The sequence below is a fragment of the Cupressus sempervirens genome, chromosome 7, assembly GCF_028749045.1.
Source record: "Cupressus sempervirens isolate cs-2001-9-10 chromosome 7, ASM2874904v1, whole genome shotgun sequence".
NCBI lineage: Eukaryota > Viridiplantae > Streptophyta > Pinopsida > Cupressales > Cupressaceae > Cupressus > Cupressus sempervirens.
The window spans coordinates 356,992,550-357,136,728 of NC_143124.1; the positions used below are offsets into that span (position 1 = coordinate 356,992,550).

At 34.7% G+C, this 144,179-nt stretch overlaps 2 protein-coding genes and 2 pseudogenes across 4 annotated transcripts; 2 read left to right on the forward strand and 2 right to left on the reverse strand.

Moving 5' to 3' along the window:
- Positions 1-19,909: 19,909 nt before the first annotated feature.
- Positions 19,910-26,758, forward strand: LOC149546939 (uncharacterized; annotated as a pseudogene).
- A 9,007-nt stretch (positions 26,759-35,765) lies between these two features.
- LOC149546940 (uncharacterized) lies at positions 35,766-39,104 on the forward strand (annotated as a pseudogene).
- A 7,438-nt stretch (positions 39,105-46,542) lies between these two features.
- LOC149546941 (uncharacterized) lies at positions 46,543-52,691 on the reverse strand. Of its 3 annotated transcripts, none has more exons than XM_089791440.1 (7): positions 52,544-52,691; positions 51,392-52,437; positions 51,002-51,286; positions 49,083-50,876; positions 48,223-48,798; positions 47,601-48,080; positions 46,543-47,416 (listed from the first exon to the last, which is right to left on the reverse strand). In XM_089791440.1, the coding sequence occupies exons 1-7, from the start codon at positions 52,689-52,691 to the stop codon at positions 46,712-46,714; spliced, it is 5,034 nt and encodes a 1,677-aa protein (XP_089647566.1). In that variant the 3' UTR covers positions 46,543-46,711. The 3 variants fall into 3 exon arrangements, with proteins under 3 accessions (XP_089647566.1, XP_089647567.1, XP_089647565.1); XM_089791441.1 differs by having other exon boundaries at positions 48,250-48,798; positions 51,392-52,440; positions 52,544-52,667; XM_089791439.1 differs by having other exon boundaries at positions 51,392-52,440; positions 52,544-52,667.
- A 10-nt stretch (positions 52,692-52,701) lies between these two features.
- On the reverse strand, positions 52,702-85,762 carry LOC149546942 (uncharacterized). The gene is made up of 5 exons (XM_089791442.1): positions 85,439-85,762; positions 85,217-85,339; positions 84,687-85,000; positions 84,368-84,493; positions 52,702-52,777 (listed from the first exon to the last, which is right to left on the reverse strand). Exons 1-5 carry the CDS (start codon positions 85,580-85,582, stop codon positions 52,714-52,716), a joined length of 771 nt encoding a protein of 256 aa, XP_089647568.1. The 5' UTR covers positions 85,583-85,762; the 3' UTR covers positions 52,702-52,713.
- Between the last annotated feature and the right edge of the window lie 58,417 nt (positions 85,763-144,179).

A 144,179-nucleotide genomic window follows, 5' to 3' on the forward strand; every position in this document is an offset into this window, starting at 1 on the left:
GCTGAGTGCACCTAGAACTAGAAGAAGAAAATTGGTTAGAGGACCATTTTAGAAAAAAAAAAAAAAAAGTCTATTGATGAGGTATGTTCAGAAATAAAATGTCCCCTAGGCTTATCTAGTTTTAAATTTGTGAAATATGATACACTAGATAATGGTGATAAGAATAGAATTGAGGAGGCTATGATAGAAATGATGCCAAGATTAAAGCTAGATCCTAGTGAAATAGAGAAATAGATACCTCAAGATCTCTTTGAAAGACTAAAGAGAAGATAATAAGAAGTAGAGGATGTAGAAAAATAGATAAGAACTGACACATTAGTCAGCAATATGTTTGATCTGTCACAAGCTCAAAAGGACACATTTTTGGAGTAGTATAGGAACAGATTTGTCCCAAAATATAGAACATTTTTTATATTGATAAATAAGGAGGAAGTCATATAGCAATAAAGTGAGTTATTTTAGAAGAGCATTTTTGGACTAACTATAGAGAAGGTAGAGACTGTAAACATTGATGATGAGTACAATAGTGGAGAAAGTTGATGTGTGTCGAGTCCACGAGGAAGCATGTCTCCTATACATGCCAACACCCCTAACACTCCAGAAGCTGAGCATTCAAGGCTCACAAATGAAGAGGAAGATGGTAAAGACAAAGAAACAAATGAAAATGATAAGATTGTTTCAGCACCTCATATTGACGAAAGAAAATAATTAAATAAGGCTAAATCAAGTGAGACTATTATTGTCTCGAGCATGAATGCACAAACAAGACAGAGTTGTGACACCCCCTCACCTACTCCTAAGCCAGCATTGAGCAACACCACCCCTTCACCTAATATGAAGAGAAAAGCAATAAAAGATGTTTCACCATATATTGAGGTTAGTTTGGATGAAATCATTGAGATATCACAACTTGATCTAGGGAAAATCTCACCTTGGGGAAAAACATTTTGCTACAAGAAATTTTGAAGAAGAAAAAGAGACATGAAGATTTATGGAAAGAACTATTTAGTAGAAACAAGTATTACAGGATGTAAAGCATATTTTTGTTGAAGCTTTTGACATTCAAAATTTTGATGAAGGGACATTAATCATTGATCAAATTGTAAATATAATAGATCAAGTAAATGCTGAAAATTTAGAATCCAATCAGAAGTTAATGGACTAGTCAGCAAGAAGATTTAAAACAAAGGTTGTGGACAAAGTTTCCATAACTATTGCTAAGTAGAAAGTGCTATTGCAAGATAAAGCACAGGCTATGACTAAACTTATACAGAGAGTACAAGATTTGTACATAATTTTGTTAGATGTGCCAAGGTTTATAGATAATATCTAGGCACAAATAAATAAGACTCAGGCTGAGATGAAGGCATCCAATAGTATTATTTCAAAGTCAGCAGGATCAAGCATTGATGGCTACAATATTCTATTGAATGCTCAAGGCACATTGGTTGAGCTTCAAGCAGCTAACAATAGCATGAGATCCAAATTGATCTCAATTTAGGATATGATGAATTTCAATATGACAAAGTTTTTTTTCCACTAATGTCAAAGGGGGAGGTTTCTGGTATCTCTAACCATTGTTGTCTATTAGTGTCAACCACTTATTCATTTATAAGACAGAGTCAAATGGTCATCACAACAAATGAGCTACTCTACATAGGCTGAGTCATGTACATAAGCTAGTATGTATTGAGCAGCTATATAGGAGCCGAATAAGTGAATGTTCACTAAGTAATTTTATATATGTACCGAGCTCATTAGCAACCGAGCAAGTCATCAACAATCGAGTGGATTCCAAGTATGAAAGTATTGAGCAATATAGTATGTGTCAAGCACAATATATGTCAAGCATCGAAAGGTTAACAAAGGCTAAGCAATGGCAATGTCGAGCATTAGAGACAGTAAAGATCAAGCAATGCAGAGTTTACATAAAAGTCAAAAATGGAATATAGTTTGAGGTAAAATGTTTATCAAGTTGACTTAGAAAGATTATTTATGTTTTGAAGTGGTTGTTATAGAAAATTTACATAACATGGATCATATATCCCTATGTTGTATGTTCAATGATCAAGATAAAGAAGAAAAACATGGTACCATCGAGAAAACTCTTTATGAAAATCTTTAAATAGTGATTATTTTAACCTAGATCATATACATGATGAGGGACAAGAACGAGAGAAGAGTATATGTGTGAACATGAAGCATTATACTATGATAGATTAAGAAGACCTATAATCATTCAAGGGTTTTGTTATCATTTAACAAAGAAAGTGACATATTCATAAGCAGTGAAGTGAAAGAGAAAGACAAGTGTTATTAGATCATAAGAGAGTAACATTTAGTAAGGAGAAGACTCAAAATTATATTGTAGAGAAAACTAAGAGTCGAGTACTAAAATAGTTTTAATAGATTTGAATCAAGTTAAATCTCTTAATAGAGTGGTCTGAATAGATCTTTGTAGATATCCTTAGTGAGTCCTTACTTATTTGTAAGTGTTAAATCCTCTAACAAGGTGAGACCTAATAGTCTCTTAAAACTTTAATAGGACAGACTCCTCATAGGGTAGATCATATTTTATGATCAAACATTGTAACCTTAAATGGTTAATTTTATTTTTTCAGTAGTGAAGATTTGTGGGTATCATCCCCATCCCAATTTTACGTTCACCTTGGAGGGTTTCTAGGTAAAAAATATTGTGTTATGTGATTTTACTTTCGTGCATGTGATTGAACTAGTTTACATGTTACAACAAGTTTACATTAGAAGTTTGACATGCACAATTTATTGATATATGTGAATGAATCTAAGAATAGTTTAAAGATTTAAATATTATGAATAACCACCCCCCCCCCCCACTCTTAGTATCTAGTTTACACTTACATAAATCAATAGATTCAAGGTTTTTTCTTTAGACCATAGAATACTTTCTTCAATCTGCATGTCATATCCTTTTTTTCTATCAAAGGAAATCTTTTAGGCTTCTCAATGTAGATTTTGTCTTCTAGTTTTCCATTCAAAAATTTTGACTTTACATCCACCTAATATACTTTAAACTTCTTTTCATTGCATAAGCCAAGAATAGTCTTACTACTTCAAGTTTGGCAACGGGGGCAAATATTTCCTCATAGTCTATGCCTTCTTGTTGTGAATGTCCTTTGTATACTAGTTTAGCTTTATTCCTCACAACTTCACTTTGTTCATTCATCTTATTTCGGAAAACTCATTTAGTTCCTATAACATTATTGTCTTTAGGTATAGGAATCAACTCCTATGTCATTTTCTCCACAATCTAATCTAGTCCTTCCTTCATTGCATGAATCCAATGATAATCTTTGCATGCCTCATATGCACTTTTTGGTTCAACTTGAGAAATCATACACAATTCTTCATGTATTGTGTTTCTTGTCATAACTCATATCTCTTTGCTTCCAATAATATGATTTCCAAGATGATTCTTTGTCAAATTCCTATTCATTGTAGGATTTTCTCCTTCAATTCTTTTTTCTCCTCTCGGTTCAGATCTTTGTTCTTATCTTTGTTCAACAATTTCAACATCATTCAACAAATCATTGTTAATCTCAAAGAAAACTTCAATATTTTCTCTAATAGGTTTAGGATTATATTCTTCTTCATCAGAAATATAATCCATCATTCTCTCTTTAACTCCAAACTCCAAACTTTTCATCCAATTTCACATTTTCTCACTCACAAATAGTCTTAGTTCTCTGATTAAAACATCTATAAGATTTTCTTTTCAATGAGTAACTAAGGAACATACCTTCATCGCTTCTTGCATCGCACTTAACAATGTCATCATCTTTCTTTATGTAACACTTCCAAAAATCATGAAATATTTTACTGAACGTGAATGTCCAAACCATATTTCATAGGGAGTCTTGCTTGTACCTTTTTGTATCTGCACTCTGGTCATGGTGTATATTATTGTGTTGAGTGTTTCTCTCCAAAATATCTTGGATGCATCATTCTCAAACATCATTGCACTTGTTGCTTCAATTACAGATCTATTTATTCTTTCAAGAATCTCATCTCGCTCAGGAGTCTTAGGTGTTGATAGTTATCCCTTGATACCATTTACTTCACAAAAGGTGTTAAACTCTCTAGAACTAGCTCTATCTAATCTCAAACATTTTATCTTTACACCATATTCATTCTCAATTGTATTTTTTGAATAACTTAAACTTTACAAATGCCTCAGACTTTTCTTTAAGAAATGTTACCCACATCTTTCTAGCAAAATTATCAACAAAAATAATAAATTACCTTTCACCATAGAATTTTCTTGTTCTGGTAGGACCACTCAAATCTGTATGAACAGTCTCCAATTTCATTGTGGTAGTGAACTTCTTGCTGGGAAAAGAATTTTTCTTCTACTTAGCCATAGCACATTCATTGCAAACAACATTAGTAGGTCTCATTATTCTAGGTAGATCTCTAATATAAAATGTACTACTAGCCTTCACAATGTTATCAAAGTTTAAATGACAAAATCTTCTATGTCATAACCAATTTTTGTCCACCATTGCAACCAAAAAAGTCATCTATATAGGGTTTAATTGAAAAAATAAGCTCTAGATCTTGTACCAGTTCCAATCAACTTACCATCTTTATCTTTGATAATGCATATCTTATCTATGAATTGCAACTGATAACCTTTATCACCAACTACCTAATACTCAATAGGTTATGTTTTAGTGGACATCAACAAAATAAATATCATCAGTGTTAGTCTTTCCATCAAGAGTAATAGATCCTATTCCCTTGATATGATAGGATGCATTGTTACCAGCTCTAACAATTCCTCCATCATGATTTCTAAACTTAATAAACTTATTAATGTCTCTAGCCATGTGATGTGAACACCCACTGTCTATAATCCAATCAAATTTCTTTTCAACTTGTGAAACTAGAGCTTTTTCTTCTCAAATTTATTTTTCAAGATTTTCTTCTTTTATAGCCACAAATCCCAATTCATCATCACTTTCACCTTGAACTTTTTCTTAAGACTCATCATCTTCATTTACATACAGACAATGTCTAGATCTTCTAGATTTGAAATTCTTCTTATATTTTTTCTCTCTTTTAGGACAATTAGAAGCATATAATGACCAAATTCATATCAAGTCCAACTTTTAAAAACTCTCTTACCATCTAGGTCTCTTGTTACAAGAAGGGAAATTCTTTCCTCAATTCTTCTATCCTCCTCAGATGTGAATCTATTGTTCCTAGCTTAGTCTCCACTAGTGCTTGCACTTCTAGATAAATAAGGGTTAACACTTAATGCACTAAAGATTGTCTCCACTCTAGGAAAATCTATAGATTTATTTAAGCTTGCTTTGTTTCTTCCAATACTCCAAGTAGTGTCTCTCTAGTAAATTTCTCAATGCAAGGTATCACTAACTCAATCATCTACAATGTTTGTTTGAATGGTGGTGTCAAAATTTTCAAGATCTTCCAAATAACCTCATCTTCCATTTTAGATGCATTACAAGACTAAATACCTACAATAAATTATGATATTATACCAATATAGCTTCTTATAGATTCATCCGCTGTCATTCTAGCATCTTGAACAAACATATCCAATTATGTAATCTAATTCTTTTAGCATGTGCATCAACTTTAAATGTAGTTTCTAAAGCTTTCCAAATTTCATAGGTTATTTCTAAGGATTTTACCTAATTGTATTCATTCTCGAAAAGAGTTGACAATAATGCTTCTTTGGAAATCATATTGCACATAATCAGATATCTTTCAGCTTCACCGTATTCCTCAAGTTTGTTTTCTTCCACAATCCTCTTTTAGTCTTTATCATCAACCAATACACTGGACCCCTACATAGAAAATATCTTCATCTTCTCTTTCTAGCAGTCATAGCTAATTCCATCAAATTTAGGACTTTCTTTTTTGAAGTGACCTGTCATTGATATCCCAAGATGTTAAGTTTTTTCTTCAAGGACTTGATTCTCTAATACCAATTGTTAGAAAGTAAAGTCCACCAAGATAACTGAGAGAGGGCAAGTGGGATGTGGGCAGGTGGGGTGTATTAATCCTTAAGCATGTGAGCAATATAATCAGCAACCATAAAAAGATACTTGTACACAATAACACTAGATATGTTAACTAGGGAGACCCTTGATTAGAGGGAAAGCCTCGGTGAGGATGGTACCCATAAAATGATGTACTAATATAAATGTTATTTGTAAGAGGATTGACTCTATTAGGAGCCAATGAAATAAATTTAGTACATATCGATCCCTATTAGGAGACTTTGAATTCCTTTTAGGAGATTTCAACCGTGTTGGGAGTTGTGTCAACCTTTTTAGGAGTTGTAGAAGGTAGAAGGACCCACTATTCAAACAACCCCAAGGGTAAGATCACTGAACTCACTGTCCAACTAATCTATGTATTATGTCGTGCAGAATAATAGAAATCAAATGATCTTAGCTCCTTCTTTGTTCTCTTGACTGGACCAGCTCACCAACTTCACATCCAATGATCCCCTGAATTGCTTACTCACATTTACAAAATACTTTTCATATCACACACTTGAATACATACATTACAACAAGGAAAGTAACCTTCCTTTATACCATTTTCTTGAAATAATGCCTTGAGTTGGCCTTGAGGCTTTCCCAATTAATTATAATAGGGTCTCTTTAAGATATTACATAACATTACATCTTTTAACACAATTACAAATCATTGTCGGTTCACAGTCTTTACAACTTCTCCCATGTGTGATTTCTGACCTTGTGCACTCACTGATGTCATCATTTGGTTGTCTTCTATCATGTTCTAACTGCACTAATCAAGATTCTATCCCTATTAGGAGATATAATCCAAACATCAGAAACCGCTTCTCAAGTAGTCTCTCTGTATACTATCCTATATAATTCATTAATAACTCTTGCATGTATTCAACTCTCTCTATGTGTTCTTGTCCACTACATTAGGTTACAACATAGAATACATTTTTACGTGTGCTTGACCTAAACATCAATACACAGTCTATATGACCTTGTTCTCTATCTGCTACTCTACGAGTCTTCAAAGATACAATACTATGTTGACATCAATGAAAAGCATAGTCATGAATGCAACATGTCAATCATGCTATCTATCTATCCAATGCTTAGGATACTCCCTCAAAGGAATACCATCAACACTCATGCTAAAATGAAGATGGTGAGATAGGTTGATAATGGCATTAAACATATAGAGATAATAAGAAGGAGAGATTGAAAATAAGAATAATATTGAGTTGACTTTCCATACGTCTACATGTGATTGATTGGTAGTTTAAAATTATGAACCTATATTTTTTCCTTATTATCCTTTCATATTTTCAAAACAAAGTCCCACATGACCTGGCAATTATTTTCTTAGCTAATAGGCTTTTTCACCAAGGCCAGGGGATGTCGGAATTGTCTAATGCTACTACTTGTAATAGAAAATGTAGTTGTCAGGAATTTGGTTGTTACACATTTGGTTGTCGTGTATTGTCTTGATGGTGAATGGGTTGTTTGTGCCTAGAACTGCCACCGTTCTTCTTGCAATGCCTTCGCCCATTGCAGAGGAGACAACAACGTGCTGCTCATATTGAGATAAACATCATGACCACCTGAAAGTAGAGATTAGCTTGAGTAGAAAATAGGCACAAAGGAAGCAAAAGATGAGACAATCTTTAAACGCATTTTCCTCTACCACCGGTTCCACATCTCATCATTGCAAGCAGAGTATTTTATTTCCATAGAGACTTGGCATATAAGGGAAGGTGGGTATCCTTTCTTGGAGGAAATGAAAATATGCATATGATGTGTCGGATATATCATTAAGCAAGAAGCATCCCGCATACCCATAATGTATGACTTTCATGACATGAATCAACAAACCTAATCATCCTTATTCGAAAACATCGAGAAAGTTTACTCCTATGTTCTTGCATTTCGTTATTAAAGCCTCCATTTTGGAATGCTATTTGTCTCCCCTTACTCCATCAGTCTTGAGTCTCATTAATGTATAAATTCTCTATATTTTTTTCATAAAGATGAGCAATTTTATTTCCCCACCTCTTGAATCTGCAACTCTACATTCAGAATTGTGAAAGAAGCAACAATCATTTTCTTCAAATTTAGAATTTGTCAAAGCAGCAGCGAATATTCTATCAAAGAGCCATATTGTAGGTGTGTATCTTATGTATCTTCTAACTCTAAATAACAAGATTGTTATAATTTTTTAAAAAAATTAATTATGGACATCTGTTGGCCTAGTTTGGTAATGTTGTTTTGTTTTGTGCATCTTGGTGTCTGTAATTTGGTAATTAAAATTAAAAATTAATTGTGTTTTTAATGCAAAACTCATCCCTTTTGTTTAAAGGTTGCACCTTTGCAAGACTTCACAAATAATTGAAACAGATTTTTTTTAAAGAAAACTCCCTGCATCTATTGGGAAATAGTGTAATTGTAGAAGTGGTACCTAGCTTTGGTTCTTGTGTCAAGGTGACTATGAAATTCTTGTGAGGGAGAAGCCATTAGATAAACTTAATGAAGCTCTGGATTTGACTCTCTCTAAAATTCATTTGGGTGTAGCTGAATTTATTTTGTGTTGTCACTCTTAGGCATTCGTGCCTTCAACCATTAGAATTACCTTTCATCCTTAAAGAAATTCGATTTGACCATTTATGTTCTATTTCTAAGGATAGGTTTAACAGATCAAACTTAAGCATGGAGAAGAAAGGGCAGGCGGACTTATATTAATTTCAATGAATGGTCAAAAGAAGCCCGATAGACTCTATTAATGCAACTGAGCCACTATTAGATCCAATGAAACTAATAAAAAAGGTTTCGTAGAGGAAGTGATGAAAATGAATTCTTATTTGGAACTGTTAGTATTACCTCTATAGAAGTTCTAGACATGTCAATTGCGAAGAGCTACATATATCTCTTCTTGGTAAAGGGATTAACAAATTCCTGATACATGTATCATGTGGCTTTATTAGATTTCAAAATGCATCTACTTAGTAAATTTTTAATCAAATCATGATATTAATGGTGTGTTTTTTTATATGGCCTCCATAAATACTTTATTGGAATATACATCAAATTCATCCTATGCTTTCTTATGTATTAATGTTTAGTATCCTCCTATTTGGCAATGACAGATCTCAACCGTCTATGCTAGAATTGTAAGTACTATCAAAAGAGTAAACTTGGATTTTGGATGTACAGATCTATAAGTTTGCAGAAAATTTGGTCATTGGGGATTTTACCCTGTAAAAACAATGGGGTACATGGATGATTTGGAAAAGGGAAGGCTCTGTTAGAGAAAGGGTGCACACATCTAAATATTTAAATGTTTCAGTGATGCCTCCAAGAATTAGTTCATTGAGCAAAAAGGTTATGGGGATCTATTAAACAGAATAGCTACATGACTGGAATTTTTAAGGCTAATTTCATTTCATGAAATTGGCGTGCCATAAAAGATTTATGAAAGTTCGATGTAGGTCCAGTATGCCTTTTAATGACTTTTAATGATGAAAGCAGGAGCATGGTAGAGAATTTATGTGAAAAAGATGAATATCATATCAATTATAGCTATTGATAGAAGCAAGCGCATGACAGAGAATTTTAGTGAAAAAGATGAAGATTATATAAATTATAGCATTATTCAAATAGACTATTTTTATTTCTTTTAAATTCATTATACCAATTGTTTGTTAATGCAATTTAATATTTATTTATTTTAATAGAGATTATATTTCCCTCCCTTTAAAATAACCAGAAAATACACCCCATCATAATATCCACGAAAAGTTAGATTTCTATAAAAAAGAAACAACCCTTGTTAACAATCTATTTCTAGTCACAAAATGCACACAATTGACATCATATAAAACAAAACAAATTTGTAGAGTTCAAAAATCTGCTTATCACATTAAATAATTTGTAAAGTTGCTATACACTTGCACCCTGCCCTATCGACTGTGACCCTATCCTATCAACTGTACACTAGTCTAACATACAAAAAAAGTGAGCTATTCCATGGAAATGAAATGTAGGTCTCCTTTGATATAATTTTTCTCGTAGTGTCACCCCTAAAATGATATATATTCAATCTTCAACTAGCTCATTTCTCCTTAATAAATGCTTGTAAATATATTTTCCATCCAATCCAATTCAATCCACTTTGTCCACCTTGCACATATCATTTTTTAGTTCCTTAGGAAACTATTGTACATCTATTCAATTTTCTTTTTGCAATTAGATTAGCCAGTCACATTAAATAAAATTTCACATGTTTATATTTTTTTCTCAAATTTCATAAATTTATAAATCACATTAATCTGTGTAAATTAGAGATTAAATATTTTTTAAAATTACTCCATTGATTTTAAATTTTCAATTCCTAAATTTGAGGGAACTCACATTAAAGTGTGCACAAGCAAAATTTCCCTAGCCAAACAAATGATGATTTATCATTAAAAAATTTATTGATAAATATATTTTGTCAATGTTTTTCTTTACTCTTTAATATTATATTATTTTATTTGTAAATGTAATTTTTTTATTTATAATAATATATTAAATTAAATATATTAAAAATGTGTTTACATTTGTTTCTTTGTATTATTTGATATGATTTTTTTTCCTACATTTTTCAAACAAATAAATTATTAATCACATATATACATACATATTATTATTAGTCCCAGCCTATATAATAGGCAGGGAACTAATGTTTTCATTAGACCCCCTATTAATTTGTGCAATCCTAAAAATGTACAAGTTTTAAAGTTAAACAAACTTTTTATTTTTAAACTAATTTTTAGTGATTAATTTCTTTTTTCCAATTGATCCCTTGCAATTTTGCTAGGGTTTATTCTATTTTCCCATTTCAAAAAAATGAAAAATTAGAAACAAACATCATTAATTAATTGCATTGTTTCACATTGTTCTATTTCTATTAATTAAGTGATTTGTGAGGGAGGCTTGGCAAAAGAATTCGACATATCTATTGTCATCTCCTATTTTTGTTTCAATCATTGATTGTGGCGTGTCAAAACCTGTCATCATGTCAACATATGCATAAAGCTCCATCTTAATGCACAATTTCTAACATTTCATTTTTTAACTAGTTGCAAAAAAAACATATTTAATTCCCATTAAAAGGTGTGATTTTAAATGTCTTACAACTACTCTCTCGTTCACTCCCTATTCTTTTGCAAAAGAGGCCATTGCATTAGGTATGAATTATTTAAGTTTTTTTTAATATTAAAAGGGCTCCTTGATGTAAATTGTTATTGCTTTTTCATCCATTTGATTTAAAGATGATTTTGCACTTTTCTTTATTTATAAGAAAGAATCTTGAGTTTATATGTATATTGCAATATGTAATTTAAAAATAGATAGATGGCTTATAGTTTAGATAATAAAAACTCATTCCAAATCAAAGAATTTAAATGAAAATTTTCATTTGAGATATAATTTATTTATTTTAAGTACAATTACTATTAAGTTAAAAATAAATTTATAGTTAAGAGAAAAAGTAAGTAGTGTATTGAGGGGTGATGAACATATTTGCAAGAATTATATGATCGTAATATTTTGTGCTCAAACAAGATCTTTAAAGAAAATTTCAACATTAATATTTTAATAAACTTTATTTTAATATATTCAAAGTCTAAGAAAATTAACTTTAAGATTTTTACATAACTAAAATCAAATATATTTCATAATACACAAATATTAATCTTTTCTAAAAATATATGAAATAAATATGTAAAATGTCTAAAACTAATATTAAAATATTAATATTGAATATTCACATAGTATACATCTTTAACTGTAACATTTTCTCATCCTTTTATAATAGACAGGGACTTGTGCTCCAATAGAGCTCTTGTTTTGTATGTATCTATTAGCATTGGCTATGGTGCAACTTATTTTCATCGTCTGGCTACCCCAACTTTTGTTGCTGCCCCAACTTAGATGATAGCATGTACTATAATTAGCCATGCCAAACTATTTTGTGTTGTGCATTTTTTTTATATAGATTTTAATATTATATTTATACTAATTATGTACTTCATCATATTATTATTATTTTATTATTATATTGATTATTAGGATTACATATATTTTAGTTTATATTTATAAATATAATATAATGTTTTAATTTAATTTAAATTATTATGTAATATGGAAATTTGTATTTTATTTTGGAAGTGTAATCAAATTAATTATATTTTAATGATAATTTATATTTATGCTTGCTGTACTTTTTTTTCTTTTAGATATCAGAGTTTCAGAAAATACAAAGTAACCAAAGTGCCACCATGAAAATCAACAAGGAGGCCAAGCCTCACTAAGGAAGAATAGAATCAGTTGTACAACATAACAAAAAGAGGAGAAGAAGGACTATCTAACTAAGAACATCATAGTAATTGACCACCCAAGCAGTCCAACCTAAGGGACCCTCCATCCAAACGATGCTTTTACATTCTTGAATCTGCATCAACCTGAATAAATCTTCTTTTCTAGCATTCACTTTTTTACTAATTTCTCTGTTCAACCTAATGAAAGCTTGCTCAAAAGCTTGCAAATCATCCAAAGTTCTATGCCATTGGTATCCATGCTTCAACTCATAGTAGAAAAAAGCAACATGCCCATCATGAAGGGACCTTCTCATCTTGTCTTGCTCGATCAACATAGTAGCCTGCACCTACAAAGAAATTTTAAAATAAGTGAGTTTTCAAAAAAACTCAATAAGATCCCTCGGCTTACCTTGGTACCTTTCCTCGTTCCTACACTTCTAGATCTACCAGAGAATGTTAGATGGCAATATATTCCAAAATAAATTGGTATCTTTAGGAAGACCATTAATATGACTAGTGATAATATCACGAATATTAACATCAATAGGATAAACAATGCCAAACATTCTCCATATTTCTTTAGCAAAAGTACAATCTAAAAGAATGTCTACCAGTTTTAGGAACTCTGCATAAATTACAAATATCAAAATTAGATAAATTTCTCTTAATAGGTAGCTTGTCCAACATGACTAACCATCTGAAGCATCTAATTTTAGGCTCAATAGAATTCTTCCACAAGATATCAAAGTGTTTTTTCCAAACATCAGCATCATAAGAAGAGTACCAAACAACATTGACATGATCAATAATATCCGTATTACAATCAAGGATTCTGTATATATTTTTGGCCTTAAGAAAATTCATGATAACTCCACCATGCCAGTTACATTTAAGGTGCCTTTGAGAATCAACATAGCATATAGTGGGAAGACCATTAACAGCTTGCACAATCATGTTATAAGTTTTTTTCTGGGAATTAGGAATATCATATTTATTTTTAAGCTCATCCCAAGGAGTGATTTGATTCGGCTCAAAGAGATCTATGAATTGTTTAATACCTTTCTTAGCCCACAGTCTGGTAGAACACCCTTGGGTAAGGGCCAAAGATTTACCATTTACATTAAGATTCGACCAAATGGATCTTTCACCATGGAGTTGATTATTACAATGAAAATCCCTGTTAGTAATGAATTTCCTAACATGGTCCCAAGCCTTCCAAATAGATTTGAAAATTGCAAAACCTTGGACCATGATAGGAAAATTACCAATAATGAGGTCACAAAAGGGGAGATTAGTCCAAGATTTGGCTTTCTTACGCACACCCCTCTCAATGTTGTTTCTAACCAATACCTTGCAAGGATAGTCACCCTCCATGGATTGAAAAATCCATTTGGAAAACAAGGAAATACCCTGAATTCTTAAGTCCTTCAGCCCAAGTCCCCAAAGCACCTTGTCAGTGTGGCACCAAGCCCACTTAAGAGAATGAATTTTATTATTACCCTTGCCATCAGACCAAAGAAATTGTCTAATGGACTTCTAAATTTTAGCAATCTAATAATTGTTAAAAAAACCAGGCAAAGGAATAGTAAATGGTGTAAGAGGACAACATCTTCTAGCAAACCTGAATTCTACCTACTAAAGATAACGCCCTATTATGCCATTTGTTAAGCTTCTTATCAATATTCTCTTTAACCCATGACCACATGTCTTTGAGGGTAGGTTCCACTGAGAAAGGGATACCAAGATATCTAGTGATCTTATTGGGGCCTCCCCACTGAAAATTGTATTGAGCAAACCAATCTAGGGGCCGCACATCCCACCCCAAACAAATTGATTTGGCTTGACATATTTTAGCCCTAGATATAGAATTAAAAAAAATTGAGTTTATATTATGAAGCCTTAAAATTACTTTCTAAAAGCTCAAAGAATAGCGTGGTATCATCCACAAACTAGCAATTGATGAGCTCTTCATCATTAGGCAAATAGATACCTCTGACATCAAGAGATAAAGAATTATCTCTGAGAATATAAAAGAAAGCCTCTTAAGCAATCACGAAAAGAGATGGTGCCGGAGGACATCCTTGTCTAATGGATCTCCCTAGAGAAAAAGGAGTAGAGAGAACACCATTAACTTCAACTTGAGAAGAAGCATCGCAAAGAAGCACCTACATAGTATTACAAAAGGAGGGAGGGAAACTGAAGGCCTCTAACATCATAAGAATAAACCTCCATTCAATCGTATCATAAGTCTTTTCAAAATCCAAAAGAAGCATGGTTGAGTTTTGTTGTGAGCATTTAGACCACTCCATGGCTTCTGAACTAGTTATGAGAATTTTGAGAATATATCTACCCTTGATGAAACTAGTTTGGGTAGAGTTAACAAATTTAGCAAGAATATTGACTAACCTAAGAGCCATAATTTTAGCCAAAATCTTATATGACACATTAAGAAGGGTAATCGACCTCCAATTCCTAATGAGGGTCTTATCTCCATCCTTGGGGAGGAGCTTAATGTTCCCTCTATTAACATCCTATCCCAAGGAGCCAATAGACAAAGCTTCAGAGTATAAGTCACGAAGATCCTTACATATCCAACTAATATTGGATTTATAGAACTCAACAGGTAAACCATCAGGGCCTAGGGCCTTATCATTATTGAGAGCCTTGATAGCTCCCTCAATCTCCTCAATAGAGATATCTTTAGCAAGCATAGCAATATCATCTGAGTTCAACTTTTTAGGAATAAGCATTTTGCATTTATTTCTTAAAGACTCTGCCTCAGAGGAGTCCTCTGAAGTAAAAAGAGTCTTGTAATAATCAGCAAAAGCCTAAATAATAACCTCAAGGTCTGAAATGTCTTGATTATCAATCGAGAGTCTATTAATGGACTCTTTAATATGTTTATGTTTAAGAAGATTAAAGAACATTTTTGAGCCCCTATCCCCATGTTGGAGCTAGTGGACTCTAGATCTGATCCTGGCTCCATGAATCCTAACTTTTTGATGCTTCCTAAGAGCATCTTTGGCAGCCATAACTTGGGAGAGAAGATCCATATTAGAGGAATCTCTTTGGATGTTGTTTTCAGCTATTTGCAATTCAGAAGATAATTTTTTTTCAAAAAACTTGTAATCCTTAGCCTTTTTTTGACCAATGGTTTAAAGAAAAAACCTTCATGAAGAAAGGTCAGATTTCCATCTATTAAGATGGGACAGGTGTTGAAGGTTAATTTTATTGATACCCCTAATAATCTGCACGGTAGTAAGAACATCCTCATCCATGAGGAGACTAGTGTTTAAGATGAATTTACTACTTCTAGACTTGTGTTGAAGGGGACTACTATTAAAATTAACCTTAGTCAAAATAGGGTGATGATCAGAAAAAGTGGTGGCAATAACCTGAACAATATTTCCAGAGATGTCAGGAGGAAAAGAGAAAAAAAATTTATTGGCATAAAACTTGTCAAGCCTGGAATAAATCCTAGCATTGCCTTGCTTAAAATTGCACCAAGTGTGCCATAATCTAGGGTTGGTTTTCATGTTACCAGCAATAGGATAAAAAAGATAGTTAGAATTTAAGAATCTATTCCAATAGAATTTTTCATCATCCTTCCAATGAAGGGGAATGCCCCCCGACTTGTCATCCTGACATTTAATCATGTTGGAATCTCCACCAAAAAGCCAAGGCATGTCTGGGAGGCCTATAAGCCATTTCCAGAGGTCAATTCTTTCCTTAGGGTCATTTGAAGCATAAATAACACAGACCCCAAAGTTCTTGTCATCGTACTGCAAAGTAACCCTCACTACTCTTTGACAAGGAGAACATCCATTATTAGTAATATGTTTTCCCATTTGTTACTAATGAGTAGAGAAATTCCTCTACCTCTCTCATGGTTAGTGCAAAAATTAATAGCATCTTTCAAATAAAATTGAGATTGGAATCTAAAGTGAATCCCACAGACTTAACTTCCTGCATCATAAAGAAGTCTATAGAATGCAGAGAATTTAACAATCTCTTGATAACAAATTTTCTATCAGGGGACTCTAAACCCCTCACATTCCAAGATTAGCAATTCATTGAGACAAAATGTTAGAGGTGGAGCACGCATTACCCTCTTGATTAGCTAGGGCCAAAAATTTATTTGAGGATTCCCCTGGTTTAGGCACAAATGGCTTATTTTTTGAACTAGGTGGTCTTCGTCTTTGCCTGGCAGTGGGAGAGTTGGTGTTAACGTCGTCTTCGATTTTTGCTAGAGAATCCACATCCATGCACTGCCCATTATTAGACTTCAAAGGACCAAAGGCAGCTAGAATAATTTCAAATTCATAATCCTCCCCAATCTCTTGGAAGATTTTCTGGGCGAATTTTCAGGAGGACTCACTAGTTTAGGGCTTACAATTGATATCAGCATTTTGACTGATAGCATTCACGTTAGTCAAAGCAGGACCAGTTAACAATTTAACATGTTGATTATTATGGTGTTGGGGCAAAAAATTTTAGGCATGGAGATACTATTCCCCCCCCCCCCCCCCCCCTTCTTTTTTTCTTATCCTGAAAAATAGTAAAACCATCATTTGTATTAAGATCAATAACTAAATCAAGACTGGGGAGCATCTGAAGACCTCCAGATGTAGGAGTGGTATCATACAAAAAATTCTTAGGCCGAGTAGTAATAGCAAAGAGAGGGTTAGGCACAATTTTAGTTTAAACATTCTCAGGCTGAACAATGTTAGGAACAACATTAGTCAAAACATTAGTGGGGTTAGGGGTTTCAGTGGGAGGCGATGGGGATGAAGAAGAAGCAGAGGTTGTATGAAAGAGAGCATTCTCAGGAGGAGGGTTACTGGTGATAGGAGGATTAACCATATTTTTAGTTGAATCATTGGAGGGATTAGGTTTTTTTCCTAATGACTGGACAATCCTTACAGAGGTGGCCTTCTTTGCGACAGAGGAAACAGGCGTTCAACCCCCCCCAAAATCTCTATAGGACATATATAAGTATCATTAAGGATGTTAATGGAAAGATCGGTAGGAAGGTCCTTACCAAGAAAGAGAGAGACAAGAATCCTAGCGTCCATATGCGAGACAAGTCTCACAGTTTCATCCATTCGAATAATTTTACCCATAGGCTCAAGAAAATGTGGCAAAAAATACAAAAAAAAAGGGGGGAATGTTTTTTATCAGTATCCATCTTGGAGCTGAAAGTGCGAGAACCTCCTCATGGACAGCCTCTGGCAACCAAGCAATAGCCCTAAAAGATGTTGAACCCACATTCCAATATTGTTTTTTAAGAAACTTTGTTTGAGCATCATGATTCATAAAGAAAATCACATATAAACCCTTTTGTATTTGCCTACAGAATGAGATATGCAACCCAAGTTTGTTATTCCAGTAATGATGGAACCAATCATCCATAAATTTCCTTGGCAAACATTTATCGATTTCAACTGCTGAGAAAAAAAATGCAGTATCTCTTAATCTAACTGTTTCCTTAACAATTTCTTCCAACATTTCAAGATTAGGAACAATAGCAAAAGGAGATAGAGAAGCTAAAGAGGTCATATCGGATTTGGAGGCATCATTGTTAACTGTGCTTGCAAACTCAAACCTTGCCCTATCGTTAATGACCAATGATCGACCCACAGCCTTAGAAAAAGACCTAGGTCGATCGCTACTATGGGAAATTGGGTTACTCATGCCATTACCTGGAGCAGATTTAACCGCTGTCGAAAATGTTTTACCTGATACTTGCTCAGCAATCTTGCCATTACTACTCACCTCAGACATTTTAAAGTCTTTAATGTTAGATGTAGAGGGGGATACACCCAAATCGAGGAGCTGCATGGAAGAGCTCCGCTGTCCCCCGCCATCAGTATTGGCATTTTTGGAGGTCGCCAGCTTGACAAAGCCCTAAGTCAATCAAAAATCATAAGTGGATCAAAAGGAGTAGATCCAATCAAAAAGATTTGCACAAAAAACCCTAGCTTTTCATACACAATCGCAATTGCTGCCAAAGGTTCAAACTTCGCTCATATCGCTGTCTGAATAATTCACATTTGCATCTGAATAATTCACAATCGCTTGCATACAGAGATTTTCTGGAGTCAGATTAAATCACACTCGCTCGCAGTCTTATATTAATTCGCAATCCTTCACATTCCTTTCACTGAGTTTTCTATGTCCTTCGCATTCACAATTGCTCACAGTTCATTTCATTTTAATGTGCAATATTCTTAATGTTGTATATTGATGTCAAACTATTTAATTTATAATATTTATGACCATATACAAATGAATTATAAAAATTTAATCTAAACATTGTATGTCATAATACATAAATATACTAAAAAAAATTCAAATATTGATACAATATTTTAAATTTAAAAACTCTTTCTCTAAAAAGCTAAAATTTAAAATATAGGAAAATAAAAATGACTATTTATTTATTTATTTTATTATGTTTGAAATATTTATTTTAAGTTGAATTAAATTTAGTTTACTTAATATACAACAAAATCTAATGACTAAGATATTTTATTTTTTGTTTGTCAAGCATTTCATAGTTCAATCTCGTCCCTAAATCTATAATGTGGGGATGGAAGAGAGCCTCTTCAATGGTGAGATGGAGGGGTGAGGGCAATGGAGAAGGAGATAGAATAAATATTAAATTATATAATATAATAAGGTGTATAATTAATTTTAATGGAGGTATAAAATAAAATACAATATTTCATATTATATTTAAATAGAATATTAAATATTAAATTAAATTTTAAGATAATAATCATAAATTGAGTTAAAAAAATCTATATCATATTTAAAATATATAATATTAATAATCAGTGGTAATATATAGTGTAAATAAGTTATGTTTAGTATAAAATAAAAGCAATATAAAAATATTTATAAAATATTTTTTTAGAATACCACATTATATTTTGAATATGGAATGATATAAAATTAGATCCAAAATATACATAAATGTAAAATAAATTAATTACGAAATAAAATAAATTTTCAATTATAAAATTAATTAAAATATTATATATCATATAAAATCAAAGGCAATGTCTGAGAAACAATATAAATTAATAATAATAGTAATAACACTTTTATCTCTGACAAGTACTTTGCATTGGCAAGATGTTTGACAGGATGTCAGGTTACAGTTATGACACGGGCTATAAGGACATGGCCGTCAGTGAGGACAGTACATGCAGTCATTCGTGCAAGTTGGGGCAGCGGCAAACTTTTTCAATGTAAGTGGCCGCTATTCTCGCGATTTAGAGAACCGAAAGTCTTATTGAGTTGTCGTGAATCAATTCGAAAGCCATCGCATTCGTTACACTCACCAAGCTTCAAACGCGTGTCCGCTGCACGTGACTTTAGTAGGTAATAGGGCCTCCACTTTCCTCTAAGATTGAAACACGTGGCCATTACAGATGCACATAACAATTGACTAGCGTAGACTTGTTATGCAAGTGGCCTCGAAATTCAAAACTCTTCTCAGTACTCAACATGGCTTCGCAGCTATTTAATAAGATTTCGGCAACAAGCAGACTCCTAGCGGTTCACTCGTTTCATGAGTTCAAAACACATGAAGATGAAGATGAAGATGGCTCTAGTATGTCCCCTCCACTGCTTGTTTCTCTCTGCACTACCTTTCTATATTTCTCTTCTTTCTTATTACTCCGAGCAACAAGCGCTGGTGTCTTTCAAGCATTCACTTTCCCTCGAGTCCATTAACAATCCTCTTCTGTCCGACTGGTCTCCTCATCATTCCCTCTGCAACTGGACTGGTGTTCACTGCTCATCTCGTCATCAGCGTGTGGTTTCATTGAATCTTACAGGTATGTCTTTAGTGGGCACCATTTCTCCTTTTCTTGGCAATCTCTCTTTCCTTGGAGTACTTGCTCTCAAGAAAAATAGTTTACAAGGCCAAATTCCTCCTCAGCTAGGAAGGCTTTTCCGTCTTAGAATACTTCAATGACTGTCATTATTTGTAACATGTCCTGTTATCGTATAACCATTTTGAGTGCCACTATACCTTCACAGCTTGGCCTTCTTTCACATTTAGAGACGCTTAAATTAGCAGTAAACCAACTACAAGGCACAATCCCATCTTCACTCGGAAATCTATCATCTTTAGCTTGTTTGGATTTGGGGATTAACAAACTCCATGGGAGTATTCCTGTTGAATTGGACATGCTTATTCAACTTGAAGAGCTTGAACCTAACAATAACAACTTAACAGGAATGATTTCTACTTACTCAACTCACAGAATTTTATGTTCCAAACAATAATTTGACAGGAGTAATTCCCATCTCCCTTACCAACTGCACTCTTCTCCAAACCTTGGCACTATATAAGAACCAACTGGTCAGGTTCCCTGGCAACTTGGCGAACTATCAAACTTACAAGTCCTATACCTGGAGGAAAACAGACTCACAGGAGAAATCCCATCTAATGTAGGAACCTATTGTCCTTAGTTGAGTCAGACATGGTAAGAAACAAACTCCACGGTGGTATTCCTATTGAAATGGGTATGCTTAACCGGCTTGAAGTGCTCCAAATTGACACCAACAGGTTGACAAGAGTGATTTCTAATTCCATTTCCAATTGCACTCTTATCCAAATTTTGCAATTACCTAATAACCAATTAACTGGCAGCATTCCCCCAGACAGGCAAATTGAGGGGAAGTAGAGGCTTGTCTTTTCTAACAAGCTTATCTAACTGCTCCTCTTTGAACTACCTAGAATTGGCTAGAAATTATCTTACTGGAAATTTGCCCTCTTCTATTAGCCAGTTATCAAGCCAACTCTTCACTATTTTGCTGGACACCAATAAAATTGAGGGAAGCATAAAAAGTGGCATTGGGAACCTCAAAAATTTAGTAACATTAGATTTATCTATTAATCATCTCATTGGTTCCATTCCAGTAGCATTAAGTCAGCTTCCAAATCTTCAGAGATTGTCTTTGAATAATAATAATTTAGATGGAAGAATTCCAAAAAGTTTTGGTCATGCCAAACGACTTGGGCTATTAGCAATGAGTGAAAATATGATTTCAGGGAAAATTCCAGAAACTCTTGGTGATCCTCCTCACTAAGACATCTTGTTCTTCATCACAATCAGTTACCAGGGAAACTCCTTGCAAGTTTAGGTAGATGTGTCACCTTGGAAATGGTAGACTCGGCATATAATAGACTAGAAGGAAATATACCTCTAGAATGGTCAGGCCTTACAAATCTCCAATTTTATTTCAATGTTTCCAACAATTCATTACAAGGTTCTATTTTAGTAATAGGCAAAATGGTAATGGTCCCAGCTATAGATGTGTCTCTGAACAAATTCTCGAGTATTATTCCAGCTGCACTAATTTACAGTATTTGAACCTTTCACAGAATTTATTTGATGGCCCAATACTAACATCACTTACAACTCTAAAAAATATTGAGGCTATTAATCTCTCTGGCAACAAATTGTCAGGTGCAATCCCAATGTGTTTCCAAGAAATGACGATGCTTCAATATATTAATCTCTCATCAAACAATTTAATAGGAGAAGTTCCAAAAAGAGGAGTGTTTGCAAAATGTAATGATCCCATCTTTTGGCCTTCACGTTCTTTTAGCAGTTGACCAAGTGTGTGTGCGTTAGCCTTGTTCTACATGGTCCCGAGGGCTAACGAAGGGTTTAATGGGATCCTGGAGTGTTTTGGCCTAGTCATTTCCAGTTTGGGCCAAAACGAAGTTGATTTATTCAGTTTCAGACATACTTACTATTTTTAGTAAGTCGACAGGACACAATACAGGTCAATTTTGGTGATTGGAATTCGATACTCCTCGGTGAGAGCTTTCCGATGAGCTATCACTCGCATTATTCGGAGTCCGATTGCTAATACATTTTAATGCCTGAAGTTTTATTAAAGTAACGTCTAGTTAATTGTAAAATATTAAAGTGTTACTTTAATATTTATTTTATGGTAGTGTGTACCTAAGGGAGACATAAGGGGTATTTTAATATATGTTTTATATAGTACACATCTTTTATCCCACATTGCCCATATGAGTTGAGCGGACCCTTGGAAATAGAATAAAAGGAAGCATTTGTGGCTTCATTAGGCAGGTTGAATATGAGAAGAAATTGGTGTGTGAGTTGCAGCTTTGTTCTTGGCATTTGAGGACGTCTATCCTCTTTTGTAACATTCTAGATGTCATTCCCTTGGGGTTTGGCCTTTGAAATTCTTTCTTATTGGCTTCATTATCAGGCAGTTTAGTTGCATTTTCGGCTACAGGCAGATTTGATATTTTGCTCATATCTTCTTCACTACTTGTCCGACGCTTATGCCGCTTGGAGGGAATGGTATTATGAAGGTAGTGGACTGATTGGAGGACAAAGTATTGTAGCAGCAAGTTCGTAAGCATGCGCTGGAGTATTATGACAATATTGCTGAAGTAATTAGTGAGTTGATAAATCTGCTATGTATTTGGTTTTATGAATTCTGAAAATAACATTTTATTAGCAGCAGTTCATTTCCACTTTGCATATTATTGTAGTTTCTTTCTTGTTTATGTTGTATGATACCAATTCCATGCACAAAACACAACAAACAAATAAACATTTGATTTCCGGAGTTCTAAGGGGTTTAAAACATTAAATGGAGAAATAAGAGGTTGCATGCAAACTGTTTGACAAAATTCCTTTCAGCAAATTGGTTTAGTTTTTTGGGACATCCAGGGGTGCCCATTACAGTGGTATCAGAGCTATAAGTCCTGCCATCCTGTGGAGATCATATTGATAGCTAGATAAGATGTATATTAGTCCAGATCAAGATGTGATGTTCAGACAGTTATTGGGTACATTAGAGAAGGGGCAACATATGCAACAGGAGCAGAATAGGCGAATGGATATGATGTTGCAGCTTATGGCTAGACAGATGGGCATCAACATTGATGATTTGTATGTTGCTCCAGAGCAGAAGGTAGTCGATTTCTCAGGTGGGATCGAGACACGTATAGAGCCAGCCAGCTATGATGTTGGTGATGTGGGCATTTCAGCAGAGTCAGTAGAGACATGCGTGCGAAGTCAGGAGACCACATATGAAGCCTTGTCAGGGGATGATGACGTAGCAATAGTGGAATTAGGAGAATGCGAGGATACTATCATATCAGCAGCCACTTCTATGTCAGTTGAAGCATCCAATGAGGAGTCTAATGGTATAAATGCAGTGGTTGTTGTATTTTCTAATGAAGCCACACATGTTAATGATTATGAGTTTTCATCAACTACAAATTCAGTTCAGTTTTCTGTTGCAGCAGTTAATGTTGTTCCTATGTCCATATATTTCGATGCGGCAACACCTATTGTTGATATAGTTAGCATGAATACATATGGTTCACCTACAACTACATCTTTTTCAATGCATGATGGTGATAATATGCATTCTAGTCCAATATATATTATGTGGATGGATAAAGGGAAGAAGACGTTTCATAGATCTTCTATGGAGTTGCCTTATGGTGACATTCTGACTTCATCAGCACAAGTTTTGAATGCTAGGCTACAGGGGTTGGTCCTGAGGATGCGGATTTGCAGTTGGTTTAACTTCCATATGGATATCACCTATTGGGATCCAGGTGGAGGTTGAAGTCCATTATGTTACTTAATTGCTTGAGGACAAGCAATTTCAAGGAGGGCGAATTTGTAATGATCCCATCTTTTGGCCTTCACGTTCTTTTAGCAGTTGACCAAGTGTGTGTGCATTAGCCTTGTTCTACATGGTCCCGAGGGCTAACGAAGGGTTTAATGGGATCCTGGAGTGTTTTGGCCTAGTCATTTCCAGTTTGGGCCAAAACGAAGTTGATTTACTCAGTTTCAGACATACTTACTATTTTTAGTAAGTCAGCAGGACACAGTACAGGTCAATTTTGGTGATTGGAATTCGATACTCCTCGGTGAGAGCTTTCTGATGAGCTATCACTCGCATTATTCGGAGTCCGATTGCTAATACACTTTAATGCCTGAAGTTTTATTAAAGTAACGTCTAGTTAATTGTAAAATATTAAAGTGTTACTTTAATATTTATTTTATGGTAGTGTGTACCTAAGGGAGACATAAGGGGTATTTTAATATATGTTTTATATAGTACACATCTTTTATCCCACATTGCCCATATGAGTTGAGCGGACCCTTGGAAATAGAATAAAAGGAAGCATTTGTGGCTTCATTAGGCAGGTTGAATATGAGAAGAAATTGGTGTGTGAGTTGCAGCTTTGTTCTTGGCATTTGAGGACGTCTATCCTCTTTTGTAACATTCTAGACGTCATTCCCTTGGGGTTTGGCCTTTGGAATTCTTTCTTATTGGCTTCATTATCAGGCAGTTTAGTTGCATTTCCAGCTACAGGCAGATTTGATATTTTGCTCATATCTTCTTCACTACTTGTCCGACGCTTATGCCGCTTGGAGGGAATGGTATTATGAAGGTAGTGGACTGATTGGAGGACAAAGTATTGTAGCAGCAAGTTTGTAAGCATGCGCTGGAGTATTATGACAATATTGCTGAAGTAATTAGTGAGTTGATAAATCTGCTATGTATTTGGTTTTATGAATTCTGAAAATAACATTTTATTAGCAGCAGTTCATTTCCACTTTGCATATTATTGTAGTTTCTTTCTTGTTTATGTTGTATGATACCAATTCCATGCACAAAACACAACAAACAAATAAACATTTGATTTCCGGAGTTCTAAGGGGTTTAAAACATTAAATGGAGAAATAAGAGGTTGCATGCAAACTGTTTGACAAAATTCCTTTCAGCAAATTGGTTTAGTTTTTTGGGACATCCAGGGGTGCCCATTACACAAAAATTGGTGAGTCGGCAGTCTTTGGAAATGAGAAGTTCCAAAAAGAGGAGTGTTTGCAAAAATTGGTGAGTCGGCAGTCTTTCGAAATGATGGTCTTTGTGGCAATTGGATTAATTTACAACCATGCTCTCATCCCAAAGACAAACTCTTGGTCCCTATAAAGGCGATAATACCGCTTGTGATTGGTGTATCAACCTGCATTGCGTCTTGTATATTATTTCTATTTTTCTATTGGATTCATTTAAATTTAAATATTCCAAACTTCAACATTGGGTCTGAAAGGATTTCTATCAACCTGTATCGCGTCTTGTATATTAATTCTATTTTTCTATTGGAATCATTCAAATTTAAATATTCCAAACTTCAACATTGGGTCTGAAAGGATTTCATATGAGGAACTTGTTGATGCAACTAGTGGGTTTAGCCAAACAAACCTATTAGGAGCTAGTCATTTTGGACCTGTTTATAGAGTTCTCGGTGAGGGTACAAATATTCCTATTAAAGTTCTCAATTTATAGGATGAAAATGCTCTCCAAAGTTTTGAAAGGGAATGCAATGTGCTAAGAAGAGTACGACATCAGAATGTGATCAAAATCATTTCATCTTGTTCTAACCTTGATTTCAAAGCATTAATATTTCCATCCATGTCAAATGGAAGTTTAGAGAGATGGTTATATCCCAAGGGAGGAGATGAATGCAACTTAAGTTTGGGTGAACGGTTAAGAATAGCAAAGGAAATAGCAAAAGAAATGGAATATCTACATCATCATTGCCTTGTACAAGTCATTCATTGCGACCTAAAACCCAGCAATGTGTTATTAGGGAATGATATGACTTCACATATGTCAGATTTTGTATTACAAGACTCCTATTAGAGAGTTCAACAAATTCTTTAACTTCTACCAATGCACTAAAGGGATCTATTGGCTACTTCACACCAGGTATAAAATTTTGTACCCTTGCAATATCAAATGCCTTTTATTACTTTTAATTTTATAAGATTGTTTCATATGAAATGAGAATCATGATAATAATATTATATTGCAAAGCATGGAGTCAGTGGAAATGTTTCAACAAAAGGAGATGTATGCAGCTATGGGATTCTTCTTTTAGAATGGTTGACAAGGAGGAGACCAACAGATGCCATATTTGTAGAAGGTATTAATTTACCAAAATGGGCAAGTATGGATTTTCCAAATAAAATTGAAGAAGTGTTGCATATCAAACTTCTTAGAGATATTAATGAGTCAAACAGACCAATGGTAATAACATGTCTTAATAAATTAATGCAAGTGGGGTTGGCTTGCACAAAAGAGCTACCACAACAACGTCTAGATATGATGGAGATAGTTGAAAGATTAGACAAAATAACAAGTGGATATCTCAGTATTCCAAGAGAATTTCATTTCCCAATAAATATCCTACCTTTTCTCAAGAGTACAACTAGACTAAGAAATTGCAGTTCAAGAAGTCTTGAAAATTGGTCTACATCTACATCTTAGCTCTTCCCTAAATGTAATAGACAATGTTAATTATTCTTGCTTTATTTCCATATATAATGTCCTATGGAAAACCTCTTTTTTCCATAAATTAGCTTATATTGTACATATAGAAATATAAATAAAAAATAATATCATATTTTTTGATAAAATATCAGTTTAGAGAAATAATAGTTTGACATATTATATGTGCTAGAGAATTTTGTAGGAAGCAATCATCATACACTCGAAAGTATTCTTAATTGGCTTGCTGCTCTTCTTTCAATGGTCAAGAATACTATCCTTATGTTCTTCCAAATCATGGAGCACAGTTTTTATGCCAGGTATATTTACCTACTTCAGCATTTTTTTGTGTTTGTGGATGTGATCCATCTCTTACTCTAAAAACTTGCACCTTGCTATTTAACTCAGACCAATTCGCATATACCATCTTTTTCACTTTTCTAGCTATCATCATTCCATCTACCAGCCATTATATAGATATTAGACAACATCACATCATGTGCAATATTTTTTTGGTTTAACTAATAAAGGAATTTGGAGTAAGCCCTCTAGGCTATATATTTTTACCATTTCTACAGGCACCTAGAAAGTTTTCCAGATAGAAGCATTAGGTTTTGTTGATAATTCCTATGCTTGAACCAAATGCCCTGTATGGCCAAGGACATCAACCATGCAACAATAGTCCTCCATTATAGGAATAATGTGAAATTTTTCATTCATCTATCAAAGTATTGCCATCCATCCTCCCCTAGCCCCGTATAACAAGAATGCAGAAAAAACAACCCCGTACATCCTTAATAACCCACACTTTGGCATTCATTTCAACAAGTATGCTCCCTTAAAAAAAACATCCAACTAGATATTTTCTTCTAATCAATTTATTTATGGGTTTCCTTGTCCTAAAGAGATCTCTCAAGCTGGCACATACTCAGAAAACATAGGCAAATAAGTCAATGCCTAGCTTCACACTTGACAGGTGTTTTTCGTAGAATTGCTCACTGGCCTTTCTTAGATTAGACATTTTTTGTATGCCTTGCATTTCATAAGAATTGATTCCACCAAGATATTTTTCCAATAAGTTTGATAGCCTCATCTATGCTACCAATTTCTTATATGCTCCCATATGAGACATCTTAGAGCACCATTTGATCAAAGAAGTGACATCTTTCACACTCCAACATTTGAAATACTCCCCACAAGGAAACAACATTCAAACCCATCGCACTTTAATTCTTTGCCAAATCTGTCATAAGCTAGAGGAAGAATAAAATAGGGTTCAACACTTTTCTTTAGTTCAGGGGATCATCAAACCACTCGTTGCAAACAAGTACACCAATCCTTTTAGTACATAATATAACATTTACTTTTTTGAATCCATGACACAACATTTCTTTACGCCAACACCTCAATGAGATTTAGTGCCTATTCCACACTACCATTATGTGCATATCCTGCCATCAGTGTAGTCCTCTGAAATACTACTAATACTAGTTTAAGGTCTTCTCTTAGACATTTCTAGAATTTCATTCAAATACCAATTATGCACATACGCAACAGCCATTTAAATTAATGATTTTGTTTTGTGCTCAGACAATTTGTCAAACAGTTTCTGTGCATACGTGTAAAATTCTATGTAGTATACATGTATATAAAATCACTAGAAACAAGAGCTCTTTGAGAGCTGGAGTCCTTGCCTCTAGGGAAACAAATTGGACATAATATTTGTTAAAATTATGGTTTTGAAAAGAGAAGTTATAAATTTTAGCAAATTTACTTTAAATTTTTAGTAATATTTTAAATTTAAATTTTATAGAATAATGTGGCAACTAGCCATTGTCTAAAAATATACAACATAATGTAATGCATTGTAAAATTGCGAGATTTGAATGAATAGAGTTTTAGCTAAGAAATTTAAGATTTTTAGAATTTTATTACATAAGTTAAATTTGGAGAATAATTGCTTTTAATTTTTTAATTGATATATAGTAAAGTTTATATATATAAAGCAATAAAATTCTTAATAGCAATAATATATTTTAATGAAAAATCAAATTTAGTAATTATTGATTTATATAAAACCAATTTCTAAAATAATATATAATATATTTTCATTTTTAAATACTATATTCAAAACTAAAAATTGTGATATTAATATTGATAAGACATTATTTTTGTTGTGAAAGATAAAAATATGACTTTTTAATAAATCTAATCAACTTGTGACAAATATGTAAAAATAAAGTTGTAATTATTTTATAACTCTAATGAACTTGTGACAAATATACAAAAGATAAAGTTGTAATTAATAATGCACTTGTCACAAATATGTAAAAGATAGAGTGCAATTAATGAATTCATTAATAAGGGTGAGTGAGTAGCCGAGTTGGTGTGAAGGCGAGTCGTGAGGCATAGTGTTAGGCTAATGATCTCGGTGCTACACATCAACTCCGGTTCAAGTCACACTAGGTTTACCACAAAGCCTTTTGAATTTACCATTCACATGAGAATGAGCTCTAAGAAGCGTTGGCTGCCGGCTAGGCTAGGGTTTTTCCCCTAGCCTATTCTTGGTGTTTGATCTTTACTATTTTTCTGTTCTATTTGGATTGTTAGCTACTGGACATAATTTGCGTCGGTGTTTTTGGAGATCTTCTGCGGTCAATTTTGGATTGGGGGTTTTATTGTTTGCATGGCAGGGCCTGGGATTTCTTCTCCGTTGGTGAGAACAGAGGGTTCTTCTCCAACTATGCATGCAATGCGATCTGAATCGTTTTATTCAGGGGAGAGCTCCAAGCTGAAAAAAGTTAATGGTTGTCTTTCGCGTAGCCATGATCGCCCTGTTCTGGTTATTCCTCCAACGGCTATAATGGAGGACATTGATTATTGGACCAAGCATGCTTTGATATGCAAATTTCTTGGAATCCGGATTTCCCTATCCACTCTTGAGGCATGGATCCGTCGCTCTTGGCAGGTGGAAGGCGATATGGAGATTATGTTGGCAGGGAATAGTTATTTTTTTGTTGTATTCTCTTGCATGTCTGATCGTGATCATGTTTTTGAAGGAGGCCCTTATTTCTACAACAATGTGGGGTTATTTGTCAAACCTTGGCATTTAGATTTTAATTCTGCTGAGGATCTACCTTCAACAGTGCCAGTTTGGGTTCGCTTGCCTCGTCTTCCCTTGGAATTTTGGCGTGAAGACATCCTTCGACAAATTGTTGCTTTGTTGGGGAAGCCAGCTGCGATCGCACATCAAACCCTCGATAAAAAGGTTATTTCTTTTGCTAGAATTTGTGTTGAAATTAATTTGAATAACCCATTACCAGATTCTTTGGAAATTTGTCTGGGGGATTCTTCTTGGGTGCAGCAGTTAGATTATGAATCCCTCCTTTTCCGTTGCCGGATTTTTCATGAGTATGGTCATTTACTGCGGCAGTGCCCCCGTAACTCGAGTTTCAAAGGACTGGATCGATCTACAGCTGGAAATGCTAGTGGTTTGGCAGATACTATAGGGAAAGGACAATCTCAAATGGTTAATACTACCAAGGGGATGAATCCACAAGATGCTACAGGTAAGGGTAAGGCTCCAATGCAGGATAAGGATGGATTTACCCCTGTTCATCCTCGAGCTAAGGGATGTAGTCAAAAGAGGCCTTTGAAAGAAAGATTATCTGATTCAGGTTTTAACCGTTTTGAGGTGTTGGATAGTATGGTTCTAGAGGAGGGTATTCCTCCTCCTATCTCTTCTGATCCAGCTTGCCTAGATGAGAGATCTGTTCCTAATGATGCTTGTGGGGCATCTCAAGTTGTAGTATATCAGAATTGTGAGGTTCCTGTAGCTCCTGTGACAGCGGCTCTGGTGACTCCTGCAGCGTTGGAAGATGATGATGTTGTTTTGGCTGACTTGGTTAAGGATGTGCTACCATCAGGTAAGGGCAAGGGATCTCCTCTCCCTTTGGGGTTGCTGCCTCGACCCTTTAAGCAGGCTTCTTCTTCTCCCCCTCTAAGGAGTGGGCGCAAAACAGACCAAGAGAAGATTAAACTCACAGGAGATATATTGATTGAGTCTGGTTCAGTGAAACCTTTGGATTCTCATTTTCCCAAATCTACCCAATGATGATTATTCTCTCATGGAATGTAAGGGGGTTGAATAGCATCCCTAGACAAAAGGCTATTCATAACTTGGTGGTTGATCATAGTCCTGATGTTTTTTGTATCCAAGAGACTAAGCTCTCTGTGGAGTCTATGGTCCAACATGCCTCTAGTATTTGGTCTCGTGGCCAATGCCAGTGTGTTGGGGCAACAGGCAGTGCTGGTGGTTTAGCTATATTTTGGGATCCTCAAAAAATTTCTCCTCTTGGCTGGATGTCTTCTCGCTCAGCTCTCTCTATGGTAGATTCTGCTCTAGACTCAGGAGAGGTAATCATGGTTACTAATGTGTATGCACCTGTTGATCTTGTGGGAAAGGAGGAACTTTGGGAACATATTCAATATGTTAGAAATTGTCATCCTTATCATCCTTGGGTGTTAGCAGGGGACTTCAATTCAGTTTTAAGTCTGGAAGAGAAGCATGGTGGTTTGGCTAGATTGGGGCCTTCTTCTGCTCTTCTTCGGCAACACATATCTCTTTTGCATCTCTCTGATGTTAAGCCTTCTAATGGCCTCTATACCTAGAATAATCGCAGGACTGGTGTTGCTGCTATCTCAGAACACCTGGATAGATTTCTTGTTTCTTGCTTCTGGCTTAGTGGCACCCTTACTATCTCTTCAGAAATCTTTGATTGGAGGGGTTCAGATCATTGGCCAATCAAATTTTCCGCTATAGGGGCTTATGTTCTGAAGCATCCTCCTTTTAAGTTCCAGTTGATGTGGCTTCGTGACTCCTCTCTACATGATTTTTTTTTTTGTTGGTGGAAAGATGGTGCCCCTGCATATGGTACTGCAATGTTCTCATTTTCTAAAAGGCTTCAATATGTTAAAAGGCAACTCAAGATATGGAATAGGGAATGCTTTGGGAATCTTCACTTTATGAAGAGGCTTGCTCAAGAAAATCTTGATGTCATCACAAGGGAGATTAGAGATCGAGGTTTCTCGAAGGATCTTGGCCAGGCTGAATCCCTTGCTTCTAGAGCTCTAGAAGAATGGGAACTTCGAGAGGAAATTTTTTGGAAGCAAAAGGCTCGAGTTGATTGGCTCCAGGAAGGTGATTGAAACACTGCCTTTTTCCATAAAACAGTGCAATCTCGCCAGAATCAGAGCACTATCTCTTCTTTGGTTAATTCTCAAGGTATCCAACTGAATTCCTTGCCAGCTTTGTTCCAGGAGGCTATTTCCTACTTCTCTACCCTCTTCTCTGGAACTCTCCTCCTGCTGATAATGAAGAAAATATTATTTTGTCCTGTATTCCTTCCCTTATCACTTAGGAAATGAATGATTATCTCATGTGTCCTATCTCTTTGGAAGAGCTGGAGGCGGTGGTCTTTGGCATGCCTAAGGGGAAGGCTCCTGGTCCTGATGGTTTTCCAGTTGAATTCTTTCAGAAATTTTGGGACATCATTAATCATGATTTGTTGGAGGTGGTTAAAGAATCCTATGCTAGCAAGCAGATGCTTCGAGCTTTGAACTCTACATTCTTGACTCTTATTCCTAAGAGAGAGGGTGCTAATCAATTGGAGTTTTTTAGACCAATTGCCTTATGTAATGTGGTCTACAAATTTATTACTAAGCTGATTGCTGAGAGACTAAAAAGGTGGCTTCCCATTATTATCTCAGAAGAACAAGGTGGTTTTGTTGCTGGAAGACAAATTTTGGATGGGGTGGTTATTGCTACTGAGGCTATTCACTCTATGGCTACTTCAAGGGAGAGAGCCATGTTTGTTAAGCTGGATATGGCTAAGGCCTACGATAGAGTTAAATGGAGCTTCCTAAGGAGTATTCTTCTTTCTTTTGGATTTAGCTCTGATTGGGTGAGTTGGATTATGAGTTGCATTACTTCTGCCTCTTTTTCTATTCTTATTAATGGTCAACCTTCACAACTATTTGGTGCTTCTAGAGGCCTCCACCAGGGTGATCCTCTCTCCCCATATCTATTCATCATCATGGCTGAAGGCTTGGGCAGATTCATTAAGCATCAGGTGTCCCAGAATTCTATTCAAGGTTGGCGGTGGGGTAATGGCTTACCTTCTCTTTCCCATCTTCAATTTGTTGATGATTCTGCTCTTGCCAGTCTTGCTAGGATCAAGGAAGCTGAAGCCTTTCGACATGCTTTGGACGTTTATTTGGCAGCTTCAGGCCAGAAAGTTAATGAGCACAAATCTTTCATTTACTTTTTTAACACTCCTGATTCTATTCAGCACAGGATTGTTGGTATCCTACGGTTTCAGATAGGTTCACTTCCTTTGACTTATCTCAGCATTCCTATTGCTGTTTCCAGGCAGCCACGTCTCTTCTGGCAAAATTTGATTACCAAGCTTCAGGATAAGGTAAATCATTGGACTCATAGATGGCTTTCTACTGCTGCCCGGGTTACTCTTCTTCAAGCTGTTATCCAAGCTCTTCCTACTTATAGAAGCTTGGTTCATGCTGCACCTATTTACTTTCTCAAGGAGTTTGATGCTCTTTCTCGACAATTCCTTTGGAGTGGTAATTTGCGTAGTACTAAATGGAGCTTGGTTAATTGGGCAACTATTTGTAGGCCTAAAAAGGAGGGTGGTCTTGGTCTTCGTTCTGCTCTATTGAGTAGACAAGCTTTGGCTGCTAAACTTTATTGGTGATGGTGCTCTGGACAGCATCAACTTTGGGCTCGTATTATCACTCATAAATATTTTCATGGTGCTGATCCTTGCTCTGTTTCTGCACTTCCTCTTGAAGGTCGTGGCTCAATGGTTTGGCATACTTTGAAGACAGGCGCGATGTTGGTGAAGAGGGATCTATTCTGGATATGTAAAGGAGGTTCTCAGGCTTTGTTTTGGTCTGATGCTTGGGATGGATTCCCTTCCATTTTATCCATATACCCTCATCTTCAGCCTCTTTGTGACTCTTTTCTTGCCGCTGGATGGGATAAAGTGGCTCATTACAAGACTCCTTATCAATTGGGACCTGTTGTTGGTTATAGATGGAAGCATTCCTCTGATTGGCCTCCTGGAGGTACAGACATGGATCGTTAGGAGCTTTCTCAAATTCTGGCCTCTAGAGAGTGTTCCTCTTTGCTTGGTCCAGATGTATTGGCTTGGGGCGGTACCTTGTTTGGTAAATATCATGTCTCTGCTGGGTATCAAGAGATAACTAGACAATTATTTGGGGATGCTGAGGTCCCTTGGTGGAAGCAAGTCTGGAATAAAGTTTCTTGGTCCAAGTGCAATTTTTTCATGTGGCTAGTGGCTCACAACCGTTGTCTTACCTGGGATAATCTTTGTAAACGTGGATTTCAGGGCCCCTCTTATTGTGTTTTGTGTGGTAATGGAGAGGAGTCTGTCTCCCATCTATTCTTCCATTGCTCCTATTCTACTCAGATATGGCACCTTTGGTGGAGCGCTTGGGGTTGCTCTTGTCAGCATGCTTCCTCTTTGCCTGAGTTCTGGGCTCGCTTGGGTAGTGCTCCCTCCAAGTCTTCTTCTCTCCATGCTGCTTGGATTGCTGGCCCATCTTTCATGCTTTGGCATATCTGGTTGGAGAGGAATCGTCGCATATTCCAAGATGTTCGGCTTGGTGTTTTGCATCTTTGGTGGAAAATATCACATTCTCTCCAGGGAACTATTCTTGTGAAGTGTGAGCTTGATGGGGGTATGGATCCGGTTGATCTTGCTATCTGTAATCGCCTCAATTTTCATCTGCAGGATGGGGTTGCGGCTCATAGGTTTCCTTCTATGTCCAGGCAGCTTCACCATAAGAGGAAGGGTCAGGTTAACCGGGATGGGCACTGGACTCCTCCTCCCTGTGGAGTTCTGAAAATTAACACTGATGGTTCTTCTCGTGGGAATCCTGGTCCGGCTGGTATTGGCAGAGTGGCTCGTTGTAGTTCTGGGAATGTTAAATTTTTCTTCTCAATTCATAAGGGTGATTATACTAACAATCTTATGGAAGCTCAGGCTATTTTATATGCTGTGGAACAGTGTTGCTTGTGGGGATGGAGTAAGATTATTTGTGAGTCTGATTCCCAGGTGGTGGTGAACATGCTTTCTTCGCAAGAGCTTGAGGATGTTAGTTGGCAGCTGGCCACTGTTGTTAAGCAGATTCTTTTCTTCTCTTCCTCTTTTCAGTTCATTAGGTTCAAGTATATTCCGCGAGAATGGAATAGACCTACTGATTGTTTAGCCAAATGGGCTTCTAGTCATGATCCAGGTTGGAATATTAGGGATAGGGGGCAACTGTCATTTGAGATGGTGCAAGAATTTGATGATCTTGTTGCTTAGGATCGAGCTCCTTGTTGAGCTCTCCTTGTTGTATTCCTTTCTGTCTTAATAAATTTTTACCCCTCTTTTTGCAAAAAAAATGAATTCATTAATGCATGTTAGAAAATATTGTATTTTTTGAAATGGAAAAATAAAATAAACCCCACCAAAAATGTAATGGACCAATTAAAAAAAGGTAATAAATCAGAATAAATTAATTTTAAAATAGAAAGTTTGTTGAACTTTAGCAATAACTTTAGAAATAGAGTAATTGTTCTCCAAAATTAATAGAAAGAGGGTAAAAAAAAACATTAGTACCCTGCCTATAAATAGGCAGGGACTAATAATAAACATTCAAACCAAGGGCACATTTAACTTTAATTTTTTGCACAATTATGCTATGCTCCAAAGTTTGGAAACTACCCAAGCAGATAAAATACAAGAAAAGGTGAAATCATTTGCCTTAAAACCTGTTTGTTTCATTTCATAAAACCGACTGGGGTTTCTTTACTAATGCCCTGCTTAGAGTCAGTCACAAACATTCTAGTCCAGGAGACAACATAATTGTTAATGCGTTACCTTCAATACTCTTTGGACATGTCACGTACACATAATTGTTAATGCGTCTGCCACTCCAAATGCATGCAATCATGCTCAACACCAAACCAAATATTCAGGATATGTACTGTGGCTTACAAAATAAACGTCTTAATAAGAAAGAAGTCAACAGTACGAATCACAGCAGAGCACTTTCAGAAGGCGCCAGTTCGAATCACAACAGAGTGCTTTCATAGATTTCTCCTTTTCTTGGCAATCTCTCTTTCCTTGGAGTACTTGCTCTCAAGAAAAATAGTTTACAAGGCCAAATTCCTCCTCAGCTAGGAAGGCTTTTCCGTCTTAGAATACTTCAATGACTGTCATTATTTGCAACATGTCCTGTTATCGTATAACCATTTGAGTGCCACTATACCTTCCCAGCTTGGCCTTCTTTCACATTTAGAGACGCTTAAATTAGCAGTAAACCAACTACAAGGCACAATCCCATCTTCACTCGGAAATCTATCATCTTTAGCTTGTTTGGATTTGGGGATTAACAAACTCCATGGGAGTATTCCTGTTGAATTGGACATGCTTATTCAACTTGAAGAGCTTGAACCTAACAATAACAACTTAACAGGAATGATTTCTACTTACTCAACTCACAGAATTTTATGTTCCAAACAATAATTTGACAGGAGTAATTCCCATCTCCCTTACCAACTGCACTCTTCTCCAAACCTTGGCACTATATAAGAACCAACTGGTCAGGTTCCCTGGCAACTTGGCGAACTATCAAACTTACAAGTCCTATACCTGGAGGAAAACAGACTCACAGGAGAAATCCCATCTAATGTAGGAACCTATTGTCCTTAGTTGAGTCAGACATGGTAAGAAACAAACTCCACGGTGGTATTCCTATTGAAATGGGTATGCTTAACCGGCTTGAAGTGCTCCAAATTGACACCAACAGGTTGACAAGAGTGATTTCTAATTCCATTTCCAATTGCACTCTTATCCAAATTTTGCAATTACCTAATAACCAATTAACTGGCAGCATTCCCCCAGACAGGCAAATTGAGGGGAAGTAGAGGCTTGTCTTTTCTAACAAGCTTATCTAACTGCTCCTCTTTGAACTACCTAGAATTGGCTAGAAATTATCTTACTGGAAATTTGCCCTCTTCTATTAGCCAGTTATCAAGCCAACTCTTCACAATTTTGTTGGACACCAATAAAATTGAGGGAAGCATACCAATTGGCATTGGGAACCTCACAAATTTAGTAACATTAGATTTATCTATTAATCGTCTCATTGGTTCCATTCCAGTAGCATTAAGTCAGCTTCCAAATCTTCAGAGATTGTCTTTGAATAATAATAATTTAGATGGAAGAATTCCAAAAAGTTTTGGTCATGCCAAACGACTTGGGCTATTAGCAATGAGTGAAAATATGATTTAAGGGAAAATTCCAGAAACTCTTGGTGATCCTCCTCAACTAAGACATCTTGTTCTGCATCACAATCAGTTACCAGGGAAACTCCTTGCAAGTTTAGGTAGATGTGTCACCTTGGAAACGGTAGCCTTGGCATATAATAGACTAGAAGGAAATATACCTCTAGAATGGTCAGGCCTTACAAATCTCCAATTTTATTTCAATGTTTCCAACAATTCATTACAAGGTTCTATTTTAGTAATAGGTAAAATGGTAATGGTCCCAACTATAGATGTGTCTCTGAACAAATTCTCGAGTATTATTCCAGCTGCACTAATTTACAGTATTTGAACCTTTCACAAAATTTATTTGATGGCCCAATACTAACATCACTTACAAGTCTAAAAAATATTGAGGCTACTAATCTCTCTGGCAATAAATTGTCAGGGGCAATCCCAATGTGTTTCCAAGAAATGATGATGCTTCAATATATTAATCTCTCTTCAAACAATTTAATAGGAGAAGTTCCAAAAAGAGGAGTGTTTGCAAAAATTGGTGAGTCGGCAGTCTTTGGAAATGATGGTCTTTGTGGCAATTGGATTAATTTACAACCATGCTCTCATCCCAAACACAAACTCTTGGTCCCTATAAAGGCGATAATACCGCTTGTGATTGGTGTATCAACCTGCATCGCGTCTTGTATATTATTTCTATTTTCTATTGGAGTCATTTAAATTTAAATATTCCAAACTTCAACATTGGATCTGAAAGGATTTCTATCAACCTGTATCGCGTCTTGTATATTATTTCTATTTTTCTATTGGAATCATTAAAATTTAAATATTCCAAACTTCAACATTGGGTCTGAAAGGATTTCATATGAGGAACTTGTTGATGCAACTAGTGGGTTTAGCCAAACAAACCTATTAGGAGCTAGTCATTTTGGACCTGTTTATAGAGTTCTCGGTGATGGTACAAATATTCCTATTAAAGTTCTCAATTTATAGGATGAAAATGCTCTCCAAAGTTTTGAAAGGGAATGCAATGTGCTAAGAAGAGTTCGACATCAGAATGTGATCAAAATCATTTCATCTTGTTCTAACCTTGATTTCAAAGCATTAATATTTCCATTCATGTCAAATGGAAGTTTAGAGAGATGGTTATATCCCAAGGGAGGAGATGAATGCAACTTAAGTTTGGGTGAACGGTTAAGAATAGCAAAGGAAATAGCAAAAGAAATGGAATATCTACATCATCATTGCCTTGCACAAGTCATTCATTGTGACCTAAAACCCAGCAATGTGTTATTAGGGAATGATATGACTTCACATATGTCAGATTTTGTATTATAAGACTCCTATTAGAGAGTTCAACAAATTCTTTAACTTCTACCAATGCACTAAAGGGATCTATTGGCTACTTCACACCAGGTATAAAATTTTGTACCCTTGCAATATCAAATGCCTTTTATTACTTTTAATTTTATAAGATTGTTTCATATGAAATGCGAATCATGATAATAATATTATATTTCAAAGCATGGAGTCAGTGGAAATGTTTCAACAAAAGGAGATGTATACAGCTATGGGATTCTTCTTTTAGAATGGTTGACAAGGAGGAGACCAACATATGCCATATTTGTAGAAGGTATTAATTTACCAAAATGGGCAAGTATGGATTTTCCAAATAAAATTGAAGAAGTGTTGGATATCAAACTTCTTAGAGATATTAATAAGTCAAACAGACCAATGGTAATAACATGTCTTTATAAATTAATGCAAGTGGGGTTGGCTTGCACAAAAGAGCTACCACAACAACATCCAGATATGATGGAGATAGTTGAAAGATTAGACAAAATAACAAGTGGATATCTCAGTATTCCAAGAGAATTTCATTTCCCAATAAATATCCTACCTTTTCTCAAGAGTACAACTGGACTAAGAAATTGTAGTTCAAGAAGTCTTGAAAATTGGTCTACATCTACATCTTAGCTCTTCCCTAAATGTAATAGACAATGTTAATTATTCTTGCTTTATTTCCATATATAATGTCCTATGGAAAACCTCTTTTTTCCATAAATTAGCTTATATTGTACATATAGAAATATAAGTAAAAAATAATATCATATTTTTTGATAAAATATTAGTTTAGAGAAATAATAGTTTGACATATTATATGTGCTAGAGAATTTTGTAGGAAGCAATCATCATACACTCGAATTTATTCTTAACTGGCCTGCTGCTCTTCTTTCAATGGTCAAGAATACTATCCTTATGTTCTTCCAAATCATGGAGCATAGTTTTTATGCCAGGCATATTTACCTACTTCAGCATTTTTTTGTGTTTGTGGATGTGATCCATCTCTTACTCTAAAAACCTGCACCTTGCTATTTAACTCAGACCAATTGGCGTATACCATCTTTTTCACTTTTCTAGCTATCATCATTCCATCTACCAGCCATTATATAGATATTAGACAACAATACATCATGTGCAATATTTTTTTGGTTTAACTAATAAAAGAATTTGGAGTAAGCCCTCTAGGCTATATATTTTTACCATTTCTACAGGCACCTAGAAAGTTTTCCAGATAGAAGCATCAGGTTTTGTTGATAATTCCTATGCTTGAACCAGATGCCCTGTACGGCCAAGGACATCAACCATGCAACAATAGTCCTCCATTACAGTAATAATTTGAAATTTTTCATTCATCTATCAAAGTATTGCCATCCATCCTCCCCTAGCCCCATATAACAAGAATGCAACAAAAACAGCAACAAAGGGAACACCACCTCACCTTGTGTTTCATCAACGAGTAGAATAGCTTCTCTTCCATACCCATGCATGGCATATCTTCAAATATTTGCACTGCATGCATGTCAACAAGTGTGCCCCTACCAAGATGTTCTTAATGCTCGCACTTAGTGTACATCCTTAATAACCCACACTTTGGCATTCATTTCAACAAGTGTGCTCCCTTAAAAAAACATCCAACTAGATATTTTCTTCTAATCAATTTATTTATGGGTCTCCTTGTCCTAAAGAGATCTCTCAAGCTAGCACATACTCAGAAAACATAAGCAAATAAGTCAATGCCTAGCTTCACACTTGACAGGTGTTTTTCGTAGAATTGTTCACTGGCCTTTCTTAGATTAGACTTTTTTGTATGCCTTGCATTTCATAAGAATTGATTCCACCAAGATATTTTTCCAATAAGTTTGATAGCCTCATCTATGCTACCAATTTCTTATATGCTCCCATATGAGACATCTTAGAGCACCATTTGATCAAGGAAGTGACATCTTTCACACTCCAACATTTGAAATACTCCCCACAAGGAAACAACATTCAAACCCATCGCACTTTAATTCTCTGCCAAATCTGTCATAAGCTAGAAGAAAAATAAAATAGGGTTCAACACTTTTCTTTAGTTCAGGGGATCATCAAACCACTCATTGCAAACAAGTACACCAATCCTTTTAGTACATAATATAACATTTACTTTTTTGAGTCCATGACACAACATTTCTTTACGCCAACACCTCAAAGAGATTGAGTGCCTATTCCACACTACCATGATGTGCATATCCTGCCATCAGTGTAGTCCTCTGAAATACTACTAATACTAATTTAAGGTCTTCTCTTAGATATTTCTAGAATTTCATTCAAATACCAATTATGCACATACGCAACAACCATTTAAATTAATGATTTTGTTTTGTGCTCAGACAATTTGTCAAACAGTTTACGTGCATACGTGTAAAATTCTATGTAGTATACATGTATATAAAATCACTAGAAACAAGAGCTCTTTGAGAGCTGGAGTCCCTGCCTCTAGGGAAACAAATTGGACATAATATTTGTTAAAATTATGGTTTTGAAAAGAGAAGTTATAAATTTTAGCAAATTTACTTTAAATTTTTAGTTAATATTTTAAATTTTAATTTTATAGAATAATGTGGCGACTAGCCATTGTCTAAAAATATAAAACATAATGTAATGCAATGTAAAATTGTGAGATTTGAATGAATAGAGTTTTAATTAAGAAATTTAAGATTTTTAGAATTTTATTACATAAGTTAAATTTGGAGATTAATTGTTTTTAATTTTTTTAATTGATATATAGTAAAGTTTATATATATAAAGCAATACAATTTTTAATAGCAATAATATATTTTAATGAAAAATCAAATTTAGTAATTATTGATTTATATAAAACCAATTTTTAAAATAATATAAAATATATTAACATTTTTAAATACTATATTCAAAACTAAAAATTGTGATATTAATATTGATAAGACATTATTTTTGTTGTGAAAGATAAAAATATGACTTTTTAATAAATCTAATCAACTTGTGACAAATATCTAAAAATAAAGTTGTAATTATTTTATAACTCTATGAACTTGTGACAAATATACAAAAGATAAAGTTGTAATTAGTAATGCACTTGTCACAAATATGTAAAAGATAGAGTGCAATTAATGAATTCATTAATGCATGTTAGAAAATATTGTATTTTTTGAAATGGAAAAATAAAATAAAACCCACCAAAAATGTAATGGACCAATTAAAAAAAGGTAATAAATCAGCATAAATTAATTTTAAAATAGAAAGTTTGTTAAACTTTAGCAATAACTTTAGCAATAACCAAATATTCAGGATATGTACTGTGGCTTACAAAATAAGCGTCTTAATAAGAAAGAAGTCAACAGTACAAATCACAGCAGAGCACTTTCAGAAGTCACCAGTTCGAATCACAACAGAGTGCTTTCATAGATTGTTCCAAAGATGTTGGTGTGAAGGGTTTCCATTGGCAGAGCCTGCATATGACGACCCTTGGATTTAGACATCGGGTGCCCGCCATTTCATCCTTTTAATCAATATAAAGACCTCACTTCCCCCAAGCTCTCTGTGAACTAATCGAAGAAAACCGATTTTGCTAGTCACAATATCAGTAGAGTATTGTTCGGTTTTTTTGGTGTTGTCATCTGCAATCTTTTCTTGGTTCTTTTAAAACAAGAGCTCTGGAGAGCTCGAGTCTTATGTAAAAGAAGGGGAATTTTGTTAAGAAATTGAATTTGAAACTTCAAAAATAATCTCTAAAGTCCTCCATAAACAGGTCAACTAGATTGTAAAAATAAAATTACAAGTATTTTACTAATGTAAATGATTGTGTTTTATTTAATGATTCTCATTTTTAATATTTTTAAAATCTTTTCCATAACTAGAAATAATTTAAACCGAAAATAAAATAATTTCATTAATATAACTAGAAAAGTAATTTTTAAAAAAAAAAAAATAAATAATTTATTATTAAGTTTTAATTTTGAAATTTGAAATTAAATTTGTTATAAAATATTTTTAAAATAATAATATCATTTTAACCTTTTAATTTTAATGCTAAAAATGACTAACTTATCTGAAAAAAATGTATTAAAATGAACTTTAAAAAATATATATATATATACTTCTAAATGTAAATCAATTTAAACTAAATAATATATATTTAAATGGTGAGGTTTTTAATTAATATAATACTTAATTGAAAAAAATCGATAAAATATTTTAAATAAAACATGTAATTTTAAATGATGAATATTTATTACTCTAATTAAAATATATATTTGAAATGATGGTTGTAAAAATGTTTGTTTATTTAATTTTATTTTTGAAAGATTTATTTCTCTCTTTAAAAATATTTTATCAAATAAAATATGTAAAATATGAACGATGTTCTTAAACTAGTTTATAAGGTTTACCCCACGAATGTACGGTTTCTCATATTGGGGTTTAACTTATATAGACTTCTAAACGGGTTTAAAATAAAACATTCTTAGACTTCTGATTGGTGGGTTTGAATAAACTATTTCTAATATTCTTTGTTAAATATTTATATATTATTATTAATGGTATTAAATTTTTAGAAGAGATTGATTTTGTGAAATTTTCTATTAATAATTTTATTTTTTCAAATATCTATATACGATTTTGATCTCCTAATCCTCTATTTTTCAAACTTATTTGCTAATAATTTATTGATCTCTTTTAATCATTCAATATTTTAGTAAAATTTATTTCTACCTTTTGTCGTCATTTTTGTAATAAAATTTATTTTTACCTTTACAATTTGATTGTTTTGATCTTATTATCTATGTATTTACGTTGATTTAGTTAGGGTGTCAATCTATTTATCATGACATAAAATTATGATGTTTTCATTTTTCCTTGGGCATGTGAAATTCGAGTATCGGTGTTACCGTCCACCTGAATGTTCCTATTGGTTCACCTAGGTTAGTGTGCTTTTTACTTTCATGTGCAAATATTGAAGGTCAGATTTTTTTTGTTGGCGATTAGTTTCTTTGTTGTTGAAGATCTCATGTGGAGTGGGTATTGATTTTGACTAGCATTCGTAGCATCCAAACATGTATAAGTGCATCAGAGTGTAAATTGTAATGCACATCATCTTTACGTGTGTCCAGAGTATTAGTGTCAATTGCTAACCATATGTTAATAAATAAAACAGGTGTAAACTAGCTGACAATATAATTAATGCATCATTAATGTTAATCTTTTTTAAAAAAAATTTGGATTGATAAAAAATTTAAAAACCCAGGAAAATTGAAAAGAATCAATTGAAACAAAAATTAGTAAAAATAAATTAATTTAAAAATAATTTTTTTTCAAACTTTAGAATACAAATTGTACAAATTGCACAAATTAATAGTGAGGGGTCAAATGAAAACATTAGTTCCCTGCCTAGGGACTAATTTCTAGAGCGTGGGTGTTTTAATGTTAGATTTTTGTTAGATTTTGACTAATCAATACTTCTAGTGTAGGAATCAAGTCCTAGTGTGTAATGTTTAAGTTTTTTGTTTCACAAATTAAAATTTAATACTTAGGTTGAAAGTGTTAAATAGTAAAAGATGACTTATTTTTTCAAGCTTAGTTTTTTCCACATGATGTTTAATGGTGGTCTGTTGCATTAAACTTCAAAAAAAAAGAGTTAGTATGTTAGAAAAGGAATAACACCAATTAATTATAAGATCATCAAGCATCTTAGGATATCATCAATAAAACTAAAGAATCAAACATAATTGTTCAATGCAAATCTCAGATAAAATAATAATAAATTAGATAAGTCAAATTATAAAGGGAAAGTACATATGGAAAAAGAACATCGCACATGCCACAAAAGAAATTAAAAGGAACCTACGGTAGTCTTGATTTTCCTTTTAAGGATTGTAATATATAAGAAAAACTTTCCAATTTGATGACTCCTTTCAAAATAATCAAATTTCTTTTTCTAAGGTTGTCAACCCACCAAGTATGATATCTAATATCTCCATTGGTATTTTCTAATGTCTTAAGTAGCACAATCACCAAAAAGTGCATAAATTCCCTTACAAATATATTATATTGGATGTGTTGTTAACTATATGCTAAAAGTTTGAAAAATATTAGAAGAAAACAAGGAAAAAGAGAATATTCATTTGTTGGTAATGAATGAAGAATCTCAACTAAAACTTCAAAAAAGCTACCATTACATATCACATACTAAGAAAAAATTAAGCTTGGAAAAATAAGTTAACTTTGACTATTTAACACTTTTAACCTAGGAATTAAGCCTTAATGTGTGATGTTTAAGTCATTTGGCCACCCTTAAAAATCACATTCTAAGGAACAAATTAAGCTTAGAGAAATAAGTCAATTTTGACTATTTAACACTTCTAGCCTAGGAATAAAGCTTTAGTATGTGATGTTTAAGTTGCTTGTTATGGAATAGATGTTGAGTATGATGTTATCCAAATTGTCGCATTCTAGACCATTTAAGTGGTATATTGTGAGAGTTTTGCAACCTGTCTTGAACATGATGCTAAGACTCCACCATTACTTCTTAAATCATATCAGTAATTGGACAATAAAGGGCCCAAGCATTATTACACTTATCTAGAGAAAATTGTAGATGAAGATTTAGATAGTGATCTTTGTGATGTACGACACAGAGCAGAGGAAACCATTACACATGGATTAAGGAATGAAATTGAGTTATGGAATATGAGCTAGGGGAATGATCCACAGTGAAAAGTGGTTACGTGCTATCTATAGATTTTCTTTTTCTTTTTGTGTGCTTTTGAACTTATATTACATTGTAAATTCTATTTAGGACCAAGCCCTAGAGACTTTAGTTTCAATAATGCACTTCTATCATAAATAACCATCTCTCGTCCATGCCTTATGGAAAAAAGAATTGATTGAATGGCTAGGGTAATAATAGTGTATAAAATATACGCAAATTACTTTCCAACATTTTAATGATAATATTTTTAATTAAATAATCTTGGGTGGAATCAAATTAGTTATAATGACATACGACCATTGGGTATGCATTATAATAGAATAGAAACAAATAGTGCAGGAAAAATCATGTGCATTTCTTTGCAATTTCATCTAGATCTTTTCCTTTCTTAAACAATTTTAAAGTTAGCTTTATCTGAACACCAAAGATAAAATTCAATGAAGTGATAACATCTCAAAGAATTTATCACAAGTTATCTTATTCCTAGCCTACTTAGAAATGAGTTTTTTTTCTTGAAGATTTGATACATTCCCACTACTATTATTTGGCATCAAAGATTAAATTCATTGGAAATATTAACTTACATGAAAATCTGTCATCTTATTCATGACCTACTTTTAATTCTCTTCTTGAATGTTCTAATACATTTGCATGTCTATTATTGACAAAACCCATTACTCACTATTTTCACATATATATTTGTAAATTGATTTCTCTATCATGTAGAAAAAAAAAATTAAGATAAAAAAATTAAAAAAGAATTGTCTGCTATCTACCTTCATAATGATGTTAATTGTCAATAATAAATTGTAAAAATAAGATTGTGAACATTCCATTTAGTACATAGTTATTTTTTAGTCAAGAAATTTAAAAACCAATTAGAATGTAGAATTAATTCAAAGATAACTATCTTACTAATATAAAATAATTGAATAAATAAAATGATCTATAAATTAAAATAAACATTAAATAATTTAATCCAAAGATAAATTTCCAACTAATAATTCACAAATATGAAAGTATACATTATTAGTTCAACACAATTCAAACAAAAATATTAATATCAGCCTAATATTATTTGTCTCTAGAAAAACTTAGCATAAAGTAATTTATTTAAAATTCAATATATATATATATATATCAATCAGGCTATAATATTATTTATCTCTAGAAAAACTTAGCATAAAGTGATCTATTTAAAATTCAAAACAAAATATTAATATCCTAACATTATTTGTCTTTAGAAAAATTTAACATAAAGTAATCTATTTTTAAAAAATTAATAATAAACAAATCAAATTATAAACGCAAAAAATAAATTTTACAAAATTTAAAAATTCTGTAAAATTTGAAAAAGATTAAAAATATAGTTTTATAAAATTCAACTTATATAATCATAAATGTGCATGAATCTGGTTGATGTCTGCGGCCTCCTTACCGACCTCAACAAACAATAAGCTAACGACTAAGTAAATAATAAACAAAGTATTTTTTCCCTATCTATTAAAATGCCAAGTTAGCATTTAAAACAATATTGGCACATTTTATACTTCTCACATACACTACATCGATAAAATATGCCCCACATGTCCTTGGAACATACATCACATCTGGACTTCCAGTCCCAAAAACCTCCTCCTCCGGGAACCAGTGGATGATGTGGATCGTGTTTGGGATGAATTCTCCCGTCTCTCCATCTCCTGCGAAGGACGTCGCTAAATCCTTCACTTTTGATCTCACCCATCAATTTTTGATGCTCATCCTCCGCTTCACTTTGGCACAGCAGCCGCACCAATTCTTCTGCCTGCCCGTTCATCATCTCCCCATTTTCATCCACTGCCACTATACCTATCTCCCGTCTCCATGCACTAAGAAAAGCCAGTACCATGCTTCTCACCTGCGCAATCCTTTTGTCAACACCCTTCCCCTTTAACTCATCCCACAAACACTTGGCGTGCTCCCAAAACTTGTAAGCATCACACAGAGAGAGGCTTGTAACCCTGTCCATTTCTTTTCTTTTCATTTCATGCTCTTCTTCTTCAGCGAAGAAACGTGTTGTTCCGCAGGAATATCGGACACATTTCCCAACGTAGAAGACTTGGACGACTGCATTTTCCAGCTTTTTCAATGCCTTATTCAACTCTGGCAGGAACTCCACCATATCGCTAATTGAGCCCACGCACATAAATATCATTTCTCCACGACGAAGCGCCTCCCTTGCCTGCCATCACAACACAAATTATGACAATGGATGATACATAGGAAATAAAGATCCTGTGAATCCATTTAATTAGTGGTGAAAAGACATCTTTTTTGTGTGACTTATCATATATTTAGATGATCGCGTTGAGGGGAAATGATTTTATGTATTCAAATAACATTTTAAGTGAATAATAGAATCTTACCTTCAACTGAAAGTGCTCCACATTCTGAAAAATAAATTGCAAGCTGGATTGAGAGCTGGAGTTGAACTCCTTCCATTGTGCGTCTCTCAGTTCCTCTTCCCGTGATGCAGAGAATGGGTACGCATTTATCCCCCACCTCAATATCATCGGCATTGCATCCTTGTTTGATACGCTTCCCTTCTCATCGACTACTACCAGCCCTTCTCCATAACCTAAACAATCTGTACTCCAATTCTCTTTGTTGACTGACCACGGGTTGGGGACCATCGGCCAGGGAGCCCTTGCAGCAGCTTTTATGTACTCCTTAGGATTGTCATATGATTCCAATTTCGGAATCCAGACCACTTCAGCTCGATAGTCAGAACTTGTTTGGAGCTTCAGATACACATCTTCCAATGCTAAAATCTTAAGTTTATCTTCCATAGAAGAATGCTTTCTGAAAAGCAAGACCAATTTGCCCTCTAAGTCCTCCACTTCCACCTGCACATCATTTTGACATAAAATTAAAAAGATTATTTATATGATTCTTAATTATTCAGTCGTTTAAAAAATAATATTTAAATAAATAGATCAACTTTTATTATAAATAAAATTAAAGAACCTATACTAGAATGATGAGAACCTTTTCATTTTTGTGTAGATCCTTTACATTTTTTCGTAGAAGAAACCCGTTTTCTAATGTCTCACACAATTTCCTAAGCAATTTAGTATTGCCATCTCGTGGATGTCTTGCGAGAAATTCCACTCCATTCTCTTCCACGATATAGGATATGTCTTTCCATTTTACAGTACCTCTTTCTCCAACATCAGTAGTGGTGGCAAATACACCGAGGGAGGAGTCGAAGGAATGCGGAAGCACGTCATGAAAACAATTTCTGACCGAGTCAATCCATGAGGTGGAATTTGCATGGGCCACAATTCTGTCGGCCACCTCTGATGGGAGTGCATTGAATTCTCGGCCAACATATATAATTTTCAATGACTCGGAGCTACACTTTTCCAGAAGCTTCAAGTTGTTTAGTGCCATTATAAACTCATTTGGTATTACAGATGACCAATCTGACTGAGTGATCAATACAAGACGAACATCCGATGGGAGCGAGGATGACCCTTCTGTACTAAATATCTTCCATATAATCTTATCTAAGACAAAATCCCTCTGTTTTTCTGAAGGACCCATGCGACTTGTCGACCAATCCTAAAAATAAACAGTAGAAATAAGTTAGGCAATCTCTAGAAATATATAGGATTTCTAGCAAGTGCTTATATCTCTAATGTCTTTTATTAACAAATTGCTTAAAAAATTTGACAAGCTCAGAGATTTATAAATGAGTTTAGTATTTTTAACGATGATTTTTAGGAAATTAAACTCAGCTTCTAAAATGATTATAAGCCTCTGTAAAAATGAAGACAACTTCTACTTTTAATGATCATCTAAAGAACAAACAGCATCAAAATTTAAATGGACAAATAAAAACCTACTCTTGGCTCAGAGAACGAATCTGTTTCCACAACAAAATGCCATTCTTGCTTTTGCCTTTGCATTCGCTCCCACCGTTGAGTCATCGCTTCACTTCCAGAAATGTCTACGTACAACAAACTCTGAGTGGCCCCCACACGATCCATCCATTCCTCACCCAATCTTTTACAATTTGAAAGGTCTAATATCAGCAATGATGGGAGATTCTGGAAATCGTCAGAAAGCTTAGCTAAGTTAGAGCATCCTCCGAAATCTGCTTTCTCCAAGCAACGTAGCTGGCCAAAAGAATCGGATAGTTTGGTTAAACTGTTGCATCCGGACATATCCAGCTCTTTCAACTCTTTAAGGAAATGGAAGTCGTTGCACAATTCCTCTAATTTAGAGCATTGGGATAAATTTAGAGTTTGCAATCTTTGTAGTTCACCAAAAGAATTGGGTAGTTTGGTCAAACTGCGGCATCTGGACAAATCCAGCACTCTCAATTCTTCAAGGCGGTGGAAGTTGCTGCACAATTCCCCTAAGCTATCACATTCTGATAAATCCAAGTCTTGTAAACTTTTTAATTCGCCAAAATGATCAGCTAGTTTGGTTATACCGCGGCATCTGGCCAAATTCAACACTTTCAACTCTGCAAGGCGGTGGAAGTCATCGCACAATTTCTTTAAGTTATCACATCCAGATAAATCCAAGTCTTGCAAACTTTTTAATTCGCCAAAATGATCAGGTAGTTTGGTCAAACTGCGGCATCTGGACAAATCCAGCACTCTCAATTCTTCAAGGCGGTGGAAGTTGCTGCACAATTCCCTTAAGCTTTTACATTTTGATAAATCCAAGTCTTGTAAACATTTTAATTCGCCAAAATGATCAGGTAGTTTGGTTATACCGCGGCATCTGGCCAAATTCAACACTTTCAACTCTGCAAGGCAATGGAAGTCATCGCACAATTTCTTTAAGTTATCACATCCAGATAAATCCAAGTCTTGCAAACTTTTTAGTTTACCAAAGCCTTGAGGCAGTGTAGACAAGCTCCTGCACCCACACATTTTCAATATTCTCAAAGCATCAAGACGATGAAAATCACTGCACAGTTCTTCAATGCTTTCACATTCTTTAAATGAAATTTTTGTCATCTTTGAAAGCCACGAGGTTTCTTCTGGCAGCACTGTCAAACTGGAGCATTTTTTAAAAGACATCTTCGACATCAACAGAGAGGACAGCCCTCCCAGGCTTTGTGGAAGACTAGTCAGCTCTGTGCATTCACTAAAATATATCTCTGTTAAGCGTGTCAAATCTCCTAGCCGTTCTGGAAGGCTGATCAGCTCAGAGCAACTTTTCAAATTTAGATACTGTAAGGAAGCAAGTTTCTCGAAACTGCTTGGAAGCACTCGTAGACTCTTGCAAAACTCTAGGTTGAGGCGCTGTAAGTTGGAAAGGTTCACAAAGTCCATCGGAAGCTCCTTTAAACCCTTACAGACTTGCAAATCAAGAACAACAAGGGTATTCTGTTTGCCAAATCCCAGTGGTAAATGCTCCAAGCTTGTACAGTAACTCAAGTATAACTCTTCTAATGATGTGAGTTTCCCAAGCGATCCCGGTAATTGCAAAAGTCGGTGGCTGTATGACAGGTCTAGCTTCCTGAGATGACCCAAGTTGACTAAATCTGGGATCTCTTTACCCTCAAAATTACTTAGAGCCAACACCCGCAGTTTTCTAAAATAACCGAGTTCTGAGATTTCACTTGAATTACAGGTTCTAGGGAATTCTGTAACATGCGCCACTTTTAATTGCGGCATACCCTGCACTTTCGATTAGTTAGTGGAAAATAAAATATGAAAATATGTTTCTATCAAGACAAAAATATATTGATTCGAAAAAATACCAATAGTTAGACGTAAAAAGCCACAGCGAAAGAACCACTTGCCTTCAAGTGCTCACTCGATTTTATGTTCTCCTTCCAATTACAACTGATGTAAGTTAAACGAGAGAGCTTTGATAAATCCATGGGCAGATCAGACCCTGGCTCAGCTTTAAGAAATCTCAGTTCACCAAAGCTTTTACTGCATCTTCCTTCCACAAGAGTCCATTCCCCCATAGCAAATACTCTCAGAGACCCGCTCATTTCGTCCAGCACCTCTGCACGTATATCAATTGGACCTCGAAATTCGCCCGTATGTGTCAGCCACACTCCTTTTACTTGAGAATGACTCTGTTCATATTCATATCACACTATTAAAACAAATGAAGTGGTACTTACCCTGAAAATTACACAACTCTACTTCCTTCATTTATAAATATTTAGTTTTTTTGGTACCTTTCCTTCTTTCTGCAAGAATTTAGTGAACTCTTCGGGAGTTCGAAAGCGGTTGTCTTTTGATTTATGACGCCCAACACTAAGAAGAAGATCATGGATAACTACCTTGGAAAGTATTTTATCATCCCAAGATCTTTCTTGTTTTCTTTTAATGAGAGCTCCCTCGTGCAAGCATTTCATTTCTTCCTCCCCAACAATGTGCGCAACATCTTCCCAGTCCCAACCATTGAAGAAGGAGCAAATGTCAAGAAAGGCTTCCTGAACACTCGTTCCAAGCTGATCATACGCAAACATGATTGTACTTTCATCGAAACCTTCCCTCTTATGCCCACTGAAAGACTCTCCACTTTCCAGCCATTTTAATACTCTTTTATAGGCTTCAACTTCATTCTTTCGTCTTTGGAGAAATCCACCCACGGTTTCGAGAAACAGAGGACAGCTGCTGCATTTCTCGGCGATCACCTTTAGATTGGGTCTTTTTTCCAAAAGGGAGTTAATGTCTCTTTCTCGATCTATTTTTGTGCTTAGCACTTGAATGGCTGCGTCAAGAGGAAGGGGCTCTATCTGATATTCTTCATATTTAATCCCGCGATCCTGCATTACATCTGAGAAAAATATTACCCTAGCAGTTAAAAGCAACCGCAGTTTCTTAGGACCTGTTATATCTCTGGGTAGAAGCTCTTGAAGAGGTCTTTTGAACAAGGTGTTATCGATGTACAAAAATACGGATTCATTTTCCATTACTTTTTTCAGCCTCTGCCGTCCACACTCCAAGTCTCTTAATTCTTCTTTTTTGCCAGTCAAATCCTGCAGAATATTGCACTGCAGTGTTTTTACATCGGGACGTTCTTCCAAGTTTTCGATGAGAACAATCTTGGAATATTTCCAACCAGTGAGTTTGTCTGTCAAGGAATGATAGACTGCATCTGCCAAAGTGGTCTTGCCGGATCCACCGAATCCGTGCACAACCACTGCTAGAGAAGGCGCACTGTCGTTTTCCCATTGGAGGAGTTTAACAACTTCACCAACCTGCTCTTGTATGCCAACTGCTTCACATTTAAAACGAACCAGAAACGTTAGAAAATATTGTCATTCATGTTGTTAAAACAAAACAGCCCATTGTTAAATATTTAGGTAGTGGATGTACTTTACCTGCATGATGGACAGGGGGAATTTGTGGCTGGTTGGATTGTTGGACGTTGACGGAGGGAACATTGGGACTGGTCTCCAAAAGAGATTTCGTTTCCACATTTATCGCTAAGCTTAGGACGCCCATATTTGCATTTATGTTTTGAAGCATTTAAAAACATTTATCGCTAAGCTTAGGACGCCCATCTTGAGCGGAGTTCTATAAGGTTACCTTTATGTTTTGAAGCATTTAAAAACCTACACAACACCAAAAACAAAAAATGAAAAACTGAAAAATCGACTTGAAAAATGAAAAAGTAACGCAGTATTGCATTGCATCAATCATAGAAGGATTTATGCATGATTGTATTATTTTATATAATATATTATATATTTAAGTATACATGTCGTCCACGTTTGAGCGGAGTGCTATAAGCTTATCTCTATGTTTAGAAGCATTTAATATATTATATATCCAAGTATCTTGAGACAATGCCTTTGAACAAAACATAGCAAAGGAGATAATGACAAGTCTAATTTCGATTCAATTTTATTCATTAGACTGATAGGGAGTCCAATGTATCTAATGCCTAGGGTAAGTGCAAGAAGTTGGGTCTCACTTTTGGGCAAAAAGTGGAAATGTTTTTCTTATTTTTGAAATTTCTTGTTAATTGATGTCAAAATTTGAGACATTTAGAGATTGAATATAAAAATATTTCAGAAAAAAAAAATTTGTGTTCAAAATCTAATTTTTAGATATGTAATTTATTTGTATACCCATATGATAGATTTTGTTTTTGGTATGGATCTTTAAAAACCACTTTTTCAAAATGTTTGTTTCAAGACCATACCACACTCATGTGAACACCATAATTTAACTCAAATAAATGAATTTTCATAAATCCTTTTAAAGGGAGTTACCTAATACACCTAAAGATTGATGACAATATTTTTTCTTAATTTTTTATTGAATAATTTTTTTATTATTAATTATTAATTGACTATAAAGGTAAGTTTTTAAACCTCTCATATACGAATACCATAATTTGATCAAAATTTCACTTTTTTCAAACATTTTTTTTTTAAACCTCAAAAGAATTGTATGTAGATTGATGACATATAAATTAATTTTTAAAAAATGATATAATAAAAAAGTTATTAAAGTTTTAGTGAATTTCACTATTCTACATTTTGGTACCACCTTTCATTAAAAAATAATACAAAAATAGTAAATAAAATCATAACACTATAAAAATTTATATTTCTCAAATCAGGGCAATGAGAGCTCTAATGGATTTTTGTTTTATAAAAAAATTTGATCGGGAAGACCCTCTAAAAATTATGGCAAGGCATGAATTTGTCAATTCAACGCCTTAGCCAAATCTTGAGAGGTCAAAGCTCTCACCAAGCCTATCCCGAACCAAAATCCGAAGTAGGAGAAAAAAATTTCTCGCCCAATGTTGTAAGAAACAGGTAGCCATTATTTAAATTAAAAAATGGCTACCCGTTTTGAAAAAGTCAAATCGGCATTAAAAAATCCCCCCCCAAAAGATAAAATTTTAAATTTTTTGAAACGGGTTTTAAAAAACGGGTAACAGGGACTCGTTTTTTAAAAGTAAAAAATGGGTAACAAGTACCCATTTCTTACTTTTCAAAAACGGGTACTCGTTTCTAAAAATTTAAATTTTTTATATTTTCAAAAATAGGTACCCGATTTTTTAAAAAAGGGTGCTCGTTTTTTAAATTTAGAATCGGGTGCCCTAAAAGAGTACGATCTCAATCCACAGACTTCTGCGAAATTGCGACCCAACTCCTTGCTTCTACCCCCTACAACATCAAACATCCTATATAATGTAGTTTAATCTTAAGATTCATGAGTCATCCAAAGACACACTAGTGCATTCAAAAGGTGATACTCTGATATGTTGAAATGTTGGGGGAACATGAGGATGTGGAATTTTTCTATTTCAAAACTAATGAGTTTGATTTCATTGGTTACAGTAACAAACATTATGTTATGCTAAAGTTTCCCTATTAGAGATGGATGAGTTGAATTTTGAGACCAATGGCCCCTATTCGTCTAGGGACATGGATGACCATTGCAGCACATAGAACCATTGATTTTAAAATGGTACGTATCTAAAATAAATGACACTATGCTCTTCGGTCACTGTTAATGACAATCTCAGTTGGTGAGATGTAAGTTTACATGTCATTGTCATTTGCTAAGTTAAGGCGGGAAACTAGATGCGAAAATAGTTTTCTCATTTTGAGGAATTGAGATATATAAAGTATTTACACATCTTTATTTGTGAAACCATGCGACTATATCTATCTGTTCTAGCTGATGCAAAAGAGGCCTTCCAAGATGATGTTCTACCTAATGCAACAATGGTGGGCAAGTGGGTGCCAGTGTCTTATCACCCTTACACTATGGGAAGGATAGAGACTGTTTAGTAGACTGACTATTTAGAATTTATGTTAGAGAGATGGCTAAAGTAGGATGAAGATTGGTCACTCCATGTTGAGAGGAAGAATGTTTTTAGATACTCTGTGTTCCTGGTTGGGCCGTGAATATGCTAGTGTGTTGAGCGAGTTTTGGTTCAAGGTTGATGCTGATTTCAAACCCAAATTCATTGCCCTAGTCATTGCAAAAATGGGCATACGCCTTCGCATATATGTAGAGAAAAAGAAGCATTCAGAATGGTTTTAAAACCCTAGCTATGGCTTTCATTTGACAAGTGTGTTGTGCAAAATCATTGTATTGTATATGTGTTGTATTTTTGTTGGTGGGCAGAAGTAAAAATTAAAGAAGAACATTCTGCAAATATTTAAATGTTTTAACATTCTCCAGCTTCCCGCCTCCACACCTGCCTACAACTTTGGTGCATGACTTCAAATCCCTTGAGGGATTGGAGCCCCCAACTTCCCTCAAGTCTAGTTCAGGCTTGTCCAAACCTTCTTTTAGTCCTCTCTACAAAAACCCTGAATGTCTACGAGGAGTCATGTTTTGCTCAAGATCCCAACCCTGCTGAGTCAATTGACAACCCTGATGATTTGGCCTGTATGGGTGCCCTCCCTCTAAGGTATCCCATGGAAGATGTGGGTCACAAAATTTTTGCTTCCCTGAAACCAAACTGGTTGGATGTTCTTGTTGGATCCAAGATTCATGTGGATTCTAGGGAGAAACCTAAGGTGGTTTCAAGTGGAACAAGGCTGGAGATTTCACCCTCAGACGTTGTGGTTGATTTGATTTCCTTTGGACTCTTCTTGAGACTCATTGGAAATTTTGATTTTTTCCAACATAATGTAGACACACGTGGTTAGGAAATAGTACTCTTCTAGATGGAGACTGTCTAGATTGATGACAGTCTTTACGATGGCAAGCTCCCATTTAGATTCAAAATCGAAGCAGACCGAAACATTGTCCTGATGGGCTCTTGGCACTATGGTAAACATCTATTGATGCTCACTACATAGAAAATGAGGTTTTCCCATTACGTTGAGCTATTTAGGTTCACACCTATTTGGGTCAGATTACGGGGGCTCCCTCTCAAATTCTGGGATAAGAGAGTGTTCAGGTGGATTGGAGACTCTTTTGGACCCTTCGTCAAGGTTGACCTAACTACTAGTTCCAAGACCAAAATGGGCTTTGCTAGAATATGTGTGAATGTGGGGATAAATAAACCCTTGCCAACCGCAGTGGCTCTGAAATCGAAATGGGGTGTTTGGTCACAATTGATTCTATACAAGAACGCTACACCCTTCTGCTAAAACTGCAATATTTTTGGCCACTTGGTTTTGGACTGTAGGCATAATGAGAAGCTTACGAAAAAATTGTCCTCACCTAGAATTGTAGTGGTGGAATGCTCGAAGACTTCAAAAACAAAAGACCAAGTCAACACGGAGTCTCCAAAGAGCATGGAGATGGTGGCTGCTAATTCTTCAAGTAAGAATGAGAGACCTGCAGAGAAGGATGAAGAACAGACCAAGACCAGGTCAACACGGAGTCTCCAAAGAGCATGGAGATGGTGGCTACTAATTCTTCAAGTAAGAATGAGAGACCTATGAAGAAGGATGAAGAACGAACCAAGGAAAAGAAGAGATATCTAGAAGGCCCCTAAGATACGAAATACTACTATCCTAGAAGAGAGGGAGATTGCTAGCAATACCTCTATGAGAGAGGGCGATGTAGCTCCTGAACTCGAGCAAGGGGAGATTGATGCATCACAGATCAAGCCGATCACACAACAAATGGGGGGACCAAAGAATAGTTTTTTGAAATTCTTGAATGAGGGCAGGAGCTCCCAGTCCATAGAACCGTGCAACATCTCCCCCACAAAAAGGAACAACTCACCTTTTATGGACAGTACCCTAGTGGTTTCCCTCCCAAGTATTGTTGAAGTTCATTCCCCCATCCAAACTGGAGCTAATGGTTGCAACATGGACAATGATGTTGGATGCACCATTTTCTAAAGGAAATTAAGGAGTGGAAACAAAGTTGATATGTTGGGATGACTATGAAAGTGGGGAGACCCCCAACCAAGAACCTCCGATGAAAGGAGATAGTCAAAGATATAGCACAGGGGAGACATAAGACCCTAGATGACATCCTAATGCAAAAATGATGAAGATAACATCATAGAATGTGAGAGGGGTTAATAGCCCCATGAAGTAGTATGAAGTTAAAGAAAAGATCATCCTATTGAAAGTGGACATGATTCTTTTGCAAGAAGTTAAAATGGCGGCACACGCATTCTCTAGAGTGGCAAATTATATATGGCCAGGAGCAAAATTGTCTTATAGTGTTGAGATGGGTGCTTCAAGAGGTATTGTGACTCTTTGGAATACAAACAATGTCATGGGTAGAGAGATCCTCCATGGGGTTAATAGCCCCATGAAGTAATATGAAGTTAAAGAAAAGATCATCAAATTGAAAGTGGACATGATTCTTTTGCAAGAAGTTAAAATGATGGCACACGCATTCTCTAGAGCGGCAAATGATATATGGCCAGGAGCAAAATTGTCTTATAGTGTCGAGATGGGTGCTTCAAGAGGTATTGCGACTCTTTGGAATACAAACAATGTCATGGGTAGAGAGATCCTACTAAGCCCCCATTTCATACTTATGGGCTTTGTCTCCAAAACTTTTAACTGGAACATGTTTAATTTCTATGCCCCTAACACCCAAAATGGGTGGCTTTCTATCTGGGAAGAGGCAATGAAAGTTCCTAAATCTATGAGGCATGAGAACATTTTGTGTATGGGAGATTTCAACACCCCCCTATACCCCTCAAAAAAAGTAGGCACATTGGAGTACTTCTTTGAGAGTATGTACAATTTGGTGGGCTTCCTAGGGTAGAATGGTCTTATTAATATTGATCTTCAAGAAACCCCTTTCAGCTGGTCAAATAAAAGATTGGGGAACAACCTAATTCAAGGAGGCTTGATTGTGTTCTTATCTCAGCGAGTTGGGACATTCTCCCGCATACCTCCTTAACAGCATACCCGAGGACCATCTCTAACCATTCTATTGTGTTATTCTCATGGAAGAAAAACCAAACAAGTAGACAAAGACCCTTTAGGTATGAGATTATGTGGCTATCACACCCAAAGTTCAAAGAGTGTATTACCCGATGGTGGAACACTCATGTCCAAGGCTCAACCATGTTCTATATTACTAGTAAACTAGAAAGGATCCACAAAGAGGTCAAAGGATGGATTCAATCTTCATTTGGTAATATCGTTAAGGAAATGAAGATGAATGAGAAGAAGTTAGAGTCTCTCCAAGTTAATTTAGCTTGTGGTAATTCATCTCATGAAGGAATGTCGAGCTAAGTGGAAAGTTTTGTTAGAGTGGGAGGAAGTCTTTTGGAAGCAACAATCAAGAGTACAGTGGCTTGAGAAGGGCGATAGTAACACAACCTTCTTCCATAGGTCCACATCAAAAAGAAAAAAGAGGAAAACCATTAGCCCATTGGTGGATAGTAATGATCAAGAAATATCGGAGGGTGAGATGGAGAATTGGGTCTATAAATGCTTTTAGGAGATCTAAAATCCCTTGCCAAATCAAACCAATATTAGCACTCAGGTCAAGGTTATGGAAGAGCAAGTGAAAAAAGTCATGTTTAGTATGAACTAGTTCAAAGCCCTAGGGCCAAATGGGTTTCCCCCTACATTCTTTCAAGAGTTTTGGGACATTGCCAAGTATGATATATCTCAAGCTACTTCAGACTTTCTGAGAACAAGCAAGTTGCTTAAGGAACTTAATGAGACCTTCATTGTGTTAATACCAAAGATTGATGAACCGAGACATCTTGAGGAATTCAAACCATAAGCCTCTACAACATGGTTTATAGGATCCTCTCCAAGGTCTTGGTGAACCATGTTAAACCCCTGCTTGATAAATTTATAGGTCTCTACCAAAATGGATTTGTCCTTGGAAAACAAATAATGGATGTGGTCATTACCAACCACGAGGTGATCCATTCCATCAAGAAGTGTGGTAACCTAGGTATGGCTCTGAAACTTGGCATATTTAAGGCCTATGATAAAGTAAGGAGGGAATTTTTTGTTGATATTCTGACCAAGTTAGGATTCAAAGAGAATTTTGTTAGAATAATCATGGTCACAATTAACACCATCTAATTCTCAATCCTATTGAATGGGATCCTAGGTAGTTTTTTTACCACCTCTCAAGGTCATCGGCAAGGAGACCCCTATCTCCCTACTTATTCATCATTATGGTGGAGGTGCTTGGGAGAAACTTAAAGCCCCTAACGGTTTAGGCAAGATAAAAAGGCATAAGACCTACCTACTCAAGCCCCTCGCAGGTGCTCCAATAATTTGTCGATGACACCTTCTTGTTTGGCCTATCTTATGTTCATGAAGCAAGGTCTTGGAAGATCCTTCTTAACCATTATCATAAGGTTTCAGGTCAATGCATAAATTATCAAAAAAACAAAGCATATTTTTTTTAATACAGACAATGACCAGAGGAGAAAAATTATTAGAATTCTGGAATGCTAGGAGGCAAGCTTACTTGACACTTATTTTGGCCTTCCTCTCACAATTAAAGAGGTGTCTTCAAATATGAGAATAGGTTGGTGGAATGCATACAGAGGAAGTTTACATGCTTAAAAATTAAAACCCTAAGCAATGCGGGGAAACTTCAACTACTCTCGGCCTCCTTATAAGGCATACCCATGTACTTCTTCTCCCTTATTTAACTCTCAGGTAGATAAAAGGATATTATTGAAAAAAATCAAAGAAATGTTCTATGGTCAAGAATGGAGGATAAAACCAGAATAAGTTTGGTGAGTAGGGAGAAAGTTGTTATATTAATAAAGTATTTTCTTATTATTTAAATCATATTGATTTAATTATTAAGTCACTTATTATCTCTAGTTTTCCTAAGCTAAACTTTAGGCATATTATAGGTTTTACCTATTAGGGTTTTGATCTCTTTTTATAAGGATTGATCTCTTTGTAATTATTGAATTAGTTCACTTTTGATAATATCAATCTCATTTTTTCTCATCTAGAATGTCTCCTCCATGGATTGTACAATTCCAGCCTCCATAGCTTTTGCTTTTCTCTTTATGTGCTAGGTGTTTGCATTTAGGTGACTCTTGGGAGCTGTGGGGTTGATATCTCATCAACTTCAACATAGTATCAAAGCTCTAGATCTTGATGTCCTTGTTCTGTTTATGAGAGGCTTTGCTTGGCTTTTAGGTTTGTGCTTTTCTTTCAAAGGGTTTCATTTTAAAGAGGGTTATTATATTGGATCTGAGGGAGTCATTTTCTCAGTGTATTTTGAGCCCAAATGGACCTCAGTTAGATTTGTAGCACCCAAAAACCCCTATTTCCATATAAAAAGCCTTTCTTTTCTTTTCTTTTTCTTTTTTTATAAAGTGCAAAGGACGCCTACACAATGCCGACATCAAAAAAGTACTGACACAACAATCTCACAAACACAGGTTATTACGTCATCATTTTTTAGCCAAAATTTGATGGCCTCCAAACTGTCTCTTTTATGATTTGTTTTGTCATAAAAAGTTGTACGTGGGTTTTTGGCCATATCTTGGTCATACTTAAGTATTTTTTGACAAATCTTATATTATTGGAAAGCTCTTTCTGAGCCCATCACTATGGTGTAGGTTATTTGGACTTTTGATGTTATTTGGTTTCATGTTTATGTAGTCAAAGCCAGAAGTTCTACTTTACACTCCAGGAGACACATCTTGAGAATCTGATCTTCGATTTGGGAATTCTTTATATCATTGGAAAGGTCTAGGGATCAATTTTGTTGCATCAAATTATTCGTCATGGGTTGTACTATCTATTGTACCATCCTTATGTCTTTTCCAATCTATTTAAGACATCATTTGTATAGATTTTTTGTAAATGCACTGAAATAAAGTCTCTCTATTGCATTTTGGGATCTTGCACATCTTTGGATTTTGTTGTACTCACACTACATTATAAAGTGCCTTGGGGGGTTTCATGTTGACCATATTCACCATCTTCCTTTGTCAAGTGAGTATTCCTTCCATGACATTAGCCTCATGATGTGTCAATGACATGTGCCATTATAGGTGTTTGTACTTCTTTTGCACTCTTAATGTTCTTGGTTCTTCTTTCTGCAAGAGATATTGCATTCAATTTCAATGTTCATGTCTTACCTCTTAGCATTATAGGGGGTTATGTTTGTTTTATTGCTTTCTTGGTTCAATGGAGTGAGCTATGCATTTAGTATTTGGTCCTATGTACTAGGCGATTGCAATAGTTGGATACCTATGCATTTCGATGAGATGGATCATTTAACAGATAGACATTCTTTCATTCCTATTTTTAGAGGCCATGAAGATACCTTCCATCTTTGATTGATCAGCTCTTCAAAATTAGTCTTCTCTACCTGGTCATGTTTTATATAGTGGAGGTTCTTCATATCAGCAATTTAATAGCGTTTGCACCTTCATGCTTCAGTGATGTTCTTCATGATCATTCCTTTGTTCCCATCTTTTGGAACATTTTTTCCATCTCTTTTTGGATTAGGGTTTTTCCCATGTGGTTTTCTCTATTTCTCATCTTCTTAGAGATTTGGTTGTGCTTGGGTACCTTATCAGACCTTGTTGTTGGGACCCAAATTTACTTTTAGTAGTAGTTTCTAGGTTTTTAGCTACCCCCTAGTTTATCTTAAGGGGAAGTGTTAGAGTAATAAAATATTTTCTTATAATTAAATCATATTGATTTAATTATTTATTAAGTCACTTATATAATCTTTTGCTTCTCTCTTTTTGTGATAGGTGTTTGCATGCAAGTGATTCTTGGGAGTTGTGGGGTTGATTTTTCATCAACTTTAACAAAAGTTTGTCAACCGAAATCCTTGGGGGGTCTTAACATTAGAAGGATTAGGCATTTGAATAAGGCCCTCTTCTCTAAGGTAGGCTGGAGATTGATGAACTCCTTGAGCAATTGGTGCAGTGTTATTAGGGCTAAGTATTTGAGGGATGACTCATTTCATTGTGATCTTTGGAACAATATGCTTCCCTCAGGATTAAAATTTTTTAGATTAATGTCATGCACACTTGTAGAATTTTGAAGAAAGGTACTCACTAGGTCTTAGAGAATGGGAATTACATTGACTATACCACGTTTCAACCTCTAAGAAATTATTCTACAAGGCAATGTGGTATTCAGGTTCATAACTACATCACCCTTGATAGCAGATGAAAAAAACTTCACACTCAAGACAATCCTAGGATGAGATTACTTATAGAGCTCCTAGAAAATATTCATTATAGTTGTATCCCCTACACCCTGTTGGAAGATTCTTTGGTTTAGAGACTAACTCACTTAGGATAATTCACGGTATAATCTGCATATAATTGTTCTTTTGAGAGAGGTAAAGCCCTAAGAGAGCGGATGAATGTTTAGCACCCCTTGATCCTGGAAAGCATCAATTTCTTTTGGTGGACAGCTTTACATGCAGTAATCCTCACCATTGATAACATGCAAAAGAAAGGATTTCAATTGGCCAGTCGATGTGTTCTATGCTATATTGCAATGAAATCCATTCAACCCCTCCTCATACATTGTCCCTTTTCTTTGGAGTTATGGAGGGAGATTTTCTCCATTTACAAAATTCAGTGGTGCTTCAGTGAGGACCTCCAACAATTTTTTAACTGGGTTGGACCCTCTAATCACTCATACCTCAAAGCCTTCTAGAGAGTCATTATTCCCTATGTGTCTTCCAAAATTTGGAAGGAATAGAACAACCATATATTTTGGGACAAAGTTGTGCCTAGCTCGATGGTGGTTCAACCAGAGACTAGGATCCTGAAGGAATGTAGTGAGGTCTGGCATTGAAACCACCACCCCCTCCCCCGGGGTGGGATCAATATATGAGATGGGCTAATTCTTGGGACTTAAGTCTGAAGGTGGTGAGATTTGACAATTCTAAAGTTGTTGCCAAACATAAAACAGTTTGGCAAACCCCTCCTAAAACATGGATGAAACTCAATTTTGATGGCTCATCCATTGTTGGAAGGACTACATCTTTTGGTGTTGTCCACAATAATATTGGAAAGTTGGTGGTTTCATGTGTTAGGAACTATGGAGGGGGATCAAATAATGAAGCAAAAGCTTTGGCCTTGCTATGGGGAATGAGGATAGCAAAAGCTAGAAGAATTAACAGATGGGCTATCAAGGGAGACTTTATGTCAATTATCCAAGCTATGAAGGGAGAAGACAATGTAGGTGGAAGATTAAAGCGAAAATAGAGGAAATTTGCACCTTATTGGATGGGATTCATGAAGTCCACATGGCCCACATCTATCGAGAAGGTAATAGAGTTGCAGGTGACCAAGCTAAAATAGATCACAATGTCGAAGGAATAACTGTCCACACAAATTATGGTGGAAATCAAATGTGTTCATTGCCGTACAATATGATGAAGCACAATAGGTGGCGCATTGCTATGGATCTAGGAGGGTGGGAAAACCCTTGGATTAAGGGCTATAAAATTTGAAATTTTCAAAATGATTTTGTGATTATTTCCATTTGGGGTTCCCTCACTGTAAGAATTAATTACAATGGTGAGAGGAAGATCCATGAGGATTTTTTTAGAGAATTAAAACCACCAAAAATGAGCAATGTGAACAAACATAATGGCAATTCCCTTGCGCTTCACTATATGCATAAGGGTTACATCTGACAACAGTTAATATCGATGGGAAAGGTATCATTTACACATGCTAAAATTGGAGGGAGATTTGAAATCATGATGCCTTGTGATCATATGATGGGAATTGATTGCTTCCTCATGTTCATTTTAAGCATTATATCTTTAAACTACTTTGGCTTTCAAGTTTTGTTTTGCAACAAGGGGATGACGGTGCAAACTAAGGAATTAGAGATTAAGCTCAGTGAAGCCATGGGTGCTAGCACAAAACACATTGAACCAGATGAGATTGAAGATTGTATTAGGGATAGTGAGTCAACGTGGGACTATTTGTGGGAAGGTGGATTGCTCTCATTCATGGAATGCATTGAAGGGTATGATGAGCATATTTCCTTGCAATTTGTCAACCCCTGGAATAACAAGAAGATGAACATCATGTTGGACTAACTGCCAGCCTCCCCGTTTGAGGTTTGTCACATAGCTGTGTTCTATAAGTCTAGTGGTTGTATCAGGCATTAATAGGTCGATCTTTTGGTGCAACAATAACTCTAGCTTGTAACAAGTGGTATCAGAGCTTGGTCATAGGTTCAAATTTCCTCGAGTAATGTTGGAGGGGGAAATTGTTAGACTAAACGCCAACCTTTCCCTTTAGGATTCATGACATGGCTTAATTGACTCATGTGTTCTATAAGTCTAATGGTTGTATCGGGCATCAACAGGTCAATCTTTTGGTGCAACGACAACTCTAGCTTGTAGCACATCAATGAGGTGGTCTTTGAAATGGCGAAGGAAATGATTGTAATAGTTGTGGTTTGTCTATCGAGGGCAAGAGTTGGCATAAATAGCTGAGAGTTTTAGATGAAACATGTATGAGGAAAATCTTTCATCCTAAGGAGGAACCTATTCGCATGAGTGGTAGATTCTTGAGGGAGGACCAACCCAAGCCTTGGAGCATTGTGTGCTACATTACATTCAAAGACTAGTTCAAGGTGTTGTACTATTACCACTTCCCTATTTTAAACCACTGTAGGAACCAGGACTTGATTTCCTTCCCACACCTTATTGCATTCGATGGAGGATATTATTTTTAATGCGAGAAAAAGAGGGAGGAAGGAAAACCCTTTAATATCTAGTACTAGGCCTTCATGTTTAAACTCTATAGATTATAACTTGCCCTCTACCCACTTCTTTTAATTAATCCTCTTACCACTATGACACCCCAAGTCTCTATAGACCCTAGCACTAGATCAGCCTCAAAGGTGGACAAAAATCCCTAGTTACCAAGGAAAACATCAACGTTATTGACTCTTATACTAATACTAGACATAGCAATAAAATTACCAGGAGATCTAACAAAAGGCTTAAAATGGAAAAATTTAACACACCCCCCAAACAAGATGTGAGTTCAGAAAAATGGAGACTAAAATGAAATCCACAAGGAGGAGGAACGTTACACACCCTAGCTCTAGGAGTAAGGATGTTCCTAGCCCTTCCCATGTTTCAAACACCATGGAAGCCAATGTTAGTTTGTGGTTATTGATCAAGGAAGTACTCTACATACTTCATAATTCTTTGGAGCTCGAACAAATTTTTTTGGGCCCTATTTTATCGAGATTTGGGCCGACATTTAATAATTAATTATAACCCTAAAGTGGTAAAATACTAGTATAAAAGAGCTTAAGTTTAGGGATTTTCATTATGTGTGATGCAAAAATTGCTTCTTGTGGCAGTATTGAGTTGTAAGAGATTATGGATTGTAATCAAGTTGTAATCACTAGATCATAATAATATTGGACTTCTTGTTTGGTGGATGTAGCTTAGAGATTGGGTGAACCACATTATATCTTGGTGTCTTGTGTTATTTTCTATGCAATTCAATATTTTTTGATATTGTTTATATTTGCTTGTAATTGTTATTTTTGTCTATGGTTTAATCCTAACAAGTGCTATCAAAGCGAGGTTTCTTTCTAGTTATCCTCTGCAGGAAAGTCTTACGATTGAGTGAGAATTTCACGGTTGAGTGGGAGCAATGGAAGACGAGGGTAAGATGAGAGTTCACAAGTTTAATGGGTAGAACATTCAGTTATGGAAGATGCAAATGGAGGACTATCTTTATCAGAAGGATTTATGAAAGCTGTTGGAAGGAAAAACTAAGAACTAGGGAACTATAACAAATGAGGATTAGGAGATTTTAGATAGAAATGCACTTGGAAGCATTTGATTATGCCTAGCACCATCGATGACAAGTAACATTACAAAAGCGAAGACAATGAAAGAGTTGATAGAAACCCTAGTTAAATTGTATGAAAAGCCCTCCGCTTCAAATAAGGTATTTCTTATGAAGCATTTATTTAATATGAAAATGATAGAAGGTGGACCTATTGCAAATCATTTAAATGAGTTTAATACTATTACTAGTCAATTATCTTCTGCGGGTATTAATTTTGATGAAGAAATTAGGGCTCTCTTGATTTTGTGTTCTTTACCTGAAAGCTAGAATGGCATGGTAATGGTTGTAAGTAATTTAGTTTCTAGATCAAATACCCTAAAATATAATGATGTGAGTAGTGTTATTTTGAGTGAGGAAACTCATAGGAAAACTTTAGGTGGATCTACATCAATAAGTGTTTTGAATGTACAAAATAAAGGTAGAACAACTAAAAGAGAAAATAATTTCAAAAATTATGGGAAATCAAGAAGAAAGTCAAAGGGGAAGAAGTCTCAATCTAGAGAACCAAGAGATTGCTAGTTTTGTAGGAAACCAGGGCATAAGAAGAAAGATTGTTGGACTCGAAAGAACAATGAAAGAGATAAACTAGAAGGGAACAAAGAGGCAAATGTGGTAAGTAACAAATCCGAAGAGGATTTTTTCTTCTGTCTTTAGAAGTGTTGACGATTCCTAGGTTTTAGATTATGGTGCTTCATTTTATGCTACACCTCATAGACATTATTTCATTGATTATGTCCTAGGAGATTTTAGGCTTGTTTATTCGAGGGATAATGAACCCTATCAAATTGTTGGAAAGGGAAAAGTTAAAATTAAGTTGTAGAATGAGAATCATTGAATACTACATGAGGTAAGACATGTTCCAAGGCTAAGTAGGAATTTAATTTCAATATGAAAACTAGGTGATGTGGGTTGTGTAGTTACTTTTAATGATAAAAATTTGAAGGTTTCAAAAGGTTCCCTTGTAGTAGCAAAAGATGTAAAATTAGGCACCTTATATCTTTGTATAGGTCATATTATTCCTTCTACTTTAATTGTTTTAGAGAAAAATGAATGTTCAGAAACAATTGTTGCAATTGAGAAAGGAAAACAAATAGCTGCTATAAATTCAAATATAGCATTGTGGCACAATAGACTTGGGCACATGAGTGAGAAAGGTATGAAAGTATTTCATTCAAAGCAATTTTTACCAAGTCTAAAATGTGTTAATATGGATTTCTGTGAAAGTTATGTATGGAAAACAAAAGAGTGAGTTTTGTGAAGAGTGGGAAGGAAACGAAAAGTGAGAGATTAGAGCTTGTGCATACAAATGTATGGGGATCAACTCAAGTATCTTACCTTGGTGGCTCTCATTATTATGTTACATTTATTGATGATGCAACTAGAAAAGTATGGGTTTATTACACAAAAATCCGATGTATTTCAAACTTTTAAGAAATGGAAATGCTTGGTTGAAAATGAGACTAGTAGGAAATTAAAATGTCTCAAATCTGATAATGGTGGTGAGTATTGCGGTCATGAATTTGAAGATTATTACTCCACTAATGGTATTCACAAACAGAAAATTGTTCCAAGAACTCCACAAGAAAATGGAGTCGCTGAACGCATGAACAAGACAATAATGAAGGGTATAAGGAGCATGAGGTTACATGCTAGGTTGTCGTTAAACATGAGGGAGGAGGCTATCAATACTACTATATATTTGATTAATAGAGGTCCCTCTACTCTTTTAGGTTGTGGTATTCTAGAGGAAACATGGACTGGTAAGAAAGTGAGTTATTCTTTTCTCAGAACCGTCGGTTGTGAAGCATTTGCTCATAAATATTTTGAAAATAAAACCAAGCTAGAAGCTAAGTCAAAGAAATGTTTATTTTTTAGATATGGCATTGATGAATTTGGTTATAGGCTTTGGGATTTTAAAAATCGTAAAATTGTAAGAAGCAGGGATGCCATATTCAATGAGAAAGTGTTGTACAAAGATCTGTTGCAGCAACATGAGAAGAAAGAAGATGATTATGTAGTGTTGGATGATGTTCCAACAATTCCTCATGATGTGCAACAACAAATACCACACACACCAGTGAATGTTAGACGGTTAACAAAGCTAAGTAGACCTCCAAAAATATTTTCTCTCTCTTTGTTTTATATTCTACTAACAGATGTTGGTGAACCTAAATGTTATGATGAAGATGTGCAAGTGGATAAAAAAATTTATTGGGAGTCTACAATGAAAGAAGAAATGGACTCTTTGTTGAAAAATAAGACATGAGATTTATGCAAGTTGTCTGTAGGTAAACGAGCTTTACAGAATAAATGGGTTTACAAGTTGAAAAAAGAGAATGGAGGTAAGAATAGATTTAAAGCCAGGTTAGTTGTAAAAGGATTTGCACAGAAAAAAAAAGCATTGATTTTGATGAGATATTCTCTCTTATTGTTAAAATGACTTCTATTTGCACTATTTTAAGTATTGTGGCTACTGAAGATTTGCATTTGGAGCAGCTTGATGTTAAAACAACCTTCCTTCATGGTGATTTGGATGAAGAGATATATATGGCACAGCCACAAGGATTTGAAGTCAAAGGTATGAAGAACTTAGTGTGTCAATTGAAGAAAGTTTATATGGATTGAAGCAAGCACCTCGGCAATGGTATCTGAAATTTGACAGTTTTATGCATGAGCATGGATATGGTAGGTGTCATTTAGATCATTGTGTTTACATTAAGAGGTTGGATGGTGACAACTACATTATTTGATGTTTATAAGTTGATGATATGTTTGTAGCTGGGTCTAACATGGATCACATTAAGGGGTTAAAAGAACAGTTAGCACACTTATTTACTATGAAGGATTTGGGAGCAGCAAAACAAATCCTTGGTATGAAGATTTGCAGAGATAGAAAGAATAAGAAATTGACATTATCTTAGGTTGATTATATTGTGAAGGTGTTGCAAAATTTCTCTATAGAGAATGCTAAAGTTGTTAGCACACCTTTACCTGATCATTTGAAGTTGACTAAGGAGATGTATCCCAAGACACAAGAAGTGGAGGATAAGATGTATAAGGTACCTTATGCTTCAACTGTAGGAAGCTTGATGTATGCTATGGTATGTACGAGGCCAGATATTGCACATGCAGTAGGAATCATTAGCAGGTATATGAGTCCTCTAAGAATTGAGCATTAGAATGCAGTAAAATGGATTCTCAGATATTTGAGAGGTACATCCAGTAGGTGTTTACACTTTGGAGGCTTTACTACTAATTTACAAAGATATGTTGACTCATATTTGGTAAGGGATATTGATACCAGGTGTAGTACTATAGGTTATGTATTTATTATTGGTGGGGCGATAGTGAGCTAGGTTTCTAGGTTACAGAATGTGAACACATTGTCCACTACAGCAACAGCCAAGGAGATTATATGGCTTCAGTTCTTCCTGAAAGAATTGGGACACCCTTAGAGGGATAATTACTTGTTTACAGATAGTTAGAATGTCATTCATCTTGCAAAAAATTCATCTTTGCATTCAAAGACAAAATACATTCAGTTGTGGTACTATTTCATTCAGTCAGTCTTTGATGATGAATAGTTAAAGATGGACAAGATACATATAGATGAAAATCCAACAGATATGTTTACAAAGGTAGTGACAAGGGAGAAGCTGAACTTCTCTTCAGCTTCGGTTCATCTTCTAGACTGAACAGAATAAAAGAACAATAGAGTGCAGGGTGATTTGATCCAGTAGGAGCGTCATGGAGTAGTGACATAGCTATAGTATCAATCTCCAAGTGGGAGATTGTTGAATAGTGTGGAGTCAAATTAGTCCCCAAGGGGAAGATTGTTAGTTTGTGGTGACTAATTATGGAAGTACTGTACATACTTCATAGTTCTTTGGGGCTCAGGGCATTACCCCAAACAGATTTTTTTTGGGCCCTATTTTATCAAGATTTTGTGTTGACATTTAATAATTAATTATAACCCAAAAGTGGTAAAAATACTTGTATAAAAGAGCTTAGGGTTAGGGATTTTCATTGTGTGTGATGCGAAAATTACTTCTTACGACGATATTGAGCTATAAGGGATTACGAATTATAATCAAGTTGTAATCACTAGATCATAATAATATTAAACTTGTTGTTTGGTGGGCGTAGCCCAAGGATTGGGTGAACCATGTTAAATCTTGGTGTCTTGTGTTCTCTTCTATGTGATTCAATATTTTCCAATATTGTTTATATTTTCATGTAATTGTTATTTTTGTCTATGGTTTAATCCTAATAGCCAACCCATCCCTGGATAAGAGCTTGGGGGGAGATATTACCTCCCCTATGAAGGAAGCTGCTAAGGGTGGGGGAAAGAAGGGGCATCAAAAACATGGTCAGGACTAAAGAAAAGCTAGGTTTGGCAAGTTGGAGAAATCCATGCATGACCCAATCGACAAGTAGGAGGCCATGTGCCATAAAATTGGAAACCTTGTTGAGCTCGCTATGAATGTCATAAATTTTGTGGCCACCACTCTATACTTTCTGCAGGTGAATGAGGAGAAGGAAGCGAGGAAAGAGAGTGAGACCACCCACTCCCTCTACAACTTATTGGTGGACGATTAGCTTAGGACTCTACAGGAAAAATACATCAAGGAGAAGGAGGACAAACCAACCATGAAGGATATCAATGGGCGAGGGACCTAGAGGAGAAAGAGAGGAACTAGCCCTTGTGCCTTTGTTTCTTTTATCTTTTGTAATGTTATGGTTAATTGTGAACTTCATGCCCATTGTCACATTTTTTATCATAGTAGATATTAAAGGTATTAATAACAGTGCTTCTAATTTATGTTGTTGGGTTACTTTTTGGTACAGTATGTATTTTATGGGTAGTTTGGTTGATACTAATACTAAGAAGTGCCTTGTTATGTTGTTAATTATTAAGATGTTTTTGATGTACATAAAAGGTATTGGTTAGATAGTAGAGGGGTAACTACTGTTTGTTCTCCGACCTTTTGTACTACAAGGTCAACCCTCGTTTCTTGGTTGTTATCTAATATACCAAAAATAATTAACGAAGAAAATATTATAAGCTTAAGGTAGGAAAAAAATGATTTTATTCCTTGCCAAGTTTGTTACAAAAATGCCTTTATAGATATAGAGGTCTTTAAATAATCCAAAAAACTTCATTTATTAAAATTTATAGTCAAAACATGTGATGCATGTGATTGCAAGTTGCCACCATATACAATGCACCAATTGCACCAGTCATAAATTGAAATGACAAAAAGTAGTGATTAATGGTAGTTAGAAATGATCTATGAATAGCCTTTGGACGGTGACAAGATTTTTTTTTAATGTATTTTGTTGACTGTCGAGTTTGTTTGGAAGAAATTAATTATCTACCAAAACTTCCCCCTAATTTATGTAGTTAAGTACATCAAGATTTACAATATTCATTGTCTCTTAAAAATTCAAATTGTTCTTGATGCAGGAGCATCCAAAGGTATAAGGGCAATCCTGTGTCACCAAAAAAAATGTACTTAGACTTAGTTTCTGTTTCATGTGTTTTCATTTTTGGATACCCATTTGGGTCAAATAAAGGTTTCAACTCTCACAGTTCCACTATCAGTGTGTTTGAAAATTCTGAAAAAATAGGAGCATGAAATTCGGCCATCATTTTGGTGACCTAGAAGGTGTGAATTGGCCAGATGAATGTAATTGTGATTTAGAGCATTCCAGAAAAAGAATTAGGTCAAAAGGCCCCACAGTTTGAAAGTTATTGTAGTTTTTCGGATTTTGGGGACCTCCTAAGAATGCTTCGAAGTCAGGTTAGGGGCATTAAATGACCTCAAAAAGGGCCAAAAAATGGGGAACGAGAAAAGCTAGTCCATAGGGCTATAGAGCGCTTTGAGAGCTTTTCGAAAATGTAAACAGTTTGTCAATCGGAGCTATGGTTCAAAAGTTATGCCTCCCGAAAGTTCAATTACCATTTCTGGATTCCTCTAGATTTGCACCGACTTTTAACGCAACTTCTAGAACCTTCTATTTGGTTGGTGGATGCCTACTAGCACTTTCTGGAATGTACTCCTAGTTCTTAACCCTCCGGGGTCTATTTAAGGAGATTTATGGCATTGTAAAAGGTAGTTCGGAGTGGAGTTTGAGAGGAGGTGCTGAAAGGAGAAATTATCTCCAGATTTATGCTATTGTAAGCCCTTAGGGCATGTTATGAAGTTTATTTTCTCTGTACTGTTTGTACTAGCTTATTTTTTCAGTTAATATAATTTCCCTTTTCTGTTGTGTCCATTATGTTCTTGGGTTGTGTCCCCATCAAGTGGTATCAGAGCGGGTTTTCTTGAGTGTGTAGACAGAGCGCCGACTGTGAGGCAGTTTGCACCAGGACTGTGTGGTTGTGGGTTCGAGTTAGAAGATGCCTCCATGAAGAGAGCGTGGTGGAAGGGCCAGAGCTATTAATCCTAAGGAGGTTAGAGCCCTCCAAAGGCAAGTGCAGGCATTGCAAGAGGAGCTCCGTAGAGGATCAAATGTTGCCGCTGGTGACAACAGTGAGGATGATAATAAAGAAGAAGTAATGGGACCAGAAGAGGAATTTGACGGAGAAGTTCTGAATCATGCAGAGGAAAGGCTTTTTAGGGCCATTACTAAGTTTGGAAAAGACCCACAATTGAAGTGGGTGTATTTTCAGGAAATCTGAAACCAGATGAGTTGATCGATTGGATCAATGAACTGGAAGAATACTTTGAGTATGAGGATATCAGGGACCTAGATAGGTTTAAGTTTGCAAAGGCCAAACTGAAAGGCCATGCCAAAATCTGGTGGTAAGAGGTTCAATTAGAAAGAAATAGAAGAGGAAAGGAGAAGATCACAAGATGGGATCGCATGGTGGACAAATTGAAGAAGCAGTTCATTCCTGTGGACTACGAGCTAGATCTGTTTAAAAAGATGCATGCATTAAAGCAAGAAGGAAGATCAGTCCAAGAATATACAGAGGAGTTTTACTGACTCTTGATTAGAGTGGGACATGCAGAAGCAAATAAGGAGAAGGTTGCTCATTATATCAGTGGGTTGCGACCTAGCATCCAGGAGGAATTAAGTCTGGTAAGAATGACCAATGTTGAAGAGGCATACCAGTTTTCCCTACGAGTTGAAGAGAAGCTGAATAAGAGGTTTGAAGGAAGACAAAGAGGGCGCGGTCAAGGAGGAAGGGGAAGCGGTAGATCATCTGGAGGCCGCAATGAAACTCAAAAGAAAAATGAAGATGAGGGTACTAGCAGGAACCAGAGGAATGAGGGTTTCAACCGCTCCTGCGATCAAGACTTTGGAGATCAGAAAGGAAGAGGTAGGGGACGTGGACAAGGAAGAGGAGGCTTCCGTGGTACCTATTTACATTGCAATGAAGAAGGTCATCGTGCCTTTGAATGCCCTCAACGACAAGGAAGGACATATAGGAGACCTGAGAGCCAAGCTAGGGTTGCTCATGTGGATGAGGATGCACAATCATCACATTCAGAGGATGCAGAAAGAGGAGAGACCTTGGCAAATGAAAGAGTCCTACTAAGTTGTGAGAATGAACCAGGACAATGGAGGAGTTTATTCCGTACCAGATGCAAGTGTGAGGATAAATGTTGTGATGTGATCATTGATGGTGGTAGCACTGATAACTTGGTATCAGAAGAGATGGTCTCTAAGCTGAAGCTCAAGAGGGAGAAACATCCCCAGCCCTATCGGATTTCTTGGGTAAAAGATGATCATAAGGTCCTGGTAAGTGAACAATGTTTAGTAAAATTCAAAATTGGGAGTTACCATGATGAAGTTCTTTGTGATGTTATTTCGATGGATGTTTGCCATCTATTATTGGGTAGACCATGGCAGTTTGATAGACATGCAATACATGATGGACATGCAAACACATACTCTCTGGCAAAGGATGGAGTTCGCCACAAATTGAAGCCCATAAAATAGGAAGGTGAAAAGGTATGTAGCAGTACTAGGATTTGTCTTGTTGATGGAAGGAAGTTTTTAGATGGCATGAAACATCAACATATGTGCTATGCTTTGATTCCTAGGAAAGATAAAGAAGGTAGTAGTGAAATACCATTTGAAGTTTCAGATTTACTAGGGGAATTTGGAGATATTATCTCTGATAATGTTCCAGATGGATTGCCACCAGTAAGGCAAATTAGTCATCAGATATATCTGATTCCAGGAGCTAGTTTTCCTAACAAGGCTGCTCACAGGATGACTCCTACTGAAACAGAGGAGCTAAATAGACAGGTTCAGGAGTTGTTGAGGAAGGGCTTGATTCAAGAGAGCCTGAGTCCATGTGCAGTACCTGCAGTACTTGCACCAAAGAAGGATGGAGAGTGGAGGATGTGTACAGATTCTTGAGCTATAAATAGGATAACCATCAAGTACCGGTTTCCTTTGCCAAGGATGGATGATCTTATGGACTGCTTGAGTGGAGCTCAGTACTTCACAAAGATAGATCTGAAGAGTGGTTATCATCAGATACGGATTCGATAAGGAGATGAGTGGGAAACAACCTTCAAGACCAAGGAGGGTCTTTATGAGTGGTTAGTCATGCCTTTTGGATTAACGAATGCCCCAAGCACCTTCATGCGGCTCATGAATGAGGTACTTAAGAAGTTCTTGGGAAAATTTGTTATTGTCTATTTGGATAATATTTTAATTTTTAGCAAGACTTTGGGAGAACATTTACTGCATATTCGTAGTGTCCTTGAAAGGCTAAGGGAAGAGAAACTGTTAATTAATCTAAAGAAGTGTGTCTTTACAAAAAGGGAGTTAGTCTATTTGGGGTTTTTTATATCACCCGAAGGTCTCAAAATGGATCCAGAGAAGGTAAAAGCCATCTTGGAATGGCCTACTCCAAGGTCTGCTACTGAGGTAAGATCATTTCATGGTCTAGTTAGTTTTTATAGGAAGTTTATTAAGAATTTCAGTGGCATATGTGCACCCCTAACTGATACAATAAGAGGGGATAGAAAAGAGTTCAAATGGACTGCAGCAGCTGCGAGAAGTTTTGAATTGCTGAAAAAGAAGGTGACTGAACAGCCTGTGTTGGCACTTCTAGATTTTAGAAAAGTGTTCCAGGTGGATTGTGATGCTAGTGGTAGCGCTATTGGGGCTGTATTAAGCCAAGAAGGTAAGCCTATTGCATATTTTAGTAAAAAATTGAATGATGCAAAGAAGAAGTATTATGTTTATGATCAAGAGTTCTATGCAATAGTCCAGGCCTTAAAGAAATGGAGGCATTATTTATTGCCAAAGGAATTTTTTTTGTATACTGATAATCAGGCATTACAGTACCTAAATAGCCAAGGTAAATTGAATCAGAGGCATATGAAGTGGGTAGAATTCTTGCAGAGTTATACATTTGTGTTGAAGCATAGAAGTGGAAAATCTAACAGGGTTGCAGATGCACTAAGTAGGAGACAATCACTGCTTATAGTAATGTAGGTTGAAGTAGTTGGGTTTGATGAACTCAATAATTTGTACCCCGAGGATCCTGATTTTGCTGAAGCATGGAAAGCTTGTAAAGAGTCTATTGCTGTAGATAGAACCAAGTGGTTAGACTATTTGATTCAGGATGGCATGTTGTTCAAAGGTAGTCAATTGTGCATTCTAAGGAGTTCCATGAGGGAAAATTTGATTAAGGAGAAACACAGTGGAGGGATGGCAGGACATTTTGGTAGAGATAAGACCATTGCCATTCTTAGAGAACATTATTTTTGGCCTCAAATTTTACAGGATGTGAAGAAGTTTGTACAGAGTTGCCAGGTTTGTCAAGTTGCCAAGGGGTTTAGTCACAATACTGGCCTATATAAGCCATTGCCTGTTCCATCAAAGCCATGGGAGGACAAAAGTATGGATTTTGTTCTTGGATTGCCAAGGACACAAAGGGGTAATGACTCAGTATTTTTGGTGGTTGATAGGTTCTCCAAAATGGCACATTTCATTCCATGCCACAAAACTCATGATGCTGTCCATATTGCAGACTTGTTTTTCAAAGAGGTGGGAAGACTACATGGTCTTCCAAGGAGCATAGTTTCTGACAGAGATACTAAATTTGTTGGGTATTTCTAGAGGACATTGTGGAAGAAGTTGATAACAGACCTAAAATTCAGTTCCACACATCACCCACAAACTGATGGCCAAACAGAAGTGGTAAATAAAAGTTTGGGCAATTTGCTGATATGTTTAGTTGGGGATAAGCCAAAGGGATAGGATTTGATTCTACCACAAGCAGAGTTTGCTTACAATAACTCTATAAACAGGAGTACTGGAAAATCACCATTCCAAATTGTATATGGGAATAGCCCAAGGACTGCACCAGAATTGAGGAAGATAGAGCAAGGGGAGAGGACAAGTGCTGAAGCGGAAGAATTTGCTGAACATATCAAGCATCTACATGAGGAGGTTCAAGCACACATTACCAAGATGAATCAAGAGTATAAAGCTAGGGCTGACCAAAGGAGAAGACATAAGGAATTCCAAGTAGGGGATCTAGTCATGGTGCACTTACGAAAAGAAAGATTTCCAGCCGGTACTTACAATAAACTGAAAATGAAGAAATTTGGCCCTTGCAAAATTTTGAAGAAACATGACTCAGGAAATGCATATGAAGTGGAGCTGCCAGATGGTATTCACATTTCTCCCATTTTCAACATTGCAGATTTAACAGAGTATCATGATGATGGTGCAGATGATGAGCTGGTGTTAGAGCCATGTCTAATTCCTGCTTCTAAGAAGGAGGAGATAGAAGAGATTTTAGATCATCGTGTGGGTAGGAGTACCAGAAACAGGCAGTATGAAGAGTATTTGGTCAAATGGAAAGGACGACCGATCGAGGACTCAACTTGGATTTCAGCAGCTGAGGTTTCCCATTTGGGATTTCCTCTACCATCCATAAAGTGACAGGGTCACTTTTCAATCTACCCTGCGTGTCTGATGCAGGAGCATCCAGAGGTATAAGGGCAATCCTGTGTCACCAAAAAAAATGTACTTAGACTTAGTTTCTGTTTCATGTGTTTTCATTTTTGGATACCCATTTGGGTCAAATAAAGGTTCCAACTCTCACAGTTCCACTATCAGTGTGCTTGAAAATCCCGAAAAAAATAGGAGCATGCAATTTGGCCATCATTTTGGTGACCTAGAAGGTGTGAATTGTCCAGATGAATGTAATTGTGATTTAGAGCATTCCAGAAAAAGAATCAGGTCAAAAGGCCCTATGGTTTGAAAGTTATTGCAGTTTTTTGGGTTTTGGAGACCTCCTAAGAATGCTTCGAAGTCAGGTTAGGGGCATTAAATGACCTCGAAAAGGGCTGAAAAAAGGGGACGAGTGAAGCTAGTCCATAGGGCTATAGAGCGCTTTGAGAGCTTTTCGAAAATGTAAACGGTTCGTCAATCGGAGTTACGGTTCAAAAGTTATGCCTCCGGGAAGTTCAATTACCGTTTTTGGATTCTTCTAGATTTGCACCGACTTCTAACGCAGCTTTTGGAACCTTCTATTTGGTCGGTGGATGCCTACTAGCACTTTCTAGAATGTACTCCTAGTCCTTAACCCTCCGGGGTCTATTTAAGGAGATTTCTGGCATTGTAAAAGGCAGTTCGGGGTGGAGTTTGAGAGGAGGTGCTGAAAGGAGAAATTATCTCCAAATTTATGCTATTGTAAGCCCTTAGGGCATGTTCTGAAGTTTATTTTCTCTGTACTGTTTGTACTAGCTTATTTTCTCAGTTAATATAATTTCCCTTTTCTGTTGTGTCCATTCTGTTCTTAGGTTGTGTCCCCATCAGTTCTTGTGGTAGTGCCTTTTTAAATATATCTATCAATTGATATTCAGATCTGAAATGCTAAAAACAGATTTCTCCATTGTTAACCAATTCTTGAATGAAGTTATATCTAGTATCAATGTGCTTTGTCCTCTTGTGAAAAACATGATTCTTTGATAGTGCAATGGTGGAGTTCTTATCACAATAGATTGTAGTTGACTCATTTCACTCATGCATTAGATCTTTCAAAACTCTTCACATCCATACTACTTGACATGTTGTTGATGTTCTCACTATATATTTCACTTATGCTGATGAGGTTGCCACCATAGATTGCTTCTTTTATGCTCATGCCACAACACCTATTTCAAGATAAAATGCATATCCATGTGTACTCTTTCTATCATCAATACTTCCTACAAAGTCACTGTTATTATATCCAACCAACTAAAAATCAATTGAGGTTAAATATATTATGTCATAATTGATAGTCCGTACAATGCACCTCAATATCCTGTTTCTTGCTTATCAATATGAGTTCTTAGGTGAATCCATAAATCTAGCTATTACACTCACTGCATACATAAAATCTGGTGTAGTTGTTGTGAGATACATATCAAACTACCAACAAGTTTTCTAAATATAGTCATATCAAAATTTATCTCATCATCTTTTCCACTCAGTTTTGTGCCTATTGGCATAGGTGTAGAAACTGGTCTAGAATTTACCATTCTAAAGCTTCTCAAAACATCATTAGCATATTTGCTTTGATAAATTAAAATACCTTTATCATTTTGTGTAACTACTTCAATGCCAAGAAAATATTTCATCAAACCCGAATTTGTCATCTCAAATTCCTTCTTCTTTGTTGGTTTGAACATTTCAATAGAAAGATTACCTATAAATATCAAATCATCAACATACAAGCAAACAATCAAAATTCTACCTTCCTTGTTGATTTCGGTGTATAATATTGGCTCACTAGTGCTTCTATGAGTCCATTTCCAATCATGTATTTGTCAATTCTGCTATACCATGCCCTTGGTGCTCGCTTTAACCCGTAGAATGCCTTCTTCAATTTGTAAACCTTTCCTTCATGTCCTTTTGTACTACGAGGTCAGCCCCCTGTTTCTTGGTTGTTATCTAATATACCAAAAACAATTAACGAAGAAAATATTATAAGCTTAAGGCAAGAAAAAAATGATTTTATTCCTTGCCAAGTTTGTAACAAAAATGCCTTTATAGATATAGAGGTCTTCGAATAATCCAGAACCTTCATTTATTAAAATTTACAGTTAAAACATGTGATGCATGTGATTGCAAGTTGCCACCATATACAATGCACCAATTGCACCAGTTATAAATTGAAATGAAAAAAAGCAGTGATTAATGGTAGTTAGAGATGGTCTATGAATAGCCTTTGGATGATGACAAGATTTTGTTTTGATGTATTTTGTTGACTGTCGAGTTTGTTTGGAACAAATTAATTATCTACCAACACTTCCCCGTAATTTCTATTGTTAAGTACATCAAGATTTACAATTCATTGTCTCTTAAAAATTCAAATTGTTCTTGTGATCACACTTTAGCTACTATTCTTGAATTATATTTGTTAACTTCTCCATTTTCCTTATACTTGGTTTTATAAGCCCATTTTACACCAATGCAATCCCTATCCTTAGGAAAATCAACTAGTTCCCATGTATCAATTTTCTTAATTTAATCGTTCATTGCATTAAATCATTATTCTTCCTTAATTACATCCTCAAAATATACAGGATCTTGAGCAAAGAGAGAAAACATTGATTGTGAATTGTTCCTATCCTCTTGATTATAAATATCTTGCAAACTTCTAATCTTATTGTTTCTATGCCTTGATCTCAATTGTGCAATTGTAAAATATGAGTCATTAATTACTTGTGGATTTGAAAAATCATCTCTCATCTGCCATTTGTGTGTTATCTCCTTGTGAGATTCTCGATAGATTTCCTCTTTTCTCATTTAATTGATCATCTTGATGTTCTTAATCTTTTCCTTCTTGCTCATCACATGATATTATTGGAGTACCTGCAATTAACTTATCTATACTTCCATCCCAAGATTCTTCCTCTTAGAATATAACATCTCAACTTATAATTACTTTCTTAGTTATATGATTAAACAACTTGTAAGCCTTAGATTGTTCATCATAACCAATAAATATGCATTTTTCACTTTTATCATCTAATTTACACCCGAACTTGGAATTTTTTCCATTTGTCTTCTTTCACAAGTTGCGAGTTCTTTTGTTGGAAAGAGGATATGGGCCACATATAGCTTCATCCAATTAGTCAAGAGGAACAACTTTAACTCTAAATGATAGGATAAGTTAGTGGTTTTTCCTCGTCTATTATGGCTATGGGATTGACAATCTCCTCAATATTAATAGACTCTAGCATTATGTTGGGATGTTAATCCCAAGGATTCCCAAGGATGTTGTGTAGGTTGAGGAGGATGAGACAACTTTAAGATTGCTTGGGGTTCCATTGGGTGAGGACCCTATGTCTACCTATACTAGTGACTTAGAGACTAGCTCTAATTTTGATTTTGGTTTCTATTCACATTTGTAGAGGGAAGTCATAAATTTTGGCATATACTATTTACAGACATTAAATTAATTTTCATTATTATGATATTTTATTATGGAGTCGATCTTAAGTTCTATGTTATTATTTATTATTTACTTTTTATTACTTTAGTTGGACTTCTCTTTATGTCATTTTAGTTTTATGCATGCTAATTGGAGCCTTGGACAATTTCACCACATGTGACATATATTTTTACAATTAAAGTACCTAGTATTTGAGTATTGTTAACGTAAATTTGCTATGTATTGAGCTCCTAAATGTTTATGATGTCTGTTTTTATCAATGTTATCATATACACACATGTGAATTCTCTCTAAATATAAAAATTCAACTTTTTTTTGTTTGTTTTCCGTAAGGTCTTACCCCCTAAATTTTAGCTTTGGCTCATACTTGTACCATGAATACATCCTCATCCCATAAAATTTTGTTGTTCTCCACAATTTGTGGAGCATAAGTTTAATGCAAAGGCATAAGAATTGACATAATGTTCATCTTGGTCACACTGTTCACTGACTGGTGTCTTCTTCTTCCATCATGAACTATGTGACATTAATGACAACTTGAATGTGTCCTAGGAGTAACAAAGATAATAATAAAGGGTAAGCATTTCTCCTAATGAAAAATGTGAATGACACACCCCAAAGAAACCTAGTAAGCCTAAGCCCCTTGTAATAAATAAGGAAAAATTACAAAGGATCATTTCTATTGATATAGCACACCTAAAAGGTACAAACTCAAAGGGATGAAAAAGAGAAAGGAAAGTTACGAAAACCTATAAACATTGAGGGCAAGTACCTACTCACCAATAAGCTTCCTCAAACATCTTGATTTGGCTTTTTTAGCAAGGCTCTACAAAATTCTTATAAGTAAGATCCACAATAGATACATCAATTCCTAATTCAACTATTTTTAAATGTTATCCTCCACCTTAAGCGAATATCCATTGAGAAACTTCACAATAGTCCATATTAATGAGCCAAAGAGAAAAGATGAGAAGAATTGATAAAACATGTTGAAAAATAAAAATAAGCTTTCCCAAGAAATTATGAAATTATGAATAGGTAACAAACAAGAAAAATGACTAATAGATGGGGAAATTGAATTATCTCACCCAAAATGAGATCATTATAATATAATTAATCATTTATGAAGAAGGCTTGAAATATAAATATGAGGATTTCAAGAAAAAAAATGATACAATCTACTAGACTTCGCAATTCAAATTATTGCCACCTTAAAAATGAAAAAGTTGAAATAAACATTTATAAATAAGTCCAAAGAAATAATTTTGATGTTCTATAAAATAGTTGTGAAAAATAGTACAGCTTGAACAAAAGTTATTCAAATGAATACTAATGCAAAAATGATTCTAAATAAGGGACGCAATGCATCAAAGTTCCTGCCTAAAGCTAGTATGTAAGGAAATTAAACACATATAGGTGGAAATGGAAATAAAGAAAGAGACAAGATATGGAGGGAGATTTTAAATGTGCACTGAAGGATATCTAATTGTATAGAAAGAGTGAGAGGTGAGAGAATGTTTAGGCATATAATTGTTCTAATACTAGAAAGTGTACTTTGATGTACAATGTATATACTAAAGAGGTTAAGAAGATATTAGTGTAAATGACAATTATTTTAATTTTATAAATGGGAGATATTTATTTTATTTTATATCTTATTGACTTCATTAGAACAGTAATTGTGATATTCACATTATTTAATGATTATACTAATTAACAATAAAAATAAATATTTCTAGATTGAAATATATTTTTATTTTATTGTATATCAAATTAAATCATATTGTAAAGCAAAAGTATTTCTATTGCTTTTTTTTAAATATAAAGCCAAATAAAATCACATTATACAATAAAAAATAATTTTATTGTAACTTTAAATTTATGTTAAAAGATAAAATAAAATTAATGTTATATCTAATTTTTTTCTATATATTATATATAGAATTAATTCTTTAATGGTTTCTAATATTCATAAGTTTCTTATTTGTCTATTTTTATTAATCATTTTATTAAAAGAGTTTATCTTTTTTAAGAAAACCTAATTAATAACTTTCGAGTATTAGAATGATCTTTTTATTTAATTCTAGGTACCTTTACTATATTGCAAATTATCAAGGCATTTATATCAATGTTGTTGAATTCATTTTTTTAAGCTCATAACGATTTTTTTAATTAAAATTAAATTAAATCCATTAGCATTTGACATCAACACGGAGACATTATCATCATTTTCCCAGACATTTTGACTCTTAAGTGCTTACTCATGGGCATATTGTCACGTGTTGCTTCTAACTCTCTCTTGTGCTTCTTGTGCTTCTAACTCTCTCTTTGTTGTGCTTCCAATTTTTACCATGTTGCGAACATACAAATGAAAAGCTCATGTGAGAAGATAGCAGGTAGAAAAGAAGTGTTGTGTGACGAAAACAGAAGCCGACTAAGCGATGAAAAAGTGGTTCTGAGAATATGGACTTGAAACAAGTTGGAGTCTTCAACACAGCTTGTGGCAAACAGACAGTGCATAGCAGGCAAAACTTTAATATCAGAAGACGAGAATTCTGCAGAGCATGGGGAAGTAATTAGGAATGGAAAAGTTGGTCGATTATCTCAGGAAATATCAGTGTTTGGAATGGTGGAAGAAGTAGTGGATTTGATCTTGAGATGTGGGGAACATGTCCGCGATCTACTAGTAGTTTTCTACGTGAATCAGGTGTGGAGTTTGAAAAAAAAAAAATGATTTACAGTGTGTGTTCTAGTTCCAAATACGTGAATGTGTGTCACATTTTGAATTTATCAAAATCTTTAGCTTTTTCTCATAATCGCTGCGAACCATTTATAGTTTAATCATTTCAATGGTTTTATTGTAAAAAGATTTGTTTTTAATTTTTGTTTTCTCTACTTTTTATAATCTGGGACAGAATCAATCTCCCATCTATTGAGCGTATGCCCTTACCCTTGCCTCTGTAGGCAGGCATTTAAACTGGGTATGTAGTGGTATTTGATCAATCCGAGATGGATTTGATTCTGTGGGGGCCAACCATGGAGCGCCTGTGGACACAAAGGCATGAGCTTCCATGGTTGATACAAATAATATGGGGATTCGCGTATAAACCAGTCCTGCAATCTTCTGTTCTACTTGTCCACAAATACTATCAACTGCCCCAAGCCCAATCTTCCATTGCCTACGATGGGGCTGCTCTCTCCATTGTGCATGTACATATTTACATGGTGTGTGGCATTAGGGTCAGATGATATGCTAATGGATATATGAATGCCATGGAATTGGGGTGTTGTACAGACGAGCGGGGGGGTTGCATTTGTGTTGCAACTCAGTGCTGTCAGGAAGTCGTTCTGAAAAGATTGATGCCACAAATTGTGTTGCTCAAAATTTTATGTGGTTTCAAGGTGTACACATACTATTCCTGCACAGATCATAAAATAAATGGATGAATTGAAATTTGTGAATCTTAGTTTGATAATTTAGTTTTGATTTAATATGTCTAAAAAAAATGGCAATGATCAAACATGGTAAATTAAATATCTGTCTTAAAATTCACTTCATTGTCGAATGGGCGGCCACATTTAAGCGCAGAGTATTTTCTAGAAAAACTAGTATATGTCAAGAAAAATTGAAACTGATTGCAATCGAAGTTGCGGACAGTTGCTAATGTGGTCAAGTCCAGCGACTAAGTTTTTTGGACAGCCTTCCAGCTGCTATAGAGCATTGCTTATAGAAAGAGCTTGTGAAATAACTATGATTTTACTCAAGTGAGTCTGGCTGAGGTGTTCATGAAATTTGGCTTACGGTTCACAAATGGATGGAATCTGGCTGTTTAAATGAGGTATTTTAAAGGGCTTCACAGTGATTTCTTTATAATTTTAATTCCATAATGAGAGTTGGGCCTTAAACGATTTTTATCTATTTACCTCTTAAAATTTGAAAGTGATTCACGGCCAAGGAAAGGAAAGGAGGTTTTATAGTCCACGACAGTGATATGGGACTACCTTGTACTCTTTTTTGAGAGGCGCTTGGCGCTACAAACAAGGCGTACATACCCTACCCCCAGTGAGATTTGAACTTGTGACCTCTCTTTCAAGAGTACAAGTTTTCCACCACTAGGCCAACTCAGGCTGCAAAAGGATAAAAGGATGAAATATATAAATTTGTAAATGCATTTCAGACCGTTTTGTCTTTAGCATTTCGATAAAATAGAAATATAACGATAAAAGATGTTGAGATTACAAATAACAAGAAAAATAGGTTAAATATGATATGAAAGAAATCCTAATTAACAAAAGGTGGGTTTAAAATTGTATTTCGCACCTCTGCATCCTTTTAGTTTTGGTCTGTGAACAACATTGGATGGCTCCCTCCACTACCACAGCAATAGACTCGTTTATCTGGGGTTTCATCTCATCTTTTGCACGAGGAATTTCCTTGAGCTTCCGGACTACTTTTGCCAATTCATTCATAGACTTAAGAAGGTCTAAACGCTCCACTTTGTTTTTCTCCATGGTATTCAGGCTCTTGAGAACCGCAGCAACCAGCAACAAACAGAGGCCAGCCCAGTGAACAGTTCCAGCTGCCTCTAACACCTTTATAGCTGTCGAGTGTTCATCTCCAGAAAATTGCGAAATCTGTTCAACCCATGTCATACATTATTCAAGGTATGGACATTGCATTATAATGATTAAATGATGTCCTGATCTAAGCAACAAATCACTTGATCTATTCTTCACCAAAGATCTCAGCAAAATGATAATGTAGACATGAAACGCTAGAATAAAGAGAGGAAGGCAGAAGAGATTAATATCATACTTGACACGTGCAAAATGGTTATTGAAAATTATTACCTCTTTGACAAGTATTTCGACATTCTCTGAGACGCCTTCGGAGATTTCAGCAGCGGCAGATGCGTTGTCCGAAGCTGAATGCAGTCGATGTCCTTTTGATTTCCCCTTTTTCGAGGTTCCATTCTGCAATGGAAGATTGACAAGAAATAACGTTTACTATGTTCAATAACAAAATAATGGAAAGTTTCTATTTGTATAATACAAAATAGATGGGATTTATACCTGATTAAGGCTCAACAGCTTGTCAATATCGACAATTAATTGATCAAGATCAAAGTTTGGCTCGTCATGTTTAGTGTTGATAATCTGCTCAATAAGTTGAGGAATGGTCGATGAAAACGGAGCAGATGGCTGTGAAGAAGCCATGTGAAGTGCCCACCAAAAGCAAAGATAGATGAAAATGAGAGTCACAGAGCAACTGGCCGGGGATGAGAAATTGAGAGCGCAAATGATTGCTGAAAATACAGTGCTGAGCACATTAAATGCTGCTGGGTGAAGCTGCTTTGTACCTTCCACTAAAGCGCGTTGGACCCCCCCATCTTCGCGTTAGTTTAGCGGCTACCTGGCAGTTTCAAGGGAGATGAATTAAGAAGTGTCTTTAACTATCTTCTTTATTAGCGAAAATGTTGTTTTGATAGCCATTGACAATGACAGCCTAATAGGAAGTTCCCCTGTGCGCATCATTTCAGTCTTCGCTGTCGACCGGAAGCTTCCGAGAAAGGTCATTTCACATGGCTCATCAGGAAAAAAGCTGAAACAAGACAAGCTGAGCACGAGAGAATTATTGTACCCCTTGGCACATCGTCTATTTTTGTGGCTGGATTAAATACGTCGAGGATTCATTGAAAATACGCCGAAAGATAAACCACGCGTTACACGGTAAAAGCTGATTGGGGAAAAGCTGAAAGAAAAACATGGTGCCCACTCCAATTGTACGGTCCACCTATTCTTCCTTCAATTTTCCACTCAGTGTCGACCCCAATTGTACGGTCTAGCTATTCTTCCTTCAATTTTCCACTCAGTGTCGACATCACTGCCATTCAAATCCTCGATTGAGTCTAGTTTCCCACTTCATTTCCTTTATTTCTTATTGTAGTATTTTTTCCTTATTGGAAAAGTTATGGATAATAAATATAATTGGTATATTTTATTAATAAGTTGTGGAAAAAAATATTGTGATGGAGGATTTTCTATTTATAAAATTATATATATGATATTGCTAAGAGTATTCAATTGTGTATTTTTTGAGTCAAATTCATTCAATCATATTTCATAAGTAGTGGTTCACAAGGCCTCGTCTCCCATGAGAGTTGAATGGAACAATTACCATTCATTTCAACAAGGACTTTGAGAAGGTCACCCAACCCACTTCATTTATCTACTTAATATGGTAGCGCATATTTGGGCTGAACCTCTCCAATTAAGAGTCAAGCCTTGAAGAGTATCCATTCTAACAAATTTGTCTCATGCACAATCTCAACCTCATCCAACTTGATCCCTTGCGGGTTCATTAAGAACTTGTCAACTTCACTAGCAAACCAAGGACCGATTGACAATTATTATTTTTTAATACAAAGATACTAGTTCATTATTAGAAAATTAGGCGACACGAAGATGTGCACTCTTAAAGCCTAAGGGCTACCAAAGTGAATCACAAGAAATTGTTTTAATAGAAGCATAAACATCAAGGAATGCTAAGGCCACACATAAGATAGATTGGTATTTAGCTAATGACTAAAAATAATTAAAAATGGCGTGGTAAAGAAACACAAGGCAATTGTTTCGCTCTAGGAATGAAAAAAATGAAAAAATGTTTGATGTCTTGATTTGTTTAATGTTAGAAGTCCAATATTATTTCTATAAGCTCCCAATAATGTACTTACCCTCATATGGAGAAGTCATATCACAAAAATTTGACTTTTGAAATTAACATGCAATGATGAGGCTATTTATGAAAACAGAAATAATTATGTAACAAACAAGTTATAATATTATGACCTTCAATATACAAATGTTTTTAATGCACTTAACAACATGTCCATTAAATATTAATATGTGATTGGTAATTTTATAGACAAATAGAAGTAGTTTAAATGATAACAATCACATTTTGAATGAAATTTATGAAATATTATTTCACAAATAAAATTAGGCTTGTATGGTTGATGGGTTATGCTCAAAAAGCAAGGTGTTAATGTTCTCATTTTGAAAATTCATGTTCAAATCGTCCAAAGTGACATCTACATGGCCTCTATTTTGACTTGAGTTGATTAAGTGGCTTATGTGGCTTCTAAGTTGAATATGTTGAGTACGGATGAGGTTCCCCTTATGACCTCCAATGTCTTATGGAGCAAAAAGAAAAGGATTACATAAGGATGCATCCATGACCCCAAATGTTTTGGTGATGGCAAAATCATGCAAATGCATTCCCCTACTATCTCCATTGTTAGGAGATTTTTTAAAAATAGAGGAAACACCCCTAGACCATACAAAGGACCCCCAAGAGTTTAGAAAATGTAGTTAGCAAGAAAAATGTTGATTCACTTTAAAATTTGTTTCATTCTTTTGTAGTGTGAAGGTCTCACAAGCTCTTTAAAACCATTCTAAATCCCTAATTTAATTATGAATCTGATGCAAAGGACAAAGAATAGAATGACAAGAAAGAAGAGGAAACAAGACAGACTCTAGCATCCACAACTAAACCACCAAGGTGTGTTTTGAAATATCATTTTGAAAATTATATTATTGGTGATAAAAATAGATTAGTAGTCACTAGAAGTGAAGCATCTAAAGAGCAAGTTTTGTTGTGTTTACTTTCAAAAATAGAGTCTAACTATGTAGAAGTGGCATGAAATGATAATAATCATGTTAAAGCAATGAAAGAAGAGCTTGATTAGATTGAGAAGAATCAAACATGGAAACTTGTACCTAGATTGAAAAATTTGCATTCCCTAACTTCTCTAGGCTAGCCTTGGGACCAATACTTTGCAGAAAATTCAAGTTGTCCGACAACCCCAAATCAACCCTCAAAGTCAACTTCATGTCAAAATTTGAAGTGACCCCAGCATAAAGGGGGACTTCATTAGAGATGACAAGCTAGATATCTGAATAGATTTCCTGATCAGGGGGGTGTGGGTGTTCAAGAGAATATTCCCCCATGGATAGAGGTTAAAGCTAGGTTGTTGAACTTTTTTAAATATAATGTTCATATACCTTTTATTCCTCTTTTAGATTTTCTAACAAATTTCCTCTATGTATTTACTTTTGATACCATACAATTAGCTTCATTTCCTTCTCCTAGAAGTGACCAATCAACCTTCACAATGGTTTTCAAACCTTTTTATACATAAGCATGCTACTAAATATAAGACCAGTATTATTTGTCAAACGAATAGAAGACTAATTTTATTGTTATGTTTATTGTTGTTGTAAATTAATTTTCTAGTTATTGCTTATTTGTAATTGTATACCTTGGTGTAAAAAGAATGGTTGATGGAAGAATGAAGATGCATAGATCTTTTGGTTTAGCATGCCCAATGAATTCACATCAATTAGCATTTATTTAATAATCTAATTCTAAGCAAAAAATTAGCACAAATATTTAAAATATTGTACATAGGAGTTATTTAAGATTGTTAAGAATCTTTAAAAAACAAGGTACAAGTGTTCTAGAACTTATATGTAAAAGAACGTTTTGTTCTATAGAACTATAAAAAGCTACAACTAATTTTTTTTGAGATGATGAATGAAATTAGTTCAGTCCAACATATAGAAAGGTAAACTACATGAAATCGTGTCTTAATTCTTTTGTTATTAGGACAATTTAAAATAGGCAACAGTGAGGTCTATCTTGTGAATAAAATGCATAAATATAGATATGGAGCCAATGGGACAAAATGATTTTTTTTATAAATGTTTTACCTTATATTTCTTCTAGTTGTATGTGTCAATAATTGGTGTTGCCCATACATAAGATCATACGAATTTTTATTATATTTTTTCAGTTTCACAACTACTTTGTTTCGCCTACACTTGTTTTGTATAGAATGCAAAAAAAATTTATTGATACATAAGGTAAATAATAAGTCAACTATATGTAGACTAGCTAACATCTTTATTATATTCATATTTCCAATATTCAAATGTAAAACGTAGATTTAAATTTCATCTTCAATCTAAGAACTCATGAATAAATTTGCATGTTATAGATAAGATTGGACATTCTCGATCTCATGGATATAGGGTTTAGGAGGAATTAAGAAGTGTCTTTGGACATTCTCAATCTCATGGATATAGGGTTTTGGAGGAATTAAGAAGTGTCTTTAACTATCTTCTTTATTAGCGAAAATGTTGTTGTGATCGCCATTGACAATGACAGCCTTATAGGAAGTTACCCTGTGCGCATCATTTCAGTCTGCGCTGTCGACCGAAAGTTTCAGAGAATTATTGTACCCATTGTCACATTGTCTATTTCTGTGGCTGGACAAAATACGCCGAGGGTTCATGGAAGATTCGCCGAAAGATGACACCAAGCGTTACACGGCAAAAGGACATTTACATAGCTGATTGGGAAAAAGCTGAAAGAACGACGTGGTCTAGCTATTCTTCCTTCAATTTTCCACTCAGGGTCGTCATCACTGCCATTCAAATCCTCGATTGAGTCTAGTTTCCCACTTCATTTCCTTTATTTCTTATTGTAGTATTTTTTATTTTTTATTTATTGGAAAAGTTATGGATAATAAATATAATTGGTATATTTTATTAATGAGTTGTGGAAAAAAATATTGTGATGGAGGATTTTTTATTTATAAAATTATTCATATGATATTGCTAAGAGTATTCAATTGTGTATTTTTTGAGTCAAATTCATTGATTCATAATTAATGGTTCACAAGACCTCATCTCTCATGAGAGTGAATGAATCACTTACCATTCATTCCAACAAGGATTTTTGAGGAGGTCACCCGATCCACTTCATTTATCTACTTACTATGGTAGCACACATTAGGCTAAACTTCTCCAATTTGTTGGAATGTGCAATTTCCCCCTCAAATGAAATGTAAAAGCATAATAGAGGATTCTAAAAATTCTTAGATTGACAAATAGAGTTAGGTAAAGTTCTAGAAGTCATTTATGTTTAGATAGTTCTAGAAAAGTCTATTTGTCCTATGTCGATTAATTTAGATGTTTCCAGAAACAATCAAAGCCCTCTATAAATAGAGGCATCTTGTAATGTTATTGATACAGACAAAATGGTTAATGAAATATATTGTTGTTGCAGCACATTGAGTATTTTTCCTTTTTAGTTTATTTTGTCCATTCACCTTTCACAAGGTGTATTAGAGTTGTCTTGGGTTTCTACACAATTAATAGTCAAGCCTTGAAGAGTATCCATTCTAACAAATTTGTCTCATGCACGATCTCAACCTCATCCAACTTGATCCCTCATGGGTTCATTGAGAAATTGTCAACTTCACTAGTAGACCAAGGACCAATTGACAATTTTTTTTTTTAAAAATAAATACAAAGATACAAGTACATTATTAGAAAATTAGGTGATACAAAGATGTGCACTCTTAAAGTCTAAGTGCTACCAAAGTGAATCACAAGAAATTGTTTTAATGCAAGCATAAACATCCCACACATAAGATAGATTGGTATTTAGTTGACGACTAAACAAGTTCAAAAATGGTGTGGTAAAGAAAGATATGGCAATTATTTCACTCTAGGAATAATAAAAATTATAATATGTTTGGTGTCTTGATTTATTTAATGTTAGAAGTCCAATATTATTTCTATAAGCTCCCAATAAAGTAGTTACCCTCATATGGAGTGGTCATGTCTCAAAAGTTTGACTTTTGAAATTAACATGCAATGACAAGACTCTTTATGAAAAAACAATAATAATTATGTAACAAAAAAATAATAATATTGTGTCCTTCAATATACAAATATTTTTAATGCACTTAACAATATCCATTAAATGTTAATAAGTGATTGGTAATTTTATAGACAAATGAAAGTAGCTTAAATGGTAAGAATCACATTTGAATGAAATTTATGAAATATTATTTCACAAATAAAATTAGGCTTGTGGTTGGTGGGTTATGCTCAAATAGCAAGGTCTTAATTTTCTCATTTTGAAAATCCATGTTCAAATCGCCCAAAGTGATATCTACATGGCTTCTATTTTGACTTGACTTGATTAAGTGGCTCGTGTGGCTTCTAAGTTGAATATGTTGAGTACGGATGAGGTTCCCCTTATGACCTCCAATGTCTTATGGAGCAAAAAAAAAGGACTACATAAGAATGCATCCATGTCCCTCGATGTTTTAGTCATGGTAAAATGATACAAATGCACTCCCTTACTATCTCCATTGTTAGGAAATTCTCTAGAAATAGAGGAAACACCCCTAGACCATCATGGCAAATGTAGTTAGCAAGAAAAATGTTGATTCACTTTAAAATTTGTTTCATTCTTTTGTGGCATGAAGGTCCCACATGTTCTTTAAAACAGCTCTAAATCCCTAATTTAATTATGAATTTGATGCAGAGGACAAAGAAAAGAAGAACAAGAAAGAAGAGGAAATAAGATAAACTCTAGCATCTACAACTAAAACCACCAATGTGTGTTCAAAAACATCATTTTGAAAATCATATTATTAGTGATAAAAATAGATGAGTAGTCACTACAAGTAAAGCATCTAAAGAGCAAGTTTTATTGTGTTTACTTTAAAAAATAGAGTCTAAATATGTAGAAGTGGAATGTAGTGATAATAATCATGTTAAAGCAATGAAAGAAGAACTTGATTAGATTGAGAAGAATCAAACATGGAAACATATACCTAGATTGGTAGATCTATATTCCCTACCTTCTCCACACTAGCCTTGAGACCAGCACTTCGTAGAAAAGTCAAGTTGTCTGACAACCCCAAATCAACCGTCGAAGTCAACTTCATGTCAAAATTTGAAGTGACCCCAACTTCAAGGGGGACCTCATTAGAGATGACAAGCCAGAGATGTGTATAGATTTCTAGATTAAGGGGACAGGTGTTCAAGAAAATATTCCCCCATGGACAGAGGTTAAAGCTAGGATGAACAACCTTTTTTAATATAATGTTCATATACCTTTTAATCCTTTTTTAGACTTGCTAAGAAATTGTCTCTATGTATTTACTTTTGATACCTTACAATTATCTTCATTTCCTTCTCCCATAAGTGACCAATCAACCTTCACATTAGTTTTCAAACCTTTTTTATAAGTAAGAATACTACAAAATACAAGACTAGTATTAGCTTTCAGATGAAATAGAAGACTAATTTTATTGTTATGTTTATTGTTGTTGTAAATTAATTCTTGTTATTGCTTGTTTGTAGTTTTATAATTTGATGCAAAAAATAATGGTTGATGGAAGAATTAAAATGCATAGACCTTTTGGTTTATCATGCCCAATAATTTCACATCAATTAGCATTTATTTAAGAATCTAGTGTTGAGCACAAAACTAGCTCAAATATTTAACATATTGTACATGGGAGTTATTTAAGCTTGTTTGGAATCCAAAAAGGAACAAGGTACAAGTGTTTCAAAACTTATATGTGAAAGAATGTTTTCTTATGGGTAAGTGCACTAAGCTGTCGTGCCAAAAACATGACACACCAAAGTATTTTTTTAATTCCACAAAGCATGTGTACACTATAGCATTTGCACACTTTGTTAAATTAAATTTTTTTATATGTGGGCTGCAAACTTGCGACCCATTTTTATATTTTTGTTTTTACTTTCTTTCTCCTCAACAGTGTGGACATGGATTGGAAACATTAAAATTTTGTTACCCGCCTCCTCAAAATGCCTCCTCGTCACCGAAGATCAAGATCAAGATCACATAGTATGTTTTCTACTCTTGTTTTTGCATCATTTTATATGTTTTTGCATTATTTTGTAAGTTTTTACATTTTTTTGTAGATTTTTTCAGTTTTCTTTTAAATTTGTTTATTTATTTAGATTGCAATTGGTTTCTTATTAGGAAATGTGAATAATGAACCGCCAAATCCCCAACTGAATCAACAAAATCAAAATGAAAGCCTTCCACAAAATCCAAATCAAAAGTCTCCAAAAGATGAAAATCAAAATCCTCCATAAGAAGAGAAAGAAATTTTGCAACCTCCACTAATAAGAAGACCTCCTCCTAGCACCCAAGACAACATAATGAATGAAATAGAAAGAGGGAAAAATGAATTAGAAGTACTCATTGGTAGGTTGAAAGCTTGTGGACAAACCAATCTGATGAGAGCATAATTGGCATCCTCCCTTGAGTCCATTATGATCCATGTAGCTTTTGTTAAAGGTTAGGTGGATATTTGGCGTGTTAAGAGGGATGAACAAAGAAGATATTATGCAAAAAAATTATCATATCAAGATGTAAAAAAAAAAGGAAAAAGAAAAAGCTAGCATTTGTGCATTGTTTAAAAATCCTGGAAAACAAGACACTATTAAACATACAACTAAAAGGTTCCCCATCCATTGGTACATACATGATGATATTAGAAATAAATTTTGGGATAAATGGTGGATGGTCTTTGATGCCCCTCCCTACAATAATCATGAGGTTCCAATATATTTCTTAAAGAAATTGTATTGTGAATTTGTGCTTGGGGAGATCCCCAATTATTTTGACATATTAGAATCTCAAGGTAGAGATGGGGGGTCATCATTTGAGAGGTTGGGGGCACGTCGTGACCCTAATGTAGTTAGGGCACCTGTTGTTAAGCCACATGGTGAGCATGTGATTATTCTTTCAGTTGTGAAGGAACATATAGAAACCAACACTCTAGGGACTATCAATGCTTTGACGTAAACCCTCATTCATTGTGCCACTCCATTGGTTGAGGAGGAGCCTTCTATGTGTCACGGTCATATGTGCACATCATGTGGATTCTTATGCACATTTGGCAGTCATGCTAGAAATAGTATGGATGATGGGCTAGTCACTAATGAGTTCCTAATGACACATTTGGCATTGACACATAGGAAAATTATAATTATAATAAACTAATTTGATCACATTTTGTATGTATAGTGAAAGAGTATTTTATTAGCACGTATTGACATTGTTCAAAATTCAGGGTAAGAGTGTTGATGGCTCTAGTACAGATTCTCCAACCCCATTTTTCATTCTATTGATGAGTCAAGAGGTATGTATTGATTTAATCATTTAAATTAATACATATATTTATTAAGCAATCATATGGAGGTTTGGCAAAAAAAAATTACACATGTGCATCAGTTCTCTACTAGACCATCGACATTCATAAGGGACTCTAAGCCTTGGCATGATATGAGCTTTGTAGAGGTATATTTATTTCATTTTAATTTAATTCATTTGATTATATTTGTTTCATGTTTCATGTTACATGTAAATTGTATTATATGGCATGCAACTATTGACGTCTGAGACTCCTTCTCATCTTTGCTAGTCCATCGATCATTTAGTTGATGCAGTGATGGCTAGTTTAGAGCCATTGACTGAGGTATGAAAGAATTTTCTTAGTTTTAGTTATTGTTTGTAATAGTTAGTATTGAAATTTCAAATGTTATTTATAAGTGATTATATTAATTGAATTTTTGTATGGCCTTATTATACTTGATCATCTGTGAGCCTTTGAGGTGGACGTATAGAGTGACTATTTGATGGCGGTAATAAAATAATTAATTTTGTGTGTACATATATTTGATTTCAATGTATAATAATTATTGGTTAATATCTACTTTTTTTGTTTCAGCTCGAGTTAGAGAAGAACCTAAACAAGAGGATGAGCGAGCATGTGAGGAAGACCCCATCATCCCTATTATCCCCCTCCACATGATGACCAAAGACCTCTAGGGATTTGTTTCCATCCCCTCGTGGGAAAAAGAAGATATAGTTGATAGACACACATGTATAGGCCTTAGTGGACATATATGTTTATTCATGCATGAAATTATTGGTTATCATAATATATATCTTGTTTTTCTTGTTTATGTTTAAGTACATTGAACATGCATTTCATTTTAATGTAATTTGCATCCCAAATGATGTAGAGTGCTTGCACCAAAAGCTAGTGCATTCCCAACAAGAACACTTTTAAACTACCTTTCCCACCTTCCTAAGTATCTTCAAACTCTTTCCAACTTGGTTACAACATTGAAGAAAATTCTAGCTAACTTCACAAAACTACTTGATCACTTTCCCTATTCAAGACTTGGGAAGCAATAAGGGAAAAATGAGAAAATTTGAGAAATTGATCATAATCAACTTCTTGCTTCAAACAAACACCTTATACACTTCAAGGAACAACTAATAACTATCTCACAAACTTCAGTCTGTCATCTATTCCATCCTTTTAAGAGATTTTTCAACATCCTATGAGTGAAAACAATCTTCCAACATCCTATGAATATATTTTCTTTGCAACAACATGTAATTTGCTGATTTTCAAACAACTCTTCACAAAGGGAAGTCATTATGTTTCAAAACTATGAAATGGCTATTAAGACAACCAAGAAGATCCTTAACATCTTTCACTAACTCCATTCAGTGATAACATGTAGCTAAAGTGGTGTTTCATTCTAGCAAAGTATGAGTTTGTTGTTCCAAATAAGAAGTAATGATATTTGACAATAACAGAATGATCCTATATACAAGTTTAACATCAGCAGTGATTCTTTGCCATATTAAAAAAATTAATAATCCCCAACACCATATGCCTCCTCTAAATTCATATAGGGTATTTTCATCATTTGACATCCATTCCAATGGATTACTAGTTGGTTTGATTGGTAATAAGGTTAGTTTCAATGTTTTCCAATAAATTGCTAAAATTGTCAAAAAGTTGTCAGCAACTTTTACTGCAAAATGTAATTTTTGCACTAACTCTTCCTAGAACTTAACCAAGTTGTTTTTCATAACACATAGGACCTATCTAAGGTGTAATGACTCTTAAAACACTTATTGAGTCAACTTATTAACAAAAAAAAAAAAATCATTAGGACTAAGGCAACTTGGGTTTATAGGTGACCTCAAGTTCCTTGACCTTACAAACAAGGATTACCTTATTACCATAAAAAATAATATGTTCAAAATGAGGTGTATGGTCACCCCTTTACCTTCTATCATGACTCTCCATCATTGGATAATATGACATATCTAGTTGCCACTATCAAAGATCACTGCCATATGGCATTTAGTGAGTCTTAGGGATGATTTGATTTGGTGTACCTAAGAATGTTTGAGTGCTCAATGGGATGGGAAGAGCTTGGGGCTAGTGTTTACTCGACCACCCAAAGCTAATAGAATAGATAGTTTGATCCCACAATGAAAGGTGAGAGAGATTTGACCGTTGGCAACTTTATATTGGCCAACACTACAAGTTTTAGCATCACTTGAGATGGGTTTACAAAATCAAAATGAAATAAGATCTCTAAAAAGAGAGAGGTTATTGTAGGTCCTTGCAACATGGTCCTATAGCACCTAGAATTGCATCCATACCTCGCATGAGCTTTGAGATATGCCCCATCAAAGATCGCCACCCTATGACATTTAGTGACTCTTAGGGACAATTTGGTTTGGCATGCCCGAGAATGTTCAAGTTTTTGATGAGATGGGAGGAGCTTGGGGCTAGGGTTTACCTAACCTCCCAAAGCTAACATAATAGATAGTTCGGTCCCATGATGAATAGTGAGGGAGATTTGGTAGTTGACAACTTTGTACTAGCCAATACTACAAGTTTTAACATCACCCGAGATGGGGTCACAAAATCAAAAGGAATAAAATCTCCAAAAATCAAGAGGGTTTATTGTAGGTCCCTGCAACACAATCCTATAACACCTAGAATCACATTCATACCTCACACAAGCTATGAGATATACCCCGTTAAAGATCGCTGCCCTATGGCATTTAGTAACTCTTAGGGATGATTCGGTTTGGTGTACCTGAGAACATTTGAGAGCTCAAAAGGATGGGAGGAGCTTGGGGATAGGGTTTACCTAGCCACTTGGAGCTAATGGAATAGATAGTTTAATCTCACAAAGGATGGTGAGGGAGATTCGACAGTTGGCAACTTTGTATTGGATAACACAAGTCTCAGCATCACTTGAGATAGGATCACAAAAGAAAAATAAAATAAGATCTCTAAAAAGAAAGAGAGGTTATTGTAGGTCTCCACAACACGGTCCTATAGAACCTAGAATCACATCCATACCTCGCATGAGCTTTGAGATATGCCTTGTCAAAGATCACTGCCCTATGGCATTTAGTGACTTTTAGGGACAATTCGATTTGGCATGCCTGAGAATGTTCAAATGATCAATAGGATAGGAGGAGCTTTGGTTTACCTAGCTACTCAGAGCTAACATAATAGATAGTTTGATCCCATGATGAATGGTGAGGGAGATTCGGTAGTTGGTATCTTTGTACTAGCCAACACTATAAGTTTTAGCATCACCCAAGATGGGGTTGTAAAATTAAAATAGAATAAGATCTCTAAAGAGAGAGAGAGAGGTTATTGTAGGTCTCCACAATATAGTCCTATAGCATCTAGAATTGCATCCATACCTTGCACGATCTCTAAGATATGCCCCATCAAAGATCACTACCCTATGGCATTTAGTGACTCTTAGGGATGATTCAGTTCAGTCTGCCCAAGAATGTTTGAGTACTCAATAGGATGGGAGGATCTTGGGGCAAGGGTTTACCCAACCACTTGGAGCTAAAAAATAGATAGTTCAACCCCATGATGAATGGTGAGGGAGATTCGACAGTTGGCAACTTTGTACTGGCCAACACTACAAATTTCAACATCACCCAAGATGGGGTCACAAAATAAAAATAGAATAAGATCTCCAAAAAAGTGAGAGATTTTATTTTAAGTCTCTACAACATGGTCCTATAGCACTTAGAATCACGTCCATACCTCGCATGACCTCCGAGATATGCCCTGTCAAAGATCATTTCCCTATGGCATTTAGTGACTCTTAGGGACAATTCAGTTTGGCATGCCTAAGAATGTTTAAGCACTCAATAGGATGAGAGGAGATTGGGGATAGGGTTTACCTAGCCACCTAGAGCTAACAGAATAGATAGTTTGATCCCATAATGAACAGTGAGAGAGATTCGATAGTTGGCAACTTCGTACTAGCCAACACTACGAGTTTCAGCATCACCCAAGATGGGGTCACAAAATAAAAATAAAATAAGATCTCAAAAAAGAGAGAGAGGTTATTGTAGGTCTCTACAACATGGTCCTATAGCACCTAGAATCACATCCATACCTTGTACGAGCTTTGAGATATGCCCTATCAAAGATTGTTTCCCTATGACATTTAGTGACTCATAGGGATGATTAGGTTCGGCATGCCTAAGAATGTTTGAGCATTCAATAGGATGGGAGAAACTTAGGGATAGGGTTTGTCTAGCCATCTAGAGATAATGGAAATAACAGTTTGATCCCACGATGAAAAGTGAGGGAGATTCGACAATTGGCAACTTTGTACTGGCCAACACTACAAATTTCAGTATCACCTGAGATGGGGTCGCAAAATCAAAATAGAACAAGATCTCCAAAAAGTGAGAGAGGTTATTGTAGGTATCCACAACAAGATCCTATAGCACCTAGAATCACATCCATACCTCACACGAGCTCTGAGATATACCCCGTTAAAGGTTGTTGCCCTATAGTATTTAGTGACTCTTAGGGATGATTTGGTTCAGCATGTTTGAGAACGTTCGAGTGCTCAATGGGATAGGAGGAGCTTGGGACTAGCATTTACCTAGCCACCTAGAGCTAATGAAATAGACAATTCAATTCCACAATGCATGGTGAAAGAGATATGAGGAAGATATGTATGCCTAGGCCACTTTGTGCAAGTTATGAGTAAAAGTTGCTAATTAGGAAAAATTGGGTCTTTTTGAGCTTTTGGTTAAGATAGCCTACGATTACGTGTTTTTAGTTGTTTTTTAATAGTTTGGAACCTTTTCCAAGTCCTAGAAGTGAGATCTAGTGACTACCTTTTTAATATAGTGACCAACAGTTGGCCTAACTCCCCATGGCTTCTCATTTCTACAAAAGAAATCTTAATATACAGAGATATATATATATATATATAGAGAGAGAGAGAAATTACAATTACATCTATTAAATATATAGAGGAAGATATAAAAAACTTGCTTAATAGAGAGATTAATCTAAGAGAAAAGGACATTTTAGAAGAAAATGGTTATCTTTGTGCCATCTAGGGTATGCCAATTACTTAGGATAAAGAGACAAAACTTATATATATTGGGAAAGAGTGCACATGTACATAAACACAAAATTTTCAAATAGAGAAGTAACAAGTGCTATAGAATTATCCATAGAGTAATGTGAAGTGAAGCCTCAAATTGGCTCATTAGTAGGCAAAGAATTTGGTCATGCACTTCATTCTAACACTACAGATGTTTCAATTAGAAATGCCTATTCATCAATGGCCTTCCATTTATAGGACTTGGGAAGCCATGATACTTAATTTGGGCATGTGATGGGGAAGCTTGGGATAGACTAGCTAGTCTATGCTCCTGATCCTCAACTAGATCTAAGTGTTCTTCTAACACCTCTAATGGTCTCTAGGATTCCTTCACACTCAAGGATCCCCTGACCTACCCAAACCTACCCACCAAGTCAAGAATTCAAACTCCTTAGCATTGCAAGTTTTCTCTCTAGCAACCAACTCTCTATAGGCTTATAAGGGTCATTTATGGTTTTTCACCAACACAAGCTCTAATAGGGATTGTGAGGAGTTTTACAGAGGTTTTACAACCTATTCCAATTCTACATGATCAAAGTGATAGTCAAGTTGGGTTGATACCCAATTGAATAGATCCTTCATAAACAGGGCTACTAGAGGAGCCCCAATTAGGCCTCGTAAATTTTTATGGCTTTTACCAATTTTTCCTTAAGGTTTCATAAAATTTGGTAATAAGAAAAATTCTTGCCAATGACCAATCCTAAAGGATTTTTGGGGTCTTGAGCCTCCAAAAAGCCGTACAACAATTATGCTAAAATTAAGGGTTTTTGAGGGTTCCCTATTGTATTCATTTTTTAAAACCTTCCCAAGCTTATCAAAACTCATCCTTCACAGCATAACACCTTCTAATACTCCTCTTGAAACCCTCCAAAGGGATTAGCTTGAAACCCACTCCTCTACATTCTAGAGCCAATTTACTGTTGTCCGCTTGTAGCTGGATATTGTGGTATTCACCTAGGGCAATCTCAAAAAAAATGTTACACATGCATCCAAGGGCTCTGCACTTTTGTACAAACAAAATGGGGTCTTCACTTCAAGATTCCAAGGTTCCATGGTTTTTCCATGGTGGAAACCAAAGATACAACCCCTAATTTACATGGTATTCCAAAACTGGCAACACACTGTACAATTTGAGAAGAATTTTACAAAACACTACCAAAACTATAAGAATTTAAACTAATGCACACAAATGAAGCCTATGAAACTCTTAAATAATAATGCATTAAAAAGTTACACAAAACACCACTCTATTCACAAGAAATCTGTCATGAAAGTGATTGTTCCTCAATGATTGCTGCATACAATCTGTTGTTTTGAACTTTAGTCATATAATGACTTTCATCAACTCTTGGTTTAGGGTTTCTCATCACCTTTATATTCTTCCCATCAATATTTGTGCTTGGTTAGGGATTTTTAGCCTCTTAGTAAAGTTGGAAAAACAAAAAAATAAGAAAAGTTGCTAACTTTTAGAATGTTGCTAGCAACTTTTGCTCATACATTGCCAATGATAATTGGAGGTCCTCCTAAAGCACAAATATGCTTAAAATCAAACCAAACACCTATCCTTAAGCTTCTAACCAATCAATGAACTCCTTATGCATTCATTGAAATATATTAATGATCTTAACAAAACAACAAAAAACTCATTGCCACCTTTAAATGGAGACTTGAGTTTAAATGGAGATTGTTAGTTCCCAAACATGTCCCAATCAAGTAGATGACCAAGATGTTGCTTGAGTAAAGGGGATACTATTTTATTAAGGTATCTTTATGATGTTGGAAATGATTGAAATGATCATAAGGAAAGTTGTTGAAATGATATATGGAACTAATAAAGAATGTTCTCAATCATTGTTTTGTTATTGATGTCAAACTTGCTACTTGCAGGAATGAAAATTGCTTTAGTGATCCAAATACTATCAATTAGTAGATTGTCAAGGAGGAGGCAATCAATAAGATGTAACTAGAACACCTAGAGAAAGGTTGAAGTTATGATGTTGTAATGAAGTACAGGGATCAGCTAAGCCATTGATGAAAAAGTGTATTTGATGACATACTATAAGATACAGAGAATGGGCACATTAAAACATATCAAACATGTAAGGTTTTAGCTAAGTCTTTTGTAAAGCTCAACTAAGTTCATTAGAGCGAAGGTGCCGAACAGATTTCTAGTTGAAGCTGAGTGATATCAAGTGCCGAGTGATATCAGATGCCGAGTGATATCAAGTGCCAAGTGATATCAGATGACGAGTGATATCAAGTGCCGAGTGATATCAGATGCCGAGTGATATCAAGTGCTAAGTGATATCAAGTGCTGAGCACCAGTAAAACCAATAGTGCCGAGTAACACAGAGATGTCGAGCACCAGTAAAACAATAATGCCGAGTTGCTGCATTATTTTGAAAATTGAAGATTCGCCAGATCTAAGCCGACAAGGTTGTTATCTAGAAGTTTGTGAATTAAATGGAAGATAAAAATGATGAGATGGTGCACAGAACACCATGTAAAACATTTTTAAGGATACAACTGAAGAAGTTTCTAGATAAGAACAAGATATGAGGTAGATACAATGTATCCTACCTAATCCATTCGAAACCCTAAAGTTGGAGAGGGAGAATTGAGTGGCAAAGGCAAATCAGATTTCTATTTAAGGAGTCATAAGTTAATAAAAGAGAGAGAGAGAGAGAGAGGTGGTCAAGCATGAAAGCATGAAATGCTAAAGGAGGTGCTAAGGAGGAAAGAAAGCATAGTTACTATGTTTCAGTAAGAAGACCCCTAATATGGATGCATTGGTACAGTGAGTTAGAACACTCAAGGAGACGAAGCTTAAAAAGAAGTCAAGCAGTCAGAGCTGAAGTGATTGAAGCCAAGCATTAGGATTGAACTGAAAGTGTGATCTAAAATATGCAAAGTATATTGTAAGTAATATCAGATCAAAAGGTCATTATTGTTACTTTTTAGTAATTGTAACGGTTAGTTTAAATCCTATGGACTTAGGTTGGTTTGATAGCCATAAGATAAATCCTTTAACAGGGTGACATTCCAAGTGAATGTTCTAAAGTCCTTTAACTAGGCCCATTCCTAATAGTTTGGTGAAATCCTCTAACAAGGTCACATTTAACAGTGTGTTGTAAGCCTTTAACAGGGCATCACTTCAGAAGAGTGAGAATCAAGTAGCATGTTACTGGTGGTTTTTCCCAAATTGGGTTTCTACGTAAATCATTGTGTCATGAGTTGATCTTGCATACTTTATCTTTGCATGTTGATTTATTGTAACTTGCTAATATGGTTGATTTAAGTTTGGATTGATGAAAAGTGTATGGATTCATTAAAAGTAGTGAAAAAGTATTAATAGGGCATTTGGACCTTGAATAACTGATTCACCCCCCCCCCCCCCCCCCCCTCTCAATTATTCTAAAGAATTCTAAAAATTGGTATCAGAGCTAGACTGCTGATTTAGTTTAAAGGGACTAAAAGCAGAAAAGATCAAAATGCCAAAGAGAGAAGTTCCCAAGCTCAACAAAGACAACTTTGTTGCATGGTAAAGTTTGATGAAGCTACATCTTGGATCCATAGGAGATTATGCCCAAAATTCAATTGTCACTAAACATGTAGATCCAACAGGTGCTCCTATTGTAGAAGACATGAAAAACAAGAAAGAACACAATTAGACAATGTTGGAAATTGCCTCTGCACTTAGCTATGCTGAATTTGATGATATCAAAGGATGTGACATTGTATTCAAAATGTGGAAAGCCTTATTATAAATCTGTGGAGGAGATCAGAATGTACACAAAAAGAGAAAGTCTCAGAAGAAAGTTTGATGACATGAAAATGGAGGAAAATGAGAACGCTGCTCAGTATGGTGCAAGAATAAAGGAAGTGGTAAGTGCAATAAGATGCTTGAGTGGTCAACTAGATGAAGATACTGTTAATAGTAAGTTCTTAAGAATCTTGCTTCCTATCTATGCTATTAGAGTATCAGCAATACAAGAGCTAAGATGTATACTAGGAAACAATCTAAGTTTTGAAGGTATAATAGGTAGACTCACTGCATTTGAGTTATCTAATTTTGACAACTACAGACTAGAGAATGTTGAATATGCCTTTAAGGCCAAGTTATCACTGAAAGATGCTGAACAGGTGAAATCAAAGAAAGGAAGAAAAATGAAGTATGTATCCAGTGACAGTAGCACTGATGAGGAAGATGTGGAACAATTGGAAGCATTGCCTGCTAGAAGATTTCACAGGGGTAAAGTAAAATTCAAAGGTAAAATGCCTATCATTTGTTTCAATTGCAATGAAGTAGGTCATGTTGCTGCCAGGTGTACACAGAAAAAGGATTACAAGGAAGGTAACAAAAAAAAATTTAGAAGAGATGATGACAAGAGAGACTACAAAGAAAAAGGTAAGAAGTGTTACATTGTTGAAGAAAATTCTGATGACAATGATGATGAAGTTGTTTATGTAGCCATGAAGGACCAATCTAATGAAGAAGATCCCATAGCATTGGTAACATGTATGAAGAAAAATGATAGGTGGATCATAGACAGTGGATGCTCACATCACATGACAAGAGACAAAAGTAAGTTTGTTAACTTTACTCAGTATGATGGAAATAGTGTTAGATTTGGTAATGATAATCCATGCCAAATCAAAGGAAAAGGTTTCATTAAGCTCATAGAACAAATTTCATGTGATAATGCATACTACGTTGAAGGATTAAACTAGAATTTGCTGAGTGTCTCACAGTTAGGCAATATAGGATGCAAAATAGAATTTGGAGATAGAACTGCACAAATCTATGATACTGATGGTAAACTAATAGGAAAAGCAGATCAAACAAGGAGTAATCTGTTTTACCTTGATATGGATGATGTTTCTTATTTTATTGCAAAATTTGATGATGAATGGTTGTGGCATAGAAGATTATGTCATGTCAACTTTGACAATTTGGTCAACATCAGTAAAATGAAGAAAGTCAGAGGTTTACCAGAATTGAAGAAGCCTGATAATATCATGTGCAAACAATGTCAGCTAGGAAAAATTACAAAGTCAAGCTTCAAAAGCAAAAACTATGCATCTAAAGAAGTACTTGAGTTAGTTCACACTGACTTATGTGGTCCAATGGAAGTACAAAGCTATAGAGGAGATAAATACATCATGTTATTTGTTGATGACCATTCCAGGATGATGACTGTTATGTTTTTAAAACAAAAATCTAATGCTTTTCAAATGTTTAAGTGGTATGTGGCTAGAGTTGAAAAGGAAACAGGAAAAAGCTTGAAATGCCTAAGATCAGATAGAGGTGGTGAATTCACATCAAATGAATTCGAGATATTCTGTAATGATAAAGGGATCAAAAGACAAACGTCAGCTCTTAGAACTCCCCCACAGAATGGAATTGCTGAAAGAAGAAACAGATCTGTGATTGACTTTGCCAGAACACTAATGATGGAAAACACTGTTGCTCTAAAATACTGGAGAGAAGCTGTAAGTGTACCTGTTCATACACTAAATCGAGTACAAGTCAAGAAAGGTACAAATACAACACCTTTTGAATTATGGTATGGTCACTCACCCAATGTAAAACATTTCAAAGTATTTGGTTGCAAATGCTTTATTCTTAAAGATGCTAGAAATGGAAAATTTGATGCAAAAAGTGATGAAGGCATATTTCTTGGTTACTCCACTAGAAGTAAGGCATATACGTGTTTGAATATTAACACTAAAAAAATTGTGGAAAGTGCAAATGTAAATTTTGATGAGCACATAGAAGTCCAAGCTGAAGTACCAAAGAAAATAGAAGAGTACAGAACCTTTGTGTATTCTTATGAAGGAATGACTATTGATGGGAATAATCAAATTGGAACTCAACAACAAGTATCAGTCTCAGTCGAGTCTCAACCAGTGAATGCTGAGTTGCATTCAGAAGCCGAGTTGCAGAATGAAGGAAATGCACAAACTGATTCTGAAGACAGTACACATAATGAAGAACAACCTAACAACGAAGTGTGTAGTGATCCTGAATTTGAAAGATCAAACATGGAAACAAGGATAGAGCCAAAATTATCCAAATATGTAAAAAGACATCACCCTGCTGAACAGATAATTGGTGACAAAGATGCAAGACCAATGACAAGGAATAGACTAAGACATGAATCATGTCTGATCAGCAAATCTGAACCCAAGATAGTATACGGTGAATTACAAGATGATAACTGGTATAAAGCTATGGAAGAAGAAATTGATCAAATAAAGAAAAACAAAACCTGGAGTTTGGTTCCTAGACCAACTGACAAGAATGTGATTGGCATCAAGTGGGTATTTAGAAACAAGCTAGATGAGAATGGTGAGATTACGAGAAACAAAGCTAGACTAGTATGCAAGAGTTATGCTCAAGAAGAAGGAATAGACTATGGGGAAACATTTTCCCCTGTTGCTAGAATGGAAGGAGTAAGAACTTTACTTGCATATGCTACGTACAAAGATTTTAAAGTCAATCAGATGGATGTAAAATCTGCTTTCTTAAATGGCATAGTAGAAGAAGAAGTCTACATTGAACAACCAGAAGGATTTGTTGATGAAAATAACAGGGATATGGTGTGTAAGCTACATAAAGCACTCTATGGTTTGAAACAAGCACCTAGAGCATGGTATGAGAGACTTCATAAGTATCTAGTGCAAATTGGATTTGAAAGAACTGATGATAATAGTAACATGTACATCAAAGTAGAAGAAGGTAAAGACATTATTGTATTTGAAATCTTTGTGGATGACATAGTGTTTGGTGGTAAGGAAGTACTTTGCAAAGGCTTTGCTGAAAAAATGAAATATGAATTTGAGATGTCTATGTTTGGAGAAATCATTTTTTTTGTTGGATTGCAAGTACATCAACTCAAACATGGTATATTTGTTACACAAAGTACATCAAAGAGATTCTTAAAACGTTTGGATTGGAGGAATCCAAACCAGTCAGCACACCAATGGCAATAAGAAATAAGCTGTCCAAAAATGATGAATCATCTGAAGTCAATCAAACAATGTACAGATCCATGATTGGAAAACTACAATATGTTGTACATAGTAGACCAGACATAGCATTAGCAGTTGGAATAATAGCCATATTCTCTGCTAATCCCAAAGAAAATCATCTCATAGCAGTAAAAAGAATAATGAGATATCTTAAAGGAACTGATAACTTTGGTCTATACTACAAAAAGAATGGAAAATTTGAGCTCAATGCATATACAGATGCAGACTGGGGAGGCAACATTGATGATAGAAAAAGCACAAGTGGAGGTGCATTATTTCTAGGTAAAAGGCTAGTTACCTGGACTAGCAAGAAACAAACTTGTACATCCCAGTCCACTGCAGAGTCAGAATATGTAGTAGTTGCAGTCAATTGCACAAACATTGTGTGGCTCACACATCTATTGAAAGGAATGAAAGAAGAGGTAACAAAACCTGTGATACTATATTGTGATAATACAAGTGCTATAAACATATCCAAAAATCCAGTAATGCATGCAAAAACCAAGCATATCGTAATCAAGTATCATTATGTTAGAGAATTGGTAGAAGACAAACAAGTGAAGTTGGAATACATTCACACAAAGGAACAAACTGTAGATATCTTCACCAAACCATTGCCCAAGGATGCTTATGAATATCTTAGAGGCAAGTTGGGGGTAATACCCCTAACACAAGTAGTTTAAGGCAACAAGGAAGCTGCCTTGCATCAACATGAATAAATCATTGAAATATCAATAGATTGATGCAGAGGATGATAGCAGGGGCAGAAACTCCAAATCAGTCACAAGCATGGTGACAGAGGGAGAAAAACAACAAGAAACCAAAGCTTATATTTTGCATGATAAAGATGCTACATCTTTGGCATTTATGTCAAAGAGGGAGAAATGAGAAACTTGATCAATACAAAGCAAGAGGGAGATAAATATGACAAGCAAGAGGGAGATATATATGAAAGAGGGAGATATATAAGATGCAGTAGCAAAGAAATGTAGCAGACAATGTATGCAATCTTGGTGGTAACTAAGTTGATCAATTGATCAGTTTGGTTTGCCATCAATGCCAAAGAGGGAGATTGTTGGAAATGATTGAAATGATCATAAGGAAAGTTGTTGAAATGATATATGGAACTAATAAAGAATGTTCTCAATCATTGTTTTGTCATTGATGTCAAACTTGCTACTTGCAAGAATGACAATTGCTTTAGTGATCCAAATACTATCAATTAGTTGATTGTCAAGGGGGCAATCAATAAGATGTAACTAGAACACCTAGAGAAAGGTTGAAGTTATGATGTTGTAAGGAAGTACAGGGATCAGCTAAGCCATTGATGAAAAAGTGTATTTGATGACATACTACAAGATATAGAGAATGGGCACATTAAAAAATATCAAAGATGTAAGGTTTTAGCTAAGTCTTTTGTAAAGCTCAACTAAGTTCATTAGAGCGAAGGTGCCGAACAGATTTCTAGTTGAAGCCAAGTGATATCAAGTGTCGAGTGATATCAGATGCCGAGTGATATCAAGTGCCGAGTGATATCAGATGCTGAGTGATATCAGATCACGAGTGATATCAAGTGCCGAGTGATATCGGATGCCGGGTGATATCAAGTGTCGAGCACTAGTAAAACCAATAGTGCCGAGTAACATAGAGATGCTGAGCACCAGTAAAACAATAATGCCAAGTTGCTGCATTATTTTGAAAATTGAAGATTTGCCAGATCTAAGCCGACAAGGTTGTTATCTAGAAGTTTGTGAATTAAATGGAAGATAAGAATGATGAGCTGGTGGCACAGAACACCATGTAAAACATTTTTAAGGATACAACTGATGAAGTTTCTAGATAAGAACAAGATATGAGGTAGATACAATGTATCCTACCTAATCCATTAATCCATTCGAAACCCTAAAGTTGGAGAGGGAGAATTGAGCAGCAAAGGCAAATAAAATTTCTATTTAAGGAGTCATAAGTTAATAAAAGAGAGAGAGATAGATAGAGAGAGAGAGAGAGAGGGAGAGAGAGAGAGAGGTGGTCAAGCATGAAAGCATGAAATGCTGAAGGAGGTGCTAAGGAGGAAGGAAAGCATAGTTACTCTATTTTAGTAAGAAGACCCCTGATATGGATGCATTGGTACAGTGAGTTAGAAGACTCAAGGAGACGAAGCTTGAGAAGAAGTCAAGCAGTCAGAGCTGAAGTGATTGAAGCCAAGCATTGGGATTGAACTAAAAGTGTGATCTAAAATCTGCAAAGTATGTTGTAAGTAATATTAGATCAAAAGGTCATTATTGTTACTTTCAAGCAATTGTAACAGTTAGTTTAAATGCTATGGACTTAGGTTGGTTTGATAGCCATAAGATAAATCTTTTAACAGGGTGACATTCCAAGTGAATGTTCTAAAGTCCTTTAACTAGGCCCATTCCTAATAGTTTGGTGAAATCCTCTAACAAGGTCACATTTAACAGTGTGTTGTAAGCCTTTAACAGGGAAGGCTTTTAACAGGGCATCACTTTAGAAGAGTGAGAATCAAGTAGCATGTTACTGGTGGTTTTTACCAAATTGGGTTTCCACGTAAATCATTGTGTCATGAGTTGATCTTGCATACTTTATCTTTGCATGTTGATTTACTATAACTTGCTAATATGGTTGATTTAAGTTTGGATTGATGAAAAGTGTATGGATTCATTAAAAGTAGTGAAAAAGTATTAATAGGACATTTGGACCTTGAATAACTGATTCACCACCTCCCCCCCCCCTCTTAGTTATTCTAAAGAATTCTAACATATGATCACATTTGCATTCAGTTACTATTTTTTGAGCAGCTAGTTAGCTGCTTTGGTGTGGGATTTCTGTAATATATAATGTCCTAATGCAAGTACATGCCATTTTTGGTAAATATTTTCTATTATAAAGGATTAGTGAGAAATATTTGTAATGTCCATTTTTGGGACTAAAGAATATAACTATTAAAATCACAAAGCTTCCATGAGCTATTGTAATGGAGATTATGTGCAATATCATTTTGCTAATTCTCATTTGGTCAATAATACTGTATATATATATATATATATATATATATATATATATATATATATATATATATATATATATATATATATATATATATATATATATATATATATATATATATATATATATATATATATATATATATATATATATATATATATATATATATATATATATATATATATAAGAATAATCTGGTTCACATATATATCTAGTTCTTAATTATCTGACTATTATGAATGAATTAATACCTTTGGTTTGGAAAAATCTTTGTTGTATACAATACTCAATATTGGTATTCCTTTATATCTTTTATTGATTAATGTTCATATATGCATATAGATCCTTCAGTGATGTTCCTTTTCTTTATTGGATACACTTGGTTCAGATTCTCAGAATGACTATTTATTACCTATTGGAGGGTTGTGTCTCTTTGGCTTAGATCTCTCTCTCTCTCTCTCTCTCTCTCTCTCTCTCTCTCTCTCTCTCTCTCTCTCTCTCTCCCTCTCTCCCTCTCCCTTCCTATTCAATCTAATGAACCAATTAGATCTATTCTACATTTTAATGTCTCAATTATTGCCTCATGGTCTGACTTGCAAACTTTCCAAAGAGTCTCATTATGTGGTTTTCCACCATATTTTATCAAGTGGACATTTGATGTGACAACAAGGTTTGAATAATGAAGAATCTTCCTCTCTGTTTGCCAATCCTCGAATAACCACAAGTTAGGGTTCTTCATAGAATATCATCTAATACATGTGCTAGTTACAATCACTACACTGATATGGTACTCTAAACTTTCACCATCTTAACTGAGTGCTCCAATTTTTCTTTGGATTGGACACAATGACACAAATAATAATTTGTCCCTTCTTCATTGTCTTTAGGTGCAATAACAAAAAACACATGGATTGCAATGATAAATGTACAAAATGTAGTCATTAATTCAAAAAATACTTAGATAAAAGTTATAAAGTTACATATTGAAATTATAATATTATGTGTGTGTGTGTGTGTGTGTGCGCGCGTGCATGTGTGTGTGTATTACTAGGTTGCACTAGATTAGACAAACGATCAAAGTCAATTGATGAATCTATCTCTACCATTTCTAGTGCTTGTGGGGGATGATAGGTGTCAGTTGGGTCCAAAACCCATATATCTCATTTGTCCAACCATTCAATTGACTCACACTCATCATAATTTTCCTTTGCACATGATGGACAATAGCATGTCATTATTTGTGTGTGGATACTCAATGAACCTACATTAGAGCTTCTAAAAGAGTGCAAATCACTTGATCCCATTAGTGTGCAACAATCCTTATATGGTGCAATGTTAGTATTATCTATCAACCAAACAAATCTATGAACCGTAGACTCACCTTCCTTACCTGGACCCATTGTAGCATTACACTACTAGACAATGGATTTTGCATCTGTCAATATTGCTCCATCTTTGGACTTTAGTTCTTCATGAGCTAAGGCTCTTTTGATACATGTTCTTGCACTATCGTGCTCTCTCTTTTCATGACCAGCCTCTGTGAAATTTCACATATATTGAATTCTATTAAACCTGTGCATCCTACTCAACCAATAGAACATCCATGCATTCTTGAATTGAGATGTGCAATTGTCTAACCAAATAATGTGCTGATGATATGGTATGCCCTTGTTAGCCAAATCTCTATAAAATAGTTGAAAACAACCATGTACAAACTCTATAGAATGTGATTGATCATTGCTGATGTGAAAATGGTACTCCCTCAAAATTTTCCTGTCATCTTTTGTACTTGTAGGTGAGTGCATGAATGTTATATGAAAAAATATGGAAACCTATTGAGAAGTATAATACTTTTTTTGCACCTCATTTTGTGGTTGTAGTGTGTAGTTCTTTGTGAATTCTACAACCAAAACAATGGTATCTAGTGGAAACATATCCTTGCACAACTTGAATTGCAAATCCAACCATCGAGCTCTATGTGTTTGCCTTGCATACTTGTAAATAATCTTTTCACAAAAAATCTTCATGAACTCATACAATGGAATCTTTTTAATGAATAAATCACATCTTTTACCCTATTTCTCATCTTTTAGAGCATATTTCACTATTTTATATTTTTCGTAATCTACTATTTCATTTTCAATTGTATGTGTACTATTCATATGTTCACAAGTTGATAAAAGTTGCAAAGAACCACAAAATAAGTATGTACCATCCAAGCATGATGTCTTGTAAAATTCTTGGTCGTCTCCTATTTCACATAAAATGTTGGATATGAATTCCCTTGAAGATCTAGGTGGCTCATTCATGTCACAATCCTGCAAAACAAACTTAGAATGCAAAAACATACATATATGCCTAAAAACATCAAAATGGTTAGAAAATTCAATATGTATCCTACAACAACAAGTTGTGCATGTCTGATTTATCTTCACATAAAAAAGTTTACCCATCTCAAAAAATATTTGACTTATTCAAATTTGAGGATAATACCAATAAATTTTGTAGAAAATTGTGTTAGAGTTGAGTCCAAAAAATGTTTCACATGTGGGTCACAATTTTGGCTACCAATCCTCCTTACAACATCTCTTTGATTAGGAGAAACACGTGTGTTATTTGTCCAAAAATCTTTGATCAATAATTTCAAAGCTTCACTAATTTCTTTATCCTTTCATGATAGTCTATCACTAAATGTCCATAACTCATTTTTTGTTGGATCTTGCAATCTCTCACACCTTAACATGACTCTCCTTGGAGTATCTCTACCGATTTTCAATCTTTTTCTTGTCTTTCTCATGAATCAAGCTTTCTTCATTTGGGTAATTACTATTGTTGATGTAAGTACTTATCTTATGATATTACTATCTTTGGTGCATGATTTAGAACCCACTTTGTCATAAACTCTCATTAGATTCTTTATAATATATTTTTTTCATTTGAAACGTCCATCATTCTTAGCCCAAGAATCTTTATGATAGGCTTAAATTTCAAATTCTTCATCATTTCAACAAATAATTGGCATTGACGTATAATATTTAATTCTTCAAAGAATAATCTTGACATACAATTAACCTTTCTTTGACAAGTATGCTTGCTAATCTTGTCAGGCATTGATTTTAAAATGTTAGTATCAATATCAATCAAATATTTTAGTCTTCTAAAATAAATTCTAGAAGGTTTTATAATCTCTTCCATTCCCTCAACATTTGAAAAATTAACATAAGGTTGAGCTCTTTGCATACCTTGAACTGAAGATGATGTGCCTTGGCAATAAGATGCAAAAGATGGAATATCATCTACTTGATATGTTGATGTTATGCCTTCAACATGACATGATGGAGTGTTTACATCATCAAATGTACAAATTAGTGGACCTCTTCAACATGGGATGATGATATGACTCCAACATTTAAAGATGGTGTAGCTTCACAATTCAATTGTCTTCTTGAGCATAACAGTCTCATTCATTCTCTTTGTCTTTCCAATTCTTCCTCTTTGTTTCTTTGTATTAGTGGTTCTTGTTCCTCTTCGAAAGAAAATTCTTCATTACTACTTTGTAATTTTTTTTTTTCATGTAGTATTTTCATTTTATCTCTTTTAATTTCCAAATCTCTCTCCCTCTCTTCTGTTGTTTGAGTTTTGGTTTCTTCCTTGGCATGATGATGATTTCTATATGTCAAATTATTCAAACATTTGAATTACTTACAATTTGTAAATTACAAATCATTCTTTTACATATACAAATTACAATTATTTCAATGAATACACAATAATATTAAACAACTTGTCAAATTTCTAACCATTTCCAAATAATAATTCATTAAAACATACAAATTTCAATGAATTCACTATATATTAAACAACATGTCAAATTATAATCAAATTTGTCTCTATATAATAACAAAGAATATTTAAAAAGGACTACACTAACCTTTTCTATAGAAAGAATATTCAAAAAGCCTTCAAATAGTGTATCCAATGATTGAATTTGGTGTTTTGTAGCTTCAAATCGAATGAAAAAATGTTCAAAAAGCTTTCAAATAGTGTATCCAATGATTGAATATAGTGTTTGCTAACTTCCAATAGCATGAAACTTGTGTTTTCTATCATAACAATAGAATACACAATAGAACCCAAACTTTCATTATGACCATTTTTGGTGTTTTCATATAGTGCGTATGTACTATAGCGCATACACACTATAACTACATATGCACTATGTAAAAAATAATCTCCCTATCCCACCATGCCCCATCCCCTACTTTCTCTCTCCCTACTCTCTCTCACACTCTCCCCTCTCCCATCCTCTACTCTCCCTCTCCCTCTCCCACTGCCTACTCTCTCTCTCTCTCTCTCTCTCTCTCTCTCTCTCTCTTTGTCCATATCTCCCATCCCCTACTCTCTCTCTCACTCTCTCTCCTCTCCCATCCTCTACTCTCGCTCTCTCTCTCTCTATTTCCCCCACCCACTCCCTCTCCCACTGCCTAATCTCTCTCTCTCTCTCTCTCTCACTCTCTCCCGTCCCCTACTCTCTCTCTCCCTCTCACTCTCCCTCTCCCAATCCTTCTCCCACTACCTTCTCTCTCTCTCTCATCCCCTACTCTCTCTCTCCCTCTCGCTCTCCCTCTCCCATTACATACTCTCTCTCTCACTCTCTCCCATCCCCTGCTCTCTCTCTCTCATTCTCCCATCCCTACTCTCTCTCTCAATCTCTCTTTCCCATCCCCTACTCTCTCTCTCTTGGGCTACTGTCTCTCTCTCCTCTCCCATCCCTTACTCTCTCTCTCATAGACACACACTCCAATCCCCCCTCTCTCTCTCACTCTCCCTCTCCCACTCCCTCTCCTACCACCTACTCTCTCTCTCCCATCCCCTACTCTCTCTCTTACACTCTCATTCCCCTTTCTCTCTCTCTCTCTCTCTCTCTCTCTCTCTCTCTCTCTCTCTCGCTTTCCCTTTCTCACTCCCTCTCCCATTGCCTACTCTCTCTCTCTCTCATTGTCTAGACCTCTCCCATCCCCTACGAGACTCTCTTAGGCTACTCTCTCTCTCATTCTCTCTCTCCCTCTCCCATCCCCTACTCTCTCTCTCTCTCTCTCTCTCTCTCTCCCCTCTCCCCTCTCCTATCCCCTACTCTCTCTCTCTCTCTCTCTCTATCTCCCTCTCCCTCTCCCACCACCTACTCTCTCTCCCATCCCCTACTCTCTCTCACTCTCTCCCTCTCTACTCTCTCTCCCATCTTGTACTCTCTTTCTACCACCCCTACTCTCTCTCACACTCTCTCTCATATCCCCTACTCTCTCTCTCTCTCTCTCTCTCACACACACACACACACACACACACACACAAACACACACACACACGCCCATCCCTCTCCCTCTCTCTCTCCTTCTCCCACTCCCTCTCCCACTGCCTACTCTCTCACACTCTCTCCCATCCCTTACTCTTTGTCTCTGTCTTTGTCTGTCTGTCTGTCTGTCTCTCTCTACTCTCTCTCCTTTCCCATCCCCTACTCTCTCTTTCAGACACACGCACTCCCATTCCCCTTCTCTCTCACTCTCTCCTCTCCCATCCCCTACTCTCTCTCTCTCTCTCTCACTCCCATCCCCCCTCTCTCTCTCCCAATCCCTCTCCCACCACCTACTCTCTCTCTCTCTCACTCTTTCTCCCTCTCTACTCTCTCTCTCTCTCTCTCTCTCTCTCTCTCTCTCTCCCATCCCCTACTCTATCTATGCCACCCCCTACTCTTTCTCTCTCTCTCTCCCTATCCCACCTCCTACTCTCTTCACATCTTCTAATCTCTCTCATTCTCTACCCTCTTTGCCTTTGTCCTTCCCTCTTTATTGACATTTAGGTCTTAATAGTACATGCACACTAGAGCATGTATGCACTATTAAAATCTAAATTTTAAAAAGCTTTAAATAGCGCATGTGTGCTAAGAGTGCACATGCTATTAAAAGGTTTGCATTCTACTAAGCCTAAGGCTTGGTTTTGCCTTGGGGATCCAACCCAAAGGTTTGGAGTCTCTAAACTGGTCTGAGATGGGTTTTTATGCAAACGTACAAAAAATGATTGATTTTTCTTGTACACTTTCCTTCAATTTTTCTCGTGGTTGAGCATCAATAAAATCAGGTTACATGACATTGTAGGTCTCTGTATTACCTATATAACCATATAATTTTTATTTTTTTTGAACTATTTCAAGCATTTCAACTATAATTTCTTTTGAATGTATGTCCATTTTCTGTCAAAAACTAACATGTGCTAATTGGGCTATAGATTTTAGCTCTTTCATTGAATTTCACAACTTAATTTTTTAGAAACTAGACTCCATTCTACACACTTTGAAAAAAAAAATATTTTGATTTTAGATTAGTTTTCAATCATTTCTAGGGGGAGTACACAGATATTTCACATTTTTGGGATTTGTCCAATTAAAAAATTCATAGAAAAATACACATTATAAAATTACCCAAAAAATTTGGGATAAACGACATAATGTTAGGTAACTTTTGACTAGAGTGATTAAAGAATTTCAAAAAAAAACTTAAAATTTTAGGGGGACCACACTTTGTACTATGTTATGTTTTTTTCTAACAAATACTACCACTTTCTGTGGCACCCTTTTTTGAAGACCTAAAACTAAACCATTCTGAAAAAAAATTAGTAGTTTAGAAACTAGATTCAAAGAGCTACTACTTTTGTTTTTGTCATATCTTAAAATTTTGAGCACAACTATCCTCAAATTCTTGTTGAAGTACAAAAATTGCTGATTTTAGAAAAAAGGTGTCCACTTATACCCCCCTTTTGACACCACAACTTGGTGCACTTACCCTTATATAGAGCTGTCAAAAACTACAAATTTTTTTTTTGAGATGATGAATGAAATTAGTTCAATCTAGCATATGGAAAGGTAAACTACATGAAACCTTATCTTTTTTTTTTTTGTTATTAAGACAATTTAACATATGTAACAATGAGGTCTATCTTGTGAATAAAATGCATAAATATAGACATGGAACCTATAAGACAAAATGCAAAAAGTTATAAATGTTTAACCTTATGTTTCTTCCAGCTATATGTATCAATAATTTGTTGTTTGTACATAGGATCATATGATTTTTTTTTTCAATTTCATAACTTTGTTTTGCCTGCACTTGTTCTGTGTAGGATGCAAAAAAAATATTGCTACATAAGATAAATACTAAGTCAACTATATGTAGACTAGCAATCATCTTTATTATATTCATATTTCTAATGTTCAAATGTAAAACCTAGATTTAAAGTTCATCTTCAATCTAAAAGCTCATGAATAAATTTGCATGTTATAGACACGATTGGACTCTCTCAATCTCATGGATATAGGGTTTAGGAGATTGATTTTCCAAGATTGTTAATTATCGATGGGGATTGGTTTGGGCTAAGTACAATAATCTAAATATTTTTCAAGGAAATATATGAGTGTGTACCTACAATGGATAAACATTATAGTTTGGCTGGCTTAAATGTCTACTCATGTGCATTATTTGAACTCCAAATAAGGTTTAATGGTAAATCCAAAGGTGGGGCTTTAAATTTCTATTTCATTCTATTTTTTGAAAACTTAACATTTAGATTGATTAGAGTAGAATATTGAGGGTGTGTCATGGAGAGAATGGTAGGTTTTTGGAAAACTTACTAGTTATGGGTGGTGATGGCATTGCTCTTTATTAATTTATTTGTGTTGATGACATTGCTCTTTCTTAATTTATTTGTGTTGATGACATTTCTCTTTCTTAATTTATTTGTGTTGATGAAATTACTCTTTCATAATTTATTTGTGTATCAATGTTGTAAGTTGAATCATGAGGAAGCCTTGAGCAAGTGACTTTTGTTGCTAAAAGTCCAAAGATCTGGTAGACTAACTTTAGGATAACACATTAGATTGTGTGACCATTCGACTCAAATATTGGTTACTTAAGTATTTTTTTTTTTCTAAATGCTTATTGTACTCAATAGTAGTTATATATTTAAATGTAACATCAAGAGATCAAGTGTTTTTCTAGTCATTGCAATGACTATTCCTAGAGTTTGCACCTTTTCATTATATCTATTCTTAACATTGAAAGTAATGTTGAATCAATAATTTTTCATATTTAGTCTAGACAATTTTAGTAAGGGTAAACCTTAATGAATTGCAATCAATTTTATTGTAAATGAGATTTAGTTCTCTTTTTAATACTCATTCTTTAGTTGTATGTCAGTCCAAGAAGACCTGATTGATGCCTGACTAGACTATACAAAACAAGAAAGGGGAAATTGACCTTCAAGGATTTTGCAGAGAGATTAAAATTTGATTAGTATTACAAGGGATCAATTTTAGAAATTCAATAAATTGATTAGGTGCCTCAATTCATATTATCAAGTATGTATCAAATATGAATGTTTAAAGTGTCTTTGTAATCATTTATTTTGACATCAAATATCAAATTGAAAATTTATGTAATTATGAGGATCAATTTATCATAGCTACCACATCAGAATATTCTATTTTAAAGCTTATGCCCTTACATTTCCTTGTAGACCACATCTTTTATTCTATTTTTCTACCATGTGCATAACACACATCTTGTAGGTATTTTTATCTAACTCTCAATTCAATGTACTTATTTGAAAGAACACTTGCATTGGACATCTTCTAATTTATTTTTCTACCTTCTATATAACCTACATTTATAGATTATTTTATGTAACTATTAATGATACTTGGATTTTCTTTAACCGGTTCACAAACACTTGTATACTACATACTATCATCATTCTATGATAATTTTATCCCAATGTATGTTTAGTAAATTCCTATTGATGTAACAATATCATCTAGAATTATATCCTTTTTGTATGATTATGAATTTATAATAATGCTTTGAGATAAACACTTCTTTTAATCATTGCACTTTTGGTTTGACAATTTAGATTAGATGTAATGTAATACTCATTGTTTAATTAAAATTTATTAAAGTGTTTGTGTTAGGGATCACTGATATAGATGTTTTATTTAAATAGATAATAAAACATTTATTGGGTAGGAAAACTTAATTTTGAAAATTCTATTATAAGATTATTCTTTACACTATGATAATTATACCTTGTAGGCAATTTAAATAAGACACATGTAATGTTGTGTATAGTTATGCAATGCTTGGCTTTTATATTTTCTAATGCATTTCTCCAACCGTAATATCAAATCTTGTCCTCAGCTATAAGATCATTGCTTTATATGGTGACCTATTCATATATGTTTGCAATGACTCAAAAACTAACAAATTCATAAGATCTTTCTAATGAAATTAATTTATTTGAATTCAATTGCATTATAATTTAAGATGGGAGTCACAATTTTGTTTCAATTTCATGATATAATGTAGACAAGGAAGTTGCAATAAACAAGGTTATCAAGATAAGAGGAGACCCAAATCCATCAAATGCTCATGCCATTAATATGGAATCAGGGCCTTTGCTCTACTGTTCCATTGAAGGAAACAATTTTTTTTTTTTCATTTTCCTTTTTTTGGTTATCAATATTATCACCAAAATAGTATTACATAGTGTAAAATAATTAGGATAGAGAAGTATTCATAACTTTAAAGTTCACAAAGAATTGGAGTTGGAAAAATAGAAACATAAATGAAGATGCACAATAGTGAGAGAAATAAAAGATGGAGAGGTGGAGACCAATCATCCAATTTATCACATGTATTGATATAGTCCTTTTATATTTATGAGAAAGTTGGTAAAAAAATTATATTCATGTGCTTGTTAGAAAATCATTTGACCTAACAATGCCTACATATCCTTTCCTTTCCTACTAGCAAATCCAACAACATATAAAAGACACTAGAGGAGGAAGGCACACTCCTTGGTTAAGAATTGTCTATTTTAGGTGAAGATTTTATTGATAAAGATATACTTAATTAAATATTAGTTGTTTAATCATTTTGGACTTGTTTCGCTAGCTTATTAATTTTGGTCTTATTAAATCTTATTTGATAACTTTTTTTTAATCGGTAAAAGACTGAAGCCAAAATGTTTTATTATTAATTTATAAATTTTATATAGGGTTCCTCCATTTAAATAGGCATTGAAAGGAAGGAAATGAGTCATGAAATTTCCAATCTTACTTGAGGACCTATGTCTATTAAATATACAAAAATTAATAGAGGGGCATTCGCTTATTTATGAAAATTATAAGGATTATTCCTCAATTCACTCAATTTGAGTTTTTCCTTTGTATGTTTCTCTTTGTAGTTTCCTTTTCAGTAGCTACACTTTTGTTACTTTGACTTCGTATATGATTGTCCATTTGTTTGCTTGCATACACTTTCCTCTTGACCAAGATCACTGTTAGAAGAAATTGATAAAAAGTCTTATAATATCGATCTAAATTAATTTAAGTTATCCATATGACATGTGAATCTTAGTCTAAAATGATAAAGGAAATATTGTCTAAATGCATTGAAAATCTTATTTGATAACTTGTTGAAAAGTATGGAATTTAAATTATTCATATTTCCTTTGTTATTATTAGTGCAAACACTTTTATATTCAAATTCCTTATGGTATATATGTGTAAAGGATTTTATTAATTGTACAGATTTTTCATTTAATTTTAGAAATATTTGGGTTATTTTAGCTTATAGTGGATATAAAATAATAATGAATGTAATAATGGAAGAGCATCTGCCTTACAATCAGGAGGATGGTGCTTCAATTCCATCATGCCTTGAAATAAATTATTTAATGATATTGTGATTATATTTAACAATATTGATTTTTTAATAGTGAATACTATTTTAAGTTTAAATTAAGACAAAAGTAAATTTGTCTTCATAGAAACAAGAATGTTGGTGTTTTTTATCATCTTTATAAAATATTTATTTAAGACAATAATTTAAGACAATAGCTTTCATCTATAATATTTAGGACAATACGCAACTTTCTTTGTCTCAAGTTAAGATAATTTACTTAATAATTGTCTCAAATATAATCTTTATACCCCCCTCTATGTAGTAGTGATAGCTTAGACTATGTACAATTTGTAATTAACTATGAATTGAAGTGGGTGTTTATTACTTGGCTGTGGTGCTAATACAAGTAGGACAATTAAAGATAGAAATCTTCCCGATATAATGGCTAGTTTCACAGAATGGGTAACAAATACAATTTATTGCTAATTATTTGCATTCAAAAACTATTGTATAGAAGAGAAATTAATCTAAGAAAATTGATGATGTGTGATTTAGGCATTGGGCCTGTACAAGGCAAGAGATGGAAGAGTGGTCCAAGCACTTTTACGACCCAACCATGAAGTGGTTAACTCCCAGAGATTCTTTAGTTAAGAAGAACTACTTGACCCTAGCACAAGAAGGCTAGCAACTCGGTACAATTGGATCAGAAGGATCTGGTGCAACCAAGTGCCTTATTGTACTTTACACATATGCCTAGTAGAAAACATACACATGGATGTGAAAGAGAGAAAACAATGTAAAACAACAAATACATTTCAATCATATGCATAAATGTTTTATTGAGCTTGGCCAAGCATCATAAACCAACATAATGTAAAAGAACTGGCAGATAATATATAAGGAACAATTTAACACAATTTTTCTAATAATCACCCTCCTCTTTGATCCCACATTCAACACCCATTCCTACTATTCACATCACTTTAGAGTATACATAAATTAAATTTCATTAATTTCCTTAAAGATAAAAGCATGGTCAAGTTAAACATAATGATTCCAAAATTATTTATTTTCCCAAACAAAAGGATCACACTTTGTAGATAATAGAAACACTTAACTGGACATTTCTTTATTGGATTAACTTCAATACTCCTACGTGATCTCATGATTCCAAATGTAAATATACAAATGCCTATTGTTCATCGATAAAGAGGCTACTTATGAATTCTTTCACAATCAAGACTGTTGTTGACACCTTCCACCATGTGCTTTGTTGTCAAAATCTAATTCTCCACAATTATCATTGCTAATTCTCAAAGTTAAAGAACTTCAAAGATCACTTGCTAATTATCATTGATACCACATAAAAAACTATAAGAAAACATAAGGATTCAACATTCTAACCTGAGAGTTTTACTAAAGTGCTTTGCAAATCTAAGTTTCCAATGCCACTAGCGTAACAGAAGAAATGGCTCTAATTTTATAGTCAGGTATATCAAACCAAAATAGAAGCTACAACTTGATTTTTTTAATTACTTCACAACTCATATATATATATATATACATACATATATATATATGTATATATATGTATATCTATATATATCTACATACATATATATATGTATATCTATATATATCTACATACATATATATATATGTATATCTATATATATATCTACATACATATATATATGTATATATGTATATATATGTATATCTATATATATATATATATGTATATATATACATATACATATGTATATATATACATATACATATGTATATGTATGCATATATATATACATATATGTGTATATATATATAGATATACATATATGTGTATATATATATAGATATACATACATATAGATATACATATATATATATATATAGATGTACATATATATACATATATACATATATATACATACATACATATATATACATACATACATACATATATGTATATATATACATACATACATGTATATATATACATACATATATATATATGTGTATATATATGTATGTATATATATGTGTGTATAGATATATATATGTACATACATATATATATGTATATATATATATGTATACAGATATATATATATACATATATATATCTATACACACATATATATACATACATATATATACACATATATATGTATGTATGTATATATATGTATATACATACATACATATATGTATGTATATATGTACACATATATGTATACATATATATGTACATATGTATACATATATATATATATCTATATATATACACATATATATACATATATATATATGTATACATATATATATATACATATATATGTACATATATATGTATATATATGTATATATATACATATATATACATATATATGTACATATATATATATCTACATATATATAGATATATATATACATATATATGTACATATATATGTATATATATATATATATATGTACATATATATGTACATATATATGTATATATATATATATATGTACATATATATGTATATATATATATATATATGTATATATATACACTTTTTTTTCCCACTTAATTTATATTTTCACCGAAAGTTTCAAAACTTGTCAACTCTTCAAACCAACATTAGCATTCCCAGTGTGAATCAATTCATAAACTAAGTTTTTTGTTTAAACTTCACCAATCCAATCAATATAAAAGTAAAAATAAAACTATTTGTACCAAACACATGTCTATTAGGTGTCTCTCCTATAATAGTTTGCCATATACATGCAAAAATGTTCATACCAAAACTCAAGCTTTTGTTTGACCATTTTCTTATTCCTACTTTTTTCTATCGGTTTGAGATCCTTGCAGTTTACTTAAACAATAATAGGTGAGATGGATGAAAGAAAAGTGATTTATAAGCTTGAAAATGTGTACATAGTTTCAATGAAAACATCTCTAAGTTTAATTCCATCTGACATAAATGGGAACAACATTGGCTCAATTCTCTAATAAATAATAGAAAATTAACTTATGAAAACATTATTTTTACCTTCTATATCTCCATCAACAAATTGATATGATCTGATATCTAATTAAAAACGTAACATATTTAACAATATTAACAAAATAGTCTTGAGATTTGTAGTAAAAAAGATTTGGGAACTTATTACTTGTGAATGAGTTCCTAGTCTTCTTCTAGTTGCGGTAATACACTAGCTCCCTCCATTCTTCTTCACCTATCCAAGCTTTTGTTTGATTCACTTCCTTTAGAAAAAAAAGTAGATTCCTTTCCTCCTTTCTAAACCACTGGACAACAGATCATATAGAGCCATCCCCTTTGGATTACTCTAAAACTTCCATATGGCCTGGCTGTGTTATTTTCTCTATCTCCTATGGTTGCTCCTTTCCACTACAGTACCCTATGCTCCAAAATTAGGCACCACTACTGTTGTCCACCAGCTCCTACATTTTTTTTCTGTTCCTCAATTTTAAAAATATCTCTCTACTATTGAATCATTCCTTTCCCTTCTCTATTAAATTTCCCCCTTTTTTAGTAATACTCTCCTCCCTACATCATGACCATTTATTAATAATTGTTATAAGTCAATTAGTTCCCCACCAATTTTGGGTTATGACTTCCACTTGTCTATAGAAGTTTATATTACTTCTAGTTATATTAATTTGTCTTTAACTAAATCATGGCCGGAATTTCAAATTTGAAAAAGAAGCTATTAATTACCTATTAACTCCTCAACTAAATATTTATAAATTCATATTTGGATTATGTTAATTTCTAATAAGAAAATGAGGAGTTTTTTGTTTATTAAAAATCTAAATTTAAACATTTCAAAAGAAATAATAACTAAAACTTATCATTTTCTCATTTGTAATATATATATATATATATATATATATATATATATATATATATATATATATATATATATATATATATATATATATATATATATATATATATATATATATATATATATATATATATATATATATATATATATATATATATATATATATATATTACAAATTGTTTATTCCATCTAGATAAAATAAAAATCAAAGCAAATGATTAAAATCTAAATAAAAGCAAACTATGTGTGTGTGTGTGTGCGCGCATGCAACTACACCATACCATCTGAACCAACCTTGGCGAGGAGCTAAACTCCTCTACCTCAACCATTCTTCCACCTCAAGTACCTACCACTCACAAAGTCAAACATGCCAATGCATCAATATTGCCAACTATATTAATAAGATTACACTATAGTATAAAATGAACAATACATCTCATAATTTTCCATTGAGTCAGTACTACATAAGATATCAACAAATTTTAACATTACATCTCTTGTACATTTAAGATATGCACAATTCATCCTCAAATCATCATATAACTTCCATATGCATAACTTACAAGTAAAAATGCATACTAAAATTCTACATCCTAATTTTTAGATAATCAATAATGATTATTTAAACATTTTTTTTAATGTCACAAAGTCAATTATGTAAACATCTAACATCATAATATCAACTCACAAGTATAAACAATGAGATCTAAGTATAAGATCATCATCAACATGTATCCATCTAACATGTAAGTAGAGTAATATATGATTAGGATCACATATTTGATTATAATATTTAAAAAAAAAATCTAATCAAAGAAGTTCATGAAAACCAAAGACACATAACCACATAGTCAAACTATGCTTTGACAATGGTCTTAGTCGAACAATATCTCAACCAAACTTCTAAATTAGGCAACTAAAGATAGCCAACACTCATAGTCAGTAATCAACTTCCACCAACCAAGTTGATAGAGTGAAAAAGTGTTGATGAATTCCTACCAAATAGGAGTCACACAAGGTGGGTCATGACATCCTTCCTTACTAGGAAGAGACATCATCCTGATGTCACAAAAAAAATAACCATAACAAAATGACCACATCAAACATAAAGTTTTACACATGACAATGAAGCATAAAATATCCATAAAATCTAGATAATAAACTATCCAAGCACATCCTTTGCATTCCTTTAAGAATGATAATCAATATGGTGGATAGGTTCTACAAGCACCATTCTTATTTCCTAGACCATCTGACTTGTTGGAAATATAGATGAAGTAACTGAGAGGGGAGGGGTGAATCAATTACCACAAAAATCAATTCCAAAATAAATCCCTTAGATGTCTTTACATACTGTTGATACTTAGTAAAGAGTGCAGGAATACTGTAACTCAGTAGATTAATTTATTACTGTTTATCTAGCATTCATAGTCATTAATATGCTTGCAAAGATTAAAATAAATGAACACAAGAGACACCAGATTTAACGTGGAAACCCAATATGGGAAAAACCACCAAGTAACTAGTCACCAATTTTCACTCTTCTGAAGTGAGCCCTGTTAGGAGCCAACCCTATTAAAGGTTACAAAACACACTGTTAGGTGTGACCTTGTTAGAGGATTTAATCACCCTATTAAGAGTGGCTTGGTTAGAGGTCTTGAGAAAAATTCAATTGAACTATCACCTTGTTAGAGGATTTACAAAATAGCTGTTAAACCAACTCTGTTAAGATATTCTAGATTCACTGTTACAATGATTAGAAAGCAACAATGAGGTGACCTGAATGACATGCAACTTATCTTTTGCCGATTACAGATCTCTGTTCTGCTTTTATTAGATCGTAGCTGATTGAATACAACTTTGCATCTCCTCCAGGATATCTAATCCTTCATCAGAATTTGCTCAATTCACTTATTCCATCCTTATCCATATATTCATATTCACATTTCACACTTTAATTCACAACTTGAACATCTATATATATACCTTTCAGATTATCAAGTTGGCTTAAATATAGGTTCCAATAACTAAAAAATCATTACATCAGTCGATCACATGAAGCAATTAAACTTAATATCAAAATAATAAAATCCTTTGCTGGCTGACCAAGCTCGATAACCACTACTCTAGAATGGTTTTCTAGTCTTAACCAAGTGAAGCTCGGTAAACACTGCAAACCCTACAAAAATCCTTTGGAGACCGAGTGAGCTCGGTTAGCACTGACCTTCCTTTGCTGACCATGTGAGCTCAGTAGACATTAACTTTCCTTTGTTAATCTTGTGAGCTTGGTAGACATTAACTTTCCTTTGTTAACCTTGGGAGCTCGGTAGACATTAACTTTCCTTTGTTAACCTTGGGAGCTCGGTAGACATTAACTTTCCTTTGTTAACCTTGGGAGCTTGGTAGACATTAACTTTCCTTTGTTAACCTTGCGAGCTTGGTAGATATTAACTTTTCTTTGTTAACCTTGGGAGCTTAGTCAATACTAACTTTTGCTACAAAATCCTTTGATGCCCGAGTGAGCTTGGTAAACATTAACTTTTCTTTGTTAACCTTGGGAGCTCGGTTAATACTAGCTTTTGCTACAAAATCCTTTGATGCTCAAGTGAGCTCGGTAAACATTAACTTTTCTTTGTTAACCTTGGGAGCTCAGTTAATACTAACTTTTGCTACAAAATCCTTTGATGCCCAAGTGAGCTTGGTAAACATTAACTTTTCTTTGTTATGTTCAGGAACATTTGGTAGACACTGTAAATTGCTTTGCAGATCATCTGAGCTCGGTAGACTCTGTCTGATGACTGATATGACATTTGTGTAACATCAAAGACAATACACAATTAACAATTGTATCCAACAGGTTCATGAGGTTATCCACTCTCTTGAGACGGGCAAAAAGGAAGGCTTCCTTCTTAAGCTGGACTTGTCAAAAGCTTACGACAGGGTTGACTGGAAGTTCCTCTTTTTTGTTCTTCATGCTTTAGGCCTCGATGATCAGGTTTGCGAGCTCATCTCCTAGCTTGTGTCTTCACCCTCTTTGTCAGTTTTGGTCAACGACCACCCCTCTCCTTTCTTCTCCCCCTCCAGGGGTCTAAGGCAAGGAGACCCCATCTCTCCGGTCCTTTTTGTTATCATGGCAGAATGCCTTGGTAGACTCATCTAGATGAAGATCAGGGATAGGTGTTTAGTGGGATTGAAGCCTTCTTCGGGTCCATCCACTTTCACTCATCAACAATTTGTGGATGACATGATTTTGGGGGGTGAAGCTTTAGTTCGAGAGGCCAGGACCTTCAAAATCATTCTTAATTCCTACACCAGGGGTACTGGACAAGCTATTAACTTAGACAAGAGCTCTGTCTTCTTCCTCAACACTACTCCGGAGAGGCAGAGGAAAATTGCTTGAATTTTGGGTTGTGGCATTGGGTCCTTGCCGGCGACTTACCTTGGGCTTCCTCTAGGCTCCAAACCCTCAGAATCCTTTTGGACAAGCATTATTGACAACTTCATCAAGAAACTTGCTGGGTGGAAAGGGGCCACCCTCAGTCAGGCAGGCAAATGCACCCTGGTTAACTCGATTCTCCAGAACCTCCCCACCTATGCCCTCAGTCTCTTTGGGATTTTGGTTAAGTTTGTAGATAGAATGGAGAGGATTCAGAGGGACTTTCTTTGGACTAGAACTGATGACCACAAGAGATACCACTTAGTAGCTTGGGACCAAGTTTGCTTGCCCAAAAGCCAGGCAGGTCTTGGACTCAGGAAAATTTCTCACCTCAATCAATCCCTCTTAGCTAAACTCCCTTGGTGCATCTTCCAAGGCATAGGGGTTTGGAGGGACATCTTGGCTGAGAAGTAACTGGGAGGCCTATCTCTCTCCTCCATTTTCCAGGGGGCTGAGCTGCTATTGGGTTCTTGCATTTGGAATGGTATCTTGAAGGCCCTTCCCCTTGCTAAATCCAGGGCCAAATGGAAAGCTAAAAAGGGAGACAAAATCCTTTTTTGGCAGGATAGCTGGCTTTTTTAGGAACCTCTCATTAACCATCCTTCATTTGGCAGGTGGGTTGATCAGGCAATAGGCAGATATGGTATGTTGGTTAGGAACTACAGAAATGGGAATGAATGGCACAATCTGGCAGAGCTTTCGCAGGATCTCAAGCCTTTGATGGCCTCTTTTTACGCTATCAACTTCAACCAGATAGGTGATGCCTTAGTCTAGGGAGACTCTTCTGGAGGCCATTATACTATAGCCTCAAGCTATCTTTCTCTTGTGGGCACAGGGGAGAAACCTATTTGGGCCAAGGCCTGGACCCCTGGATTGACGCCCAAAATCATCATTTTCTTTTGGCTCCTCTTGCAAGACAAAATCCTTACCCTGGATAATTTAGCTAAGAGAGGCCAAATTATTCCCAATAGATGTTGCCTCTGTAAGCATGACTTGGAAACTATTAATCACATTTTCATTCAATGCCCCTTTTCCTCTAGAGTGTGGAGTCTTCTAACTTCCAACTTGAACTTCTACTGCTGCCCGCCAGCTAGTATCTAGGATTTCTTCATTCAATGGAGTAGCAACCACAAAGGCTTGGAATCCCAAATTTTGAGTTCCTGGATTATCCCACACTTTTGCTGGGGAATTTGGAAGGAGCGCAACAACAGGATTTTCAGAGATAGAGAAGCTCTTGAGGGTATTATAGCAGAGAAAATTGATGGCCTCATGAAAGAGAACTATTCCACAACTAGAGATGGAAACATAAATGACGGAGGGAAAATTAAGACCAAGAAAGAAGACAGGATCAAAAGAAGACAACAGGCTACTTGGTCCTTCCCCCTTGAAAACTGGCATAAAGCCAATTTCGATGGAGTGGCTAAGGGGAACCCTGGTCCTTTCGGATGCGGTGGAATCATAAGAAACAGCTTGGGAGGGGGCATTGCTGCCATCTCCTCCCCTATTGGTCACCAAACCAACCATATGGCTGAAGCCAGTGTGGCCAGACTCACTGTTAAGTTGGCCCTGGCCTCAGGGATCGAACAACTATGGCTTGAAGGAGACTCCCTAAATATAATAAATTGTATTTTAGGAGTAACCAAACCATCATGGACCATTAAAAGCATAATTGAGGACCTAAAAATGGACTTGAGCAAATTTAAAAATTACCACGTTAGCCATGTTTACCGTGAAGCTAACGTGGTTGCTGATTGGTTTGCTAACGCAGCTGTCACATTCAATTTGGTGATGACGTTGGGAAATAATAATCATTTTTTGGTAGCGGCTATGGAGCTCATCCGAAAGGAGCAAATCCAAGGTACCAACTCAAAATCTTTTTATGATGATGAGACATGCTAAACCATGTTTTAAAAAGGGCATCATTTGGAGTTATGCGGAACCCCCACCATTTCATAATAATGTGTACGAATTACATGAGTAGAAGAAAGCCAGAGTTAAACCCAATAACACGTGCATTAAAGCTCTCGTCCTTAGCAATTTTTTAATCTTTGAGCTCTACAATTCTGTTAAGGGTTTAGGGTTAGAGAGACATAATATCGCAATGGTGGGAGAAAGGATTAGAAGAGAACCATGGGGAGAAACGGAGAGCTAGAAAGAAAAAGGGAAGGTTTGGAAAAAACTCCAGAAGGGCGGCATAACCAGCTTCATGGAGAGGCTCCATGGTTTCGACACAGGGGTTACCAAGATTATGGTTGAAACCTAGCACAATGGAAAGGTCAAAATCGATGGTGTCTCCCACCAAATTACAGAGGGTCTCATTGCAGAGGTGACAAGTTTCTCCCAGGAAGGCATTAGCTTCTTTAGGGATAAGAAGATGTCCACCAATGCTGTCAACGCTTTCGTAAAGAATGACAAGGAGAAAAGCAAACTGGTAAAGATTGACACCTACTATGACATTGAGTCCATCAAGAAGTTCTAGGGCTCGTTCTAAGGATCATCATAGAGTATGTCACTTTGGAACCCAGGTTTGGTAGAGTCAAGATCCATCATTTTGTTCTGCTTAATCATTTTAGACATAAAATGAAAATCTCCTTTCCTTTCTATATTTATACTTCTATGACTAAGAATATAGAGAGTTACAAGAAATGTCCTGTCAAGAACCCCACCCTCCACGAGGGCCTTCTGCTCCTCATTTTTGAGTTTCTGAAATCCCAGACAAGAGTTAAGTCCATTGGGGCTTCGGGTAGCTCCTCGGAGGACACTGCCAGCTCAGACTCAGGGGAAGTGCGCGTTGTGAAATCTGTCAAGTCTAAAACCCCAAAAGACAAACCCTCTCCCCGCTTCCCTAGCAGGAAGAGCCCTAGGTGCCCTCCCCCTAACCCCCCTTCCCCTCATCCTAAGGAGTCTAGTGATGAGTCAAAAATGAAGTTGGAGGAGGCGAATTCGATGGCAGAGAAGGAAAGTGAGTTGGAAGATGACAAGGAGAAAGATAACGACAAGAAGGAGGTGACCCCCTTGGTAACCCAAGATAACCCCAAGAAAAGAAAATTGGACCAGACCCCAACCCATGATCATCTCAGTGACTTCGCTGATTTTCCCCCCAACCCTACTGCACTCACCTCCCCCTTGGAGGTTCCCATCTCACCCCCAGAAGAGATGATAGAAATCATGGTTGAAAAGGGAGGGGAGGCCATCAGGAAAAATAAGAGAAGAGCCTAGAGAAATTTCAATATGGATAGTGCCAGTTTGGGCATTGTTAGAGAACCTGCTAAAATCCAGGTGTTGGGGGATCTCGACAGTAGCACCCACTATGACGAGCTCCTTGACTCGACTCTTGTGGTTCTCCCTGACAATGTTCATGAAACGGGTTTCAATTTTCTCAAAAATGCAAAGAACAGCCTGATCGACAATTTTTGCTCCATTAAATGGTTTTTTCAAGAAATTGAGACTCTGAAGGACAGGTCCAACCAGACCAACAACAGGGGGGATGTCAAGGATCATGAGGCCAGAGGTAGTAAAGACCAGGTAGGAAGCCAGGAAAAAGATAGAAGCCTGGACCCCAGAGACAATCAGGAGGACAGAATCACCCGGCTCGAATAAAAGGTCCAAAAGCTGGATTCCATCCACCAAGTTGTGACTAACCAGATTGTGGATATCCTCCATACCTTGAATGAAAAAATTGTCAATCTGGGGGACTATCTGACCAATGCCAACCTTGTGGGGAACGTGGAGCAGAGTAGTCAGGGGGACCAGGAAGAGACAGGAATCCAGGATAGTCAGGGGGACCAGATGCATTTCCCCCCCACGATCCAGGAGGAAGAGGCCAACCAGAAGGAAAGTGATGCTGCAGAAACCCTGCAGGCAATGGAAAAGAAGGGACACTAGTCTGCCCGCCAGGCTCTGTTCTTGGCTTTTGTTTCTTAGGCTTTGGGCCTTTTAGTTTCTGGCCTTTTGAGGCAACTTTTTTTTTTTTTTTTTTTTTTTTTTTTTTTTTTTCTGTTTTTTATGTTTTAGTTGTTTTATGCTGTAAAACTTTGGGTTTCAGGATCCCTGTAAAACCTATTTTCCTAATAAAAAACAATTGTATCCAACACTGACTATGGATTCTTCCCATCTCCAAAATCTAAACATTGTGGACAGCTGAAAGAAAAATGATTTCCTCCTTGTCTTTCCTCAGGTCTACCCTTACCGGTTTGATTTCCATTGTGACACCAATTCCCATTTTGAGAATTTTGGTTGGGATTACTTCTTGGATTTTTTTTATTGTCATCTCTTTGATTCTATTTTGATGAATGCTCACCATTTTCATGTTGATCATCTTCAAATCTCCTCTTGAATCCTTGGTTGTTAGATGACTTCATTGGAACTATATCCTTAAGTCTATGTTCTTATTTAAGAGCCTTCCTTAGTGCATAGTCCATAGACTTTGGCTCATACATTTCTACCCTATTATAGATTTTAGGATGCAACCCCATAAAAAACTTGTGAGTCTTAAACAAGTTATTATTTTGATACTGAGGAACATATTTAACTAGATGGAAAAACCATTCATGATACTACATGACTGACATGACTCCCTTGACTAGCTTATAGAAATTTGATGCCTTCTTGTCATAAAATAGCTAAGACAACCATTGTTTCATGAAACATTGTAGGAAGTCTTCCCATGATATCTCACCATGCCAAAGCTTCTTCTTTGCCATAAAATTCTCTCACCATGTTGTCGCTTCACCAACTAGCTAAAAGGTAGCCGATACTACTTTGGAATTTTTGGTGAAATTATGAACATGAAAATACTTGTCCATGGTAGCTATCCAAGCTTCTACCTCCTCACCCAAAGTCTTACCATTAAAGGTAGGATGTATAACCTTCTTGAGGTCCTTACTGAGATCTTCTACAATTTGGACCCTGTCTTGATCTAGTCTAGCCATTCTATGGTTAACTTCATTATTTTGTGACACCTGATTCCTTTGATCTTCCTCCTATTTCCTCTGAGCCTCAAGTAGTTGGTCCTCATCCCTTTTCTTTTTTTCTTCTTCCTTCTAGTGCATAGCTTCCCTGTGCTCATCCTCCTCAGTCTATCATCCTCTCATGGCATTTTCTATGTCATCCATGTATTGTCCCTACTAAATGTAGAGCACAACAATTTTGTCCAAACTTTGGTTTGCAGTTGCATTCTGAGGACCATGGTTGCCTCCACCCCTATTGCCTCTATGAGAATACATGGTGATAGATTATGCCTATACCAAGAGTAGACTACGCAACATTAGCTTTAGTAAGACCATAGGTCTTAGTGTTAAACATAGTTCTGATACCACTTGTAAGAACCAAATTCTCAAACATTGCCACATATGCAAAACAACCATAAAATGCAAAAAATAAAAAGTTGAAATGTCAAATGTTGACTATATTTGAATAAACACTTATTTCCATTTCATCAAAGTTAAAATTCAATTACATTAACATTCAAATAAGTTACAAAGACAAAACATGTCATCATAAATATCATAATTTTGAACATAATTAATTTAGTTTATCTTTAATACAAGCTAACCACATGTCAGAACAACAAATGCATAAGATGGAAAAATATTCATATTATTAGAATTTAACCATAGATAGAAATAACAATTACATGCAAATATTAAAAAAATTAGAAAATAATAGATCACAAAGAAGAGAATGCAAGACACCAAGGTTTACCATGGTTCACCCAATCCTTGGGCTATGTCCACCAAACAACAAGTCTAATATTATTATGATCTAGTAATTATAACTTGATTACAATCCATAATCCCATACAGCTCAATATTGCTACAAGAACCAATTTTGACATCACATCTTATGAAATAATCCCTAACCCTAAGCCCTTTTATACAAGCATTTTTTTTCCACTTTAGGGTCAAAATTAGTTACAACATGTCAGTCATAAATTAGCAAATAAATAATAGTCGATTGGTGAATAGTAGCCCAAAATGTTTTTTTTGGGTTGATGCCCTAAACCCTAAAGAATTTATGAAGTATGTACAGTACTTCCCTAATCAGTCAGCTCAAACTAATAATCTTCCACTTGGGGACTAATTAGACTCCACACTAGACAATAATCTCCCACTTGGAGATTGATACTATAGCAATACCGCTACCACATGGGGCTTCCATTGGATCAAGCCAACCTTGAATCTACTATACTTTTATTCTTCTTAGTCTAGAAGACCAATTGAAGCTAAAGAGGAATTTAGCTTCTCCCTTGTCACTACCTTTGTAAACATATCTACTAGATTGTCATTTGTATGTATCCTATCTAGCTTTAATTGTCCATCATCCAAAACTGACCAAATGAAATGGTACCACAACTATATATTTTTTTGTCATTGAATGTAGAGTAGAATTCTTCACAAAATGAATGACACTCTGATTATCTATAAATAAATAATTATCCTTCTGTGGGTGTCCCAACTCTTCCAAGAAGAACTAAAGCCATATCATCTCCTTGACTACCTCTATAATAGCAACATACTCAGCCTCTATAGTGGATAAAGCATTAACCTTCAGTAACCTAGAAACCCATCTCACTTTTTCCCCACCAATAATAAATACATAACCTATAGTACTTTGCCTAGTATTAATATCTCCTATGAAATTTGAGTCAACATAACTCTATAAATAAGTAGTAGAGCCCCTAGAGTGTAAACACTTACTAGATGTACCTCTCAAATATCTAAGGATCCATTTTACTACATTCTAATGCTCAATTCCTGGATGACTTATATACCTACTAATGACTCCCACTACATGTGCAATATCTGACCTTATACATACCATAACATACATCAAGCTTCCTATAGTTAAAGCATAGGGTACCTTGGACATCTTATCCTCCTCTTCTTGTGCCTTTGGACAGATCTCCTTAGTCAATTTCAAATGAGCAAGTAAAGGTGTGTTGATAGCTTTAGCATTCTCCATAGAGAAATGTTGCAACACCTTGTCAACATAATTAGCCTGAGATAATGCCAATTTCCTATTCTTCCTATCTCTACAAATCTTCATACCGATGATTTTTTTTTTTGCCCCCAAATCCTTCATAGCAAATGTACGTTCTAATTGGCATTTCAGCCCCTTAATGTGACCCATGTTAGACCTAGTTACAAGCATATCATCAAAATATAAACATAAAATATTGTATTTGTCATCATCCAAGCTCTTAAAATAAACACAATAATCTAAATGAAACCTACTATATCCATGCTCATGCATAAAACTATCAAATTTTAGATACCATTGTTGAGGTGCTTGCTTCAAGCCATATAATTTTTTCTTAAATCTGCACACTAAATTCTTCTTACCTTTGACCTCAAATCCCTATGGCTGAGCCATATATATCTCTTCATCCAAATCAATATGAAGGAAGGCTATTTTAACATCAAGCTACTCCAAATGCAAATCTTTAGTAGCCACAATACTTAAAACAATGCAAATAGAAGTCATTTTAACAACATGAGAAAATATCTCATCAAAATCAATGCCTTTTTTCTGTGCATTTCCCTTTACAACTAACCTGGCTTTAAATCTTTTCTTATCTCCATCCTCTTCTTTCAACCTATAAACTCACTCATTCCATAAATCCCTTTTACCTACAGGCAACTTGCACAAATCTCATGTCTTATTTTTCAGCAAAGAGTTCATTTCTTCTTTCATTATAGACTCCCACTAAATCTTAGTATCCACCTACATTGCTTCATCATAACATTCAGGTTCACCAACATCGATTAGTAAAATAAATACAAAGAAGGAAAAAATCTTTTTGGAGGTCTACTTAGCCTTGTTGACTATCTAACATTTAGCGGGGTGTGTGGTATTTGTTGTTGCAGTTGTTGCACATCATGAGAAATTTCTAGAACATAATCTTTTGGAGTATCATCTAGCACTACATAATCATCTTCTTTCTTCTCATGTTGCTACAACAAATCTTTGTACAACACTTTCTCATTGAATATGACATCCTCACTTCTTACAATTTTATGATTTACAAATTCTGAAAGCCTATAACCAAATTCATCAATGCCATATCCAACATATACACATTTCTTTGACTTAGCTTCTAACTTGGTTCTATTTTCAAAATCTATATGAGCAAATGCTTCACAACTAAAGGTTTTGAGAAAAGAATAACTCACCTTCTTACAAATCCATGCTTCCTTTGGAATACCACAACCCAAAGGAGTAGAGGGACCTCTATTAATCAAATATACAATAGTATTAATATCCTTAGCCCACATGTTTAAGGGAAACCCAACATGTAACCTCATCATGCTCCTTGCATGCTCCGTTATAGTCTTGTTCATGTGTTCAGCCACTCCATTTTCTTTTGGAGTCCTTGGAATAGTTTTTTGTCTACAAATACCATTAGTGGAACAATAATCTTCAAATTTATGACTACAATACTCACCACCATCATCAGATCTAAGACATTTTAATTTCTTATCAATCTCAATTTCAACCAAACATTTCCATTTCTTAAATATTTGAAATACATTAGATTTGTGTCCAAGGAAATAAACTCATACTTTTCTAGATGCATCATCAATAAATGTAACATTATAATGAGAGCCACTAAGGGAAGATACCTGAGCTAGTCCCCATACATGAGGGAAGATACTTGAGCTAGTCCCCATACATTTGTATGCACAAGCTCTAATTTCTCACTTTTATTTTCCTTCCCAATCTTCAAAAAACTAACTCTCTTTTATTCTCCATACACACAACTTTTAGAGAAATCGATATTGACACTTTTTAAACCCAATTTCTTTGAATGAAGTACTTTCATACCTTTCTTAGTCATGTGCCCAAGTTTGATGTGCCATAGTACTATATTAGAATCTATAACAACTATTTGTTCTCCCTACTCAACTGTAGAAACTATTCCTAGACATTCATTTTTCTTTGAAACAATCAAAGTAAAAGAAATAATATGACCTGCACAAAGACATAAGGTGTTTATTTTCTCACCTTTTACTATTACAAGGGAACATTTTGAAACCTTCCAATTTTTATTATTAAAAGTAACTACACAACCCTCATCACCAAGTTGCCCTACTGAAATTAAATTCCTACTCAACCTTAGAACATGTCTTACCTCATGTAGTAGCCAATGATTCCCATTCTACAACTTAATATTAACTTTTCCCTTTCCAAAAATTTGATAGGGTTCATTATCCCCCAAATAAACAAGTCCAAAATCCCCTTGTACATAATCAATGAAATAAACTCTATGAGGTATAGCATGAAATGAAGCACCAAAATCTAAAACCCATGAAGCATCAACACTTTCTAAAGATAGAAGCAAAACATCCTCTTTGGATTTGTTACTTACCATATTTTCCTCCTTGTTCCCTTCTAGTTTATCTCTTTCATTGTTCCTTTGAGTCCAACAATCTTTCTTCTTATGCCCTATGTTACCACAGTAGCAGCAATCTCCCAGTCCTCTAGATTGAGATCTCTTCCCCTTTGACTTTCTTCTTGATTTTCCACAATTTTTGAAATTATTTTCTCTCTCAATCATTCTACCTTTTCTTTGTGCATTCAAAGCACTTCTTGATGTAGATCCACCTAAGTATTTTCTACAAGTTTCCTCACTCAAAATAACATTGATCACGTCATCATATTTTAGGGTATTAGATCTAGAAACAGAATTACTCATAGCCATTACCAAGCCATTCCATCTTTTAGGCAAAGAACACAAAATCAAGAGATCCCTAATTTGTCCATCAAAATTAATGTCCACAAAAGGTAATTGAATAGTAACAGTATTAAACTCATTTAAATGATCTGTAATAGATCCACCTTCTACAATTTTCATATTAAATAAATGCTTCATGAGAAATACCTTATTTGATGTGGAGGGATTTTCATACAATTTTGCTAGGGTTTCCATTAGCTCTTCCATCGTCTTTGCTTTTGTAATGTTAAATATCACAAATGGTGCCAAGCATAATTGAATGCTTCCAAGTGCCTTTTTGTCTAAAATCTCCCAGTCTTCATTTATCATAGTTTCCTAGTTCTTAGTCACTAGCTTCCATAAATACTTATGATAGAGATAATCCTCCATTTGCATTGTCCATAACTAGAAGTTCTACCCATTAAACTTGTTAACCCTCAGATTACCCTCATCTTTTGTCACTCCCACTCAACTGTAGACTCCCACTCAACCGTGAGACTTTCCTATAGAGGATAACTGAAAAATAACCTTGCTCTAATAACACTTGTTAGGATTTAACCACAAACATAAATAAAAATTACATACAAATATAAACAATATCAAAAAATAATAGATCACACAGAAGAGAACACAAGAGACCAAGGTTTAACATGGTTCACCCAATCCCTGGGCTACATCCACCAAACAACAAGTCCAATATTTTTATGATCTACTGATGACAACTTGATTACAATCCATGATCCCATATAGCTCAATACCACTGCAAGAACCATTTTTTGCATCACACCTTATGAAACAATCCCTAACCCTAAGCCCTTTTATACAAGTATTTTTGTTGCTTTAGGGTTAAAATTAGTTACAACATGTCAACCATAAATTGGTGAATAAATAATATCCAATTGGTGATTATTAGCCACTGGCGAATAGTATGTACAATACTTCCTTGATCAGTCACCACAAATTAACACATATAAGCACGTCAATATAATATCACAAACTATGTCAATCTACACACCAAACATAAGCATAGCATCAGTACATCATATGCTATAAATCATATGGTAACATAAAACATATAAAATAACATGCCATTGAACCTTCATGTCCATTTGCATGTAGTCCTATCTCCAAGCCATTGGAACATTTTCCATCTATTGTCATGAGATAGAAGAGTGGTCTAGGCACTTTTAAATCCCAACTATGGAGTGATTAGCTCCATAAGATTCTTCAGCTAAGAAGAACTACCTAGACCTTAGCACGAGAAGGCTGGCAACTCGATACAATTGGATCACAAGGATGTAGTGCAACCAAGTGCCTAATTTTACTTTACACATATGCCTAGTAGAAAACATAAACATGGATGTCGAAGAGGGAAAACAATCTCAAATAACAAATGCAGTTCAATCATGTGCATAAATGTTTTACTAGCTTGGCCAAGCATCATAAACCAACATAATGTAAAAGAATTGGCAGATAATATATAAGGAATAATAACACAAGTTTTCCAATAATCACCCTCCTCTTTGATCCCACATTCAACGCCCATTCCTACTATTCACATCATTTTAGAATATACGTAAATTAAATTTCCTTAATGATAAAAGAATGGTCAAGTTTAATATAATGATTCCAAAATTATTTATTTTCCAAAAAATGGATCACACTTTGCAGATAATAGAAACTTTTAATTGGACATTTCTTTATTAGATTAACTTCAATACTCCTACATGATCTCATGATTCCAGATGTAAATATACAAATGCTTATTGTTCATTGATAAAGAGGTTACTTATGAATGCTTTCACAATCAAGACTATTGCTGACACCTTCCACCATGTGCTCTATTGTTAAAATATGATTCTCCACAATTATCATTAGTAATTCTCAAAGTTAAAGAACTTGAAAGTTCACTTGCTAATTATCATTGATACCAAATAAAAAGATATAAGAAAACATAAGGATTCAACATTCTAACCTAGGACTTGTGTGAAATTCCTTTACAAATCTAAGTTTCCAATGCCTATATCGTAATAGGAGAAATGGCCTTAACTTTAGAGTTAGGAATATTGAACCAAAATAGAAGCTACAACTTATTTTTTTATTACTTCACAGCTCCTGTGTGCATATATATATATATATATATATATATATATATATACACACACACACACACACACACACATATATACATATATACATACATATATACACATATACATATATACATACATATATATATACATATATATATATACATATATATATATACATATATATATATATACATACATATATATATACATATATATATATACATATATATATACATATATATATATACATATATATATACATATATATATATACATATATATATATATACATACATATATATATATATATACATATATACATATGTATATATGTGTATATATGTATATATGTATGTATATATATATATGTATATGTATACATATATATATATACATATACATATATATATATATATATACATATACATACACACACACACACACACACACACACACACACACACACACACACATATATACATACATTTTTTCCCACTTAATTTATATTTTCACCGAAAGGTTCAAAACTTGTCAACTCTTCAAACCTACATCATATAAACTAAGTTTTATGTTTAAACTTCATCAATTCAATCAATATAAAAGTAAAAATAACACTATTTGTACCAAACATGTTTATCAGGTGTCTCTCTCTCTATCACAGTTTTCCATATACATGCAAAAATGTTCATAACGAAACTCAATCTTTTGTTTGATGATTTTCTTATTCCTACATTTTACCATTAGTTTGAGATCCCTACAGTTTACTTAAATAATAATAGGTAAAAGATGGATGAAATAAAATAAATTTGTACACTTTAAAATGTGTACATCATTTCAATGAAAATGTATCTAAGTTTAATTCCATCTAACTTAAATGGGAACAACATTGGTTCGATTCTCTAATAAATAATAGAAAATTAAGTTATGAAAACATTATTTTTACCTTCTACATCTCCATCAAAAAATCAATATGATTTGATATCTAATTAAAAACATAGAAAATTTAACAATATTAACAAAATAGTCTTGATATTTGCAGTAAAAAAGATTTGAAAACCTATTGCTTGTAAATGAGTTCCTCTTCTTCTTCTAGTTGTGTTAATACATCGGTTCACTCCACTTTTCTTCACCTATCGAAGATTGTGTTTGATTCACTTCCTTTTCAAAGACAAAGTTGTCTCCTTTCCTCCTTTCTAAACCACTAGACAACATATCATATAGAGTCATCCCTTTTCGATCACTCTTAAAATTCTATATAATATAGTTATGTTGTTTTCTCTATATCCCATGGTTGCTCCTTTCCACTAGAACACCCTATGCTCCAAACTTAAGCACCACTACTATCGTCAACTAGCTCCTACTTTTTTCTTTTGTTCCCCAATTTTTAAAATCTCTCACTGTCGCTGAATCATTTCTTTCCCCTTCTCTACTAAATTACCCCCTTTTTTAATAATACTCTCCTCCCTCCTTTTTGTGCTAATTGACATCATGACCATTTATTAATAATTGTTATAAGTCAATTAATTCCCCACCAATTTTGGATTATGACTTCCACTTGGCTATAGAAATTTGAATTACTTCTGGTTCTATTAACTCGTCTTTAACTACTTCATGACCCAAATTTCAAATTTGAAAAAGAAATTGTTAATTAACTATTAACTCATCAACTAACTATTTATAAATTCAAATTTGGAGTATGTTAATTTCTAATAAGAAAATAAGGAATTTTTTTAGTTATTAAAAGTCTAAATTTATATATTTCAAAAGAAATAATAACTAAAACTTTTTATTTTATCATTTACTCTCTATATATATTACAAATCATTTAATCCATCTAGATAAAATAAAAATCAAAGCTAATGATTTAAATCCAAATAAAAACAAATTGTGTGTGTGTGTGTGTGCACGAGCATGTGTGCTTAACTACACCATACCATTCGAACCAACCCTATCAAGGAGCTAAACTCATCTACGGCAACCACTCTTCTGTCTTCAGTACCTATCACTCACAAACTCAAACATGCCAACACATCAATATTGTCAACCATATTAATAAAATTACATCATAGAATAAAATAAACAAGACATCTCATAATTTTCCAATGAGTGAGTACCACATAAGATATCAACAAATTTTAACATTGCATCTCTTGTACATTTAAAATATGCACGATTCATCCTCAAATAATCATATTACTTCCATATGTGTAACTTACAAGTAAAGATGCATAGTAAAATTCTACATCCTAATCCTAAGATCATCAATAATGATTATTTAAACATAATTATTTTTTTAATGTCACAAAGTTAATAATGTAAACATCTGACATCATATTACCAACTAACAAGTATAAATGATAAGATCTAAGTATACGATCATCATCAACATGTATCCATCTAACATGTAAGTAGAGTGATATATGATTAGGATCACATAGTCAATTATCTATGATAAAAAAAAATCAATCAAAGAAGTTCATGAAAACAAAGATGCATAACCACATAGTTGAACTATGCTTCGACAATGGTGTTAGTCAAACAACATATTGACCAAACTTCCAAAATAGGAAACTAAAGACAACCAATAGTCATAGTTGCTAATCAACATCCACCGACCAAGTCGACATAGTCAAAAAGTGTTGATGACTTCGTACCAATTAGGAATCAGACAAGGTGGTTTGTGAAATTGTAAAAGAGGCTTCAACATCCTTATTTGATAGTATTTTGGAGTTCAAACCCTTGTCTGACCCAGTGTTTATTAATGCTTTAGGAGAAGGCACAAGATGGTGTGATGCCCAATGCTCCTTTTCATGATTTAGGAGCTTGGTTCACTATTAAAAAAATGCCAAGTTTTCTATGTTGGATCTTCTTTCCTCTAATATTTTTGTCCTAGACAAGTTCTTGATTGGTTGGAGCTCTGGAAGTCTGATCACTTAATGGTGATTGGGAGGTTCAAATTCTAGATCATTGATGTTGTGGTTGAGCAGGACAATCTTATCTTGGGCTAAGATATTTGGATGTGCACTTACAGTTAAATGGATCTAATGTTTGAAGCTCATTGGGAGTGAAGTGATGCTTGTGTCAAATCAGATGTGAATGCTTATCCTCTGGTCAAGAAAAGCCAATATCACTGTGTTGAGACCAAGTTAGATCTCAGGAAAATTGTAGAAAAATTGAGCTAGAAGTTAGCCTGGCTTTGGTCAAATTTGTTTATCTTTTAAAGTCCTTGAAAACTTCTTTCACACTACATTTAACAAAACCTCCTCTACCTTCAATTTTGGCTATCTAGTTTCTTATCTTTAGAGATATGTAATTTTGTTAAGAAATGTAAAATGGTTAACATTGTGAGGTGTGCCTTGTCAACATTGTTTAATGATTCAAAAAGAAATATTGTATTGTATTATTATTTAAAATATAATTTATGTACGATATAATCTATTTCAATATATTATTGGTAGTCATAAAGATATGTACTTGTAAACTTAAGTTTTTTTGAAACCATTGCAATGATACCTAACTTAGGAAATGAAGCAATTGTTGCATTTGGTATCATGCATGATGGAAATAACCATTTCACTATACCTTTTCCTTAAAAATAGTACACTTTAGACAAGAATTTTGATACTTGGGTCTTTCGTTATTTATAAACTGATTAAAAAATACATGAACGTTTTCTTGCTATTTATAAAATGGTCAAAAAAGACAATGTAAGTGCATTTTTAAAATATTTTTATTCACTTTTCTATTGAAACTAATAAACTTTGAAAGTTGTGAAATGTGGAGTTTAAAATTAGATATATAAAAGAAAATAAAACTATGTCAAAAATATTATAATAATAATATGATATATAAGGTTAAAGTAACATTGAGTTTAGCAACTTAGATAATAACTAATAATAACCACAAATAATTAAAATTTAAAAAATGTGTTTATAAAGTGACAAATTCAACAATTTACATTTTTTTGTTTCTTTTCTTTTTTCTTTTTTTGGATAAAGTGATGAGCTGTTGAACCATATTTTTATTGACTATAAGAAAATTACATAAACCTAGTTCATAGGGGAAGGAAAGAACTAGGCAGAAAACCTCTAGTTATAAAACTTACAAACTAAACATAATTACATAACAAATGGCACATAGCCAAGTCCACATACAAAACACTAATAAAAATTCCACAAAGAGTGAGAACCTTGATCAAATAAAAAGTACATGAAAGAAGTCTTCTTGATTATTTTTAGAATATGCTATTTGTGCCCACAACCTAAGAATATTTAATATCAACAATAGGAGGAACAACACCATGAGAGAAATCATCAAACCATAATAACAAGTTAACATTTCTTATATCTATAATAAAAATAATATAATTTAACAAAATTATCATTCCACTTATAAGTTTTAAAAAGAAAAATATTAAAATCGAACCATAAATTTATAAATCTAAAAAGGTTATTTTAACTTGACATTTCTATAAAAATAAATACTTAAAATATTAAATTAACAAATATTGATTGATGGTAATAACTACCAAAAACTCTACATAATAATAAATACATGATAAGTTCATTCTAAACTTACTTTTCCCCTTTTTTCGGTGCAAAATAAAACATGTGGAATTAATATTCAAAACATTCTTGGCACATCTCATACTTCTACATACACTAGATCAATAGTGTATGCTGTCATCAAGTTATTCATGTTCAATAGTAGTGAAGCATTCATCACATCTTGCTTCTTGAAATCCATCATCATC

Excerpts from the sequence above, each read along its gene's own strand:
- LOC149546942 (XM_089791442.1), bottom strand. The coding sequence starts at position 85,582 with ATGGCTTCTTCACAGCCATCTGCTCCGTTTTCATCGACCATTCCTCAA. Across the intron at positions 84,494-84,686 it reads AAAACTAAAAGGATGCAGAG|CCTGAGTTGGCCTAGTGGTG; the intron begins GTGCGAAATACA and ends ATCCTTTTGCAG. Across the intron at positions 52,778-84,367 it reads CTCTCAAAAAAGAGTACAAG|GTTTTTAAATGCTTCAAAAC; the intron begins GTAGTCCCATAT and ends GGTGTTGTGTAG.
- LOC149546941 (XM_089791440.1), bottom strand. The coding sequence starts at position 52,691 with ATGCTTCAAAACATAAATGCAAATATGGGCGTCCTAAGCTTAGCGATA. Across the intron at positions 52,438-52,543 it reads TCCCCCTGTCCATCATGCAG|TTGGCATACAAGAGCAGGTT; the intron begins GTAAAGTACATC and ends AATGTGAAGCAG. Across the intron at positions 50,877-51,001 it reads AATCGAGTGAGCACTTGAAG|GGTATGCCGCAATTAAAAGT; the intron begins GCAAGTGGTTCT and ends TCGAAAGTGCAG.